We start from the raw sequence: 128,830 nt of genomic DNA on the forward strand, positions 1-128,830 counted from the left end.
CTCATGGGAGAAAAATTGGACCTGGTTGGCTGGCCTGCCCATGTGTCTATCTGACTTTGTTGTGTTCAGAGGTGCTTGGGGTTATTCCTGAGACACTGGCACATTTATATCTCGCTTTTATTATTATTTTTACAAATAACTCAAGGTGACAAAGATTTTTAACACACCTTTCTCCTTTTATCCTCACTGAAGAACCAAGGACGGTGTGTAGTGTATGCTGTTAAGCACACACGGAAATGCCAGCACAGCAGGGGGCTGGACAGCTCCAGGCTATAACCGCTTTGGCAGGAAAGCCTGAATAGAGCGAGTCGTTGACAGCCCCAGGCATGGTCAGCTCTGGCGGGAAGCCAGGGTTTGAATCCATTGGCCACCTGCACTGGCGGGAAGCCCAGGTTCAAATCTATTGGTCACCATTCACCTGGGCAGGTATAAGAGACGCCAGGTAAACCCCTTTGCCCAGCTTCATTCACGATCCAAATAAAGAACTACTACCCAGCTCAAGTGTCCGTCTCTCTGTGCGACCACGCGACATTGCAGACAAGATTTTGGGCATCAGTGCAGAATCAGTATAAGGCACTGAAACCACTCCAAAGCATCTGAAGGCAGGACAAGAAGCAATGGATGGAAACTAATTAAGGAACTTCCTGACAAGTTTGAACAATTAATCAGTGGAATGAGTTGCCTCCAGAAGTAGTGGGTGCTCAAAATTGGAGGTTTTCAAGAAGAGATTGGACAACCATTTGTCTGAAATTTATTTTATTTTATTTATTTTTATTTTAATTCCATTTATATCCCGCCCTTCTCCGAAGACTCAGGGCGGCTTACAAGCTTAGCAGTAGCCTTCATTCTATGTATATGCCTGCTTATTAGGGCTTTCACATACACCCCAAGCGGCATTATTACAAAGTCAGCTTAATTGCCCCCGACAATCTGGGTCCTCATTTTACCTACCTCGGAAGGATGGAAGGCTGAGTCAACCTTGAGCCTGGTGGGATGCGAACCTGCACTAATTGCAGGCAGCTGGTGTTACTTAAGGAGGCATTAGCCCACTGCTCCACCAAGGCTCTTAATGGTGTAGGGTCTCCTGATTCAGCAGGGGGTTGGACTAGAAGACCTCCAAGATCCCTTCCAACTCTGTTATTCTGTTACCTTGGCCAATCATCACCCTGAGGTTATAACTTTCCTCTTTTTCTCTGCCTAGACCAGCTCCCAATCTTTGCCATCTCTCCCAGGTCAGAAGGGTCAAACTCAGGAAACAACTATCCAAACAGCTATCCAACTACTCTGGATTACTTCAGAGTAGTTCAACAGTCCATTGTCCCAGTCAGTCAACTACCTCTATACATAACTATGCGTTATCCTCTTGGTTCACACCCATTCTTAAAAAGGCGACCGGAAGTATTAACAGATAATAGTCTGCCCTATAGAAAGAATATGAAAATCCCACCAACTCCATTAGTTTGGAATGTTATCACTAACTTAATAGGAAATACTTGAATTAAATATTCAGAACATGGGCATAAAATAGTGTTAGATTAGATGCATTTCTAATTTATAAACATTGTGAAAGGGATCCATTTATTCACTGCTTTTTAAACCACTTAAAAGACCAAGGTATTCTCTGAGCAGCAAAGGCTTTCATGTGTTTCTCCTTTTATCCTGACAACTACAACCCTGTGAGGTGAGTTAGGCTGAAAGAGAGCGGGACTAGCCCGAAATCACCCAGTGATTTTCAGGCCCTAAGTTTTTACCCAGCCACCTTTCATGCCGAAGGCAGGACTAGAATTCACCATCTCTAGTGACTGGCCTAAAGCCATCCAGCTTTTGTATCTAAGGCAGATCTAGAACTCACCATTTCTTGGCAACTGGCCCAAAGTCACCCAACCAGCTTTCTTGTGTAAGACGGGACTAGAACTCACTGTCTCCTAGTGACTGGCTCACAGTCCCTCAACTCACTTTTATTCCAAAGGCAAAACTTGAACTCATGGTCTCCTGCTTTCCAGTGGTGCCTTAACCACCCAACCAGACTCACACTTTGACTGAGGTCTGAGTCTCAGTTTGGACTGAGAAGGCAACAACTGCCTTGCATTAGGTTGTGCCTGCAAGGCCTCCCTGTCCATAGATCCCATATTTTTTTTCAGAAGGCCTTCAGTAGATTAAACAATTGAGAGTGCAGATGGGCGAGACAAGCAAATCCAACCAAATTTATCAAGTCTGCAGGTACTCAGGTAGCTGCCCCACTGAAGGCCTCATAGGGGGCAGAGGAAGTCCCTCAGGTAAAGTGTGAAGCCTATTGAAGACATCCAACAGATAAAGCTAATAAAATGCTGCAGCTGCCATCTGGCTGTGCAGAAATCTGCAGTTGACCTCTGTAATCAAGCTGTGGGGAGTCAGCTCCCCAGAGAAGGAAATATTAAAAAGGGCAGGAAAATACATTTCCTAAAAAGAAGTTAAAGAGGCAGAAAAGCATGCCCAGTTTTTCTTAATAGCCCCAAGTCTTCCTCCCCCAAGCAAAAACCAACTCTATAGAAATGCAGATGTAAACCATTCAAGAAGGTTGAAGCTAAGAAGACTTCAGACATCTAAAATCTACATACCCTGGCCCCAGGGAGGTGGGCTGGGACAGACAACCAGCAAGAATTCTAAAGGGGCACACCTAGACTCAGGACAGAATACATGACAAAGGACATACAAAGCTTGAAACAGGAAATAACTCCAGACAATAGACTCCAGGGGGTCTGTTGGATCCATCTTTCTGTCTGGCTTTCCTCTGCAATAAACTACAACCTTCTTCCCATAGCAGTGTGAGAAGTCAGCTCCCCAGGGAAGGAAATATTAAAAGGGCAAGAAAATACATTTCCTAAAAAAAAGTAGAGGCAGAAAAGCATGCCCAGTTTTTCTTAATAGCCCCAAGTCTCCCTCCCCCAAGCAGAAACCAACTCTATAGAAATGCAGAGGCGATAATCTTGTCAGGAAACTGGGATTAGGAAGAAAGATCTCTAGAGTCAACATCAGCCACAGCCCCAGGGAAGCAGGGGACGTAATAGGACATACCCACAACCATCAAGAATCCTAAAGGGGCACACCTAGGCTCAGGACAGAATACGTGACAAAGGACATACAAAGCTTGAAACAGGAAATAACTCGAGACAATATTTTATTTTATTACATTTATATCCCGCCCTTCTCCGAAGACTCAGGGCGGCTTACAAGCTCCAGGGGGTAGAAAAACTCACTACCCACATGTGGTCAGCCCTTTTTTCTGTTGGATCTGTCTTTCTGTCTGGCTTTCCTCTGCAATAAACTACAACCTTCTTCCCAAAGCAGTTGCCATGTTTATTCCCCCGCTTGGAGGAACCATGATGGACTTTTTTTTCCCAACAAAGCATTACTTCAGTAATTGATGTCAAAATAAACCAAAGGTTAGCAAGATGTATTAATGCAGTCACGATTTTGAGGTCTGATTTGTCTTTTTCTGGAGTTTTCTTTAGCTGATGAGTACCACATTTCAGAGCACATTTTTTAAAAAAAATATTTTGACTATTAATTCGCCTGAAGTTAATATTACATATATTGACGGCTGGGAAGGGGGTAATATTTATTAGACTTTTTTTAAAAAAAAATCTCGAGTTTCAGAAAATGAAAATCACGAAAAGGCTTCAAAAGGGCGGGAAAAAATGAAACGGCGGGAAAGTCGACCCGAGGTGTCACCGAGCCGAAGGGGCTAACAAAGGGGGCGGAGCTTATCTCCATTGTGATGACGAGGTGCTGGACCTGGAGCACCACGCCCGCCCGCTACAGCCCCGTCCAAATCTCGCGAGATAAAAACAATCTCGAGCGCGGCTTTGCAATAACCGCTGCTCTAGCAACCGCGCAACACACATCCGCACGTAACGCCCATTTTCTACTCAGTCCCCGCCTCAGTGCCTCAGTTAAAAAGAAGGGGAAACAGAAGTCTCAGCCTCTGGGGGGTGGGACTTCCGGGCGGTTTAATCTTCCCTCGGATATGACGACAGAGTGTCAACATGTAAGATGGCGGCTCATCACCGACAGAATACAGCGGGGCGGCGGAAAGTGCAGGTGAAGGAGGCGAAAGGGGCGCTTGTTCGGCAAGGGAAGCTGGAGGGAGGCGCGGGAGGATCGTCGCGGCCTAGCTGCGCTGCGCGAAACGACGAACGAGCGAGCGGCGTGGTGGCTTGGCGGGCAGAGCAACGGGCGAAGGGCGGGGTGGGCAGGCAGCTTTCTTCATTTCGTCTCCCTCATGTGTGGGGATTCGCCTTGTGTTACCTCTCGGCCCCGCGGCCGAGGATTATGGAGCTTGCTCCACCCGAGATCTGGCGGGTATCACGTTAGGGGAGGTGGAAGGCTGCTCGCGTCTTCGTGGCTTGGAGGAGTAACGTTTACTGCTGTGTCGTGTTGCCAGGCTGTGAGAGACGGCGTGTGGCTTTCCCCCCCCCCCGACACATCCCTCGATCCAAGCTGCAAAAAAACAACAGCAGCAAAGCCCTTTTACCTATGAATTGGCTGGGCTACTTCGCCGCCCAGAGTCCATTGCAGTTGGGCGGTTAAAAAATTCAAATAAATAATAATTTCCCAGGTCTAATATCATAGAGTTGAGGTGGGCCAGAAAGAAAAATTCCAGGCAAGGGCTGGGGAGGCCTTTGTTGAAATCTCCAATTGTCCTTGAGACACAAGTAAGGGACCTGGTGTTCTGGTTTTTGGCTTGAGCCTATCTTAACAGAAAACAAAAAAAAAATGAAATATTGATGAGTCCACCTGCAGTCTGGGCTCTTGCAGATTCAATATATTACTCTGTGTTTTAACGAATCGATTTTCTTCCACTAAAAATATCCAAAAGATAACCCTATTGAAATCTGAAGCTGGGTATATTTAAGCTGCAATAGGCTTCTCTACCTTTTTGGTCTCATTTTATTACTGCGTTAGTGATCAAGTTCAGCAAATCTAGCTTTTCATTCCTGGAGGCACCTAAGCCATTACATGCTAGAGCTTTAAGATATTAGTTGTCAGCTTTTCCAATTCTCCATCCTTTTCCTATTCTCTCAGAATCATTTCCAGTTGCTTTTCTTACCGTGTGAAGGGTAAAAAATATATAGCTTGGCTTCTGCTGCATCGGTGTTTCTCATGCCAGTTTTGAGTACAGGTAGTCCTCAACTTACCACAAGCTCCAAATTTCTATTTCTAAGTGAAACATTTGTTAAGTGAGTTTTGAACCGTTTTACTTCCCCAGTTGTTATTTAAATCATTGCAAATGTTAGTAACATGGTTATTAAATGAATCTGGCTTCCTTATTGACTTTGTTGTCAGAAGGTCGCAAAAGTTGATCACTTGATCCTGGGACACTGCAACCGTCATAAATACATGCCAGTTGCCAAGCATCTGAATTTTGATCACATGACCTTGGAGATGCTGCAATGGTCATAAGTGTGAAAAACAGTCATAACTCACTGTTTTCATTGCCATTGAAGATCAGTAAATAAAGTGTTATTAAGTCGAGGACTAGCTGTATAACTCTTTCTTGAAAAGTTGTATACAGTACATTTGGATAAGTATTGTTTATCTGGATCTTCTAACAGATGCATATTAAAAACCAGCAGATTGGAGGTATATTATAGCAGTCTGCACTGGATTAGAGTTTCCACAGGTGTGCATATACTTGTAATTCTCATATTTTGGAGCTTTAAGTTTTTAATATTTTATGTCACTGCCTGGAGGGTCGGATGAATGAATGCTAATAGAAATATTGCTAAAAATAGGCTTATTAATTAGTGGAATTACTTGATTGCAGATTAGGCAGTCAAGTTTAACCTCATGATCATTGTGAAAATTAAAAGTGTTCCTGATGAAGAATCAGAGTTATCAGGAGGTATCAGCATGTTTGAGAAAATGGCTAAGTTTGCAGACATTTTTTTTAATGTAATGCTCTCCCCAAACATCCTAGTAAAGACAGCCTAAGAAGTCTAGAATATGTTGAGGAAAAGCCTGGTCTGAGTAGAAAACAAAATGAACGGAATTGCTTCTATTTTGTGATGAAAATGTATCGCAGGAATAATAACATAGGTGTAGAAATAATAAAAACTGGACTGTTGTATTATGTCCTATTTGGGAATGCCATCAGAATTTCTAATTCCTTTAATTCACTATTTAAACTACGTAGTTCCTTGGACAGAGTGTGTTACTCCAGTTCTTTTTACATATCCATTATCTTCCTTCTCATCGTGAGGACCCTTTTTGACATGCTAGTTTTTAAAATTGTTCAAAGGACTGTGTTTCTGAAGCGTGGCAGGTTTTAGCGCCAATATCAGTGAGAAGCTTGGCTCTTCCATGGTTCTTTTGTTGCAGATTGTCGAGGTGGCGGGGCTAAGCAGGGGATGCCCTGGTTAGTATTTGGGTAGAGGTAGTCATTTGTGATGGGGGTTTCCCGATACTCCCATGTAACACCTCTACTCCGTGAGCTGCATTGGCTCCCGGTTGCCCTCCGGGTGAGATTCAAGGTGCTGGTGATGACCTATAAAGCCCTGAATGGCTTGGGTCCGGGATATCTGAGGGAACACCTCAAGTTCCCTTCGTCCAGTGCGCTCCCACAGGGAGGGTCTTCTCAGGGTGCCGCCGGTAAAAGATTGCTGGCGGATAACACCCAGGGGGAGGGCCTTCTCTGTGGGTGCGCCTGCCCTCTGGAACCAGCTGCCCGTGGAGCTCAGGACTGCCCCTGACCTGCGTTCATTCCGCCTGGACCTGAAGACCTGGCTCTTTGAGCTCTCTGGCCCAGGCTGAGAATTTTAACTGGGGTTTTATTTTCAGGGATAATTTAATCTTTTTAATTGTCTTTTAACTTTTGTATTTTGTATTGGTGTGATTTTAAAATGCCCTGTAAACCGCCCTGAGTCCTTCGGGAAAGGGCGGTATATAAATCTAATAAAATTAAAATTAAATTAAATTTGGGAGGGACATTAGCCTAAAATGTGAAATGGAAGAAGGTAAGGATTCTTTGATATTGTACTAAGACACCTGCTGTAGAAGCATATGCCCATGTAAAGTTCTAGGAATCTGACCGACACACATTTCATAACGTTACTTACTTTGATAGAACTATGCAAGATAAGTATAAGCATCCACAGTCCTATTTTCTAGGATTTGCAAGGAGGATTCCCAGTGGTGTCTGCTAGACCCCGCAGAGGGGACGGGAAGGGGGAGGAAAGGCAAGAAGAATTTCTTTTCATTTCCAAATTGTGCCCCATGTGAGAATAAATTCAAGGTAGAAATTGACTTAAAGCCTTAAGGTTTGCAGCAGAGAATAAACTACTCTAGAGTTCTATGTGTCTGTCTTTTCTTTGGAGCCACTTCTGAATGAGAGGAGCTTTTCCTACATGTGGAGGCTGATTAAAACAAGGAGAACTGGACTGCTGGGGGAAAAAAACTGTTCAGTTGCCTTTAAAAAACACTTTTTAGACAGCTGTGACCTGGATAACTGAGAATCTCCACAGGCATTAAAATAAGGAATTACAGGAATATTTTCTTCCAGAGCTCTTTGCACCAACTGTAGTTGGTAAATAAAACTTATTTACACTTATAGACCAGCATTTCATAACAATAGGTAAAAGGTAAAGGTTCCCCCCCACACGCGTGCTAGTCATTTCCGACTCTAGGGGCTCATCTCCGTTTCAAAGCCGAAGAGCCAGCATTTGTCCAAAGACGTCTCCGTGGTCATGTGGCCGGCATGACTAGACGCCAAAGGAGCACGGAACGCCGTTACCTTCCCACCGTAGTGGTCCCTATTTTTCTACTTGCATTTTTACGTGCTTTCGAACTGCTAGGTGGGCAGAAGCTGGGACGAGTATAATATATGGCCGGTGAATTTAAAATGAAAGTAATTAAACTAACATTCTAGTTAAGACCAGAATTTTCTGACAGCCATCAGAAGGAACACAATTTTCCAATGTATTTGGACATTTTGGGGGATTGAAGAGTATATTCTCTTCTAAAAGAGCAAACCAAGTAATTAACAAGCGCTGAGTACTGATGTATGGTATTATAAAGCTTCCACTATACTCATTGTACAAAGGCAGAAGGGGTAGCTGTTATTCCAGTATGGTTGATGATAGACATAAAGTAAGTGTAAATGTCGAGCCCCGAGGCCCACGAAAAGCACATGGGATTGTTCTCCACCTGTGAGCAAAAATCTTTCCAAACTAAAGCAACAGCTTGCATCGTTAAAGATGTACTCTGAGAATTGCTAAGATGGTGCTGTTTTAATTCTTTTTCTCCCAACCAAACAATCTAAACTTCACTGTCTCTTTGCCCTGTGGAATGTAGCTCCTTCTTCTCGAAAATACGTACTACATTCCATCACAGTAAATGTCTGCAAGGAAAATAAATGTATGCATGCCCTCTTTTTGCATCTTCTGGAGGACTAGGAGAAAGAGTATTGAGAATGTAGCAAGACAGAATCCATTGTTCACCAAAGCTGTAGATAATGCAGAAAGCATTTAGACACTCTCCTAATAACCCTAAAGTGGTGTGTGAGATCTCTTCAGTAGCCAGAAAATTTCATATTGCTGATTATTTTTCTTGTCAGCAAGCTGTTTTGTTGTTTTCAGAATTCTGGAAGAAATAAGATTATAATAGCTTCTTGCCATATTATGCAATATACTGTTATGTTCATAATTATAGGTACAAAATAAAATAGCTACATCTGTATCATGTCAGATTTAAGAAATCAGGTGAAATTGTCAAATATCTCATATTTCTTTTGGTTATTATAGATATGGACTCAGTGCTGTCATTCCGTATTAAGACCATATTGTCTTATACAAGGGGACTGTATGTGTAGATTGGGCGTGGGATGAGAATACCAATATTTCTAGAAATGACTTTTTTATAAAAAAAAAAGTGATAAAAATTCTTTAAAGCCATGTGAACTGAAATTCCTTTGTGAGCAAGAAAAGTTAATTTTAGCTAGGGGATTAGTATGAAAACCTGGATTAAAAGAGATGAATTTGCAGAAATAATAATGGCCCCTACTTAGAGACTTCACGAGGCTCTGAAGACGTGGTTTAGTCAATAGGTCTGGAGACCCCAGCATGATATAGAGCCCGTCACATAGCTCGTTTGATTGTTGTCACCAGCTGATGTGGGATGGTATTTGTTTTTGTATTGGGGTTTCTTCCTTGTAAACCACCCAAAGACACTGACAGCCGTATAAATTTTCTTAATAAATAAAATAAAATATATATCTAGGAAGAGATCCTCTATGTTGTGGGGTTAATGCATAACCTGGAAGGTGCATCATAATTATTGCTCCTGCTGGAATGGAACGTTCCCAAATTAAGCTGGAATGCTCCGTTCATGAATTTGCGAGGTTTTTTTTTTTCATTCCTGATATGAGACATCAATTGTTTAGGAATTCTTTTTTTTATGAAAAGGAGATATGTTTGAGCATGCTTGATGTTTCTACTTTACAGTTTCTTAATACTTCCCTTGGATTTATATCAAACATTTTAGGTCTCTTATGTAATTAGAGATGAGGTGGAGAAATATAATCGCAACGGGGTAAATGCACTACAGCTGGATCCAGCGTTGAACAGACTTTTTACTGCAGGTCGAGATTCAATCATCAGGATATGGAGTGTAAACCAGCACAAGGTAAACTAAGCCTGGAATGTGCTTTACCAATACACGTTTTCACTTTTAGGCATCTAGTCAAATTACCTAGCAAAAATAGTTTGTGTCGTTAAAGAATGTGCTTAGAGTTGTATTTGTAAGCATCACACTTACCTTATTTTTGCTTACTTTTTGAGTTTTTTTTTTATTTGAGAGCTCAGATTTTTCAGATGTCTGGTCTATGAAAAGAATGGCAGATTTTAATTTGGGGATTGGAGGTAACCGTGATTTAACCATATCTTAGCCTGAACCCATTCAGTAAGGCCAACCTAACTTGTGCTGAAACAAAATATCATTGTCTGTATTCCCCCCCTTTTTGCCAGATTTGGCTCCTAACATGACTCCCATCAATTAATCTTCTTACATTGATAGTATGTGGTCATCTCTTCTGGGTTTTTTGTACTTAGCCAGACCTTTCACTAAGGATGGGGCTAGAAAAAGTGTCAGTAGATCTTAGGACTGACTGGCAATAAAGATGCCGCTTGCCAGGAAATGTTCTTCAGATAATCACAATCCTATACCATACCCTGGATTAATATGTAGCTGCAATAATTAAACTGGATCCTAAACTTTTTGGCAATTGATGCAGTGATTGCTAACATAGTAGTTGTGAAATATAGATGAAGCTGCCTCTTGTCATAACAGCCTCCAGAGAATTCTTATGGCACAGGATTAGAACTCAAAATACTATTTTTAATTCCAGCAAGACCCTTATATAGCATCAATGGAACATCATACGGACTGGGTAAACGATATTGTACTTTGCTGCAATGGTAAAACTTGTAAGTAATTTTTTTGAACATTTTATGATGAAGTAGAATGATGTGTGTCAATTATCTCAGTGCTTGGTATTTGCGGAATTTTTCATTCTGCGTTCCTAGGCCCTGTTTTAATTTATAACAGTTGACCTTTAATAGTGTCCTTTAATAAACATTGGAAGCCATTATCAATTGAAGTTCATATACATGAGGGGAAGAAAACCTGCAAAAAATTAAAATAATGTTGCCAAGTGGAATAAAGCACCAGAAAATAAAATACTTGTTGAATTAAGAATTTCTGAAGCCATAGAAATGTTTTCCTGATATTGGCAGCATTGAGCAAAAACAAACAGGTGCTGAATTCCTCCTGAGATAGAAGTTCCGAAAGCATCCTTCTGGTAATTAACTCTGGCATATGCCTCTGAACAGTTATCAGTCACAGCGATTCTGTTTTTTAATGGCAAACGAATTTCTCTTGTTACTTATCATCAAGACAAACCATTCATTTTATCTTTATAGTGATATCGGCTTCATCTGACACTACTGTTAAAGTATGGAATGCACATAAAGGGTTTTGCATGTCAACCCTAAGAACTCACAAGGTAAAGTACAAAAAATGCAACATGCAACACTTGGGGTGCCCTATCAGTATCCTGGTGCTTAGTTCTATTTGCCACACGTCTTGTTTGTTTTAGGATTATGTGAAAGCTTTGGCTTATGCAAAAGACAAAGAATTGGTAGCATCTGCTGGGTTGGACAGACAGATATTCCTCTGGGATGTAAATACGTTAACTGCACTGACTGCCTCAAATAATACCGTCACGAGTAAGTATCTAGAAGTAAACACATGCTGGTTTGTGTAAGATAGGGATCTCCAAACTTGGCAACTTCCTTATGCTGGCTAAGGAATTCTAGGAGTTGAAGTCCACAAGTCTTAAAAAGTTGCCAGATTTGGAGACTCCTTGTATAGGACATGCTATGATGATCAAATAATTCAATCTAAAATGGAGGGGTGTGTGTGTGTTAGGATTGACCATGTGTCCTTCGGAAAAGAACATCAGGATTTTCTCTCTACTGAATCCCTGAAAATTGGTACAATCTTGAAATAACATCTTTATATGTAATATTCCCTTTGCATTTATCTTGAGCGTTAGCACAGTTACCTATTGGAGTTTCTGAGGAAGAACTGCTGTTCTTTCAAAAATTTGATGGGTGCCAGAGAATAAAATATATTAGATTGACATCTTATAAGACTGGAATTTTGCAAGTTCAAGTAATTATATAAGTGCAACTCTACCACATTCTGACATAAATTTTTTTTTTATCCTGTAGCATCCCTTGCAATTGAAATACAGTGAACAATTTTATTAAAGAGTTCTTTCTGTGGTCAGTTTATAAATCCTTGATGTTTGAAAATTTGTACATAGTTGGAAGCTGCTGTATTGGGGGGGGGTTTGTTTTGTTTTTTTTGGCTATTAGAATTGTTATTTCAAGCTTCCTTTCCCCCCCCCTCCCAACTTCCTGAAGTACTTTCTCTCAAATAATAATACTGGGTTTTCTATCCAATAGCTTCTTCCCTGAGTGGGAACAAAGACTCAATCTACAGTCTTGCTATGAATCAGATGGGAACAGTAATTGTATCTGGATCCACTGAAAAGGTAATCACAGTTTAGACTGCTTATCCCCACAGGATAAAATGAATTGCTGAAATGATTACTAATAGAGTTTGTGTACAGCTACAAAACAAAACAGGAGCTGTTCTGCAATAGAAAAGGAAAAAATTATCTCACTTAGCAAAAGAAATTTTGGGCTCGATTGTGATCATAAGTTGAGGACTGCCGCATGTATCCTAATTTACAGCCCAAATGTTGGAGATGTGGTAGTTTGGACGCTACCCATTATCATATATGGTGGACTTGTAGAAATGTTAAAGCTTTTTGGATTAAAATTTGGTGGAACATTCAAAAGATTTTTAAGAGAAAGATCAAGTTTACCCCACAATTATTTTTATTGGGTGTTATCACAGATTGTGATACTAAAGAAATTAATTTGATGTTGAACTTGATAACAGCTGCAAGGTAGGGCAATATTGGAAGAAGGATTGCTTGCCTACTATAGAAGAATGGAGGCTTAAAGTGTCAAATTTAGCAGAAATGGCTAAGATTTCTGCTTACTTGAAGGATCATTCACAAGAAAGATACATTTCGGTTTGGAGAAGATGGATAGATTATATTCAGAATAAATATGGGACTAAAAAGTTTCATTTAGCTTACAAATAGATTTTATATTGTTATTTTTATTAGTAGTTTATTATAGTGAAATTTTTGATTAGTTTAATAATAAGGATGTTATTTGTTTATGTTATTGGTATGTATATTCTAACTTGGTTTGTATTTTTAGTTTAAAGGGAGTTAAAGCGCATTAAGAACTTGGTTACCTACATAGTTGGTTAATGTTAGTTAGATTATGTTTATTTTATTTGTAACCCTGTATTCAACTCTGGGAAGTGAGGGAGGGTGGAGGGTGAGGTGGAGTGGGGTGGGTTTATATTGTAACTTTTATAAAACTTTCAATAAAAAAAAGTTGAGGACTGCCTGTAGTTTTGGGTTGCTATTTCCTTTGGACTTCCTTGTATACATTCTCTTTCCATTTTGGAGAGCAGTTGAGGCAAACTATAAGGTACTCTCTCCAAAGATGCACACTTAAGTTTCTTTCTTATCAGGGGAAGAAGCCACAAAGGAGCAGGAAACTTTTAATACAAGGATTCCAAGTTTATAGTTCCTTCAAATAGACCATTGTTCTGGTCTGTCAAAGTTTTCATTGGAACCAGATGCATTGTAATGAGAGAGGATATCATCCTATTTGCCAGCGTTGCTGCTTTTCCTCTGCGTGTCTTCCAGCAGTGTAACCGTTGTGAGAAGAAGACATAACTCAACATCAAAATTCTACAAACTGAGCTCAGTTTCTAGAATTTCCAGATAGATCAGAGGGAAAAAAAAGATTGAGATATTCACAGGCTGCAATACGTGGTCTACCATCAACGTGGCCCAGTCTCAGCAACTTTTACCAAGTGTGGACTTCAACTCCCAGAATTTTCCCAGTTAGTTGGGAAACTCTGGGAGTTGACATAAGTACAATTTCATAACTCAGTCTATGTCAGACATGTCAAACACAAGGCCCGGGGGCCGGATCCGGCCCGCGAAGTGGTTTCATGTGGCCCACGAAGCCATCCTGGAAACAATGAGGGAACGGCCCCCACTGCCTTGGCCCTGGCCCAGAGACCCTCCTCCTGCCAGAGACCCCCAGATCTGTCCCACTCCTGCCCAGGCCCCCATAGGCACCCTTGATGCGAACGATGTAGAGTTGGCCACGCCCACCCAGTAGGCCACGCCCACCCAGAAGGCCATAACCACTCGGCGCCCTGAGGGAAACTGCAATGCCCTCAATGAAATTGAGTTTGACCCCTGGTCTATGTAATGAACAAAGTTTATTCTAGATTTTTTGTTCATAAGTTTTTGTTTTCTCCTTGTCATTTCAGTCTCCCCACCAAACAGGGCAGTTTTGGTTGGTTGGGGATAATGTGTGGATGTATAAAAGGGTAGCAAAGAACCGTTTACTTAAAAAAAAATCTGCATGACAGCTTTCCGGAGTAAATCTTGTTTTTCTAAAAGATCTAACCGTTTACCCTTTTACCTTCTGAAATAGGTAGCACCTCATAGTATTAATATTAGGGTGAGTGGCTTTTGAAAAACCTATTTTCAAGCAACATTAGGATATATAAACTTAATACCATTACAGAAGTGTTACCAATTTGATTTTTTTCCCCTAACAGGTTTTAAGGGTGTGGGACCCAAGAACCTGTGCAAAACTTATGAAACTTAAGGGACACACGGACAATGTTAAAGCTTTGCTATTGAACAGAGATGGTACACAGGTATGTTTTTAACATACTTTCATCAATTCTTTGCCTTCCATGTTGTCATGTTTTGTCCATCCAGTTAGACCTACCTCAGTAACATAGCTCCAATTTTTAAAACAAAAATTACATTTCAATCCACTGTATATCTTAAATCGTATCTCTGAGTATCCTGAACTGAATTTCATATTTAACACCTATCCGTTATGAGTATTTTTTTTACAGAGCCAATAAACAAGACTGGCATTTTAAGTCAAGTGTCAAACATGAATGGGTTGGAGTAGGGATGAATATTTCATTTTAATGACAAAATACAGTAAATGTAGCCTTTAGCCATTTAGTTTAGGGTTTCTCAACCTTGGCACAGTTTTAAGACATGCGGACTTCAACTCCCAGAATTCCCCTGTTAGCTGTGCTGGCTGAGGAATTCTGGGTGTCGAAGTTCACACTTCTTAAAGTCGCCAAAGTTGAGAAACGGTTGAAATATCATCGAACACTGCTGCTACATTCTGTTGGTCAAAAGATTGCTGTGGCTTTGTTCTTAAAATTGGGTATTGTAGCATTTTTTTTAACTCTCATTCTTACAGTGTCTTTCTGGCAGTTCTGATGGAACTATGCGACTCTGGTCACTTGGTCAGCAAAGATGTATAGCTACGTACCGAGTCCATGATGAAGGCGTATGGGCACTTCAAATAAATGAAGCGTTCACTCATGTTTATTCGGGTGGAAGAGACAGAAAGATATATTGTACAGATTTACGAAATCCTGATATCCGTGTGCTTATTTGTGAAGAAAAGGCACCAGTTCTTAAGGTAATATTTTTCTAAAGATCTTCAAGACTGGAGAATTGACCACCCAAATCATTTATTTTTTTTGCATGCTTTTGACTATCCTGATGATTGGTGGAGAAATGCAGAATATAACTTTATCCTTCTTACTGTTGTATCTTATATCTCTACTCACCCATAGGTGGCCTTTACTATTAATGAAATGGTTGCCTTTGTCCCCATTTTCCCTCTCATACTTGACATACGTATCATCTGTCATCCCCTGCTTGCCATGAAAATCTTTTCTTCAGGATCTGCATGTTTTTAATATAGTCCCTCTTTGCGCTCTCTCTCTCTCTCTCTCACCTGAGAGAGAACGAAACCTCTGTTTCAGTATAGGATCTGATGAAATCCAATGCTGTGGGACTTGCCTAACATTCTGCTGGCCCCTTTTGTGCAGAATTGCTAAGGAAGGACAATAGCAGGTTTCTGCACCATGGGTCCAGCTCACTTTTTGCAGCATTTGCCAGAAACAGCAAGATAACAAGACCGGTTCATAGCGTAATTGAAGTCCAGGGATTACCATGGCTTTCGGTCAGAGGTGGGAAACCATGGCCCCTGTATGACTTCTGGAGTTCAACTCCCAGAATTCCTAAGCCAGCTTGCTCAGGACAGAAGTTATAAAAGTTCTCCATCCCTCCTTTAGCTAAGAAGAAAAGTTCTACAGGAAGACGATGACAAAATGCATCCATATCCTTGCCAAGAATGCTACATTAGTACACACTAGGCAGCGTGTCAAGTTCTGCTTGAATAATCTCTCTCTTAGTGCAATATTCCCTGGTGATATCTAAAGGGGGGAGAAGTTCCCGGGAAAAGAACATAAAGCTAAATTGCAGGCTTCCCTATCTTCTGAAGGAATCTTAAAACTGCATTGTGTGTGTGTGTGTGTGTGTGTGTGCATCATGTCATAAGGAAATGCTCTCGAGAAGTGTTCCATTCTAAGATTTGGAATTTCTGTTCTCATTTAGATGGAACTTGATCGATCGGCCGATCCTCCCCCAGCGCTGTGGGTTGCAACGACAAAGTCTTCTGTGAATAAATGGGTACGAAGCATATGTTTTATCTACCTTTTTAAAATTTTTCATCTTTGTTTGTCACTCATTCCTGTGGCAGAATATTGTTGGGATGTTCATTTGCTCTAAGGAAAAAAATATTAACTCGGATTGAGAATAATTGGGTTCCCCGGGTACGTTATTCCTTTTGGATGAATTATAAGCTTTCATACAGTTTTATTAAAGGGGAAGATTGGCCCGTGAGTCCCCGGTAAATTACAGGTATGCCTCGACCACAGTTGACTCCAAAATTTCCGTTGCTGAGCAAGATGATTATTAAGTGAGTTTTGCCCCATTTTACGACCTTTCTTGCCACAGTTGTCAAGTGAATCACTGCAGCTGTAAAGTTAGTAACACAGCTGTCAAGTGAATCTGGTTTCCACACTGACTTTCCTTGTCTAAAGGTCACAAAAGAGGGTCATATGACCCCGGGACACTGCAATCGTCATAAATATGAGTCAGTTGCCAAGTATCTGAATTTTGTTCATGTGACTATGGAAACGCTGCAATGGTTGTAAGTGTGAAGAACAGTTATAAGTCACTTTTTCAGTGCCAGTGTACCTCAGATTGTCACTAAATGAACTGTTGTAAGTTGAGGACACCTGTAAATTCCTTGTAGGAATGGAAAAAATATAGAAATACATGCTCCTACTGGATAACTTACTTAAAAGATATTTCCCTGTCCTGTCCTTCCACTTTCTTTTTTAGAATTTGAAAGGAATTCACAACTTTAGAGCATCCGGTGATTATGACAATGACTGTTCTAACCCAATCACACCCCTGTGTACACAACCTGATCAAGTTATCAAAGGTGAGATGCTTATCTGGGACATTTGTTTTCCAAACTGTTAATTTAATGCTGGCAATGATATAGCGATACAGATAAATAGCATATACTACAAAATTAGTTTTGTGTATCATTCTGGGCACTGTGATGTCCTGGAATTCAGTAATTCTTAAGTAAACAGCCCAAAGGGGAAGGAGTAAGGAAGTGCCTTAATGTTGCCCCATCTTAACTCTCTTTGTTATAAAGCAAGAGTCTTCAAACTTGGCAACTTTTAAGTCTTGTGAACTTCAAACTCTCAGGATTCCCCAGTCAGCATGCCTTGCTGAGGAATTCTGGGAGCTGAAGTTCACAAGTGTTAAAAGTTTTCAAGTTTGGAGATTCTGGTATAAAGCAGAGAGAGAGAAAACCTCGGGCATTCAAGAACTTCTGTTATATTTCAACAACAATAAACGGGTGGAATCTGTTTCCTAACTTGTCCTGTCTTGAAGTGTTCATATTAGAATTAAATAAAGAAAAATAGGAAGCTGAAAAAAAAATAAAGATACTCCATTCCAGAGCTATTTGAGATAACGATTTGCAAGTTTTTAGCCAGATCTTATTTATAAATTAATGTCTGCTGAACAACTGTCTTCCTGGTGACATCTGGCTGACCCACCAGAGAAGCGGGGAAGGGATGCTATACATTCCCTCTACTAAGGAGGTCCGTCTAGTGCGACCAAGAAGAAGGGCCTTGGAAGTGGTGGCTCCTTCCTGTGGAATGTTACCAGAGATAAGATTGGCCTCCACTTTTTTTTGAAAAGGTCCTGAAGATATGATTTAGCCAGCAGGCTGAGGATCCCAGTGTGATATGGTTCCCGTTGTTTTGATTGTTGTCATCAAGGGGATGGGGATTTATTGGGCGTTGTATTGGGGTTTTATTGCTATAAGTTGCCCAAAGTCACCGTGAGTGGATTGGGTGGCTATATAAATTTCCTAAATAAATAAAGACTTGATTTTCTTTTTTCAATGAAAAAACTCTACGTAACATACCAAATGATGCAAACACCAACCCCCCCACTATGTCATCTTCCTGTGGTATCAGAAACTTACAAGGGGACGTAAGGTGAAAAAAAATGTAATTTATATTCCGGGTTTTTCTTAATGGGAAATGCCACATTTTATGTATTTTTTTCTGTATGTTAAACTGACACGGATTATATAAATCACTTTTGCGGCCTCTTTCCTAGGTGGTGCGAGTATCATTCAGTGCCACATTCTCAATGACAAGCGACATATACTAACCAAAGACACAAACAACAATGTGGCATATTGGGATGTATTAAAGGTGAGTGGAACTAGTAGTTTAAATGTATGTGATTTAGGCATTTAAAAAGCTGCTGCTTTCCTTGTTTCTTGCCCTTGTAATCCTTTAGTATAGGGCAGGGGTAGGCAACCTCGGCTCTTTTATGACTCATGGACTCAGCATAGCTGACTCAGGAATTCTGGGAGTTGAAGTCCATGAGTCATAAAAGAGCCGAGGTTGCCTACCCCTGGTATAGGGGTAGGGAACTATGGTCCTTTTATGACTTATGGACTTCAATTCCTGAGCATGCTGGCTCAGGAATTCTGGGAGTTGAAGTCTTCAAGTCATAAAGGGGCCATAGCTCCCCTCCTCTTCTTTAGAACATAAACCAGTTGGCAGTGTCTGTTTAATTGAGGCTGGAGTTCCTATAACGCTCGTGATGTTTTAAATTACCAATCTTGCCACTTGTCATTTCGGACACTGTTTCTTAAGAAATAGCCATTTCCAGATCTAAACATTATTCCTTTGCCTAAATGGTATTGTATATGCTTATTTTAAAAAAAAACGTAACCATGCTGGGGGTTTTGCTGCCAATACCTGCAATTACTTATAACAACTTATCCAGCCATTGGCTATTCCATTTTTTGTTTTTTGTGGGGTTTTTTTTTTTGAGAAAGATTCCTGGAAAGGTAATTGGAAATTGAAGTTAAAGTTGCCAAAGTTGGACACTTCTGATTTACCGTGAGCTGTCCTAAGAGCTCTGTTCAGTTTTGTGAAACATTTTGATGGATTAAATAGAAAATTAGCCAGCTTTGAGTCAACTGCTCTGTTGGGAGTAAATTAATATTTTATATTAGTATAAGTATAATTTACTATAGCATATATTATACTATGCTAGATAATTATGTATGTATATGGTAATTTGTAAGATTTGCTTGGCTTTCTCATATGTAGGCATGTAAAATAGAAGACCTTGGAAAAATGGACTTTGAAGAAGAAATTAAAAAAAGATTTAAAATGGTGTATGTACCAAACTGGTTTTCAGTAGACTTAAAAACCGGGGTAAGGCACATTTTTAATAATAATAATAATAACAACCATTTCAGATGACATGATGTATGCTGCTTTGCTATTATACTATCCAGTTCCTATAGAGTTCAGGATAATAATCAGGGCTGCCCTTCCCATATTATATTCTGACAGTGCCCTATGAGATTTAAAATAATGCTTGGTAACCCAGTGAGTGTACTGAATAGGAATGAGTATAGGTAATAACATCTTTTTGTCTCAGACTTCTGATATCTCTGTGTGTAATTTTTTAAACTCAAAACACATAACAGATCATATGTGGAGCAAAATAGCTAAGGAAAGAAAATACTTCATTTGCCTTATTTCCTAGATCTAAAAAATCCTGGGCCCTTTTTGCAATATCACATGTATTACAACAAGAAAAATCACTTATATACACTTTGATATTGTAGTATTCTAATTCAAAAAATGTTTTTCTCTTTTTGGTATATTAATTTATAAGGAGGTACCTTTGGATATTAAGCAAAAACTAATAGGGAAATCTAGCATCAAAACCAAATTTTATTCTATGTGTCCTATTCAGATTAATAGCAATAGCATTTAGACTTATATACCGCTTCACGGTGCTTTACCACAGTGCAATTTAAAGAGTGAGCCTATTACCTCCCAACAGTCTGGGTCCTCATTTTACCGACCTCAGAAGGATGGAAGGCTGAGTCAACCCTGAGCCGGTCAGGATCGAACTCTTGACAGTCAGCAGAATTAGCCTGCAAGTACAGCATTCGAGCCACTGCGCCACCAGGTCTCTTAGATCAGATTAAAACAGATCTATAATGTAATGAAGAAATGTCATTATTTGCTTATAACTGCTGTCCAATCAGATGTACTTATCAGGGTTTTCTATGTCTGAATGCCGATAAAACAATTTTAAACCCCATCTCACGGCCTTTTTATTTTTTGGCAGATGTTAACGATCACTTTAGATGAGAGTGATTGCTTTGCAGCTTGGGTCTCCGCCAAAGATGCAGGGTTTAGCAGTCCAGATGGATCTGACCCCAAATGTGAGTATGTTGCCTTAATATCACAACAGGGCAGGTTTTCTTAAACACACGGCCATATTTCCTGGATGCAGAAATACTGTGAGTTACACCTGATCTTTTGTTTTTCAGATGAATGACTTGAGATAATTTTCCGAATTTAAGCTTCTTGTTTGTGTCGGCTCATTAGACTGGAGTTGATCAATTGGTCTACAACTCGTTCAGTTTTCAGGATTTCTTAAGTCAGTCTCTGAACTGGAACAAACTTGAGGGAGATTTATTTTTTTCCCCCATAGTTTGGAAACAATATTCCAAACTTTTAAACAGTTCAGTTTGTAGATTTAGGGTTTCAACCTAGGGTCACATGATCAAAATTGGGCCTGACTACTGCCTCATATTTATGACGGTTGCAGCGTCCCAGGGGTCATGTGATCCCCTTTTTGCGACCTTCTGACAAGCAGAGTCAGTGGGGAACCCACGTTCACTTAACAGCCCTGTGACTAACTGAACAACCTCAATCATTCACTTAACTGTAGCAAGAAAGGTCGTAAAATGGGGCAAAACTCACTTAATAACTGTCTTGCTTAGCAATAGAAATTTTGGGCTCAACTGTGGTCAAGGCCCACCCCGTAATTGACCAGCGACTCACAGGCTCACTTAACAACTGCAGCGATTCACTTAACAACCGTGGCAAGAAAAGTTGTAAGATGGGGCAAGACTCACTTAACAAACGTCCCAGCAAGAGAAACTTTGGGCTCAGTTGTGGTCGTAAGTCGAGGTCTGCCTGTATTCTGTGGGACAACTGGCCTGCTTTTGAAAACACCAGAGGCTGACGCAACTCGGGTGGACTCAACACCCTTCAACAAGCACAACATGCTTTTCTTTAGGCATCTAAAGACGCCTAATAGCAATGCTGCCCTGAGTATAAATGATTAGTGTGTGCTTTTTTTATACAGTGAATCTCGGGGGGCTTCTGCTGCAGGCTCTGTTAGAATACTGGCCCAGGACCCACATCAATCCCATGGACGAGGAAGAAAATGACGTGAATCACGGTGAGCACCTCTTTCTTCCCTCTGAGGGACTCGCACATTTCTGGTCCACGTTTCAAGTTGGCGTTTGGTAACCTTTTCCTGCATTTTATAGAATAACCCGTGTGGATCAGTGCCTGTTCTTCCTAAAGTGAGGACAAGATGGGTGGTATATAAATTTAATAATTTTTTAAAAATTGATTAATTAATTAAATTCCTGAGATAGATGGTTTGTGTGTGTGTGTGTGTATTTGTGTATGTATTTGTGTGTGTGTGTGTGTATATTTATTTATTTATTTAATTTCTATACCACCCTTCTCCCGGAGGACTCAGGGCGGTGTATAGGGCAATAAAAATACATTATACAAGAGTTAAAAATAAAATTAAATAGAACTAGCCCATTACAATAAATAATTAAAAATTACTAATTAAAATACCCCAAACCCATTAGACCAGGCCGGCTTGTTCAAATAGGTAAGTTTTCAGATCACGGCGGAAAGAATGAAGGTCAGGAGCCATCCGGAGCTCAACCGGTAATTGATTCCAAAGGGCTGGCGCGCCCACGGACAATGCTCTCCCCCTGGGGGCTGCCAGCCGGCACTCTCTGACTGGCGGCACCCTGAGGAGACCCTCTCTGTGGGAGCGCACAGGACAAAGGGAAGTTGACCCCAGCAGCAGGTGCTCCCGTAGGTAATGTATATGTTTTCGTAGATTTTTACAGGTACAGGTATGTAGGTCTTGGCATATTCGGGTCTTTTCCCGTGTAAGATTGAGAGTGTCTTTGCAACGTTTTGACGAGGTCCCAGTCGTCATCTTCAGGCTGGTGTCTTGGGCTTCATGCTTGTGCGAGTAAAGCGTGATCGGAGCTGCCGTCTCTGTATAAATATTGGTGGCGGGGTGTGTGATGCTGGCTTTGTTGCTGTAAGCGGGTTGGTTGGCTGTGTTGTTACATCCTGATTGGATGATGGAGTTATTGTTTGCAGCTTAGTCGGCTGTTTTGTAACATCCTGTGTGGCTGAGGTGTTGGCTGTGTGCCCATTAGTCTTTTGTGTTGTAACGACTTGGGTGATGGGCTGTGTGATGACATCCTGAGCTCAAGTGTAGTGATATCCTGAGCTCTTCACCCAAGTGCCTATTAAAGAAGCCTTGACAGCTATCCAAAACAAATACAACCCCCCCTAAGCACATCCTAGATCTGACTAACCACTACCTAACCAACACATACTTCAGCCACAATGGACAAAGATACAAACATAGAAGGAGCACCTATGGGATCACCTCTCTCACCCGTCATTGCAAACCTATACATGGAACACTTTGAAACCAATGCCTTAGACAAATCTGAACACAAACCCAAACTCTGGCTTAGATATGTAGATGACACTTTCGTAATTTGGCCACACGGGAAAGAAAAACTGGACAACGTCCTCACAAATCTCAACAGCTTACACCCCAAAATACAATTTACTATGGAAATAGAAGCTAACAACCAACTCCCCTTTCTGGACGTCCTAATCTACAAAAAACCCTATGGTTCCCTAGGACACACCATCTACCGGAAAAAAACACACACACCAACCGCTACTTAAACGCAAGCATAGTTTTCAAGAACCAACCACTTCCTGGGCCTGAAGAGAAAAGTTTTCGATCAGTGTGTGTTACCTGCTCTAACTTCTGCCGATGAAACATGGAGACTAACCTCACAATCGATACAAAAGCTAAGAGTGGCACAAAGAGCCATGGAAAGATTAATAATGATGATGATGATGATGAAGAAGGAGGAGGAGGAGGTTGGAAGGGACCTTGGAGGTCATCTAGTCCAACCCCCTGCTCAGGCAGGAAACCCTCTGCCATTTCAGACAAATGGCTGTCCAGTCTCTTCTTAAAGACCTCCAGTGTTAGAGCATTCACCGCTTCTGGAGGCAGGTAGTTCCACTGGTTAATGCTCGGCATCACGAGACAAGACGGAAAGACCCACACATGGATTAGAGAACAGAGTATCATTAAAAGAGTACAGAGTATCATTAAAAGAGTAAAAGAATTGAAATGGAAACGGGCTGGTCACATAGCAAGAAGAATCGATGGCAGGTGGACCAAGGCAGTCCTAGAATGGATCCCGCTTGATTACAAAGCGTCCACGAAAGAGACCTAAAAAAAGATGGAGAAACGACATCAGCAAGTATTGTGGGGCCAACTGGCAAAGGAAAACTCAGGACCGTATGCGTTGGAAACATGCGGAAGAGGCCTTCATCCTGCAGTGGACAGACCAAGGCGAGGAGGAGGATATTATATAAAAACAAACCCATTAGATACACAAGTAAAATATTTTTCATGAAACAAGTTAAAAATAATGAGAGGATTGACGTGGTTTCACATTTTTGAAAATACTTTCAGTATCTGGCAGATACTTTTTATTTGGATCCCTGAGAAAGTGTGGGGGGATCTACTCCCCACAGGGATTCTAGGATCACACTTAAGAAACATTGATTTAGAAGATTTAACCATTCCTGCTTTGTTGTGATGCTGAATAAAAGTTTGTCCTTGCATTGCAAATAGAAAAAAAAAATCTCATTGATATCTGTTGACGTTTACCTTGCACATCGTAGGCCAGCCTCTCCACTGTGATCTAGATTAGCTTACATGTTCATTGAAATTGGGCTCAGGTTGGGATTGTTAAAATTAACAGAATAATAGAGTTGGAACGGACCTTGGAGGTCTTCTAGTCCTACCGCCTGTTCAAGCAGGAGAACCTACACCAGAAATGTCAAACACAAGGCCCGGGGTCCGGATCCGGCCCGTGAAGTGGTTTCATGCGGCCCGCGAAGCCACCCTGGAAACAGTGAGGGAACGGCCCCCACTGCCTTGGCCCTGGCCCAGAGACCCTCCTTCTGCCAGAGACCCTCAGATCTGTCCCACTCCTGCCCAGGCCCCCATAGGCACCCTTGATGCAAACGATGTAGAGCTGGCCACGCCCACCCAGTAGGCCATACACACTCTAGCCACGCCCACCCAGTAGGCCACGCCCACCCAGTCCACACCCACCCGGCCCCCTGAGGGCAACCGCAATGCTGATGCGGCCCTCAGTGAAATTGAGTTTGACACCCTTGACCTACACCATTTCAGACAAATGGTTATCCAACTTAATAATAATAATAATAATAATAATAATAATAATAATAATAATAATAATAATAATAATTTGGAAGGGATCTTGGAGGTCATCTAGTCCACCCCCCCGCTCAAGCAGGAGACCCTTATCCCATTTCAGACAAATGGCTGTCCAGTCTCTTCTTAAAAACCTCCAGTGTTGGAGCATTCACCACCTCTGGAGGCAGGTTGTTCCACTGGTTAATTGTTCTAACTATCAGGAAATTTCTCCTTATTTTGGGATTGCTTCTCTCCTTGACTAGTTTCCATCCGTTGCTTCTTGTCCTGCTTTCAGGTGCTTTGGAGAATAGCTTGACTCCCTCTTCTTTGTGGCAGCCCCTGAGATACTGGAATACTGCTATCATGTCCCCCCTCGTCCTTCTCTTCGTTAAACTACACATTGAAAACTTCCAGTGATGGAGCACCCACAACTTCTTAAAGACAAGCTGTTCTCACTGTCAGGAAATTCCTCCTTAGTTCCAGGTTGCTTCTCTCCTTGATTAGTTTCCACCTGTTGCTTCTTGTCCTGCCTTCAGGTGCTTTGGAAAATAGGTTAACCCCCTCCTCTTTGTGACAGCCCCTCAAATACTATCATGGTATCGTGGTTGACTAGTGATGCAGCCTCGCTTGCAACCAGAAAGCTGTAATGGGAAGGAAGGCATTGGAATGGGAGGGAAATTTGGAATGCACGTGTGCCAACTGGAAGCCTGAGACAGACCCAACACCTTAAGGTCGCCGGCTGGAGAAGTCCGAGGCAGACAGACCGTTCCCAAAACAAATAGAGAGTGCAAATGATTGGACAGTGGACGAGGAGGACCAGGGGGGAAAGGAGAAGTGTTCCTATGCTGTTTTTGTGTAAAATTGTCAGAACTGGCTTTTCTACTTCTGTACCCCCATGGGTACAGTAAAGTTATACTTCAGTAAAGTTATACTCTTGGTTTTAAAAAAAAAATGCCTCAGGAGTTTCTTTAGCTGTCTGGCCCAGTGGGACGGTTGACACACTGGCATCGTGTCACCTCGAGTCCTTACTTTTCATTAGAGATACCCAGTTCCTGCAACTGTTCTTCGTCTCTTTCAGCCTTCAGTCCCCCAGTCATCTTAGATTTAATATTTTAATTAGACATTAAAAATTAGACTTCATTGCCATAGCAACTTCACGCTTCTGTCTTGAATTTGCCTGGTCTTAATAACAGCATGTCTTTTTCGTTGCCCCTCTGGTAAACAGTGAACGGTGAACAGGAGAACAGACTGCAAAAAGGAAATGGGTACTTCCAGGTGCCGCCACACACACCGGTTATTTTTGGGGAGGCCGGAGGCCGCACTTTGTTCAGGTACTGAAATTCCGGCAAGGAAGCTGGACGATCGGCAGTCATGTCGGGACGAGCTTTTTCATCAAGCCACCAGAGTTCAAAGCTACCGAAGGAGGGTCAGGGTTTGGTAGATAATACACAGGTAGTCCTTGACTTACAGCAGACATGTCAAACACAAGGCCCGGGGGCCGGATCCAGCCCGCGAAGTGGTTTCATGCGGCCCGTGAAGCCATCCTGGAAACAGTGAGGGAACGGCCCCCGCTGCCTTGGCCCTGGCCCAGAGACCCTCCTCCTGCCAGAGACCCTCAGATCTCTCCCACTCCTGCCCAGGCCCCCATAGGCACCCTTGATGCGAACGATGTAGAGCTGGCCACGCCCACCCAGTAGGCCACACGCACTCTAGCCACGCCCACCCAGTAGGCCACACCCACCCTGGCCACACCCACCCAGCCCCCTGAGGGCAACCGCAATGCTGATGCGGCCCTCAGTGAAATTGAGTTTGACACCCCTGACTTACAGTATTCATTTGGTGACCATTCAAAGTTATAATCACACTGAAAAAAAGTGTCTGATGACCATTTTTCACCCTTAGGACATCGTCCCCATGGACACTTGATCAATACTCGGATGCTCTGTCATCGGCTCATGACGGTCACCGTGTCCCGGGGGGAGTTTGTGTGCGATGTGGTCATCCTTTTGCCACCTTCCGGCAAGCAAAGTCAACAGGGAAGCCCGATTCACTTTACAACCATGCTACTAATTTGAACGCTAAAGTGATTTCACCTAACCACTGTGGCAAAGGAAGCTCGTAAAATCGGGCAAAGCTCACTTGATCGCTGTCCTGCTTAGCAGCAGAAATTTTGGGCTCAGTTGTGATCGTAAGTCAAGGACTTCCACCTGTAGTCATGTGACAAACTGACCTGTGCCGACAAGTGTCATGTGACCCTAAGCAAGCCCTAGAAATAATATTGACATCCCCCCCCTCTCGACACACAAACACAAATTATATCCCACCTTTTCCTCCACAGTGATTGTGTAGGTTGGTTGGGATGGCAGGGAATGACCTAGTGACCTGTTTTCTTACATATTTACATTTTTATCGTTTTTTCCCTTTGATCCTGCAGCGTGGCCTCTAATGCCCCTTTTCCGAACTCTTTCCATGCAGGTTGCTATGCCGAGATTCTGGCGGTGAAACTGAATCCATGCTCCTTAATGAAACTGTGCCACAGTGGGTGATTGACATCACCGTGGACGTAAGTGTGCCAGGGAAACCAGGAGGGTCTGGAATAACTTTTATTTCCTTTCAGAAAATGTTACTTGCTTGAGGGCATTACGTGTCGTATGACATTATCATGATCTTCTGCAGCCTCTTTGTGGCTATATTTCCTACAAATCCTTGCCATTAGCCATTACTGAGGAGTATTAAATTGCTTCCCCGTTATAAATGGATACTGAGATAATCACATCCAAGTTATAAATTATAAGCATTAGAAAATAATAATTATGAAGAGTCATTTTAACTTTTTCTCATGCCCGCTCTAGAGAAGTGCTTTAAAAATCCTGGGAGAATATTTGATGTACCTAGAATTTGGGGAAGATATTATGAGCGGAAAAGAAAATTGCGAGATCAAGCTAGCCAAGCCTCGGTTCTTGCGTCTACGCTGAAATTTAGTGGCTAGCTAAATCTGTATCACATGCAAATAGTCTTTTACTTAACAATTGTCATGGACCCCTGCTTGTCAGTCCTAAGCTGTGACAGTCATAAAAAAGATTAGTCGTGATCAGTCTGACTTTGCAGCGGTCTTTAAGCCGATCTGTGGTTAAATGAACCAATGGTTTGCTATGGGCCAGGAATGCCAATTTTCATCAAAATTGCCTGTGGGATATTGCGTGACTGTAAACTTTTTGCAGTGTAACATTCGATTGTGTGACCGTGGAGTTGGGGGCACAAACATTGGAACATTGAATCCAGGTTATAAGTAGTCCAAAAGTAGGTCCATCACTACTTCGAACAGTCAATAAATGTCCAGTTGCAAGTCAAGGAATACGAGTATGTTCTGTATGTATCGGATATCATTGGAACTGCCGAGATCATTGGCAGTCCACTCCCTTCCATCCAGGACATGGCACAGAAGCGTCGCTTGAGCAGGGTCCGCAAGATTGTCTGGGACGCTACACACCCTCTTCACGACCTGTTTTCCTTGTTACCTTCTGGGAGGAGGGGGCTTCGTGGTATCCGTAGCAGAACATCCAGATCCAGCCACAGTTTCATTCCATACAGCATTAACCTTTGTCCTTCCATCATATATTCAAGATGGACAATATTTAATTTTTATTTGTTATGTATATGTAGGGGTGTGGGTCTGTACATACAGGTGAAACTCGAAAAATTAGAATATCGTGCAAAAGTTCTTTTATTTCAGTAATGCAACTTAAAAGGGGAAACTAATATATGAGATAGACTCATTACATGCAAAGCAAGTTAGTTCAAGCCGTGATTTGTCATAATTGTGATGATTATGGCGTTCAGCTCATGAAAACCCCAAATCCACAATCTCAGAAAATTAGAATATTACATGCAGTCAATAAAACAGGGAGTGTACATAGAACAATATCGGACCTCTGAAAAGTATAAGCATGCATATGTACTCAGTACTTGGTTTGGGCCGCTTTTGCAGCAATTACTGCCTCAATGCGGCATGGCATGGAAGCTATCAGCCTGTGGCACTGCTGAGGTGTTATGGAAGACCAGGATGCTTCAATAGCGGCCTTCAGCTCTTCTGCATTGTTCGGTCTCATGTCTCTCATCTTTCTCTTGGCAATGCCTTATAGATTCTCTATGGGGTTCAGGTCAGGCGGGTTTGCTGGCCAAACAAGCACAGTAATCCCACGGTCATTGAACCAGGTTTTGGTGCTTTTGGCAGTGTGGGCAGGTGCCTGACGTCCTGCTGGAAAATGAAGTCAGCATCCCCATAAAGCTCGTCTGCGGAAGGAAGCATGAAGTGCTCCAAAATCTCCTGCTAGATGGCTGCGTTGACCCTGGACTTAATGAAGCACAGTGGACCACCACCAGCACATGACATGGCTCCCCAAATCAACACTGTGGAAACTTCACCCTGGACTTCAAGCATCTTGCAGTGTGTGCCTCTCCAGGCTCTGGGTCCTTGGTTTCCAAATGAGATGCAAAATTTGCTCTCATCAGAAAAGAGGACTTTGGATCACTGAGCAACAGACCAGGTCTGTTTTTCTTTAGCCCAGGTAAGATGCTTCTGACGTTTGTTGTTCAGGAGCGGCTTGACAAGAGGAATACGACATTTGAAGCCCATGTCCAGGATCCGTCTGTGTGTGGTGGCTCTTGATGCACTGACTCCAGCCTCAGTCCACTCCTTGTGAAAGTCCCCAACACTTTTGAATGGCCTTTTCCTGACAATCCTTTCCAGGCTGCGGTCATCCCTGCTGCTTGTGCACCTTTTTCTTCCACACTTTTCCCTTCCACATAACTTTCTATTAATGTGCTTTGATACAGCACTTGGGGAACATCCAACTTCTTTTGCAATTACCTTTTGAGGCTTTCCCTCCTTATGGAGGGTGTCAATGATGGTTTTCTGCGCAACTGTCAGGTCAGCAGTCTTCCCCATGATTGTGATTCCTCCTGAACCAGACTGAGAGACCATTTAAAGGCTCAGGAACCCTTTGCAGGTGTTATGGCTTAATTAGCTGATTAGAGTGGGACACTTTGAGCCTAGAATATTGCACCTTTTCACAATATTCTAATTTTCTGAGATTGTGGATTTGGGGTTTTCATGAGCTGTAAGCCATAATCATCACAATTATGACAAATCACGGCTTGAACTATCTTGCTTTGCATGTAATGAGTCTATCTCATATATTAGTTTCTCCTTTTAAGTTGCATTACTGAAATAAATGTACTTTTGCACGATACTCTAATTTTTCGAGTTTCACCTGTATGTTGTGTGTAGTATGGTCATGTATTTGTCATGTATGTGTTTCACTTTGAGAACGGGCAACTAAATTTCATTTTTGATGTGTGCCCTTGTGCCCACAGTAAAAAAATGACAATAAAGGTTATCTTACCTTATATGTTCTGAATACCATTATATATGAACTACATAAGTCTACTTCTTATAAGAGTAAAAGAACCCGGATTGATTTCTGCTTTTGTTTTAATTTTACAGAAAAACATGCCAAAATTTAATAAAATTCCTTTCTACCTCCAACCTCATTCCTCTTCTGGAGCAAAAACTTTAAAGAAGTAAGTATCCAGCAGCAGAGAATAAAAATGTTTCCTAGAGTACAGAAAAAAACCAAGCTCAGTTTTGTTCAGCTTGTCAACTCAACACCAAATCTGCTTTGTCCCTAGGGATCGGCTTTCAGCCAGTGACATGTTGCAAGTTAGGAAGGTGATGGAGCATGTCTACGAAAAAATAATAAACCTCGACAACGAGTCACAGACGACAAGCTCTTCCAATAACGATAAAGCTGGGGAACCAGAGAAAGAGGAAGACATTGCAGTCTTAGCAGAGGAGAAGATTGAACTCTTGTGTCAAGACCAGGTAGGCCTATCTGGGTTCCTCATAGAAAGAAAAAGGGTGGGGTGCAACTAGGGAAAGTCCAAATCGGCGTTTCCCAACCATGAACAGTTGCAGTTATTATGGACCTTCACTCCCAGAATCGGGAAACACTGGTATAAACGTTCAAAAATTGTCCTGTACAAAAAAAGAAAAAAAAAAATAGGAAATCAGGATAGTCTGGAGTTCTGTCAATTACATACATGACAAAGGTATAATTATATTCAAAGGTTTTGAATATTGATTCGACAGCTGTTCCCGAAGGGTGCTCCCCAGCCCCAGATAATGAAAAGATACTCCATTAAATCAATTTATTCAGTCTTCAGCCATTTTAAGATGCTGACTGGGGAATTGTGGGAAGCTGAAGTCCATACATCTTTTAACTAGCCACAGTTGTTTAATGGCAAGGCTTCTCCTCAATCCCGTTGCTCAGTAGATTTGTCTCAACTATTAAGTGGGTGGATATGAGTTTGAATTTATTGGCCTGGTATCTTCTGGAAACTTCATTTTTCTAGAATCCATAGATAAGGAGAGTCTTCTCAATAAGGCAAAATTTCCTTGGGCGACAAGCAAGCCATGAAACGGGGTCTCATTGTGAAGGGAATAATTCCAGCCATCTAAATCAGACATGTCAAACACAAGGCCCGGGGGCCAGATCCGGCCCGCGAAGTGGTTTCATGCGGCCCGCGAAGCCATCCTGGAAACAGGGAGGGAACGGCCCCCGCTGCCTTGGCCCTGGCCCAGAGACCCTCCTCCTGCCAGAGACCCCCAGATCTCTCCCACTCCTGCCCAGGCCCCCATAGGCCCCCTTGATGCCAAGGATGTAGAGCTGGCCACGCCCACCCAGTAGGCCATACGCACTCTAGCCACGCCCACCCAGTAGGCCCCGCCCCCCCGCCCCCCTGAGGGCAACCGCAATGCTGATGCGGCCTTCAATGAAATTGAGCTTGACACCCCTGATCTAAATGATCTGGAGATGATTTCAGATCTATGCTTCTAGTCCACAAAATAAACTGAATTACAGGAAGTCCTCAGCTTAACACTTTATTTAGTGACTGTTCAAAGTTTCAACGGTACTGGAAAAAGTGACTTAGGACCAATTTTCACACTTATGACCATTGCAGCATCCACTTGGTCACATGATCAAAATTCAGATGCTTGGCAACGGACTCCTGGGTCACGTTGATCACGTTTGGTAACTTTCTGACGAGCGAAGTCAACGGAGAAGCCAAGTTCACTTAACCACCCTATCACTAACTTAACTAGTGATTCACTTAGCAACTATGGCAAGACAGGCTGTGAAATGGGACAAAACTCACTTAACAAATGTTTCACTTAGCAACAGAAATTTTGGGCTCATTTTGTGATCATAAGTCGAGGACTATCTATACTTATTTTGAGCGTGTTCCTGAAGCTTGCATTAGCTCCTAGAAGAGAAAGTTGCAAGCTTCTGGCAAAGTTAAGGAGTATACTTCTTCAGCTGGGGCCTAGTTCGTAAATCTAAATTATTATTTTATATGACAGGTTTTGGATCCAAATATGGACCTTCGAACCGTCAAGCATTTCATATGGAAAAGCGGGGGTGACTTAACCCTTCACTACAGACAGAAATCAACGTGAGCCACAGGGTGAAACCTAACTGGTTACCAATTTGAGCTTCCCGTGCTGGATCCAGCTTAGTACTCTGGAAGCCCACTTAACTGCTAAGACCTGACTTTTAATGACTCGGCGCAGACAGAATCTACTTGAAGTGACTAATAAATCTGTAACATATAGATGCAATTGGCGGGACTTAAACTCAAGGTGGTCAGTAGCAAGGTCAAGCAAGAGTGATTTAAGAAGACCTTGACTGGTTCCTGTTAAGGTGCCAAACAAAGATAAGGTGACCCAGCGCAGGTAATCTGTGCAGTTCTCCCATTTATTTCCAAGATGATCATCCTTAATTCACTCGAGCTTGCTATGGAAATTTTTTCAGTCCTGCTAATTCATTTTCAGATTTATTTATTTTTTAGAAAAAAAAACCCTGCATGTACTGTATTTTGCTAATACATTCCACGTAGTGAATTTTGACCACTTTGCCAGATAAGTCTACTTACCGTGCAACAGATTTACTCTTTTTGAACAGTTTTTGTAGTCTAGACTGGAGAGGCTAATGCCCAGGCGGATGATTTATCTTTCATCTGTGATTTTTCTAGGAAAATATTTTGATACTGACTCAAGAATCAGTAGGCTGTGTTATTACAGGGGTCAGTTCATTCAGCATCTTTTTAACTAGTTAAAAAAAATATGTAACTTCCGTTGTGCTAGTTCCATAGGATCACATTTGGCAGAAAACCTGTGTGATAACAAACAGGTTTTCCTCAAATTGTTTTATGTGTATTTTTGTTGATGTTACAAGCTGTACACAAGCTGTGCCCAACTTGGCTTTTTATTTTGCACTGTTTCTAAAAAAAAAATATTGACAGGTCTTTCATATTTGATTTGTACCTCAGCAGTCTAATTTATTGCAGAGGATGGGAGGAAGCAGCCCAATGGCTAAGCAAGAAAAACTAGATTTGTTTTAATTGTTAACAGAAGTATTCTGAGAATAGTGTAATAAGAGTTTTGATTTGAAACAGAAGCACAAACGCCTTTTTAAAACACAAGTCTGATAAACCTGGATTCTCTCTTTCCCTTTCCTCCTGAAATTAACTCTCTTTCCTTCCCGATGACTGTTGGATTTAGACCACACTGATAAGATATTGAAGATTTGTTCAAACTGTAGGGGCATAAGGAAGAAAACTTTGGTTTTTGCCGCATGGAAGGCGCTTGTGCACTCCACACACAAAGTAGAGAGGAGCAAGGAGTGAACATTTGATCTAACAGTCCCATTGGGGCTGGACATGAATTATTCGAATCAGTAACGACAATATAGGATCTGTTTTTATTGACTAATAGTAGGATATCTTTTGAGTTATTCAATTGTCTTTCTGAGTGTTTTCCTTTCAGAACAATAATTTTTCTACTGACTGTTGCAGGGGAAATAGCTTTCAGGTATTTTTTTTTCATTTATATTATGTGGTGTGCAACCACATATTTATTTACAGATCTTGCAAGGTTGTGTGACTGTGGTGCTGCGGCTCGACATGTTTGGGTTGGCAACCTGTCATGGTTGAACGTAGGTCTGGTTCAAAAGGATGCCTGCACAGGTCTTTCATACCTTGAAGCCTCTTACTTTGTGTAAATTTCATCTTTATGTACAGAAGTATAGTTTGCTGCATCTGTGCAACATTGCAGTTGAGTGAAGTAGGTTAATTCATTGATTAAAATTAACTGTAACTTATCCTGGATTATAATCCTTAAAAGACTGTAATTCAAATTTTGTACCCTCCATATCGCCACCAAAAGTAAGTTTAACTCTGTTCTCCTATTTTATTTTTTAAATTAGCCAAGATTTCAATTTTACTTTCTATACCCAGATGGAACCGTTTCAAGAAAGATTAGCAGATGGCCTGCCAATGCCAAAAGAACAAATATGTACTTCACAATTGTATAGAAATTAAAAAAAACTTTAGCTTAAAATTTTAAGCTGTTTTGAGTGTTTTCTTTTAAAGGTGCAGTGTTGGTTTCACTGTTCCAAAAAGCAGAATATAAGATTTGCTATATGAAAATGTTTTGAACTTGCCGTGTAACAAGAAGTATTCATTGGGTGTGGGAGATATATATAATCTGGTACATTTTTAAGAACATTCCACATTTTCATGAAAGTAACTCCTCAGGGCATGTTACAAAATTGGGCTCTGCTGCTTTATTCAATTAAAATGTAGTGCAAAGTACAACATGAGCAGGAGACAATGGCTGTTAATTCTTGAGATTTCATCTTCCTGGCAGAACCCCCTAAGGAAATGTTGGGAGCTCTTAAGCGCAGGATGTTTGTAAAACAGCCTTACGAGAGAAAAGAAACTAATAGGCATGTGCTTCATAGTGTGTGAACCGCATTCACGCTATTCACACAGAACACAGTGTTACTGCTACCAGTTGGTCTCTGGGCAAAACTGCTCCTTGATTTAAAAAGCTGCAAATGGCAGGAGGGCAGAACAGTTGAAGAACCAGCTCCTCACACGTCTCCACATAGATTAAGGTGAGGTTTTTTAACTCCCCCAAATCCCCAGCCAATGTGCTAGGAGTCTGCATATCCTAAAGCTGTTGACATTGAGAAATGCTGGTCTGTGCTATTCATCAGTTGGTGGGACTTTGGGGTAGGAATTTTAGTATGTCTCTCCTGGGCAACTCGGTTTAAGCAAATGGTACTTTTATTTTGCTCAGCTTGCCTTTATACGGGCTTCCTGACTCAGGATTGGTTTCACAACAAATTTTAAACAATACACATTCCACTGTAAATCACTGCAAGACTTTAGTAGCTGACAACCTGCCAAGTTAAAAGAAATTCTAAAAACAATAGAATGGCTTCAGATTAGAATAAATCTCTTATCAAAACAAACTTTTTCAATCTTTAAAAGTAAGTTAAGTGAAATTTAGAAACAACCAACAGAAAATGATTGTTGAAAGCCCATCCCCACATTTTTCAATCTCGGCCCCTTTTAAGATGCAGGGACATCCCAGAATTCTCCAGCTGCTCCATGCTGGCTAGGGAATTCTGGGAGCTAAAAAGTCCATACTTCTTAAAAAAGTGGCTCTGAGGTTGAGAAACACTTGATTTAATGTCACCAATTTGCTCCATTCATGCTAGAAGCAATCTTGCTCACTTTCCATATGGGCAGAAAAGAGTGCTTCTACTTTTAAGAGGCATTAAAAGATGGTCAGTTATCTGCTTGGTAGCATGCACCTCAAATTATGTATTTAGTGCTAACCTCTGACTAGACATAGAGTAGCTTGACAGTAATTGATCAGGGCAGTGGCACAGCATGAAGCAACAACTCCTAATTTAGAACAGAAATTTAAAACCCTACATTGCTAACATCCTTTGATTCTTCAGTTCCCATTTCAAGAGAGTTTTTGTGGGGCTGCATGTAAATTTTCTGCAGCAGCAAATAATGATTATAGCTCTCTGGGATGAAATACAAAGCAGAGGTTAGGAGATGTTCCCAGTCCAACGTACCTACACAATGAGATTGTGTTCTTTTACACGTGGACACCTCTCTTGCTGAAATCCAAACCATCCCATTCGTGGGATCTGCTGGGGGCAAGGAAAGCAGCATACTTCTTTGGGTGGGGGGGGGGTCTTGATTCTGCTCGCACTTTTCAGGAAGCCTTGGGTGGTCAGAGGCTCAAATGGATCAAAGATTAAACAGGTTGATTTTTTCATATTAACGGGGTAGGAGACAGAAGTAACAATTACATTTGCAACGTGTGTCCCCCCCCCCAAAAAAAAACCCCAACCCCTCAGCTTAAAAGCTTTACCTTAAGGCAGGGATGAGCAACCATAACAACTTTACAACGTGTGCAGTTCCCAGAATCCCCAAGTCAGGTGGCTCAGGAATTCAGGAAGTTGAAGTCCACACCTATCGTCAGTAAGGCAGGAGTGGGCAACTATGGCGACTTTTATGACAGGTGGACTTCAACTCCCAGAATTCCTGAGCCAGCTAGCTCAGGAATTCTGGGACTTGAAGTATAAGGATTTTTCCTGCATTTTTTTACCAGCTTCCAGCATGTCTTGCTCCTTCCCTGCCAACTCTTGATAGCGATGGGGAGAAAGGCGGGGAGGAGGGGGAGATTTGGGAAGGAAATATAGAACAAAATAGGTACACTAAGCCAGCTATACCTCTTTTTCAGATTTAAAAACTCAGAACAGTCTCAAAAGCCCCGACAAATTCCAACCTGCCCCCTCTGGTAATGCTATGATGCAATCGGTAGGGATCCTTCCTTTTTAAAAAAATGTATGAGCAGCTAGAGAAAAGAGGCTTTTTTATAAAAAAAAATAGCCATCTGTTTCTCAACTCCAATCATTAGTGTTATTACCACTAAGTAGAATTAACATGGGAATACGTGCCCCAGAGTCAACCGACTGCTGCTATCCGGGGTGGGGGGGGTGGTGGTGGTACAATAGTGCGACTGAAGGAAGCTGAATTCTACTGCCGTTCAAGAAACTAATCAGACGTTTCTGCAGCACATAAAACCAGGGCTTTCTGGTGCCAAAAGCTTCAAAGCCCAAAGGTGAAATATGTCCTCTGAAGGGCTAGGCCCTTTTGGTTTCATCCATCAATTCCTGGGCACCTTTCTCGCTGCTGTCTGTTTTGGGTAGCACGGGGGTCTCCACCCCACTGTGGTGTCCGACAGTTTCTTGAACCTCGGCATCCAGTCCAGATGGTGAGTTTGGAGACGTGTCCATAGGAAGGGGTGGCAGAGGAGACACACAAGGCTTCCCCTCGAGTAGTTCGGGAGAGCTCTCGTCTGCTTGAAGAGATACCGATTCTTCTGAGAATGGAAGAGAGGCCTGGTCTTTTTTTAAAAAAAAAAAAAGAAGACGACAAATGTTTTTAGTACAGGAAGTCCTTGACTTACAATAGTTCATTTAGTGACTGAAGTTACAGTGGCACTGAAAAAAGTGATTTACGACCATTTTTCACACTTGCAATCGGTTGCAACAACCCCATGGGTACATGATCAAAATGCAGATGTTTGGTCTCTCTCTCCCTCTCTCTCTCACACACACACAAAAATAGGAAGCAACTCATTTAGCTACTGCTTTCCTTAACGAGAAATGAGCCTTGGTGGAGCAGTGGGCTAATGCCTCCTTAAGTAACACCTGCTGCCTGCAATTAGTGCAGGTTCGAGTCCCACCAGGCTCAAGGTTGACTCAGCCTTCCATCCTTCCGAGGTAGGTAAAATGAGGACCCAGATTGTTGGGGGCAATTAAGCTGACTTTGTAATAATGCCACGGGGGGGGGGGGGGGGGGCGAAAGCCCTAACAAGCAGGCATATACATAGAATGAAGGCTACTGCTAAGCTTGTAAGCCGCCCTGAGTCTTCGGAGAAGGGCGGGATATAAATGGAATAAAAATAAAAATAAAATAAATAAAATAGTAGTCCCAACTGTATATGGTAGTATGTTGAAATCCTAATTCTCTTTAACTGGATTTGATTATTTCCTGGTGATTTGTCATTATTTGAGTTTACACCACTCTAATCACACAATTCCCCCACATCGTTTTCACCATGTTATGAACCGTAGGTGAGATAACAGCGGAAATAATGAATAAATCACCGCGGACTATGAGGGAACCCAACTAGCACGGGCCATCCTCCCTTTTATTATCTTTTCAGCTCGATCCCAGCAGCCAAATGGCTTTCAACTCTACCTACCAAAAGATGAATGAGTTTCGCTGTAGGTCGATAAAGTGCCAGAAGGTTCCAGAACATCTGATAAAGTGAAAGGAGGAGAAGAAGGCACGTGGGCTGTTTTTACTAAATCGATTAATTCAGGAAAAGAAGCTCCGGACATATCAATAAAACCTGTAGGGAGAAGAAAAGACAAAAGGACAAAAGCTGGCTGGACAAGTCTTAAAAAAATTGCCAAGGTTGTGGACCCCTGACCTAAACAGCACCAAAACAATTTTAAACAGCAGAGACAACATTCTGGCTTCCTCTTGGATGCAACGGCACTGGACGTCAGGGAGGCCTAGGGCAGCACCTTTTGTTTCTTTTGACTTTACAAATCGGTGTGGGCCATCCCGGTTTAGCATACTCAAGACGGTGTGCAAGTACGAGTGGCTTTTAAGAGTCTTCTGGAACCATGCTACCCTTGGTATGCCAAAACAAAGAGGAAATAGGACTGATTTCATACACCTCAGCCCCGGGTGGAAGAGGCTAGAAAATTCTCAGTTGTTGCGCAAGGGGGATGCTTGTGAAGATGCACGTCACTGCAAAGGAAAAGAACCGCAAGGATCTGAAAGCTGACCAAATGTTCCCGTTGCATCTTGCACACTTACTCGTTCTCCGCAAGAAAAATAACTTGGAACATTTTTCTAGTCAGAGGCCAACAAATTCAACTCGTATGTGCATTTACAGAAGTTGCCCCGATGTGAAGTAACTTCTCAAGTACTTTGCCCAACCAGATACCCCCTTTGGGGTGCTGGCCAGCCATTCCCACTAAAGTCAGCATGGATGGGGAAATAAAAAAAGGAGAGGTATTGAATTACCTGGATCCATGACTCGCTGAAGAGGAGGAGGAGGAGGAGTGGGGAGGTGCAGGGAATTTTCTAATGAATAGGGGGTCACACTTTGACCGGAGATGTAATCCAAACTCTCCGTTTCTTCAGTCTTTAGGTTAGGTGCCATCAAGGAAGCCTAAAATAAATAAAAGAATCCATTTTGAGTGCCTGTGAGATGACCTTACCCCCACTGCAATTTAGATGCCTCCTAGTAAGGTTCTCTGCTGAACAACAGAGGTGGATGGCTGAGTTCCCACATTACTCTAAATTATAAAGTGGTTTTTTTTCTGGTTCAATTTGGCCAATCAAGTGCATTATTGAATAAATTGTTTTTTTTCCTAGCTGGAGGTAAGATGCCGTTTTAGCATGTTTTTTTTCCCTCACAGCCAAAGGTCCAGGAAGCATGGCAGTAATGCAAGGACATCGTTAGAGGGACAGGACCAGAACAGCAATAGCAATAGCATTTAAACTTATATACTGCTTCACACTGCTTTACAGCCCTCTCTAAGCAGTTTAGAGTCAGTCTGTTGCCCCCAGCAATCTGGGTCCTCATTTTACTGACCCAGGAAGGATGGAAGGCTGAGTCAACCTTGAGCTGGTCAAGATTGAACAGCTGGCAGTCGGCAGAGTCAGACTGCAATACTGCATTCTAAACACTGCACCACCATGGCTTTTGGTGGTGACACAGAATACAGAATTGGAAGGGATCTTGGAGGTCTTCTAGTCCAATCCCCTGCTCAGGCATAAAACTATAATATTTCAAACAAATGGCTGTCCAATCTCTTCTTAAAATCCTGCAGTGATGGCGCGTCCACAACTTCTGGAGGCAAGTCATTCCACTGGTTAATTGTTCTCACTGTCAGGAAATTTCTCCTTAATTCTCTCCTTGATTAGTTTCCATCTGTTGCTTCTTGTTCTGCTTTCAGGTGCGTTGGAGAATAAGTTGAACCCCTCTTCTTTTTGGCAACCCCTGAGATATTGGAAGACTGCTATCATGTCCCCCCTAGTCCTTCTTTTAATTAAACTAGACAGGTCCAGTTCCTGCAACAGTTCATCGTGTGCTTTAGCTTCCAGACTCCTAATCTCTTTGCTCTTTTCTGCACTCTTCATAACCTCAGTATCTTCTTTGGTATCGCGGTGATCAAAACCGGATGCAGCATTCCATACGTGGCCTTACCAAAGCCACAGAAAGCACTTCACCAGAATATTTAGACCTCTTGAAATAACTCGGGCAAAGCAGGGAAAGTGGTGAACGAAATAAGGTATCAGAAATTTCAATGCAACCATCTTATGCCACAATTCTTTCGCTATCAACCTGGAGATCTTAGAGCAGGGGTCTTCAAACTTGGCCCTTTTACGACTGGTGGACTTCAACCCCCAGAATTCCTCAGCCAGGCACGCTGGCTGAGGAATTCTGGGAGTTGAAGTCCACCAGTCATAAAAGGGCCAAGTTTGAAGACCCCTGTCTTAGAGGCTGCTAAAAAAAAACCGGAGGGGGAAGGGAGAGAGGGGGGCTGTGATACCCCCTCCAACTACAAAGAACATTGATTTGCTCACGAGGTGTACGGGAGTTAACTAAGCCATGTCCAGCATGAAAATCCATACCTCCATGTAGCCGTTAGCCGGGGATTCGGGAGGGGCGTCTTCAGAGGGCAAAGGAGGAGAGGCACCGGTTTTGGTTGCTCTCTTTAAGGCAGCAGCCTGAGTGGGAATTCGGTGTAGGTAGCCGTATCCAATGCCGCATCCTAAGCTGCACAAGAAAGCAAGTCTTGTCAGAAGTAGGGTGCAGACATTTTAAAACATAATGGGGGAAGCTGAAAACAGAAAAACATAACGGGGGAGCTGCCAACATTATTAAGAGGAACTCTGCTCTTTGCATCTTCAAATCTGCATTAGTTTATCAGACTATAAAATACAAAGGAAAATGAAAGTAATGGGAAACTGGGGGAGGGAAAAGGGGGGGGGAAAGTGTGGGGCAGAAGGGGGAAAAAGGGGAAAAAAGGCTTTTTAGCACAATGGAAAATAATACTAACAGGCTCAACTTTTTTTTACTTTTACACAATAATATGTACAGATAGTCCTTGACTTACAACAGTTCATTTAGCGACCGTTCAGAGTTACAATGGCACTGAAAAAGTGACTTAGGACCATTTTTTGCACTTACGACCGCTGCAGCATCCCCGTGGTCACGTGATCAAAATTCAGACGCTTGGCAAACTGACTCACACTTATGACCATTGCAGATCCCCCTTTGCGACCTTTTGACAAGCCACCTCAGTGGGGAAGCCCGATTCATGTTAGTAGCTCAACAAATGCCATGATTCAAGTTAAGAATTGTGGCAAGAAAAGTCGTTAAATGGGGCAAACTCCAAACACCTAACAACAGAAATTTTGGGCTCAATTGTGGACGTAGGTCAAGGACTACCTGTCATTTGTACAACAACAACAACAAACCCATCTAATCAGCAAAACCAAAACCAAAGTTTTATTTCCTCCCCCCCCCCAATCACAAGCACAAAATCCAGAAGCGTTTCCAAATGAAAACAAAACTTAGATATGTTCTTTTCTTTGAATAAAGTAATCTCTACTTTTTCCCCTTGCGGTGGGAAATAATACACAGGAAAACTCAAGTTGAGTCAACACAAAGCACTGTTAAGGCTTTGCCCCGCAGACTCTAGCTAAAAAAAAAAAGTAAAGCCTCTCCTTAATCTTTGTAGGAAAAAAAAGGGGGGGCTGAAGAACTGCCCTCCCTAACCATAGCAAATTGGAGAACCCAATTTCTGAAGGGACTGGGGGGGGAGGAAGAGGGCAGAGCAGCCCCTCAAGAGACTACAGTGACATTTCTATCTTCCAATATCCATCTATTTAGCAGCTATTCTTCTTAGGCCTGTTTAAATCTTTGGGCCTCTACACAGCTCTGTACCACCAAAATCAGTCTGTGTGAATTACTTACAAGTAGTCCTCGGTATACCACCATAATGAAGCCTGCCCACCACAGTCATAATATACTGAAACGGCCGTGAAATGAGTCAGTCTCTGAGTTTATGATTTACTTAATTTATTTTGCAGCAGCAGTTGTTAAGTGAATGCAGCGGTCATCATACAAATGCCACACTTGTTAAAATGAACGGCGTAGCCGTTAAGCCATTGTTTCCTATGGCGCACTTTTGCTGAAAACTCAGAAGTAACTTCCAGTTTTCAGCAAAGCTGTCACGGGACTACAGAACGCTGCAAGCAGACATAAATGACCGGTTAGAAGTTAAGGACTATCTGCATTTCCTGATTCTCCCATGTTATATTTCTACGTGAGAGTAAAAAAAGTTATTTTCTAATAGGCCATAAAGAAACCAGCTACCAACAGGAGATAAGAGATTCTGTCTATGCATGGCATATCTATTAAAGCAGGGGTCTTCAAACCTGGCCCTTTTATGACTTGTGGACTTCGACTCCCAGAATCCCTCAGCCAGGCAAGTATGCCTGGCTGAGGAATTCTGGGAGTCAAAGTCCACAAGTCATAAAAGGGCCAAGTTTGAAGACCCCTGTATGAAAGTACTGTGATGATGGCAAGAAGGAAGAGTGGAATGGAAGAGTGTCGTGGTGATTTTTCTGTGTACTCAAAATAAGACTGTAAGGGGAAAACCCTCCAACTCAAAACTCTCAATTCCACGCCAAAGCAAACTTCACGGATTATTCCCAAAATGTATCACGACCGTTGCAGCATCCTCATGACCAAAACAGCATCCTCATGATCAAAACTCGGACACTTCTCAACTGACACCTATTTATGACGGTTGCAGTGTCCTGGAGTCGTGCGATCCCCTTTTGCGACCTTCAAACAGGCAAAGTCAATGGGGAGGCCAGATTGACTTAACAGCTTAAGTGTTTAACTGCAGTGATTCACTTAACAAGAATTGTGGCAAGAAAGGTCGTAAAACAGAGCACAACTCACTTAACTGCCTTGGTTAGCCACAGAAGTCTGGGCTCAATTGTGGTTGTGAGTCGAGGTATCTTATCATTGGACCCAGGATGCTTTAAGGATGATAAAAACAAAAAAAACAAACCAAGATCCAGTATGCACTAGGAGGCCAAGCGTCAGCCTGGCCTTGCCTGCCTCTCATTCTCATACCTCACGGTTTCTAAACTCATACCTTCCTTCTCCACCCCAGGCTCCGTTGGGGGTTACAAAAACCTCTCGGCAGGCATCCATTTCTGTGTTATAGACCACCAGCTTCAGAGGCTTTCCCTCATGAGAATCGATCAGGGAGAAGAAATCTTCAGACTGAAGAAAGGAGAGATCCATCATTCACTCTGCAGCAACCTGCCACCCTTCCCCCACTTACACCACCACCAGCCATCCAGTTCCTGGATTAAAGGGTTAGGGGAGAGAATTTACAGCCTGTTCTTTGTTCAGGCAGACCCTAACCCTCAAGATGGCTTTGCAGCACAATGAAGGAACTACTCAAGATCTTTGCAGGGGCCCTTTCAACTCCATATCTTAAAAAGATTAAATATTTATATTTATATTTATTAAATTTTTATACCGCCCTTCTCCCGAAGGACTCAGGGCGGTGTACAGGGCAATAAATATTAAAAACAAAGTACAAAAGTTAAAAAACAATTAAATATTATGCCCGATATAAACAGTAATTAAAAACCATGTTAAAACCCCAACCCTTAACCCATCAAACCAGGCCGGATTGCTCAAATAAATAAGTTTTTAGATCCCGCCGGAAGGAGCGAAGGTCGGGGGCCAGCCGGAGCTCAACCGGTAAGCGGTTCCAAAGGTCTGGCGCGCCCACAGAGAACGCCCTCCCCCTGGGGGCCACCAGTCGACATTCCTTGATCGGAGGCACCCTGAGGAGGCCCTCTCTGTGGGAGCGCACTGGACGGAGGGAAGTTGACGCCGGCCGCAGGTGTTGCCATAGGTAATCCGGACCCATGCCATGTAGGGCTTTGTAAGTCATTACCAACACCTTGAATCTCACCCGGAGGGCAACCGGCAGCCAATGCAGCTCGCGGAGCAAAGTTGTAACATGGGAGTATCGGGAGACTCCCAACACAACTCGCGCGGCTGCATTCTGCACCAGTTGGAGCCTCCGAGTGGTCTTCAAGGGCAGCCCCATGTAGAGAGCATTACAGTAGTCCAGACGAGAGGTCACGAGCGCATGAGTGACTGTACGCAAGGCATCCCGGTCCAGATAGGCAACTGGACCAAAGTTTTTTTTAAAAAAAAAACAGGTGTTTCATTACTCATCCAAGTTTAACTTCTTCACTCAAAATGAGAACCTGGATAGACAAGAGTCAGTCCTTGGAAAGAACCAACTTTGACATACAGACCGCAGGGGGGGTGGTGTTTCTCCCTAAAATGAAACGCAACATGTAAATGAAGGTTCAACTACCTCGTGGAGTATCTGATCCGATCCAATTATATAGTCAGAGTGGGGCTTCAGGCCAGCTAATGCTGCCGGAGAAGCTGGCTCCACATCCTAGGCGAGAGAGAAAGACCGTGGTTATGGCTGTGGCCCACATTCAACAAAGCCAGTGGGAAAAGCATTTTAAGTCAGTGCTTGTTAAACCTTTTTCAGTTTGTCTGTGGGGGCTGTCTCAACTCCTGGCAATTACCTGAGCAACTACCCAGCAGTTTTCTTGGCAAGGTTTGGTAAGTGGTTTGCTGTGTAGCTGACCACATCTAAGGTAGGATGAAAATTCACCATTTCCCAGTTTCTAACCTGATTTTATGTATGTATATCCCACCCTTTTTATTTTTGTTAAGTAATTCAAGGTGGCCAACATACATAATACTCCTTCCCCCATCTATTTTCCTCAAAACCATGTGAGTTGGGCTAAGATGAGTGACTGGCCCAAGGTCACTCAGCTAGCTTCCATGGCTAAGGAGAGATTAAAAATGTCTGTGAAAGGTCCGCCAAATGTCTATAGAGATGGTCAGTCTTCTAGGTCATGGCTACTCCAAAGGTGCTTTTTTTAAGGAGGCAACTGGACTTTTTTCGGGTTTTTTGAAGACATTTGGCTTCTCATCCAAGAACCTTCTTCAGCTCTGACCAGATGGTGGGGAATGGAAGGATTTATACTTATTTTTTGCAGACAGCTAGTCATTTGCATCCTTTTAGAGAGTCACTGAGGCCACGTGGAAGTTTACCTATGTCCTCAAGGTTACTGAGTGGTGCAAATGTGTGTGGAGCCTTCTTGGAACGGTATAAATCCTTCCATTCCCCACCATACAATCAGAGCTGAAGAAGCTTCTTGCATGAGAAGTAACATATAACAATAAAGTTGGAAGGGACCTTGGAGGTCATCTAGGCCAAACCCCTGCTCAGGAAGGAAACTCAATACAATTTCAGACAAATGGTTGTCCAATTTCATCTTAAAAACTTCCAGTGTTGGAGAACCCACAACTTCTGGAGGCAGGTTGTTCCACTGATTAATTGTTCTCACTGTCAGGAAATTTCTTCTTAGTTCTAGGTTGCTTCTCTCCTTGATTAGTTTCTATCCGTTGCTTCTTGTCCTGCCTTCGGGCGCTTTGGAGAATAGGTGGACCCCCCTCTTCTTTGGGGCAGCCCCTGAAATGTTGGAAGACTTCTATCTTGTCCCCCCTCATCCTTCTCTTCATTAAACTAGACATTCCCAATTCCAGCAACCGTTCCTTATATGTTTTAGCCTCCAGTCCCGATAATCTTTGTTGCTCTTCTCTGTACTCTTTCTAGTCTCAACATCTTTTTTATAATGAGGTGACCAAAATTGGATGCCGTATTCCAAGTGTGGCCTTACCAAGATAAAGTAGTATTAACACTTCACGTGATCTTCACCTGATCTTCAAAGAAAAACAAGAAAAGCCAGTTGCCTCCTGAAAAAGCATCTTTGGGTCACTGTCTGCCCACCACACCCAAGTGTTCCAAGGACATCTCATGAGTTGTGACGTAAGCAGATGGATCAATGTTTTGAAAAAACACTTGTTCCTCATTCTGAATACTGTGGAATGAAAAAAGTTGCTTGTGCTTCTATTTTTCATTGAAAAAGTTCCACTCTATATTAAAGCTGTGAATTCTAATTAAATATGATTGCGTTCTGTAATAAGCAACAGATTTTTTTTTCCTCCTGCAAACTGATTTTTCTAATGCAGATTTATACATGGAAACAATTGCAAGAATTGCTGCAAGTTTTTTTTTTTTAAAAAACCTTATTAATAAATAATTTCTAATTCTATCCAAGATAGAGGTGGCAGAACGGAGGGCACAAAAGGGTAGGACACGTGCTTTGACCAAGCACTGCTGCTCCACCTAAACAAAATATCTTCTCCTATAGTGGCCCCCAACCTTTTGGGCACCTGGGACCGGTTCTGTGGAGAAAGATTTTTCCATGGACCAAAGAGGGTGTGGTTTCGTGCTGCCTGCATCCCGTGGATGGGGCTTTCCTTCTTTGTGCAGACCGGTTGCTGGCATGCTGGTCTACGGTCCAAGGGTTGGGGACCCCTGTTCTAACACACTGAATTTGCAAAGCAAGTAAATTAGTGTGCAGAGTATTCCTAAAAAAGGCAGAGGTTTAAACCAAAAGAGCAAAGGAAACAAAAGGAGGGGCACAGGAGAAAGAAAAAAAAATCATATTTCTAAGGTAGTCTTCAACTTATGACCGCAGTGGGGTTCAGAATTTGTTGCCAAGTGATGCAGTTGAATCACATCTATTCTGACAACTTTTCTTACCATGGGCATTAAGTGAATCTGACTCCCCCCACTGCCTTCACTCGTTGGAACCCCCCCCCCTGGCAAGCTTGCAAATGGAGATCAGGTGACCCTGGAACACTGCAATTGTAGCGAATCAATGCTAGTTGCCGAGTACTCGAATTTTGATTACGCATGTGAATGCGAGGACGGTGCAAGGTCATGTGAGAACTGGTCGTAAGCACTGACGTACCTTTAAATGGTTGTTAAAACGAGTGGGTCATAAGTCGAGGACTACCTGTAAACATCTAAAGTCGTCTCTGGGTTAAGCTTGATTCATCGTTAACTCCATGGAAAGTCCCGTGTTTTTTTCCCCTGGAAGCAATACGGTGGTTTTTTTCCTTCTTCTCCAGCTTAAACCACTGATTTTCTGCACTGACCTTGCTTAGCGTTCCAGATCAGATTCTAGGAATTCAAGGAGCTGAAGTCCACACAGCTTAGCGACTGAGGTTGGGCAACACTGATCCAGAAGTTGCCGTTGAGACAAAATGGAGAATGGGGGGTAGCTGTGCTCATTTATACCGGTGCTGTGTGAACTGCACCAGATGCCTTATCCTTTCTGGGTTGCATTCAAAATGGTGGTAGCTGCCTGTAAGTAGCTCTCCGCGGCACGGGGCCAGGTTATTAGCAGGACCACCTCTCCCCTCAGATCTGGCACTAGAGGCAAGCTACGGACCCCACTCATTAAAGGACCCACCAAGAGAACCTTCTAGAACCTCGTCTCCCACCCCACCCCACATATTAGCCCCAACCCTGTTGACCTTTGGGCATCCTTGAAGAGTTGGCTAAGTCACCGGGCATGGAGGTCTGAGTGGCTGATGAAACCTCAGACTTTTGATTCGATTATCTTATTAATAATAATAATAAAGTTGGAAGGGACCTTGGAGGTCATCTAGTCCAACCCCCTGCTCAGGCAGGAAACTGTATACCATTTCAAACAAATGGTTGTCCAATCTCTTCTTAAAAGTCTCCAGTGTTGGAGCACTCACAACTTCTGGAGGCAGGTTGTTCCACTGGTTAATTGTTCTCACTGTCAGGAAGCTGCTCCTTAGTTCCAGGTTGCTTCTCTCCTTGATTAGTTCCCATCCGCTGCTTCTTGTCCTGCCTTCGGGTGCTTTGGAAAATAGCTTGACTCCCTCTTCTTTGTGGCAGCCCCTGAGATATTGGAAGACTGCTATCATGTCCCCCCTCGTCCTTCTCTTCATTAAACTTAGACGTACCCAATTCCAGCAACCTTATATGTTTTAGCCTCCAGTCCCCCAATCATCTTTGTTGCTCTTCTCTGTACTCTTTCTAGTCTCAACATCTTTTTTACATCGTGGTGACCAAAACTGGATGCAGTATTCCAGGTGTGGCCTTACCAAAGCATTGTAAAGTAGTATTAGTACTTCACTTGATCTTGATTCTATCCCTCTGTTAATGCAGCCTAGCACTGTGTTGGCTTTTTTGGCAGCTGCAGCACACGGCTGGCTCATATTGAAGTGATTGTCTACTAGGACTCCGAGATCTCTCTCACAGTTACTACTATTGAGCAAGGTACCCCCTATACTATACCTGTGCATTTGGTTTTTCTTGCCTAAAGGTAGAACCTTACTTTTTTCACCACTGAATCTCATTTTGTTAGATAGCGCCCAGTGTTCGAGTCTGTCCAGATCCTCCTGCATCTTAAGCCTATCTTCTGGAGTGTTGGCTATTCCTGCCAGCTTGGTGCCGTCTGCAAATATTCACTGTCAATTGTCTCGTATCTATGTTGTTCTTTAGCTGACTTTCTTCCTATTGTAGTTAGCTGCCCAGAGTCACTGATAAATTAAATAAGGAGTTAAATAAACTGGTTTCATAGGAACTTAGGAAGCCCTCCTAACCTGTCTAATCAGGTGTACCTGTTGAAGGACTGCCTCTCCTTGGTCCTTCAGAGCGGGAAGGCGGGAGAGATTATGGGTCCCACCCAGATAACTGACGGGATGTAGAAGAGGGGCCTTCTCTGAACTGGCTCCTTCCCTTTGGAACATCATTCCCCAAGTAATAAGGTTGGCCTAATCCTTGTTATTTATTTATTTATTTTTTTGCAAGGCCCCAAAGATTGGTTCTCTCAGCGGGTCTGAGGAGCTCAGATTATTTTGGAGCTGTTCAAGTGGCTTGTGTGATTGTGTTTGTCGCCGCCAAAGGCCACAGGGATTTCTGGAATTTTCCTATCGTTGATGTTTAATGCTGTACACCACCTGGAGTCACTGTGAGTGGGGCGGCCATATAAATCTGCCTGTCTGTCTGTGTCCGCCCACTACTGTCAGTGGGCAGCCAACAAACAACAAAGAAACTCAATGTAAAAAGAATAGAAACTATACCTCCCCACACACACGCACACTCCATGGTGACAAGAAGCAATCAAACCAGCCACTTGATGAGCTCCATCCCACTCTGAGTTCCCCAGGCCTGTTGGCAAAGGCCACGTCTTCAGGACCTTGCGAGAGTTAAAACGGGATCCAGTCTAATCTCTGCGGGGAGCCACCACGGAGAAGGCCCTTCCTCTGGATCCTGTCAGATTTAGGAGAGGGGACCTGAAACACTCTCTGCATCCCACTCTGGTGGGTCAGGTGGATGAAAGCGGAAAGAGATCGTCCTTCGGATAACCTGCAAATAAACATGCACAGATAAGCTATTCTCTTCTTCCAGCCGTGCTTCTTAGTAACTAGAATCTGATCATCCAGGAGTCAAGATAATCACCAATCAGGACCAGCAATCACGGAAAGCCCAATGCAACCTCCCTTTTCCGGCTTACCAGCACGTGCCAGACGTGTTCATTGGCACCTTGGAAACTGCAAAATCGCACGCTGGCCCCTAGCAGGCCCTGCCCTCCCCACATATTGCTGGGGGTGACCTCCACTTCCCGTACTTTCATCGTTTTTATGTTGTAAACTTCCAGTTTCACAGCTTTCTCGATGTTGGCTTTTAGTAGATCTTTCAGAGTGTTGCCTTCTTTATTCTACATGCAGGGAAGGGGGGAAAAAAATGAAGGCCTTGTATCTGGACATGGTAGCAAACACATAAGAGAAAAAAATGGCTCAGAAGCATCTGGCCAGGACACAGAACGTTTCTTTCCCCCCCCCCCCCCTCTCTCTCTCTCTCTCTCTCTCTTTGTCTCTCTGTCTGTTTCTGTGTCTGTCTGTCTGCCTGCCTGCCTGCCTCTGTTGTCTCTCTGTCTTTCTATTTCTCTGTTTATTTGTCTATTTGCCTCTCTCTCTCTCTCTCTCTCTCTCTCTCTCTCTCTCTCTCTCTCTCTCTCTCTCTCTCATTCTTTCACTCATTCATTCATTCATTCTAGATGGCCAGACACCCTTCCAGCTCAGTTCTTTCCAAATCTGGAAAGAAATTTAAACTTTAATTTTACTGTTATTGATAGAAAGTAAGTCCCACTCAATCAACTTCCAGAGAAGTAAGTAGACTTAATCACACACTCAGTGACTATTCAAAGTTACAGTGCCACTGGGGGGGAAAAAAATGACACGATCGCTTTTTCACATTAACAACCATGACAGCATCCCCATGGTCGTGTGATCAGAATTCAGGCACTTGGCCACTGGAATATATTTATGACACTTGCACTATCGTGAGGTCATGTGATCGCTTCCAGCTGGCTTCTGACAAGCAAAGTCAATGGGGAAAATCAGATTTGCTTAGTGCAGGGGTGTCAAACTGCCGGCCCGCACAGCCGGACGCGTCATGCGAAAGCCACGCCCACCCTGTTGCCGGCAATGGCAAAACTCTCCCGATACATTGCGCAACGTCACGTGACGTCGCGAGTTTGACATGTCTGGCCTAGTGACCGCATGACATCTGTTTAACAATTATAGCGATTTCCTTAACAACTGTGACAAAAAGGTAGTTAAATTGGTCACAACTCACTTAACAACTGCCTTGCTTCAGAGGCTTGGCAACTGGTTCATACTTATGACCGTTGCTGTGTCCCAAGATCACGTGATCCCCTTTTCGCAATCTTCTGATGAGCAAAGTCAAGGGGGAAGCCAGATTCACTTAATAACCATGCTGCTAACTTAACCACTAGTGGTTCGTTTAAAAACTGTGGCAAGAAAGGTCATAAAGTGCAAAAAAAACCCTCACTTAACAAATATCTCACTTCACAGAAATCGGGGGCTCAATTATTATGGTAAGTTGAGGGCTCACTGTACTCAGATGATAGACTGCCACGTTGGCTAAATGTAATACCAGATTGGAAGATGCCAGACAGCCTTCTTTCTCATCTCTGCAGGCCTTTGTCAAGCAGCTTTTAATCTGTTAATTCTTAACAGAGTCACAGCTGGTCAAATACTGAGATTTGATTTGGTGACTCAGCATTAAGTCAACACCCTATCGTGCCTCCAAAGCTGTGCCAAAACGGGCGTCTTGATGGCACCGAACATGTTTGACACTCAAAAACTCAAGAGGCTTCAAGCGAAGGTGCCAAGACAACACAAGACAGTTTCTCCTCACCTACCAGGTTGGCATTTCAGTAACTGTTCCAGGCAGCCCTCAACTTACAACCACTCGTTTAGTGACCGTTCAAAGTTACAACAGCACTGAAAGAAAGTGACGTGGCCAGTTTTAACACTTATGACTCTTGCAGCATCAGTCGTGCTTCAGTGGTCCTACCTTGGGGGCTTGGCAACAGGCATGCAGTGTCCTGGGAATGCTATTTGCAGCCTTTCTAGGGAGCTTCTGACAAGCAAAGTCGATGAGAAAATCCAGATTCGCTTAACCATCCCATAACACCTTTAGCAACTGTTGTGATTAGCTTAACAACTGTGGCAAAAAAAGCTTATAAAATGGGACATGACTCGTTTTAACAGCTGCCTTGCTTAGCAATGGAAATTTTGGGCTCGACTGTGGTCATAAGTTGAGGACTACCTGCATTGGAAACTGCTAAAGCTAGAGCTCTCCTCCAAAAAGCCCTTGAAGAGTGTTTGCTACCACTTTTATTAATAGCAATAATAAATTTGTTACTGAGTTTGATTTAAAATTGTTTTTATTGGAAGGCTGTTTGGGGGTTAATCCCGGAAGCTTAAATTTCTATGGCGTGTTTTTTTTTAACTCTCTAAGCCAGCGAGAGTTGGTGAGAAAGAACACCAGTAAATAAAATTAATGAAACATATAAAGAAAAGTTATGTTAACGATGGGAGAATTTCAGCTCAGCTTCTAGTCCAGACCTTTTACTCATGCAACGATTAAGTCTTCAGAGATAATTGCCAATAAAAAACTGGGTTTTGCTTTCCAGGAATATATTTTAAAGACACACACACACAAAAAAAGCTCTCACCCAATTCAGTTGGATTTCAATTCCCATCAAAGGTAGTCCTCAACTTACGACCACAACTGAGCCAAAAAATTTTAGTGCTAAGTGGCTGCAGTTGTTATGTTAGTCACACATTTATTAAGTGAACCCAGATTCCCTATTGTCAGAAGATCACAAAAGGTGATCATATGACCCTGGGGCACTGCAACCGTCAAACAGTCAGTTGCCAAGCATCTGAATTTTGGGGATACTGCAACAACTGTAAGTGTGAAAAATGTTCAAAATTCACTTTTTTTTCAGTGCCATTATAACTCTGAACAGTCACTAAATGAACTGTTTTAAGTGGAGGACTACCTGTCATTGCTATGAAGACAAGCACTGCATGGCCCGCATCCAATCCTTGCTCCTTCGTGGGGAAGGGACCAAAAAGCTGCAAGTCCAGTTTTTGCTTTCACGAGATGCATCTGATGGCATGAATACTTTTCGGCCTCAAACCCACCAACAGGGAGGAAGAATCAATGAATTCAGACCTTACTAAATCCTACAGTTGCTTGTAAAGCAACTTCTGCACACAGCAGGTCAGTCCAGAACAAGAGTCCAGCTCATCATCTCCAGTACGAGAAATCTGATCTAAAAAAGGAATGTGTTTGATAGATCATCCTTCATGTCATACCCTAAAGCAGGGGTGTCAAACTCAATTTCATTGAGGGCCGTCACCAGGAGAAAATTCTGCCTCTATCAACTCCAGAAAAATTTCTTTTACTCCAGAGGGCTTGGACTGTGCACTTCGATCCCATTCTTTATTCTGAAGGAGATAAAACATCTCACAGAAGATGTTTTGATGTCTTAACACAGGGGTGTCAAACTCAATTTCATTGAGGGCCGCATCAGCATTGCAGTTGCCCTCAGGGGGCCGGGTGGGTGTGGCCTGGCTGGGCGTGGCCTACTGGGTGGGCGTGTCTAAAGTGCATATGGCCTACTGGGTGGGCGTGGCCAGCTCTACATCATTCGCATCAAGGGTGCCTATGGGGGCCTGGGCAGGAGTGGGACAGATCTGAGGGTCTCTGGCAGGAGGAGGGTCTCTGGGCCAGGGCCAAGGCAGTGGGGGCCGTTCCCTCCCTGTTTGCAGCATGGCTTCGCTGGACTTTGCGGGCCAGATCCGCCCCCCCCCCCCGGGGCCTTGTGTTTGACATGTCTGCCCTAAAGCAGGGGTGAGGAACTATGGCCCATTTTATGACTTGAGGCTCAGGAATTCTGAGAATTGAAGTCCACAAGCCATAAAGAGGCCATAGTTCTCCACCTCTGCCCGAAAGCCACTTGCTAAATTCCCGAGATGCAGTTGAATTGGTGGTAGAGAGTAAGAGGCAGACTGCACTTACCAAGGCTGCAATTTGGCCCAAGGACCTACTTTACAATATTTATATATCCCTTCATTCCATATCTGATTTACCATTTGCATTCATGGTGCGCTTTACACAACCATGCATCAATATGGTTAGAATAGAGTAACAGAAGAACAGAGTTAGAAGGGACCTTGGAGGTCATCTAGTCCAACCCCCTGATCAGGCAGGAAACGCTATACCATTTCAGATAAATGGTTATCTAATATTGTAACAGTGTTAAACAGGACAAATTTTCACGCAGGAAAAGAAAGGGGAATAAGAGTGGCTATAGGATCATCCAGTATATCTATTAATCTATTCTAATTCTATCTGATTAAATGTTATGCTGGAATGGGCTATAATTTATTGATTATTTTTTCAGACCTAAATAGAGCTGATAGAGCTTCAGAGAACTGGGCAAAATGGTTCTTCAGATTATCAAGATGCCGAAACATAAAACTAATCAGCAACCTTTAAAGTTAAAAACAATAACTTATAGAATAGTTAACAAGTGCTAGGTTTGGGCCCCTATGTGCTCCAAAACAGAGAAAAGCTCCACTGGTTTAATTAAAAGTTAGATGGGAACCTGACAGTGCTCTAACTTGAAAAATGTATAAAAGCCAAACAACAGAATCTTGATCAGGTAGAACTTATAACATCTCAGACAGGTGAATGTTTAATCTCTTCTTAAAAACTTCCAGTGTTGGAGCATTCACCGCTTCTGAGGGCAGGTTGCTCCACTGGTTAATTGTTCCCACTGTCAGGAAATTCCTCCTTAGTTCTAGGTTGCTTCTCTCCTTGATTAGTTTCCATCCGTTGCTCTGGAGAATAGCTTGACTCCCTCTTCTTTGGGGCAGCCCCTGAGATACTGGAAGGCTGCTATCATGTTCCCCCTCATCCTTCTCTTCATTAAACTAGACATACCCAATTCCAGCAACCCTATATGTTTTATCCTCCAGCCCCCTAATCATCTTTGTTACTCTTCTCTGTACTCTTTCTAGAGTCTCAACATCTTTTTTACACTGTGGTGACCAAAACTGGATGCAGTATTCCAGGTGTGGCCTTACCAAGGCATTGTAAAGTGGTATTAATACTTCGCATGATCTTGATTTTATCCCTCTGTTAATGCAGCCCAGCATTGTGTTGGCTTTTTTGGCAGCTGCAGCACACTGCTGGCTCACATTTAAGTGGTTGTCCACTAGGACTCCAAGATCCCTCTCACAGTTATTGCTATTGAGCAAGGTAGTACCTATACTATACCTGTGCATTTGATTCTTCTTGCCTAAATGTAGAATGTTACTTTTTTTCATACTTCCTGCTTCCTACAGTAACCTTATATGATGATCCTAAATCATTTATTTCTTATTTATTGGATTCTCTAAAATTTCCAAGCACATAGCTAAGTTCTGCTTGATTACAAATGTTATCAGAAAACTCCCAAGTCTGATTGTTAAAGCGATTAAGGGTACTGATCTATCATCTTTACGTGTAATCCTCAACTTACGACCATAACGGAGCCCCAGATTTCTCTTGCTAAACAAGTGAGTTTTGCCCCATTTTACGATCTTCATGGCCACAGTTAAGCAAATCACTGTGGTTATTAAGTGAGTCACATGGTCATTAGGCAAACCCAGCCTTCCCCCTTGACTTTACTTGTCAGAAGCTGGCTGGGAAGGTTACAAATTATGATCACGTGTCCTCACAATACTGCAACAGTCATAAATATGAGTCAATTGCCAAATACCAGCTTTTTGATCATGTGACCAAGGGAATGCTCAATGGTCATAAGTGTGCAAACAGTCATGGTCAGAGTATTATTAATAATCCTTCTCTGTAATCTGCTTCTGCTTGTACAGTTTTTTTTATCCCTAGCCGTAAATGGTTAACACTAAATAATCTCATACATGTAATCCAAAGATGCAGAGGTTTGTTGAAGATCTCTATCTATTAAAAGATTTAACAGGCAGAAGCCCAATAGCACAGGGGTCTCCAACCTTGCCAACTTTAAGACTTGTGGATTTCAACTCCCAGAATTCCTCAGCCAGCAAAGCTGGCTGGGGAATTCTGGGACTTAAAGTCCACAAGTCTTAAAATTGGCAAAGTTGGAAACCCCTACAATAACAGATATTCTCTGGGAGTGAAAGTTGAACAAAGCAATTTATAATTTCAAAAATATAGTCAGTTGAACTATCAACAGATATTTGCAAGAACACTGATGAAGTTGGGTGCTCGCATGCAAGGAGAGAGGGAGAGAGAGAAAGAGAGAAAACAGTGGCTTCTCTTAGCTATTTACCAGTCTCGTGTGTCCTATGGTAAGTATGAAATCAAAGAATGGCTCCAATCCAGCCTGCTGAGCAGGGGAATTTTCCTGAATCTGCAAAAATGGCAAAGTTGACATATATACATATTGCATAAAAATGAACATCAGCATAAGAATTCATTATCCTAAAGAAAGGTGGATGCTTAATGCGAAAAGTGTTTCAGAAATAAACATGTATATAGATTAACCATAAAAGTCTGTTATTAATAACTGAGTTTCTTATAATCTGGAGCCCCAAGACGAAAGCTGCCAAACCCAGCAATTTTAGAGAGGAGCCGTGGGGGCACAGTGGTTAGAATGCAGTATGGCAGGCTAACTCACTGCCCACTGCCAGGAGTTCGATTCTAACAGGTTCAAAGTTGATACCATCCTTCCAAGGTTGGTAAAATATGGGAGAGATTGTTGGGGGCAATTTGCTGACTCTGTAAATCGCTTGGAGAGGGCGGTAAAGCACTGTGAAGTAATATGTACATCTACGTGCTAGTGCTTTTTCCTTGACCCAGAGGCACGATCCAAGGCAATTTAAAAGGAGGCAAGGCCAGGCATCATCTCTTTTCATAGCAAAATTCTTGAATTAAAATTAAATTTTCAGATTTTATTTTATTTTTTGCAAGAAGGATCTCCATTAAACATTCTCCACAGAACTTCTTGCACTTAGAAATACAGCTTAGTCTCACATAGATTCAGAGAATGCATTTCTGAATGTTTCCTTTAAGTCAAGCTTTATTGCTGATGTCTCTGTGTGCACACCCAGCAATACGGAAAGGTTTTGACTTTGCTTTCTTTCAGGAAGTTTAACTTTTCAACCTGAAAGCCACCAAGTGAGGGCAACAACCCCCCCCCCAAAAAAAACAAGTTAAACATCTCATACCAAGACCTCGCCCAATACCCTTCCTTTAAAAAAAAAGAACAATGAACTACTTCTGCAGTCATGACTCATGCCTTCTGCACACAGTATTAAAAAGGCACAGCACTGATCTTTGCAAAGACAAGGCTTAATCATTGTGACCCACCCGATCTACAGGATTCCAATCATCCCCAATTTGGCTATTAGGATAGAGGTTGCAGAATGAGAAATATATTCTGAGATACATTCGGTGCATCAAGACAGTACCCACATAGCATTACTCCAAACATCCATCAAGAATGGATATTTACCCTAAGTATCCATGCCTAAAGATATTTTACCTGTATAATTGTCCCTATTGCTATTATCCTTGTCATTTTCTCATCTTTCTCACTTCTCATCTTAACTACTACATTCTCCTATTGATATGTTTCCATCTTATGATTTATGATTGTAGGATTCAGGATCTATGACTTACCACTTTGTTGTTTGTATGTATACTGACAGCTTATGCACCGGAGACAAAATTCCTTCTGTGTCCAATCACACTTGACCAATAAAGAATTCTATTCTATTTTTATTCCATCTTTATAAGTAACACAAGGTGACAAACATACATAATACTTTCTTCCTCTTTTCTCCTCAGCAACCACCCTGAGAGGGACTGGCCCAAAGTCACTCAACTGGCTTTCCAGGACTATAACTCTGTCTCCTGATTTCTAGGTCAACACCTTAACCACTACACTAAACTGGATATGATGTGATCCTTCCAAGGTATTAACAAGCATAGTGACATTCTATTTTCACCAATGTAAAATTCATCCTTCAAGCTGGGATGCCCCCTTTAAAAGTGACCATAACAACAACAACAAAAAAGATCAATTTCTACACACAGAAGATAAACAGGCATATGGCAACAGCTGTTTTAGGGTTACAGTTAAGTTCTTTTAATGTAATTTTGGTGGGCTTCCTTTTACTACTATTGGCTTTTGCAAACTGCCTTAAGGTCAGCAAAAACAGGGAAGGCATCAACTATATTCTATAAATTGGTAATAATCTTCCCTAAAAAGCAATGAATAGTTACTAATTGGAAGAGTAACAATTTGAGGTATCAGGTGACAGGGCAGGTTTTCTGTAGTTATGAACAAAGCTAACTGGGTCCTGATTAGGGCTTAAACAGAAAACCAGCAAGGGAGAGGGGTCAGGCTGGGGAGTCAGGAAAATGCCCTGGATGAAGGCAATTCTCAGTCTTCCATACAGCTGTCAAGGAAATTATCCAAGTAGCCTTATGGAAACCCATTGAGGGTTTTCTGGTCTATTTCATTTCTCCAACTTTCTTCCCAGATCAGGTCTCTCAGGGGACTGGAAGCTCCCATTGATGCTGTATGATAGCTGCTCTTCTGGGTCCCTTTTCAGGTGCAGAACAGGATGAAAATACTTGAAATAAGGGCATCAGCCAGCAGTTTACTCTAGACTCTAGTGCAGAGGTGTCAAACTGCCAGCCCGCGGGCCGGACGCATCACTAAGAAACCGCGCCCACCCCATTGCTGGCAATGGGGGAAAAGCTCCAATACATCACATGACGTCACAAGTTTGACACGTCTGCTCTAGTGGTTAAGTCACCAAGCTAGAAAGCAAGAGCCCCTGAGTTCGAGTCCTGCCTTAGCCATGAAAGCCAGTTGGTGACTTTGAGCCAGTCACTCTCTCTCAGTCCAACTCACCTCACAGGGTGGTGGTGGTGGTTGTTGTTGTTGTTGTTGTGGGGAAAAGTAAGAGGAGAAAGCCTTGTTGGTATGAGTCATGTATGAAAATAATAATGTGTGTATGCATGTGTATGTGTGTATGTGTGTATATATATGTATACAAACACACATATACACATATACAGATATACATACACACATATATACATATACACACATATACATACTTATATATACATACACTTATACATATACATACACATACATATACACACATATACATACACACATACATACGTATACATGCACACACATACACATATACAAAATTATTACACTCAGCGTCACAGGCGGCACTTCCCACGATCCCTTCCCAGCTGGTCACTTGTCATCAAGAGAGATGAGAACGTCCATCATCCCCATCCACTGGATGAGAACAATGGGTATTGAGTTCCATCGCGTCTGGAGAGGAGTTTCAGGGGGCCAGCGAGGGCTAACCCCAGAGCGATTGGACTAAGGCCCGTCCTTCCCACCCACCGGCTGAGGCTGATGGGCGCTGGAGTCCAGCTTCGATTTAGGGCCGTCTTCACCCTCCGTGGGTCCCTCCAGGGAAACGCTGCTTACCCCGTGCACGTGATAACCCTCGGAGCCCCCGTCGGGGACCTCGGAGCTGGAACTCAGCCCCATGGCTGCCCGGAGAGACACCGACTCAGGCGCTGGAAGAAGCACCCGCCGGCCTCAGCGGTCTCCTCGCCTTCCTCATCGCCGCCGGTCGCCAACAACAGAGGTCGACAGCTTCCAACGCTGCAAACCCTTGGGCGCATGCGCGAGCGGAGGCCGCCGGGAGAAGAACAGCCAACGAAGCAAGCCGGATGACGCACGCGCGCCTCATAGGCTGAAGCGCCCGTCTGTCACCTAACGTCCACGAAGGAGAAGGGTAGAGGGCTGTAGAAACGGAGGGGGCGGGGAAAGAATGCCGAAGAGGAGGGAGGCGAAATCCCCGCGTTCTCCAGGAAAGAAGGGGCGTGGCGGGAGGAGGGGGGGGAAAAAAGAGGAGCAGCTGCCCCACGATTGGCTGCTGAAGACGTTCATCTTGAGGCGGGGCCGGGAGCGGCTGGCGGCGCGCGCTTCGTCGGTTAGGAGGGTCGAGGCGGTTTCGCGGGTAGCGTTTCGCTTCCCCTTAGAGAGAGGGCGCGATGGCTGTCGCGGACCCCCAGTCCATGGTAGTCGCTTCCACACGCTCCTAAAATACACCTGTGTCAAATATAAAAACACGGCTATGTTCAATTTGAGTTAATCTAGGAACAGTGGCCGCATGGGATGGCTTCATATACCTCAGCAACTTCAAGTAGTGTGGAAAGAAAGACCGGGGAATTCTGGGAGTTGAAGTCCACACATCTTAAATTAGCTGAGGCATAGAAACATATCCTTAAACAAAACACTTAGGTTTGTTTTCAATCCAAGGTATGCACTGAGGGCTCTGTACAGATAGTCCTCGAATTACAACCGTTTATTTAGTGACCCTTTGAAGTTACAGTGGCAATGAAAAAAATGATTTACGACCATTTCATCTTCCTCATGTTCATTGCAGCTTCCCCAAAATTGGGGTGCTTGGCAACTAGCTGGTATTTATGATGTTTGCCAGAGTCGTGTAATCACCATTTGTGACCTGACAAGCAAAGTCAACGGGGAAGCCAGATTCACTTAACAAATGTGTTACTAACTTAAGAACTGCAGTCACTTAACAACTGTGGCAAGAAAGATTGTAAAACGGCAAAACTCACTTAACTGTCGCGCTTAGCAACATAGATTTTGGGCTCAGTTGTTGTAACCCAAGGACTACCTGTACCAGGATTTGCTTAGCTTGAAGATGATTTTTAGTTGTTGTGTTACATAATATTCTAACTATGAAATCCTAGAATTGGATTTTTAATTATTTAGTGTGAACTAGATTGCAACCTCACGTGACGTCACACAATGTATCGGGACAGTTTTGCCACTGCCGGCAATGGGGTGGGTGCAGCTTCTGTGTGATGTGTCTGGCCCACGGGCCAGCAGTTTGACACCCCTGACCTAGATGATTTTGGCTGATCTCTAAAAACTAATAAGGTCAGATTGGATTGATATTTAGATGGCAGACCACCAAGGAATCCCAGATTTTAAAAAAAATCACAACAGAAAGTAATGTAAACCAACTTTCAAATGGTTGTCCTAAGAGCTATGTGGTGATTAAGTTTCAGTTTAAAGTGAGTTTAAACGTGCTTGGAATAAACATGTCTGTCATCCGATAAAAAGTAATAATAAATTAAAAGGAAAACAAAAACAAATAAAAAACTCGAAAGGCACTCTTTTTCTGCCATTAGTTTTCTATGTTTATGAGATATCCATGAACTCACCAAGAGTTAAGCTCCATTCGAAACATATTTTACCCTACCTTAGTTTTTTTATAGCCAGCCCAAATTTTCAAGTAAAAGAAGCTAGTAAATCAATGACAATTTGATCAGCATGGTACTTGCAGCTGGTTTGTTGAAATTATTCTCTGTTACTTTTTATGACAAAAATAAATGTCTGGCAACATCATTTTATTGAATAGTTTGTATCATTGTACATGATAGATGTAGTGATGATTTCTTTTAAATGCTGTTAGATAGCGGATCCAATCTCTGCTTTCATATGTATGTAGTGAGCAGAACCAAAATAACTTCAACTCCTCTTTTTTTCATCTCAAGGCTAGAATTCTATACTATACTCAGGAAAAATATTTCAACTATGTTATTCAAGCAACGAACATTGAACTGTCAAAACATGCTCATGATCCAGTTCTGCTGTTTTTCAAGGGTCTTGGAACCTTGTTTCTGGGTAATTAGTAAAAATTATTATTTAAAATAAGTTAGTTGTACTGAGTAAACACTGTAGGATTAGAATTAATGTTTCTGGAACATTAATTCCAGAAAATAATGTGGAACAAGTGTTGTAAACTTTGCACAGTTTAGAAATGATGATTAATTTACATTCACAATCTGCCATAATGTATGCAAATTAGTCATCATAAAGAATTAAGAGATCTCTGAATTAAAACTGAAAATTGAAAAGCTAGAACAAAATCTCCTTGGGTTAAAAAATAGACATGTGGTAGAACTTGATAGGGCAACTCAGTAAATCAAAATTAGTCTTGAGCAGGTAAGTAGTCTAAAAGATAGCATGAAATCAAATATTGAAATGTCTCAAAGCAATAAGAATAAACTAATTAATACATTAAAAATACACCAATTTCCAAAAACCATGAAAAGCAAAATTAGCAAAATAAATGTATCAGACCTATATATTAATAAAACATGAGAAAAACACAAAAATAAAATATACAATACCGAGGATTGGAAAACAATATTGCATTTCCCTTGGGTCATTTCCACCCAGATATAAAAATCAAGCCTCTATTTGCAGACCTGATTTTGCATGAATTGCACTGACTATAGGATTAGCTTTGTTCTCCAAAGTAATTATGTTTATAGACTTTACAGAATAAGAGTTGGAAGGGACCTTGGAAATCTTCTAGTCCAACCCCCTACTCAATACCATTTCAGACCAGTGACTGTCCAGTCTCTTCTTAAAAGCCTCCAGTAATGAAGCACCCACAACTTCTGAAGGGAAGCTGTTCCACTAGTTTAATTGTTCTCACTGTCAGGAAATTTCTCCTTAGTTCTAGGTTGTTTCTCTCCTTGATTAGTTTCCATCCATGAATTGTACTTATTATAGAATTAGCTTTCCCCTCCAAAGTAACTACCTTTATGGTAAGTTTCCAAGTGAAATATATTAAAAACTAAATTCATTGCTTTGCACCTTTGCAGGCCGAATCCAAGAAGGCATCTCACTTCTTGAAAATGTCCAGAAACGACACGTTGATGTTTCCTTATGCTGCCTTCTAGGTCTCATTTATGCTCACAAAAGATGTGAAAATGTTGGTGAGTTATTATCCCACAAATTGTTTTAAAGGAAAGCTCTATCATTTTTCCAAGAGTTGTCTTTCTTCCTTCTCTTCCATTACGATCCCTCTATGATAATCCTGAATTATGCAGAGGGAAAATAGCTAAAGTTGGAAAGCCTAGAGTGAGGAAAACTTCGCCAAATAAATATTGAGTTTCAGAGAAGAATAAGATGAGACAAGCAGTTATTTTTAAATAATAAATACAAAGAAATTGAAGATAAAGGTCAAATCAAAGAATTATTTAAGAACATTACAAACATGAAGGAAATGCTTTATGTAAAAAAGTGAAAGAAAATATAAAGAGTTAATGCAAGAATTTCACACAAAAGAAAATCTGCAAATCAATTATTTGTACTGATGAAGACTTTTCCAAAGTGTTAATCAGTACAATGGTTTGATAAATCAAAGGCAAATGAAAAGGAAGCCAAGAGAAGAAACTAGCTAGGTATTATCACTAATGATACAAGAATGAATTTATAGGAACTCGAAGTTGTTACTAAAAGACAATCCTAATGAAACAATATCCAGACATAAACAATCAGAGCAACTGGACAACAATAACCCAGAATGAGATGGAGTCATTCACTTCAAGCAAACTATCTGTTGAGACACAATGTTAATAACTGCAATAATATTTAATTCTAATCTACACCTGTGGCCAGTGTCCCAAAGTGGCATCTGTGTGTGTCAATATACCTGCAGGTACTTATTTTGATGCCTGCCAGGCTTCCTGTCATACCTGACCTTTAAGATTTTTTCAATATTTTAAAATTTTAAATAAGAATTGAAGGAAAGCAAAGCAATAGCGTTCAGAATGATTCTATTTCCTGGAATGCTTTAGACTCTCCATAAGCAAGAAATAAAAATAGTGAATGAGCTAAAGCTTAGTGCTGTAGTTATATAAATTACAAAGATATGCTGCTTTCTGATTTGCTTTTGAGAGAAAGACCACAATAGAGTAATGAAATGCTGAACAGTGTTGGCCTCTGTTCTCGGAATATACTATATCCACAAATATTCGAGCATGTCAATTGTAATATCATAACTGCCTCAATTTTTAACAACTTCAATAGGGTTTGGCTTGTACAACATGGAATGCTGCTATGTGAAGAATGTGTTAAACAGCATTCATTTGGATTTACTTGACTAAGTACATAAAATATATAAAACTAAACACATCATTATATAACCTTTTTCATTGTTTAAAAATAATGTTTCCACAATAGAGTGCTACACGAAAGGAGACACATTACAGCAATTCTAAGTATTCCAGGACTGATTCTAAGATTTCTCATTCTGTGTTTTCTCCTCTTTCCATTCTCCCTGTGTTGTGTACATAGTTATGGTAGTGGTTTCCCTTCGGCGGGAAACCTGAGTGCAATCATTGGCTGCTACTTCCCGGCGGGAGATTCTAAGCCGGGGATTGGTTATGTTTGAATGGAGTTAGTATTTAAGGCAGGGTTCAACGGCTGCTAGCCAGTTGACCCATGTGAGTTCCAATAAACGTTCCTTGTGCGACATCGCTGTCTCCGCTCGTCATTACGGACTTAACAGTGGCGACGAAGGTGGGATTGACGGCAGAACAGCGAGAGAACCGCGGAAAGCCGACAGAGCGAAAAGCGGGAAATTTGAACCACAGTCAACCGAGCAGCAAGCAAATTAAAACAACAGAATGGCGCAAGTCGGATCCCTGAAGGAGTTTGACCCTAACTACCCTGAAGACTGGGAAGAATATGTCGGACAAGTTGAGGGGTACATGCTGGTCAACGGGATCACGGAGGACAGGAAGAAGGCGGCAGCGCTACTAACTATCAGCGGCACGCCGGTTTACCGGGTGGCCGTCGGCCTGTGCCAACCCCTGCCGGTCTCCAGCGTATCGTACGCCGACCTGTTGGCGAAACTGAGGGTCCACTTCACCCCTAAACGGTCGGAACTGTTCTGGCGGAGGATATTTGAGAAAAGGAACCAGCGGCCGGGCGAATCAATACAGCAATTTGTGGCGGCAGTCCGAGAAGCAGCCTTGCGCTGTAAATATGACAATCTCGAGATTCGCATTAGGGACCGAGTGGTTTTGGGCCTGCGAGACAAACACTTGCAAAACCGAATCATCTCTAAGCCCACCGGCAACCTCCAAGAAGTCTTAGACGAGCTACTCACGTACGAGTCTACAGGCAGACGCGACCCCCCCTACAACAGCATGGCAGCCTCAGCCGAAATTAACCTGGAGAGCCATGTGGACGGTGGGGAGGTGGACTACCAGTGGGAAGCCGAGATCGCCGAAGTAGCCAGAAGGTTCGGGAAGATGGCGCCGAGACCACTACGAGCCGAAGGCCCAGATCAGAACAGAAGGCAACCACCACCAGCGCCGCAACGACCCCAGAGGGACAACCCCGCCAGACCTCGAGACCCAGAGACCCGGTGCGGAAGCTGCGGCGGAAATCACCAACGATCGACTTGCCGATTCCGAAACGCCAAATGCCGAGGGTGCGGAAAAACGGGCCACATCCAGGCCATCTGCAGAAGCCGACCGCGCGACAACCGCCTCCACGAGCTCGACGCTTGGGCCTCAGGTGAGGTAACCCCCAAACGGAGTGGCGGAGAGACCCCTAGGCCCAAGGCACGCACTTCCAACCCGGGGACTGGGGTGGAGGTCAACCACGTGGGGATCCCTAGATGAAAATACACCCCTAGAGTCAACCACATTTTGAGGCCTAAATTAAGAATCGAAGTCCAATTGCAAAGTGTCCCTTGCAAAATGGAAGTGGACTCCGGGGCCTCAGTATCTATAATTTCTAGGGACACCCTTAAATACATCGAAACCAGAAGCGGCCAGAAAATTCCCCTTAAACCCACCAAATTACAATTAGCCGACTTCCAGAAATCACCCATAGAACTAGTGGGAGAGGCTACCATCAACGTTAAATATAAGGGGTTCAGTGGAGTATTAACTATTTTAGTCACCGAGGGCCAGAGAACTAGCCTTGTAGGCCTTAATTGGTTCTCGGCCCTAGGCATTTGGGTGGGGGGAATTAACACCATTCAGAATAAAACCCTAAAATCCGTCTGCGATAATTTCGCAGACGTATTCGACGGGTCATTAGGGAGGTACAAGGGACCCCCCATTAATTTTAACTTAGACCCCGAGGTTAGGCCCATCAGGCTTAAGGCCCGGAGGGTGCCTTTCGCCCTCAAACAAAAAATCGAGGCCGAACTAGATAAGCTAGTAGGCCAGGGCGTCTTAGAACCGGTAGAAGGGGGCCTGTGGGAGACACCGATCGTCACACCCCTGAAACCAAACGGGGATGTGAGGATCTGTGCCGACTATAAAGCTACCCTGAACCTCGCAATGAAAAAACATGCTTACCCGGTCCCGACGGTGAAGCAGGTCCTCGCGACGATCCAGGACGGCGCCATTTTCGCCAAGCTCGACTTGGCGCAGGCGTATTTGCAACTTACCGTGTCTAAGGAAGCCGCCGAGGCTCAAACAATAGTTACCCACAAGGGGGCGTTCCGCGTTCACAGACTTCAGTTCGGGATAGCTGCAGCTCCAGGCATCTTTCAGGAGGTGATGGAGAGAACCTTGAAGGGCATTCCAGGTGTATGCCCTTACTTTGATGATGTCCTCATCACTGGAAAAACTGAGGACATCCTAGCTGAAAGGCTAGAACAGGTACTGGGGAAATTCAGGGAGGCAGGATTGAAATTAAAAAAGGATAAGTGTTGCATAGGGGTAAAATCAACTGAATTCTTGGGGTTTAGAATTGATGCATCAAGCATCCACCCTACAGAAGGAAAAATTAGGGCCATAAAGTTAGCTCCAGAACCCCAGAATAAGGCGGAACTACAAGCTTTCCTTGGCTTAATTAATTTTTATCACACATTCCTGCCTCACAAAGCAGCTATTGCTGAACCTCCAGCGGCATAGCGTGGGTTGTCAGCACCCGGGGCGGGGCAAGGCAACCGGAAGCGGAAATAGAGGGGTGGGCGGGCGGTGACATCACGGCACTGCTGAAAAGACGCGCCCCGCAGCGGCGTAGACTTTCCAAGAAGAGTCGCGCGCATGCGGGATGCTTCCGGGTCCCTCTTGAGGGCGGCTGGGCGGGGCTCCGACCTGCAAGAGCCGCTGCATTCAAGCTCGCCGGCTATCACGGAGCCGAACCAGGCGACTTTTAAGGAAGGCTCTTATTCTGGAGCAGTCCGGTGCGTTGAGAAAGAAGGGACCCCAGTTTCTTCCTTCGCGGAACTGGAATCCAAAGTCACCCAGCCGCCGCCCTCCCGCACGCCCGTCCGTCCGTCCACTACCCTTTCTGGCTCGCTCTCCCAGAGCGGATGAAGGAGACACGGGAGGGGGCGGGGGCCGGGAGAGGGGGAGGGCCTCTGCAGCAGGGGGCCTCTCCTGGTTGGGCCCACGTGCGCCGCCTGTCACTGGGCGGCGTGTATGTCGGCGGCCTGGCCCCGCCCCGCCTCTTCGCAGCCCGCGGCGCGGACAGAAATGACACAGAGCCTCGGTGGCTACCGAGCAGCTCAGTGCGAGCGCGCCCCCCCAGATGTTGCGCCCGGTGCGGCCGGCCCCCCCTGCACCCCCCACGCTACGCCACTGTGAACCTCTCCATAGACTTTTAGATAGGAAGACCCCCTGGCAGTGGCAACAAAAACACAGGACCAGCTTCCAAACTTTAAAGGACATCCTGTCTAGCAACTCTACAGTTACTCACTTTATAGAGAACAAACCCATATTCTTAGCTTGTGATGCTTCCCCTTATGGAGTGGGAGCAGTTATTAGCCACATGGATGAGCAAGGGCAACAGAGGCCTATAGCATACTATTCCAGGACCTTAACAAAGGCGGAACGGAATTATGCACAGATTGACAGGGAAGCATTGGCCATAGTGGCAGGTGTAAAAAAGTTCCACGATTATCTGTATGGCAGGGACTTTACTATTTACACTGACCACAAACCCCTGCTAGGGCTATTTACTACTGATAGACAGACTCCACAAATAATGTCTCCCAGGATGCTAAGATGGTCAATTTTCCTTTCTGCTTACACATTTTCAATCAAACACAGGCCGGGCAAGGAGATGGGGCACGCTGACGCCCTCAGCAGGTTACCCCTAGAGGATACAGGTACAGACCCCGCACCGGTGGGACAAATCATGTCCCTACAAGAACTCTCTGAGTGTCCCCTAACTGCCAGGGACATTGCAGCTGCCACCAGGAAGGACCCCATACTCAGCAGAATAGCAGCATGGGTACAAGGTGGGTGGCCTAGCAAAAGCCCTGACCCCAAGTTCACACCATATGTTAGAAGGAAGGACGAACTATCATCACATGTTGGATGTCTATTGTGGGGCAACAGGGTTGTCATACCAGAGAGGCATAGAAGCACTGTAATTGGGGAATTACATGATGGGCACCCTGGAATTGTGCGTATGAAGGCCCTAGCTAGAAGTCACGTATGGTGGCCAGGGTTAGACACAGCCATAGAGGATAAAGTTGCAGGGTGCTACCAGTGTCAGCGTTCTAGACCGGAGCAAGCACACACAACGGTACACAAGTGGGAAGAGGCCAGGAACCCGTGGTCTAGGATCCATATTGACTTCGCCGGCCCTTTCCAGGGCCTCACATTCCTTGTAGTAGTGGATAGCTACTCCCGGTGGTTGGAGGTCGTGCCCGTTAAGTCCATGACATCAGCAAAAACCATACAGGTCTTAAGGGGACTCTTTGCCACTCATGGGTTACCTGACGTAATTGTCTCTGACAATGGGCCACAATTCACATCTAATGAATTTCAGGACTTCCTCAAGGCCAACTGGATTAGACACGCGACTTCAGCACCCTTCCACCCTTCCTCTAATGGCTTGGCAGAACGGAACGTCAGAACAACCAAGGACGCCCTCAGACGAATAATCCACGGTGACTGGCATCAGAGACTGGCTCAGTTCCTGCTGGCCCAACACACCACACCATGTGCGGCCACAGGGAAGAGTCCTGCTGAAATGAGGTGGGGCAGGCGATTGATAACAAAATTGGACAGACTACACCCTGACAGACTACCTGCTGAACACGACCCGGTTACCCCAACCAGGTCTCTGAACATCGGGGACATGGTGTGGGCTAGAAATTACGGACAGGGGGACAAATGGGCACAAGGGGTCATGATAGAGAAAACCGGTCCCTTATCTTATTTAATTGAGGGGGAAGGGAATCAGCTGATTAGGAGACACATCGATCAGTTAAGGAAAAGGGCCCCTGAAGGTGTACAAGCCAACAAAGAGAGGGACAACTCTACAACGAACTCTACACCTTCCCCAGCCAAGGGTAACCAAGCACCTGGGGGGAAAGGGAGGAGAATACATTTCAGGGCAATTGAAGCAAACCCCCAGAATTGTAACGCAAACCCCCAGAATTGTAACGCAAGGATAGAAATAGCGCCCCCTGACAGCACACCAGGGGCATCCAGTCAACCCAATGTACCCCAACAACAGCAATCACAACAACAGCCCAATAAGGAAACACCACCTGGGCCGTCCACACACACAACAGGGTCAGAGGAGGTAGTCACCGGTGGAACCGAAGGAACCCTAGCAGTTAGTATGGCCAGCAGATATCCAGTCAGGCAACATAAACCCCCAAGCTACCTGAAGGACTATGTCAAATAGTAATTTCATCCAGGGGGGAAGGGGTGTTGTGTACATAGTTATGGGAGTGGTTTCCCTTCGGCGGGAAACCTGAGTGCAATCATTGGCTGCTACTTCCCGGCGGGAGATTCTAAGCCGGGGATTGGTTATGTTTGAATGGAGTTAGTATTTAAGGCAGGGTTCAACGGCTGCTAGCCAGTTGACCCATGTGAGTTCCAATAAACGTTCCTTGTGCGACATCGCTGTCTCCGTTCGTCATTATGGACTTAACACCCTGTTGCTTTCTTTGAACCAGGATTGGATAATTTTTTTCCTTCCATTTGGAATCCTATATTGCTGCTATTTCCAAACGATCTTTTGATGAATATGCGAGGATTACATACACTAATTTTGAAAAGTTTGTTTTGAAAAAAAAGTTGGTTAGTAAAGATTTTCTTTATTATTTTGAGATAGCTGACTAGTGTAAGGTCTTCTTTTTCATTTTTAGTAGTTCTTTGGCTGCCATTTTACTTAGCAGAAAATATCCCACGAGCTTCCTTTTGAATTACTTACAATATATGAAAATAAAACAAGTGGAAACAAAAATAATTGTCATCTACCCTGGGGTGTTTTTGTTTTTTTTCAGATTCATCTGCTGTTTTGGATTTAGAAACCAAGTTGAAAGAAGCACGCAAAACTGCTGGAAGCAATGCGCTGTATTATGCAGGGCTGTTTCTGTGGCTAATGAATAAGAATGATAAAGCAAAGGAGTACGTTGACAGAATGTTGAAAGTATCTAATGGAGCAAAAGAGGTACAATGGATTAGAACAGGCAGTTTCCCATAACTGAACTCTGAAATGTACTGAAAATGGGTTTTATTTATTTTTAATGTGTTGTAAAATGTAAACCCCCTAGGACACGATATGTTTCCTCAGTCTTTCTGAGGCAATGATTGGGCAGTTATTCTTCTGTACGTATAAGGAAGAGAATGGACATCCTTGTCCGATGTCTTTATTATTGAAAAGCTTTACCTTTGATCTTTGCTGCTGGCAAAGTTGTTTTGGAACTGTTGGTGAGACCGTTAAAAGTCGTTGGCGCTGTTTGAATTTGTTCTGCCAGCAGCAAGATCTGACTGCTGGCCCAGTGATGGATTCTACTGCAAATCAGGGCTGTTTCCAGAGGAGGCAGAGAGGACCTGGAGCTTATGGAGCGAAGGAACTGGATGAGGCTGTCAGCAGGCCCAGAGGAAGAGAGAGAGAGGCTTTTGGAGGAGTTGGTGGCGGCGGCAGCAGCATGCTCCAGGGGCGAAAAGAAGCAAGGCCTCTTTAAGGAAAGGGTGGAAGAGTCAGGATCAGAAAAAAGGAAAGAAGGCGAGGTTGTCAGAATACAAGCTAACTTCGAGGGCTAATCCACATGGAGCCCCATTTCCATCTGTCCTGTTTGCCATCGTTCACTCCCTAGAGACTAAAATGGACAATGTGAAATTTGAGCGGGCCCCGAACGAGGAGTGTATATCAGAGGTGGTGACCCTTTGAGAGCTGTGTGCCACGAAATTTCATTTTGATGTATGCCGATTGGTGTACATTCAAAGTGACAATAAAGTTATCATCATATACTTCCTATCCAGATTTTGAATTCTACTCCAGCATTTTACTTCTGAGCTGTGGAATATTGACACAAAACTTTGAGGTTTTAGGTCTTGATGAAAGCCTTGAGCTAGCTAGTCTAGAAGCCCTGGCTATTCACTTCTTACAACCTTTGTTCCCACTGGACATTACAAATATTGGGCCAAAGCTAATTGGCCATAAAGCTAATTTATCAAGAGTCATACACAAGTGATAGATGGACAGAACCTCTCGGTATGGCTTAGCTGAATAGAAAATAGAACAGAAAGGTATTTCCCATTTCTTTTTGAAATAATTCTGGAACACATTTTCTCAGGTTAAAATCTTTTTAATACATGTAATATGATCTTAACAGAAACCGGAATGTCAAGGATACAAAGATCTATTCTGCGCTGTGCTAATATGCTAGATTTATCTGTGGTTAACCGAACTGTATAGTTTATTGGATTGTAGAACTCATTAAACCAAAACTAACGATTCACGAAACAAGCAGAATTATAGTTCGCTTGTTTGAGGCCCAGTATGTCATATGAACAGAGATACATTTCCCCCCCTTGTTTTGGTGTAGGTAGGGAATCATACCCCTTCATGGATTGTCGTGGTGAAGGGGCTTGCCGTGCAGGGCCACCCAAGACGGAAAGGTCATAGCAGACAGTTCTGACAAAACGTGATCCACTGGAGAAGGAAATGGCAACCCACTCCAGTATCTTTGCCATGAAAACCCTATGGACAGTACCAAAAGGCAAAACGATATGACGCTGGAAGATGAGCCCCTCAGGTCGGAAGGCGTCCAATATGCTACTGGGGAAGAGCAGAGGGCTAGTATTAGTAGCGCCAGAAAGAATGAAGCGACTGGGCCAAAGTCGAAAGGATGCTCAGCTGTGGATATGTCTGGTGGTGAAAGGAAAGTCCAATGCTGTAAAGATTTTTTCTCCATAGGAACCTGGAATGTAAGATCCATGAATCAAGGAAAGCTGGACATGGTCAAACAAGAGATGACAAGACTAAACATCGACATCTTAGGTATCAGCGAACTAAAATGGACAGGAATGGGTGAATTTAATTCAGATAACCATCAGGTATACTACTGCGGGCAAGAATCCCTCAGAAGAAATGGAGTAGCCTTCATAGTCAATAAAAAAATAGGAAAAGCAATACTGGGATACAATCCTCAAAATGACAGAATGATCTCAGTTCGAATCCAAGGCAAACCATTCAATATCACAGTAGTCCAAGTCTATGCCCCAACCACCGGTGCTGAAGAGGATGAAATTGACCGGTTCTATGAAGCCCTACAGCACCTTATAGAACTAACACCAAAAAATGATGTCCTTATCATCATGGGGGATTGGAACGGTAAAGTAGGAAGCCAAAAGATAACTGGAATAACAGGCAAGTTTGGCCTTGGAGTACAAAATGAAGCAGGGCACAGGCTGATAGAATTTTGTCAAGAGAATACGATGGTCATAGCAAACACTCTTTTCCAACAACCCAAGAGACGGCTTTACACATGGACATCACCAGACGGTCAACACAGAAATCAGATTGACTATATGCTCTGCAGCCAAAGATGGAGAAGCTCTATACAGTCAGTAAAAACAAGACCAGGAGCTGACTGTGGCTCAGACCATGAGCTTCTTGTTGCAAAGTTTAGGCTTAAATTAAAGAAAGTAGGGAAAAGCGCTAGGCCAGTCAGGTATGAATTAAATCATATCCCTGTTGAATATACAGTAGAGGTGACAAATAGATTTAAGGAATTAGATCTGATAGACAGAGTGCCTGAAGAAGTTTGCAACATTGTACAACAGGTAGCAACCAAAACCATCCCAAAGAAAAAGAAATGCAAGAAAGCAAAATGGCTGTCTGAGGAAGCTTTGCAAATAGCTGAGGAAAGGAGGGAAGCGAAAGGCAAGGGAGAAAAAGAAAGATATGCCCAATTAAATGCAGAATTCCAAAGAATAGCTAGAAGAGATAAGAATGCCTTCTTAAATGAACAATGCAAAGAAATAGAAGAAAACAATAGAATAGGGAGGACCAGAGATCTTTTCAAGAAAATTGGAGAGATGAAAGGAACGTTTCATGCAAAAATGGGCATGATAAAGGACCAAAATGGCAGGGACCTAACAGAGGCAGAAGAGATTAAGAAGAGGTGGCAAAATTACACAGAAGAACTATACAAGAATGAGCTTAACGTCCCTGATAATCACAATGAGGTGGTCACTGACCTCGAGCCAGACGTCCTAGAATGTGAAGTGAAGTGGGTCTTAGAAAAGCTGAGCAACAACAAAGCTAGTGGAGGTGACAGTATTCCAGCTAAGCTATTCAAAATCTTAAAAGACGATGCAGTAAAAGTGCTACACTCAATTTGCCAGCAAATTTGGAAAACTCAACAGTGGCCACAGGATTGGAAAAGATCAGTTTACATTCCAATTCCAAAGAAAGGCAGTGCCAAAGAATGTTCAAACTATCGCACCATTGCACTCATTTCTCATGCTAGTAAAGTTATGCTTAAAATCCTACAAGCTAGACTCCAGCAGTATGTGGATCGAGAACTACCAGAAATACAGACAGGATTTCGAAGAGGCAGAGGAACTAGAAATCAAATTGCTAACATACGCTGGATCATGGAGAAAGCTAGAGAGTTCCAGAAAAACATCTACTTCTGCTTCATTGACTATGCTAAAGCCTTTGATTGTGTGGATCATAACAAACTGTGGCAAGTCCTTAAAGAGATGGGCATACCAGACCATCTTATTTGTCTCTTGAGAAATCTATATGCGGGCCAAGAAGCAACAGTGAGAACTGGACACGGAACCACTGATTGGTTCAAAATTGGGAAAGGAGTCCGGCAAGGCTGTATACTGTCGCCTTGCCTATTTAACTTATATGCAGAGCACATCATGAGAAAGGCAGGGCTAGATGAATCAAAAGTTGGAATTAAGATTGCCGGAAGAAACATCAACAACCTAAGATATGCAGATGATACCACTCTAATGGCAGAAAGTGAAGAAGAACTAAAGAGCCTCTTGTTGCGGGTGAAGAAGGAGAGTGCAAAACTTGGGTTGAAACTAAACATTAAGAAAACCAAGATCATGGCATCTGTCCCTCTCAATTCCTGGCAAATAGATGGGGAAGAAATGGAGGTAGTGACAGATTTTATTTTCCTGGGCTCCAAGATCACTGCAGATGGGGACTGTAGCCAAGAAATTAAAAGACGCTTGCTCCTTGGGAGGAAAGCCATGGCAAATCTAGACAGCACACTAAAAAGCAGAGACATCACCCTGCCAACAAAAGTGCGTATAGTCAAGGCGATGGTCTTCCCAGTTGCAATGTATGGCAGTGAAAGCTGGACCATAAGAAAGGCTGAGCGCCAAAGAATTGAAGCCTTTGAACTATGGTGCTGGAGAAGACTCCTGCAAGTTCCTTGGACTGCAAGGCGATCAAACCGGTCAGTCCTAGAGGAGATCAACCCTGACTGCTCTTTAGAAGGCCAGATCCTGAAGCTAAAACTCAAATCCTTTGGCCACCTAATGAGGAGGAAGGACTCACTGGAGAAGAGCCTCATGCTGGAAAAGATTGAGGGCAAGAGAAGAAGGGGACGACAGAGAATGAGGTGGCTGGATGGAGTCACTGAAGCAGTAGGCGTGAGCTTAAATGGACTCCAGAAGATGGTAGAGGACAGGAAGGCCTGGAGGAACATTGTCCATAGGGTCGCGATGGGTCAGACACGACTTCGCAACTAACAACAACAAAGGGAATCATAAAGAAAGCACATTTCTAGGAATGTGGCAGAAAAATGCTATTTTTTTTCTTGACTAAATATACCGTAACTGTCTTCAGGATGGTCAAAATCTGCAAGATAGTGGGAATCTCATGATGCAAGCCCTAATACTTTTATATGTACCTTTGAGAGACGTACATACTCCCTCCAGACGCCACCAGTCATATATTAAGGGGGTTGAAATTAAAACGTTTTATATTTATCTGTGTAAAATAAGACATTTTCATCTTTTAGTGCTGTAATAATATTTTTATTATTCAACTGCACTTTTATAAGTAAAGGTAAAGGTTTCCCCCGCACATGCGTGCTAGTCGTTTCCGACTCTAAGGGCCGATGCTCATCTCCGTTTCAAAGCCGAAGAGCCAGCGCTTGTCCGAGGATGTCTCCATGGTCATGTGGCCAGCATGACTAGACGCCAAAGGCGCACGGAACGCTGTTACCTTCCCACCGTAGTGGTCCCTATTTTTCTACTTGCATTTTTACGTGCTTTCGAACTGCTAGGTTGGCTGAATGTATAAAACATCCTTTGCTGTTCTTGTGTTCTGTTGCACCATTTCCTTAAATATCTTAAAAGTTCATCCCTTTTTAAAATTGTTTCAGGGGCAGGTTTTGAAAGGATGGATTTATGTTACATCTGATAAACAGCATTCTGTTAAGAAATCTATTAAATACCTGGAGGAAGGAATTCAAGACAATACAGATATATTTGGGATGATGGGAAAGGTAGGTTATTACTTTTGGTTTTGTGTCTTCAAATTGTTTAGGGACGTATAAAGAGAAGATTTAGACTTGTGCCTGCTGTCAGCTGAGAAGTCTAATATAGGCTGCTTATTCTTGGCTGGGCTTAAAAAAGCAGAAAAGCTAAGTCAATATTACTGGATCCAGGCCACTCCTGAATCAGGTGATTCAGGAAGGTGAATTCATGGTTATGCCCTAGGGCCATAGTGCTGACCTCTCTGAAGAAGGAGAGGTTCGTCCTGCCTTGAAAATGACACTGGTACTTTCCCTTCTCAAATAACTATCAAACCCAACAGTTTTCAACAACTACCAATCCGTCTCCAACATTCACTTTCTAGGAAAGGTTTTTGAGAAAGTGGTCAGCCTGCAGTGATGAGAATCCTGGAGGGAAAAGGTTATCTAGACCCGTTTCAGGCAGGTTTTAGCCCGGATTTGGGACCGAGACAGCCTTGGTCATCCTTGTCAAAGACCTATGGCGGAGCTGAGATGTTGGTGGCACATCCAACCTTATGCTTGATCTCTCATCAGATTCTAATACCATTGACAACTGCATCCTTCTGAAGCAGCTCAGTGGGTTGGTGGTGGGGGCACTGTCTGTTACTCTCTTCTCAGTTCTGGCTTTTTATCCATTTGTTCTTAAGGCTTGTGTTCTTGTGCAACCAAAATTAGTCCATCGGTCTCTTTCTTCAACTTTCCTGCTCTTTTTAGTTTGCCTCTTCATTTTTTAACGTGCTGCCTATGTAATACTTTGTCTTATTGTATCTCTTTTCCATTCTTCATTTTATATGGTTGATCACATAATCAGTCAGATGTTTAGACTGTATTTGGCATTTTTATCTATCGAGTCCTTCCCAAGGACCTGGGATAGGCAGATGGTGATAACATCACAGGATGTAAGTTGTTGAGGCACCAGCAGAGTGGTGGAAATGTTGGCAGCGGTGGCAGTAAGGTAGCAATTCTAAATTTACTACTTCCTAAAAACCATTGGTGAGTCATACAGTGTGGCTTGGCTGGGCACATATTGTTCAGGCCTGCTAAATGGTATTGCTAAGTTAGGAGATCCCAACTAACATCTTAATATATACAGAATTCATATTTTGTTTGTTTTCAAGAAATAGAATTGTTTGAAATAATCATTCTGGAATCACACAAATTATTTTATAAATATATAAATATGAATTTATTTATTTAATTGAGCTGTGGTGGCATAGGGGTTAAAAGGCAGAATTGCAGGCTGACTCTGCTCACTGCCAGGAGTTTGATCTTGACAGGGCTCAAGGTTGACTCAGCCTTCCATCCCTCTGAGATCAGTAAAATGAGGACCCAGATTGTTGTGGGGCAACAGGCTGACTCTGTAAAACACTTGCAGAGAGCTGTAAAGCACTGTGAAGCCTTATATAAGCCTTAAGTGCTATTGCTACTACTATTTATTTAAAACATTTATATAGCTGCCCATCTTAGAACCAACCGGGCACTCCCAGTCAAACGCCAAATCTATATTGAATTTAGACAATTTAATTATCAAATTTAAATGGTTAGGACAACAACACAAAATTACTTAAATGTCTTTTACAAATATTTTTGCATTTTTCCTTCCTCTTATCCCACCTGATTTCTCTGCCTCTGTAGGCCAAGTATTTCATGGTGCATCAGAATTATTCAGGGGCTCTGGAAATAATTAGCCAGTTAGTGGTCACTTTTCCTTTCTTCGTGCCGGCCCTTATAACCAAGATGAAACTACATTTAGCGATGCAAGACTGGGAGCAAAGTGTTGAAGAAAGTAAACGGTAGGAGCTTAAAAAAATAAAATAAAAGATTGAGGGAAATTCCTTCAATTTTAAAATGTTTGGGCTGCTTTATGAAGTTGCTTCCCTCTACCTACTCTGCGCTTATAAAGAATATGTAACCCATTGGTTCTTTGATTCAGCTTATCCTGTTTTCCTGATCCTTGTAAATCAATTTTCTCCAACCTGGTCCCGCCAGAGGTGATTTGAATTATTGAGAATTGTAGTCCAATATATCCTAAAGATATCACATTAGGGAAAGTATTCTAGACTTTTCAGTTCATTGCGCTGATATCTGCCAGAAATAAATAGAGCTTAACATGAACTCTGCTGTATAAATCAAGAGCTCATTTATGCGATCTTAGTTATAGATTTTATAACTAAAATAACTAGGATGAGATCTTAGTTCTCATAGCAGATATCCAAGTGTTTCAAATTGTTCCCAGTGAAATATTGCCTCTAAAGGCAGACATTCCACTTTGCTATCATTTACGTTTATCATACTTAGAAATTCCTGAGACAGAAGCTGCCTTAGTCCAATAGGGGAGACATGGTAGCAGTATTCCAGTATCTGAGGGGCTGCCACAAAGAAGAGGGGGTCACATTGTTCTCCAAAGCACCAGAGAGCAGGACAAGAAACAATGTTTGAAAACTGATAAGAGAGAAGCAACCTGGAATTAAGGAGAAACTTCCTAACAGTAAGGACAATTAACCAGTGGAACAGCTTGCCTCCAGAAATCATGGGTGCTCTATCACTGGAGATTTTTAAAAGGAGACTAGACATTCACCTCTCTGAGATGTTATAAGTTCTCCTGCTTGATCGGAGGCTGGACTCCAAGGTCCCTTCCATATTCTATTCTATTCTATTCTATTCTATTCTATTCTATTCTATTCTATTCTATTCTATTCTATTCTATTCTATTCTATTCTATTCTATTCCATTCCATTCCATTCCATTCCATTCCATTCCATTTCTATTCTATTCTATTCTATTCTATTCTATTCTATTCTATTCTATTCTATTCTATTCTATTCTATTCTATTCCATTCCATTCCATTCCATTCCATTCCATATTCTATTCTATTCTATTCTATTCTATTCTATTCTATTCTATTCTATTCTATTCTATTCTATTCTATTCCATTCCATTTTCTATTCTATTCTATTCTATTCTATTCTATTCTATTCTATTCTATTCTATTCTATTCTATTCTATTCTATTCTATTCTATTCCATTCCATTCCATTTTCTATTCTATTCTATTCTATTCTATTCTATTCTATTCTATTCTATTCTATTCTATTCTATTCTATTCTATTCTATTCTATTCTATTCTATTCTATTCTATTCTATTCCATTTTCTATTCTATTCTATTCTATTCTATTCTATTCTATTCTATTCTATTCTATTCTATTCTATTATCAATAGACAGATAAAATTCTGTTGTTTGGCTTTTGAATGATTTTCATGTTAGAGCACTGTCAGGTTCTCATCTAATTTTTAATTAAACCAGTGGAGCTTACTTTTCTGCGCTTTGGAGCACATAGGGGCCAAGCCTAGCACTTGTTAACTATTCTATAAGTTATTGTTTTTAACTTTAAAGGTTGCTGACTGGTTTTATGTTTCGGCATCTTGATAATCCGAAGAACCATATTGCTCAGTTATCTGAAGCTCTATCAGCTGTATTTAGCTCTGCAAAAAATAATAAATTATAGCCCATTCCAGCATAACTTTTAATCAGATATAATTAGAATAGATATACTGGATAGTATATCTTTTCTTGGATGGAAATTTGTCCTGTTTAACACTGTTTACAACATGAGTTACAATATTACTGTAACAACAAAAAAGTAGGATGTACATTTATTATAAATAAACATTGTTGCAAATGTAATACTTGAGTTTATGAGAAAGGAGCAAACTATCATCAAAGAAGAACTGAGATGATGTCTCAAACATGAACTTGTTTCTAGAGTAACCAAGAAAATTGGTCATGTTATATAGATCAGTAGATGCTTTTTCTTTGTTTTTCAAAAATAGAAATTTCCTTAGTTCCTCAAAACTATAGAATTCGCCCCATCGTCCATATATATTTAAAATGATGTAATCCCTTTTTAATTTATTTTCTTAGTCATCCTTCATTAAAATATGACCATGTATCGACCTGTCACTTTTGACTAGAATTAATTTCTCTTTTAATATTAATAATCTGTCTGGTATTGCTTTCTCATTCCCTGGAAACCATTTTTGTTTTAGCATCTTAAGCAAAGAGCCAAATGATATAGATGGACTCCAATATATGGTGGTATATCATCTTGCTGTCACTGGTAATAAAAGCATGGTGAGTATTATTTTAGTAATGAGGCCTTAGATTAGTACCTTTAGTTCAACTGGTATTATAATCTTTATTCACAGTAAATGTTTTGCACTGTTTTGCACTGTTAACAACTTGGGAATATACCTGTTTTGCATTATTTTGTTTTGCACAGTTAACAACTGGGAAATATACCTCACTGTCTAGATAGAAACATGTCATAAAGAGTTTGCAATATAACTCAGAATTTCACAGTGGGACACCTTGCCATAGCCAATTTGCTGTGGGACAACTCGCTATAGAACAATTTTAACCATTCAATTTAATTATTTAAAATAAAATATAATTCTATTCCACTGTTTTTTAAAAAAAATATTAATGTAACTCTTATCCCACAGCAATTGTTCCATGACAAGTTGGCCATGGCAAAATATCATATACCGCTCAGAATGTATCCTTTGGTATCTGAACTTCATTAATAAAAATAAGTTTCTGACCCGTAGAAGGGAACATGTGAGTCTCTGAGTATATTATTTAGGACTTAGTGTTAGGAAGTTGGACTAGAAGATCTGATGCTCAAGTCTACACAGCCACGGAAACTCACAAAATGATTTGAAACTAATCATTATCACTCATGGTGAATCTTGCCTCTGAGATCTATTGATGGGATTAAACAGGAGGAGGGCATGTTATCTTGAATTTCTAGAAAAGATATAAATATAATTAAAGAGATGGTTATAATAATGTAGGTGGTTAGTGATTTTGGTTACGAGAGTTTTCTTATATGATTCAGTGTAACAAACATAAGAAATCATTTGTGTCTGATTATAAAATAATACTGATGTTTTGGATATAGGCGTTACGTCTGCTTAGAGAATTTATTGTTGCTTTGGACATGAAAGAGCCTCAAAGACCAGAATTTCACTTCCAAAAATTGCTGGTGATCACTAGACTGGTAAAGCCCTATTAAATCTTAATATTTAGTTTTGCCTGTCTTCCTAAATTTAATTTGTTTCTGTTTCTCCCCTTGTTTCTAATCAGAATATTAGTGATGCAAACAAAGATCTGAGTTACAGCTACTTTGTTCATTAGATATGTTCTTAAAAAAACAATTTATACGTTCTGAATGTGTGTGTGTGTGTGTGTGTGTGTGTTTGTGTGTGTGTGTACATTAACTTTCTTGGAACTGTCTTATATTTAGTCTGGAAAGAATCAAGATATCCTTCAGGAAGTGTCTGACTTCATTAAAACCGCATGTAGTAAGCTCATATCTACCGATGCACGTTTTGCAAATGAATTAGGATATCAGCTAATCTTTCAAGGAAAGTGGAAGGAAGCTTCTACATGGTACAGAAAAGCCGTAGATTTGGATGAAAACACCGTAGATTCATTGACAGGTAGGTTACTACTATGTAGGTTTATATATATGTCTATTTGCCCTTCATGTTTGAACCATATATAATGCCTCTACTTGGGGCACATTCTAAGAAGTAGTACTGAGCATTTAGGTATGTTTTTGGAGCAGTGAAAGATGAGACATATTAAAAGTAAAGGTTCCCCCCACACATGCGTGCTAGTCGTTTCCAACTCTAGGGGCCGGTGCTCATCTCCGTTTCAAAGCCGAAGAGTCATTGCTTGTCTGAGGACGTCTCCGTGGTCATGTGGCCAGCATGACTAGACGCCAAATGAGCACGGAACGCTGTTACCTTCCCACCGTAGTGGTCCCTATTTTTCTACTTGCATTTTTACGTGCTTTCGAACTGCTAGGTTGGCAGAAGCTGGGACGAGTAACAGGCGCTCACTCTGTTACGTGGCACTCGGGATTCGACCCGCCAAACTGCCGACCTTCTGATCGACAAGCTCAGCGTCCTAACCCACTGAGCCACCATGTCCCTCTTGAGACATATTAAAGAGTGTGAAAATGCTGTTCATCACAGAAAAAGTCACGTGGGTATGGCTGGATAGTGGAAGACAGAAGCATTCAAAGAACAAAATTAGAAGACTTCCAGAGAGAAATGAAGCTGCTTGGCATCCTTTGGTTGAGGAGAAGAGGGGAGGGGAGGGGAGGGGAGGGGAGGAGAGGAGAGGAGAGAGGAAGCCAAAATCAACAGATAAAAGAGCAACTGTCAAGTCTCTGTCTCTAAAGATAGGATAAGCTGGAGAAAGGGGCAGTGGAGCAAACAGCTCCAAAGCCTGTTTCAGTCTAAAGAATTTCCCCTTGCAAAATGAATAATGAAAAACAAAGAAAATTTTGTCAATAAAGAATGTGAAAAAAGTAAGAAGAACTTAAGAGATAAGAAGAAAAAGAAACACATTAAACCTTAAAAAACTAGTACAGTAAGTTAGGAATAATAGAAGGATTTTAGTAAAATAAATTCACTATAAATAACTTGCATAGTTTTGTTTGTAAACATTTTGTTAATAAAAGTAGTTATTCCACCATTTGATTTGTATGGATGGTTTATTGCCATCCTGAATACATTTGAACCTCTAACTGGGGGAAGATTCAGAGAAGAGATTGCAATTAAATTGAAATATGATGATAAGCAACTTCCATAATTCCTCTTTTATGATACCTTTTCTGTTAATACCTTTTGTATTAACAGTGTTATCAATTGCTTTGCTGCTTTTTTACAATAGCAAGACCATGACAGTTATTAAAAGTATATTTTATCATATATGTTAATTACAGGGATTATATGGTGCCAAGTGCTTGGAGGAAAGCTAGAAGAAGCTGAACAACAATTAGAGTTCCTAAAAGAAGTTCAACAGTCAATTGGAAAATCTTCAGTTAGCATACTCTTATTTTCTTTGATTACTTATTTTACTTGTTTTCTTTGTAGGATCCCCATTTGTCACTCCTAGAATTACTTCCATTTGACACCATGATGAAATAATGAAATAATGGTCATGAGAACAATTGGATGTCAATTCAGTGATGATACAGGATACTTTAGTTATTAGCAAGGAATTTGTTGTATACACTATGAAACTGTACAATTAGTGCCCCTTCATGGACATAAATGATCCATGTCCCAGGTTAGAGGAATCACATTGAGCTCGAATCTCCTAATTTGAGATTGTAAACTCCAAATATTTGGCTGTGAGATGAATCTGGTTTAAAAAAAGCTATTGGACCATTCATCAACTCCCTCCCAATCCAGACCATCTCTCCACATGGCAGATAGCAGCTCCTGCTTGTGTGATGATGTTTCATGTGTTTTCATACTTCTAAAAACTTACATGGAAAAGATCACACGTACAGTTGCAGAATAAGTCCATGTAACTCCATGTTACTGGTAAAATATCTGCTTGCCTTGGCAGATTAGGTTGCTGAAATGGATTATGATGAAATGGAATACTGGAATGCCTTAAATGGCAATGCCCAGAATGGTCTGATTACTACCTGTAGTGCCTGTTCTGATTTTCGTCATGAGAAATTTACTTCTCCTTCAGTTTCCAGTGTGTTATGAGAATTGTAACCACTCATTGTATTTGACAATGAAAGTATTCTCTGCTACTGTTGAACTGGTAGAATGACTTTACTGTAAAGAACAACATTCCTGCTGTTACATAAATAATGTTTACACATGTAATTTTGCAGAATTGGTATCATTAATTGAAATACTCATGTTATTTCATTGGAAAATAACACAGAACAAATGCATGCGCATAATTATGTAGCTGTAAAATAAGGATTTTTATCTGGAAAGGGCTGCAGGTTTGCTTGTTCTCCCCATGCTGCTTATTTTGTTCAAAATGATCAGCTGGACCAGGAGAATTTTGCATATTTTTCTCTCTTATCCTCTGTCTTGCAGCCTCTGGGGACACTTCAAAGAAACCAGGGCCACCTGAGTTGGGCCTTGTTGGTATTTAGTTTAAGGATTATGATTAAAATTGGTTATTTTAATGTATTCATTTATTCATTATTAGACTAATCTCTACATCAAACCCAAACTGATTTGTGTAGAATTCACATGCAACATTCAACGTTCAACCAGTTAGAGAAATATTAGTAGAATTCACACATGAAAGAGAAGGAAACAAATAATCCTGCTCTCCTCCCTATTTACACTCTAGTTTATATAAAATGTGCACTGAATTTCGTGGGTATTAACTTCATTTTTAAGGCATTCTCTCTCTTCCAGGTTCTAGCTTATTTGCAGGCTGTTATTGCTTCAAGGAAAAACAAGACTGAACAGATTGCTGGTGCCTTTCTCAACGAAGCCGCAGAACTTCATTTTTCTGCTTTGCATGGTCTTCCTTTGAGTATTGAATATTACGAAAAGCTCAACCCCATGTTTTTGATTGAAATTGTGAAAGAATATTTGGTCTTTTGTCCCAAACAGGTAGAAAACTGACTTTCTTACTTGCACTTTCCTAAGCAGTAGAAATTTGGGGAGGGATGAGAAGCCTTTTGATATGGGGTCCAGATGAACGGAGGTTAGCTATTAATGGTGCATTCAAGCCTGCCAAAAATGTAAGATACCTTATCTCTCCACCCCCATTTTCAATTACAGGTAGTCCTCAACTTACAGTGATTCATTTAGTGACTGTTCAAAAAATGACTATTTTTTTACACTTACAACCATTGCAGCATCCCCTTGGTCTTGTGATCAAAATTGGGATGCTTGGCAACTGACTCATATTTGTGACAGTTGCAGTTTCCCAGGATCATGTGGTCCCCTTTTGTGACCTTCTGAGAAGCAAAGGCAATGGGGAAACCAGATTCACTTTACAAACATGGCACTAACTTAACCACTGCAGAGATTCCCTTAGCAACAATGGCAAGAAAGATCGTAAAATGGAGCAAAACTCACTTAGCAACTTAGCAACATAGATTTTGGGCTCAGGTGTGGTTGTAAGTCAAGAACTACATGTACTGGCACTAAGGTCTAATGCAGGGGTCTTCAAACTGTGCCCTTTTATGACTTGTGGACTTCAACTCCCAGAATTCCTCAGCCAGGCATGCTAGCTGAGGAATTCTGGGAGTTTGAATTTGAATTTGAATTTTATTGAATTTATATACCACCCTTTCCCGTAGGACTCAGGGCGGTTTACAGGGTATATAAAACATTGATACAAAAATTAAGAATAATTAAAAAAGATTAAATTAAATCCCTAAAAAATATAAAACCCCAATTAAAACCCCAATTAAAACTAAGCTCCACGGGCAGCTGGTTCCAAAGGGCAGGCGCCCCCACAGAGAAGGCCCTCCCCTTGGGTGTCATCCGCCGGCATTCTTTTACCGGTGGCACCCTGAGAAGGCCCTCCCTGTGGGAGCGCACAGGACGAAGGGAACTTGATGCCGGCAGCAGGTGTTCCCTCAGATATTGTGGACCCAAGCCATTTAGGGCTTTATAGGTCATCACCAGCACCTTGAATCTCACCTGGAGGGCAACCGGAAGCCAATGCAGCTCACGGAGCAGAGGTGTTACATGGGAGTAACAGGAAACCCCCATCACAACTCGCGCAGCTGCATTTTGCACCAGCTGAAGCCTCAGAGTGGTCCTCTAGGGCAGCCCCATGTAGAGAGCGTTGCAGTAGTCTAAATGGGAGGTCACGAGCGCATGAGTGACTGTGCGTAGGGCATCTAGGTCCAGATAGGGTCGCAACTGGCGCACCAGGCGAACCTGGGCAAAAGCCCCCCTGGTCACAGCTCCTATGTGATCTTCCAAACTGAGCCGTGAGTCCAGGAGGACGCCCAAGTTGCGAGTTGAAGTCCACTAGTCATAAAAGGGCCCAGTTTGAAGACCCCTGGTCTAATGAGAACACTTTGGGCCCATATGTCAAATAGTTTCTCAAAAATGAATGGAGAATAAGAGATTAGAACATAACGTGCCAAAGATAGTCCTTAAGTTATGACCACTTGTTCAGGAATTGTTGAAATTCACAGTGGCGCTGGATAAGGAAGACTTATGTCTGGTCTGCTAAGTTGTGGCCATTGCAGCATCCCCACACTTGTGTGATTGTAATTTCTGATATTGCTTGCCAGCTTCCCACAAACAAAGTCATTGAGGAAGCTGGCAAGAATTTGGAAGCCATTCCCACTGCTTTGTTGCATTCCATAGTGTCAGCCTGCAGCACTCCCTCAACCATGGCACTGCCAGTATACCCACCTGCCTGCTTCCTTGGGACTCCATCCTCTTTCTGCTTAACAAATCCTCGCATTACAATGGCTGTTCTGAACCAGCCCTCTTCTCGCACCCCTAATCAAAAGAAGAGACTGGAAAGCGTCCAAGGCTAAAAGGCTTCTGCCAAGATTTAATAGTAAACACACAAGAGCTTATCTTCTCAAGCAAAAGAGTTGCTTTCAGCAACCAGCCCCTCCCCAAACACTCCTTTTATAGAGAGCTCAGGGCGTGGTCTCCCTGTGCCTCCTCCCGAGGAGTCCCATAGCCTTCCTTTGTTTGTCCCTGCTCGACTGCCTCCTGCGTCGGGCGTCCTTGAACAGGGCCAGCTGTGGGTCATCATCCTCCGCACTCTCGGGCTCACACAGCTGAGCAGAGGTTCCCGGCTGAGGACTCTGCAAAGTCTCCAAATCATCATCAGCCGGTTCGTTTCCCTCCTCCCCCACATCTGAGTCCTCCGATACATCGGAGCCGGCTGTCGGACCCACAGGCTGACCCTGAGTCACAACAATGGCAACAGGATTTCTGTCGCTAAAAAAGTCACATAACATTGCCCTTTACAACTGTATTGATTAGCTATGGAAATTCCTGTCCCAATTGCTATCTGAACCGAGGACTGCCTTATAGGTGAATGTTTTTCTGCCTAGCTCAGTGTTTTGCGACCTTGGCAACTGTAAGATGTTTGGAGTCCTGGCAAGCACCATCCTTGAATAAAATACATTAAGTTCTTTAAAACTGTAGAACTAGTTTGCCACTTAACATAATGCAATAATGCTTCACTTTAGAAGACATCATCTGTATCTTAATTCCCGTAAATAGTTCTGTACTATTATCATTTATAAATCCTGTTCACATACTTTGGGAATGGCCAGAAAATAAACTATTTCACCTTGTACGTTACAGTTCTGGAAAATGTGTATTTTCACTTTTTGCCCTTATAGCCTCGGTTACCTGGCCAAGTTTTATCTCCCCTTCTAAAGCAAACAACAATAATTTTGAATCCACTAGTAAAATCAGCTCCTGGGATAATAGAGTCTCTTTTCCTCATGGCTCAAGTTAAATATTTATCCGGTAAGTTTTGATCTAATTGCTTACCCAAGTAAAAATAATATTCACAGATTTTAGATTTTTTTTTTTTTTAGTCGGTTACTTTGATAAACTCACCATAGTTGGGTCACTAAAAAGTTTGAAGGAGCCTGTTTTGTACATGTATTGTTTCCCCCCCCCCCCAACACATTTTATGATTAGTTCATCCTTATTTTTTTCTCTGTCTTCATGCTTTAAATAAATTTTAAAATAGATTCTTTCCAACATATACATTTATGCACCCAAATTTTCAGGTCTCCCTAATGAGCTTATCTGATCATATACAATGGTGTCTCACAATTTAGCTATTTTCAGACATGGCCTTAGATTATGGGAACTGAAGTTGGACATATCTAAAATACAGCACTGGAAAATATTGGTTTACGTATTAAGTAGAAGTGAGATCAGGCATTTGTATAGTAATGTCTGCTATTGATGAGATAATTCCTATAGTTCAAATATATTTTATAAACAGCTACATTCTCAATGAGCCTTTTAAGGATATGCCCGTAGCTTAATTTTGCCTTCCAAATTGGGAATAATGGTAGACAAGGGTATGCACTGGTGGCAAATATCTGTAGCTCAGGTGTAAGATGATGTCTCAAACATGATCTTGTTTCTAGAGTAACCAAGAAAATTGGCCAAGGGTATATTCTGAGAATACAGTATTGGTTGTAAGAAGTTGATTGAATTGTCCTGAAATTATTGCTTCCTCCTTAGTTTAACTCTGTTTTATTTGGACAGGAAATAAAAAGTGAGCAGATGTGTTGGCCCAACTTTGTAAAGTGTTGGCAATATAGTAACCAATATACTTACAAAAGCTGACTTCTTTCCACTTCAAATTAAAAATTCAAATATGCAAAACTACCAGTTTTTAATGGTAAAAAATACAATGCATGGTTTGAATTAATACGGTGAATTATTTCAATGCTTAAAATTTTTTTTCTCACTTCCTTATAATATAACCAATAAGATGTATAGGTTCAATTTAGCAAACTACTTTGTGAGTTCAAAACAATCAGAACTTTAAGAATAAGAAGCAGATGATATAGAAATATAGAACTGTTTTGCAGGAGAACCTGAAACTGCCCAAGGTACATTGCAACGTTGTCTAGAGCTGGACCCAACATTAACAGATGCTAATCTTCTTATGGCCCAGATTCACCTTTCCCAAAGAAACATCAAAGAATGTGCCCATTCACTTGAAATAGGGGTTAGCTACAATTTTCAGGTGAGACTGAATCAGAAGAAAATAATTTCAATATGTGTGAAAACTGACTCTTTTGCTGTACTGCCTATTGATCTATTTAAGAATTAAAAAAAAATCAAAATAATTTTATTTTGAGACTTGCACACATTTAAAGGAGAGGAAATTAGTAAGACGAAACTTGTTTCCCCGCTGTAGCCTAAAATTGCCTTTTTAATCATTCCATCTTTATAGAGAACCCTGACATACATACATACATACTTACATACATTTATTTTTGTTTGTTTATTTATTTATTTACTAACAAATTTATATAGCTGCCCAACTCACACTTAAGTGACTTTGGGCAGCTTACAAAATGTAACAAATCAACTATATAATAAAAACTATTAAATGAAAAACAACCCATTTATCAATGAAATTTGACACTGCCATTAAATCCCAGTTTCATTTCCCCCCCTCTTTTTAATGTTTGATTCATAGTAATTTAAAATACTATTTGAATCCTTACTTGTCCAATGTGTTCTGCTGAAACATCAATTAAGTATATATTATAGGGCTTCCATGCTGAAAATTCTTCCTCCAATGTTTTTATTGGAGCAGCATTAATTATAGATTGCCCTTTACCCCTTAACCTCTGCTCTATGTATGGTATAATTAATTAATTTATTTTTTTTATAAAATTGCAAAATAAAACATATTATTTTAAAGAACCTAATAAAGCTAGTGTTTGCAAACTATCATTGTGGGGTTGAAACTAACAGTTGGCATCCTGTGCCAACCTAACACAAGCATTTTAAAGCAGAGGTGGGGAACTATGGCCCCATTATGACTTGTGCACTTCAACTCCCAGAATTCATGAGCCAGCATTTTATTTGTGTCAACTTCTAATATTTTTTTCTAGCTTCGTGATTCTCCACTGTACCACTTCATCAAGGCTAAAGCACTGAATAAAGCTGGGGAGTATCCTGAAGCGATTAAAGTCTTAAAAATGCTTATCAATATACCTCAAATGAAAGGGGACACTAAGAAAGGCCAGGGGCCCTTTGTCACAATGAGTGAACAGGTCTCCATTTATCTGGAACTTGCTGAAGCTCTTCGACTTAATGGGGAATTGGTAAGAAATCAAAATTATTTACCAGATATTGAAGATATTTGCAAAAATGTAAAACAGTGTCACTATTCTAATTATTATTATTTTTATTTGTTAAAAATTAGGTTTTTAACAAAAAAAATAATATCTAATGACTTTTGTTAATTATTTTTAAGTGATTCAATATTCTGTGAATGCATCCATTTTAATTTTCAATCTGAGAAATATCAATAAATATAACCCGTATAAACTAAAGACTTTTGTCTTCTTAAAAGTGGGAAGGGAACCTGAGAGAAAAACAATTAAGAAGAATTTTAAAATCAAATCAAAAATTAACTAGCTAATATTGATACTAACATTAGTATAAATTTTTTAAAATACCTCCAGGGAGGGAGATTATTTAGAATATTTGTTCCAAGCATTAGGCTTTGCATGATTTGGATCTATTGATTTATAGGCCATTGTTGATTTATGCTGCATAAAAATTGGAACATGTTCCTCACAGTTAAAAAACACTACTAACTAATTTTATGCCTGAAGTGTTATTTAAGCAATAATCTTCATCTTTATGCTCTCTTAGTTAGTTAGCAGTAGTTGATATCTGCTGAGTATAAAGCAGGACTTTCTCAGTACTAACACTCAAGCTTTTCCAATATGGGACTATTATTTACCTGAATGCATGTTATGGTCCAGTGAAGGCATAGTCATTAATTAATCATTAAAGAAGGCCAGTTGCTGGCTTTGCCAAAGTAATCAGGAACAGTTTCAGCTAGTTTATGGTGCAAGCAACTGTTATAAATAGTTCTTTAAAGTGATTAAACTCTTGCGAGATTATCAAACGTTGAAAGATTTTGGCAGATCATAATGAGATTTCATAGACTAACTTTAGATTAATATGTTGTGCTTGTGGCTTTTTGTGCAATTGTTTATTTGTTGTGAATTATTGTTCCATACAATTATATTTTAGCTATTTTCTCGTGTCACCAAGGACAGTGAAATTAGAGAAATATTACTAGTGAATTCCATACCTTGGTGAATAATTAGTAAAATTTTTAAAGTTATGTAATGGCCTTCTTGAAACCTTGAATAGTGATGCATCTGCAGCTATAAATCAAAGTGTCCCTTTGCTTAATTTGAATAGCTGACCCTCTTCCCAGAAATTTAGGGTTGACAAAGAAAATGACCTTGATAGCAATACAGGCAGTCTTCAATTAACACCAGTAACTGGGACCAGAATTTCCATCATTACGTAACACAGTCCTACAGCGTGATGTCCTGTGACCAAGCTGCTTAGTGATGGCAGTTTAGCAGTCCCCAGTGTTAAGTGTGGACCACGTGGGTTATTAAGCAAGGACCTTATGTGATCATGACTTCCGACATATCGGCTTCCCCATTGCCTTTGCTTATGGGAAACTGGCAGGGAAGGTGACAAATTGTGGTCATGTGACCACAGAGACACTACACAAGCTGGAACTTCAAAAACTGGTCATACCTGCCACTTATTCAATGCCACTGCAAGTTTGAATGGTTGCTGAGAGAGTGGTTGTTAATATATGCAAGAACTATCATTTGTTGTTGGTACTTTTTCTTAGGTCCAAAAATTAAAGTAACATTTGGGAGCAGCTCAAGCAGATGCTGCCCTGATTAACTGGATTATAAGAAGTGGGAGGAGGTACAGCACAATCAGACTTGTAAGATTTTGTTATCACAATCTTACTGAGATTGTGATAACAAAATCTTACAAGTCTGATTGTGCTGATTGTGTATATCCTGATCGGGTCTGGTGAGGCTGACAATTTGCTTTCTGCTTTGTTTTGTGACAAAGAAAAGGTAACAACAAGGTAATAATAAAAAGGAATAACATCTCTTCAATTCAGCTCTTCAGTTTGACTTTGATTTCTGACGTAAACCATTTTTTAGCCTCGATCCCTATCTCCTTTATGGAAATATACTGGTATTCTTCTTAGATGTTATATAAAAATTACTGGAGTTCATATATAATAGTCATTAAATTTTCTAAAAACGCTAAATACTGTAAATGTTAATAATTGCATCTGTAATAATTAAATAATCATTAAGGTTTGCAGTTCTGTTTTTACATTCATTTTCACATTCCAGCATGAAGCTACCAAGATAATGCAAGATGCCATCAATGAATTTAGTGGGACCTCCGAAGAAATCCGTGTCACTGTTGCTAATGTTGATTTGGCTCTCAGTAAAGGAGAAGTGGATTTAGCTTTAACAATGCTGAGGAATATCACTCCCAATCAGCCATATTACACTGAAGTTAAGGAAAAGATGGCTCAGATTTACCTTCTGATCCGAAAAGATAAGAGATTATATATTGGATGCTATTGGTAATTTTTTTTTACCTCAAATTAATGTCTTTTTTCCCTGCAACCATTAATTTTTGTATTTTGCTTAAGGGGCAGAGAAGAACATGAAAATTAGAGCAAAACATGAAAATTATGACCCGTTCTGAATAATACAATCTGAAAATATAATACTGATTTTAGCCAGAAGGCTGAGAAAAATTCTGTTTCCAGATTCTTGTTATGCACTAGCTCAGATGACACCCTTTCTTTAAGAAACAACAACACAATTGCTTATGAATTTAATTGAGCTGTTGAATGCAAATGTGTTAAGTCACTATTTGTATTAAACTCTTAACACAGAGCAGCACTTCAGCTTTCCTTCTCTCGGTGAGTGAGCAGGATTTTCTGGTATGTGTCTTTGTGCATTTGAATACACTTACATACAACGGTTAGATCAACTTTCTCAACCTATAACCCTCTAGTTGATGCAACACGGACATTTTCTGAGGACAGACTTGTATTATAAAGGACAAGGTTCTGAGAGAAGAACAAAGTTCACCAGGGAATAGTATACTCCTTTTTAAAACGACAAGACTGAGGCTTCCCTTTCTCTCCACGTTTACAATAAAAGTGTTATCTCAGATGTAACAGAATCTTCATGTCTCCCTATGGATGTCTTGAGTGTATTCCCATTTCCTAACGTGATTGGTTATGCAAGTATTTTTTGTATTTGTGCATTATATTTACCATTTGCTTACATGAATGATATATCCATTCATACCGCAGTGCAGCTGGGCAGGTGTCTATGGAGAGTGTCAATCATCCAGGTCATGGTTGTCCTTAAAGGTGTTTTTTCCAAAAGGAAACTGGACTTTCTTGGGGTTTTTTTTCCTTTGAAAATGTTAAGTTTCTCGGATAAGAAGTGAAATGTTTACAAAGAAAAAACAAAGTCTAGTTGCCTTTTGTAAAAAGCACTTTTGGGAGCTAGGCAATTGAATTGTCCCAATCTGGAAGTTACATTTTATTTTTTTGCTTGCGAAAACTTAAAATTATGGTCTATATTTTTAATTTTTTTCTTCTAATTTAAATACCATTCTTTTACCTAGTGAGTTGTGTGAAAATTTGCCGAGTCCTCATACTAGTCTTCTCTTGGGTGATGCCTACATGAATATTCAAGAGGTTAGTAGTTTAAAAAAATTGTTTATTATTGATTCATTCTCTCTCTCCCCCCCTTCCTCCCTCATGTGTATGTATAAAATATTAATCATGTGTAAGGCAAATTACCCTTATTTGCTGCCTAAAACAGGTGATATGATCTAGGAGGGTTTGCATAGACATAATCTTCTCTCCTGTCTTTTAAGGTATCAAAACCACATGTGAGGTATTTGAAAATTATAGAACTTCACAGTGTTTTTTTCCCCTTAAACTCTCTACATCCTCAGTCCCAAAAATAAATCTCTACGTATTTCACAAAGCTTCTTTGCCCCAATGGAGGCAATCTGTTTCTGACTTTTTCTGTAGTATGGATTCCTTCACTCCCCCTCCTTTAAGGTTTCCCCACAGACCCTCATTATATCATGTCTACTCTTCTAAAGTTCATCTGCTCATTCAATCTCATTCAATTATTCATTCAGCTAGCTAGCTAGCTTCTAAAGAGAACTGCTGTTATGTTTATAATAGAAACATGGTTAATGTACATGCAGGAGGGAGGCAAAATTAAGTTCCCATTCTTGTTTGTTTGTTTGTTTGTTTGGAAAGGGGGGGCTAATAAAGATAGAAGTGGCTGTTTTGTTGGTTTCTGGATTCCTGTACTGACTTGTGCAAAGGGGTTAAGTGCAGGGACAATAATTTGACAATTAACCTGCAAATGGCACAGTACTCCTTGATCATTGAAATAGATATAGCCTAGTACTAACTATACCAATCAAGATGGTTTCTGCTGTCTATACATTAACAGAAGGCATTAAACCCTGTCATCAGTAGAGTTTAGACAACAAACAAGTGGGACATTAAAAAAATTATCTTTAAAGTGAGTGTCGGTATTGAGTCCAGAAAAACAAGCACAGGACAAAGCTGAAGTAAGGGAATTCCAAAGTTATCATGATTAACATTACATATAAAAATAACTGCAATGTTACTTTCATTGTTTTAGCCTGAAAAAGCTTTAGAGGTCTATGAAGCAGCTCAGAAGAAGAATCCCCTGGATGCAACAGTAGCACGGAAAATCGGACAAGCTTATGTGTACACTCACCAATATAACAAGGTTCAGAAATAGATTTTTTTAAAAAAACTCAACATCATTCAGAACTGAGCCAAGGCAACATACAGCCTGTTATCATCTTTTATCTGCCGAACGAACTGTATTCGCATTTGAGCGCACAGCCAGAATTAGGATTTCGGATTAGTCTGTTTAATTTCTAAGCTACTGGGCTGAAATGGAATTAGATACAAAAGGCTATGTAATTGAGGACATTTTTTTTCTTAAAAAAAGAGAACCTTCTCAGTTTTACAGGACTCACTGATGTGGTGGCAAATTTTAAAGTGCAAGGGTTTTCATAATAGCCCTGTATCCAAGAAAAATGTGTAGGCACGTCCCTTGCTTTTATTGTATTAATTAGAATCTTCACATAAAACTGAATGTTCTAATTAAAAACCCCATAATAAAGCTCACCCAATCCTGTGTGTATTTATCAGGGAAGTTCTACTATGCTTAGCAGCAGGGTTTTTTTTCTCATAGAACGCTCAGAACGGAGTTCCGGCACCTTTTTTGGATGGAACCTTGTAGGGTAGGCAAGGCGGATTGTATGACGTTTGTTAGTTGGAACCTTGTAGGGTAGGCAAGGCGGGTTGGATGACACATGTGAGTTCCGGCACCTTTTTCTTTTACAAAAAAAGCACTGCTTAGCAGATATATAAACACACATTTGTTCTTAATCCAGAATCCTCACCTAGCTAAGACACAACCTTTTCACTCATTATTGGAAATGCAAACAGTATTGAAAAGATGCATTGTTATTTAAAATGCTAGCATGAGGTAGAAAGGAACCTCAAAACAAAAATTATCCACCTTTTCCTTTATTATTTCTCTTGCATTTCTTACTATTCTTTCACAAATAACAAAAAACAAAAGCTTTGGTTCCAAGTCCTTTTAAGGCTATCCATTTCCCAGAGCAAATTATGCCGATACTTTTTTTTTCTGGGAAAAAAAAATAGTCTTGCTGTTTGTTTTCCTTCCTTTTCTAGCTCATTAAATTGAGAGGGGTACAGCTCATTATTTGGATTGCCTTATTAATCCAAATAAATTTGCAGACTTGGCTTGCTCCACATTATTGAGATTTAGGAAGACAAACAAAACCTGATTATTTCAGCTGATCTTAGAAAGGCAGATGAATATTTTATTAATTTTTTTCATAGGACTAATTGATTGTGTAATGCTATTTATTCATTAGTGGGGATTCTGGTAGTTACATTTTTGTGTATATTTGATAGGATTGTAAACCAAGCAGAATCCGTGGAACTGTATCAGCCTATTAAAATTAATTAATTATATGCATGCTGAACCAAAGTACAGAAACTGAAAAATTACATGGAATTGTTTTCATTGGAACCACTTCCATAGAACTCCATGTTAGAATATTTTTCCATGTTAAAACAAAGCAGAATTTTAAAAGAGAAATTGTACGTAGTTATAGTTTTCTGTTCAGAAAGTGTTTATCGGAGTGGATTCAATTTGGCTGTGAAGTCATACAGTCTATTGAGAGCAGCAGATTTGATTATGATACAATTTCTTTACCCAGCTTAGATCAGTAAGTCTCACAGAAGCATGTTTTTAATTCATAGCCAAAAGCTGGGGCTCTATTAACGATATATATAAAATTGTTTCAGGCTATCAATTATTATGAAGTTGCTCTCAAAATGAGTGAACAGGATTTTTTGTGTCATGATCTTGCTGATCTCCTATTAAAACTCAAAAAATTTGGCAAAGCTGACAAAGTTCTGAGCCAAGCACTAGATCATGATCCAGGTAACTTTTTTTCTTACTTTTTTTTTTGGGAATCTTCAGCTGGAGTTTTTATCTTGATATAAGGCAGAAACATGCTCTGTCATCTACATTCCACATATTTGTACATGATACCTCATTTCTCCATTGAGGATTTTTTTTTACGGCTGTTTGTCTTACCTATCGCATTATCCCTGCCTTATCTATAATTAAACTTATCTATAATTGAGACCAGTGGTGGGATTCAAATATGTGAACAACCGGTTCTCTGTGTGGATGCTGCTTCTGGAAGTCCATTCTGGGCCTGGGCAAAAAAAAAATTAGCTGCTGGTTCCGCCGAACTGGTGTGAAACAGCTGAATCCCACCACTGACTGAGACTCTAGAAAGAGTGCAGAGAAGAGCAACAAAGATAATTAGGGGGCTGGAGGCTAAAACATACAAAGAATGGTTGCTGGAATGGGGTATGTCTAGTTTAATGAAAAGAAGGACTATAACATGGTAGCAGTGTTCCAATATTTGAAGGGCTGCCACAAAGAAGAGGGAGTAAACATATTCTCCAAAGCCCCTGAAGGCAGGACAAAAGCAATGGATGGAAACTAATCAAAGAAAGAAGCAACTTAGAATTAAGGAGAAATTTCCTGACAGAACAATTAATCAGTGAAACATCTTGCTTTCAGAAGTTGTGGGTGCTCCAACGCTGTGAAGTTTTAAAGAAGAAATTGGACAGCCATTTGTCTGAAATGGTTTCCTGCTTGAGCATGGGGCTGGACTAGAAGGCCTCCAAGTTCCCTTCCAGCTCTGGTTTTTGAAGAAATGACTAAGGAAAACTGTGCAAGGCAGAATTCTGTATCTAATTGTTCAGAAAATATATACAAATCAACAAATATTTGTTTTTAAACTTACAGCTGATGATCTGCCTTCAATGATGAAAGATGTGAAAAATCTAATATTATTAGCAAAGATTTATGAGACAACTAAAAGAGGAGAAATTTTTCTGGAAACCCTGACAAAGGTAAAATATCAATATTACATGAACACAAGAATTATTTCAAAGTAAATACCAGTGTACGAGATAAAATACATACTTGTGTTTTTCAGATAAGCCAGTTTGAAATCAAGTAGCAACTTAACTTTTGTATCATAATAAGCTTATGATATTTATAACCTACTCTTTCAAACAGTTGAGAGCAACTAGTTCATCTTTCTTAATTTGGTCTCAACCAACAGAAGAGTTGACAGTTATCAAAACAGGAAACAGATGTAAACTGCCATGCCTTTACAAAATAGCCCACAACATCAAAACAGTGGAAGCAAGCAATGGTTTTGCCATAATAAACACCTATGTTTGGTGTCTCCATTGAAAGTAGGGGATTTATTGAAATTCTTGTATTGTAGCCTTAGTATTCCTTCTATGAAACATTACTGATCGGAGCATTTAGGGTTTTTATCCTTGAATTAACTGTTTCTGGTCTAGACTTCAAAGAGAGAAGTCTGATATCTAAAGCAAAGCCAAAATAGCATGCAAAATTAAGAAGTCATTAATAATGAGAAATGCTGCATAGAAAATGTATGCATAGAAAGAAGAATCCCTAACATCCTGATTAAATCTTCTTCCTGGGATTGGACAATCAATTGTCTGATATGGTATAGGGTCTCCTCCTTGGGCAGGGGGTTGGACTAGAAGACCTCCAAGATCCCTTCCAGCTCTCATTACTCTATTATTCTGCTAAGATAAAATGGTAGGGGGAGAAATCACGTGTGCCATTTTCCTCAAAGGAAAATGGAAGATATATCTAATTAATTGCCACTAATAAGTAATTGCCTCAGAATTAGATGTTCTAATCTACAGGTAGTAGCTTACATGTAGCCTCAATTGCCCTAACTTTATACATTTGTCACGGTGAAGGCTTATGACACCCAACAAAGGATATTAAAGAGAGTTCGTGTGGAGCAGCCAGAGTTGATCCCTTCTCAAAAACAAATGCTACTAACAATCTGTGTGCAATTTGCCAAGTTCCATCAATCAGAAAAGGTATATGAAAAAGCTGTGAAGTACTACTCAGAGGCCCTGGCCTGCGTACCAACTGATAATAAGGTAAGCAACGCTCCACCCAAAAGGCAAACCACCTAAGCTGTTCAGTTCTGGGACTTCTTACAAAAAATGCCAGGTCACATTCAGTAAAAGCATTTTTTACATTTTCAAGCAGCAATATGTATAACAGGTTATTTATCATAAATTCGTTTTGCTTAATCTGTTGTGAGGATAAAATACTAATTTACCCATATGAAATAAGTAGCCAAGATTGAACTGGATAGGTAACAAAACAAGTCTTCCAAGTATGAATTACCAGAAGAAGACAAAGCATAATTACAGTGATACGGGTCACACTGCTGACTTACCTCAGCAAAGCTTAGAAATGAACTTTTGCTTTTAGATTTGAATTTTTTTTTTCAGTTCTCCAGCACAAAATATGGGAATTCAGGATGGAATTGAAAAGCAACTCATCCAAAAAGCATAGTTAATTATGGTCTATATTTCTACTGTAGAGAAAGGGCTAGAGGTATCTGATACAATTACCAGTGCCTTTTCTATTTCAATTTATTGCTGAATGAATGTTATTTCCATTTTATTTGCAGATAATTTTCGAATTAGCTGAACTATATTTGATACTAGGAGACACAGACCAGTGTGAGCATTACTGTTCTCTCTTGCTTCAAGACAATGAGTGCTGTGAAATTGGAACAATGGTATGCAGTTTGTTTGCTTTCTTATATACTCAGCTATAAAATGAAGCTTTGTTGTGGTTTTCTTTATCTTGATAGCCAACTATGGCTCTTCACTGGGTGACAATTCTGAAAAAAAGTTTGAAAAGCCCTAAAATTAAAACTCAGTTGTTTGGACCTTATGAAGCAGCTCTGTTGCTCACATGAAGACATGTGATAAAGGGAGCCTCAACAATGCTTTTTTTTGTACAAAAGGCAACAGGACTGTTTGGAGGTCTTCTAGTCCAACCCCCTGCTCAAGCAAGAAGCCCTATACCAGACATGTCAAACCCGCGGTGTCACGTGACATCACATGACGTATCAGAGCTTTTTCCCCATTGCTGACAATGGGGTGGGCGTGGTTTCCTCGTGACGCGTCCGTCCCATCCCAACTCTGTTATTTAAATGAACTATTGTAAGTTGAGGACTTATCTGTACATGTGTGTATGTAACCATATCTTATTTTAACATTTATGAGGTTTTATAAAAGAAAAAATTTAAAAAATGCTGTGGTTTTAATTTCTATTGAAATATTTCCTGCTTGAGCAGGGGGCTGGACTAGAAGATCTCCAAGGTCCCTTCCAGCTTCTATTCTATTCTATTCTATTCTATTCTATTCTATTCTATTCTATTCTATTCTATTCTATTCTATTCTATTCTATTCTATTCTTTAAATATTTTTTTTCTTTTGTTAGATGTTGGCAAACCTTATGTTTAGAAAAGAGAAATATGAGCAAGCCATAAGTCTTTACCGGAATGTTTTGGAGAAAACGCCTGGTATGTGTTTATAATTTAATAAAAGCACTTAAGTGTTTCTTTAGGACCTTAAATGGGATTACTAAAGTAGCTTACAAAACAGATTAAAAGATTATCAAACTAAATAATTAAGTTTTCCTTTTCCTTTGTAATGTTACCAAGAATTTAACTGAAAAGTATTGAAAATAATATTTTCGCTAAAAATATAAACTTGTGATTTAGATAATTTTTCGGTTATGGAGAGCTTGATTGATTTGCTGAGAAGAAGTGGTAAACTTGATGAAGCTGCACCCTTTTTTGAACTCGCCAAGAAAAAATCAATTCGAACACCTTTGGAACCTGGCTATAATTATTGCATGGGACTTTATTGTTGGTAAGTTATATAGAGACTGATATTTACGAAAATCACAGATTTAAGGTATAGCTAAAAGTGATGCTGATAACCCAAAACTATAACGTCCCTTGTGTATTAGGAAGAAATAATTGAGGATGGAGTTGTATTTCGTTCTAATGCTTTAAAAGAAAAGGAATTAGTGTCCTCCCACTTTTCCCAAGCTACTGTTTGTATAAAAATATGGCAAGTTACACATGTCATATTGATATCTACAAAACCCTCCCACCTCCATCCAATTTCATAATTTCATAATGAAAATAACATAACATAACTGCTAAGCTTGTAAGCCGCCCTGAGTCTTCAGAGAAGGGCGGGATATAAATGGAATTAAAATAAATAAATAAATAAATAGACTATGATCCCAGTTTGATATGTGCTTCTCAAGCAATTGTTGCAATTTCTTTAAAATATTAAAAATCTTAAAATGAATTCTTGTTCCTCATGAAGTGTGACTCTTAGACTCTGTGCTATAACTGTGGGTGAAATGGTGAAGGAAACTGTCAGGGAATTGCGCAGCCGGTGTCCAAATGGAGTCCGAGACGCTGACACGAAGTTGTATTTTTACATAAATAAGTACATTTTACATCAATATTTACAGCAAACTAGATAGCCAGGCAAACAGGAGCATCATGAGATAAATCACAAAGCAAAAAAGGTGGGGGGGAAGGAAACTCCCTCTCCACACCCAGAGTGACCAATCACAGTGCAGATTGCCTCATGAGGGAGCCCGCCCTCTCCAGTCAATCATCTCTAACTGTGAGTTCTGGCTCACTGCACAATCCCACTGCTCCGGCTACTAATTTTGAATATGTTAACAGCAGCACATTGGGGTATCTCTAATAACATTTGGACGCTCCTAGGCGGCTGAGTTAAAATGCTGCCTACCAGCCCTTCTACCTCTAGAAAACGATTCTTGGCTGCAAGTTTAGCATTCTTTCCGAAGAGCACTCTTCCCAGGTTCAAAAAATCAGCTTAACTGATAGGCCACTGATGCTTGTTCATTGATCATGAACAAGCTGAAACAATTAGCCATTCTGGCAGTGAGTGACTGAGCAGCTCAGTTCAATCCAATTACCATATGACTGGCAGCACCTAGAAGTAGCCAATGGATGGCCATGGAGAAATAAAATGCGTAATAACAGTCACCACAGTGGCAATTAGAACAGAGTGTCCTCGATCTGTGATCACAATCGAGCCCCAAATTTATGTTGCTATGTGAGACAGTTAAGTGAATTTTGCCCCATTTGACAACCTTTCTTGCCACAGTTGCTATGTGAATCACTGCAGTTAGTAACACAGTTGTTAAGTGAATCTGTTTTCCCCATTGACTTTGTTTGTCAGAAAGTTGCAAAAGGGGATCACATGACCCCAAGACACTGCAACCATCATAAATACATGCCAAATGTCTAAATTTTGATCACGTGACCAAGATGGTGTTTTTCACTAATAAACTGGAGCTACTAGAAGTGACTTCAGACTGCCTCTACTGTGGGCTGGTATGGGATAAGGGGAACATCGTGAGAGCATGGCAGAAAAAAATGTGCTTACCAGGACACCTTCACATCAGATTAGGAGAAAGTGAGGAAGGACGGTACAGTCTCCTCAGTTTTAAAATGAATGAGGTACTTTGCTCCCTTATCTGTTGTAGTAAGAATATTTTCAGAATTTTATCTTTTTAATTTTTAAATGGATTTAAATGTATAATTTCTTTTTATCTGGATAACATTATAATTTTCTTCTATACTTGTAGAAATCTCATTAGTTCAACAGAATAAAGTTGATCTATGCGTAATTATCCACTGAGCTTCAAGTCACTTGACTCTGTTTTGTTGAATCAGGCCTATGATAGTATGAAACCAAATATTTGGATATATACAGTATTTTTATTAGCATGACTGATCATTTTAAAGCTGCAATACTGCATGTACTTTTTGAAAACTTTCTCTCCACAAACAGGCATATGTGGCAAGCTAATCAGGCTTTGAAGTTCTTCAATAAGGCTCGTAAGGATAGTGATTGGGGCCAGAAAGCCCTTAGCTATATGATCCTGATATGTCTAAATCCTGACAATGAGATAGTAGGTGGAGAGACTTTTGAGAATCAAAATACTACAGATGCCAGGTAAAGGAAAATGAAATTTGGAAAAATTTCAAATTTTAAAAATTTCAAAGAATTAAAAAATTCTTCAATAAGTAAGCAAACAAAATTTGCCTTATAGTCTCCGGAAAGAAAGAGTGTGGTAGTATAGAATTCAGTCTGATAAGAGGCAGAGTTGCTTCAGATCTCACGTAGACAGTCTTGCAATACCATCAGCATCTCCTTGAATGAACTGGCCTTGCACAGTTGCCCCACAAGCTTAGGAAGATACACATTTATGTTCAAGAGGCATTAAGGAGGCAACAATAAGTACATTAATGCTGGATCATTGTTTTGACCAGATCTGATTACTGTACACTGTTCTTATCTACAGTAATCTCAGATTTATCAAGCTTCTGCTGAAGTAGACAAAATCCATTTGGGATTTTATTTATGCATAACTACCTACGTGTAAAAGTTCATTTATTTTATCTATGTGCAAAATTCCATTCACCTTTTAACACACAATCCAATGTAACAGACATCTCATTCTCTCTATTAGTCAATTAAATCAAAGATTTGTGGTTATACTGAGTTTAAAAGGCAATAAATTAGTAACCTTTTCCTTAATGTTGCCCAGTACTTGATAGCTTAGGAAACATCAAATACTTTCTTTTCAACAGTAACTTAAAGGAAAAAAAAGAATCTGAACAGCATGGGATACGTACAGCTGAGAAGCTACTTAAGGAATTCTATCCTCACTCACAGGAAGGCCAGAATCAAGTGGAAATTTTGCAAAGCTACTGTTTAATGGCCACAAAAGAAAAACACAATGTGGAGAAGGCTCTGAAAATGTTTATAGAAATGGGACAAAATGAGGTAAATAAGAATTATTGTTTGAAATTCAAAATGAAACATATTAGCAAAAGGTTTGTAAGGACATACCACTGGAAGATAACTTTCAAAAGATTTAGGATTTTTTTTTTCAGAGTAGTATCAATAGAAATAGAAATAATGGTCAGTTTGACAAATGATTTCTACTATCTCAGTCTATACTGAAATATTATACTATTAACCTATGGGGGAAAAAAAATCTATTGCTTAAGAGGCATTCAGTGACAGGAAATTCTCTTTGGACATGGCCAGAGTAGTTTTCTTTATTTCATTTCATATATGCTTTTTAAAAAATTGACGGAGCCAGAGATAGAATGGAGATAATGAAAAATGACTAGTGTAAGTTGGAGAGGGGAGTCTACAGTATCTATAAAATAACTCTCCTACATAGGATGAAGCTACAGATTATATGACTTTATATGTTAATATGGGGTTCTCAGAAGTAGTAGCAACAGTGAATAGCTTGAGGAAAAGCTTATACCATTTTGCTTTGTGCTTACTCCTGCCTAAATCTCTCTTCCCAAGTCTGTTCTCAGGGGTTAAAAATTAATAAAAACTGTACAGCTCAGAAGTTGACAAATTATAATATGCACAATTTTTATTTCTTTATATCTTGCATTTATTATTTTTACAAATACAGGTCATCCTTGATTTACAATCTTTTTGCTTAGTGACTGTTCAAAGTTAAAAGGACACTGAAAAAAGTGACTTATGACCATTTTTCACATTTATGACCATTGCAGCATCCCCACACCACATGATCAAAATTCAGACACTTGGCAATTGACTCATGGATGGTTGCAATGTCCCAGGGTCATGTGATCCCCTTTTGCAACCACCCGACAAGCAAAGTCAGAAGCCAGATTCAGTTAACAACTGTGTTACTAACTTAATAACTGCAATGATTCACTTAACAACTGTGGTAAGAAAATTTGTAAAATGGCAAAACTCACTTAACAACTGACTCATTGTCAGAACCCTATGTTCAGTGTACATGAGATTTCCTATTCTTTAAAGGTTCTGCCATTCTCCGGGGGGGGGGGAGGGGGAAGCTTGAGGTGCTGATGTGTATTTCCTTTGATCTGTCTCTTGCTCTATCATCTTTGATGTGTTTCTAATGGGGTGGGAATGAATGTACCTCTGGCCATCTGCCTTATCTCCGAGTGCAGAAGAAATGGCACAGACACCTAACAGCCTTGGAAGCAGCGCCTTATCACTCTGTTTCTACAGTGTTTTCACACCTGCAGGTGGGCCTGTTTGAACAATCTGGATGGACAGTTACTCTGGGGTTACTATGGACATTTGTAACTACTTGATTTGTGCGGGAAACCCTCAGATCTTAACCCCTTCTCAGAACCATAGAACTGTTGAGTCCAGGGATGCCAAGAAAGGTGACCCTGAAAGCCCTAGTGGACCTGGGTTGCACCCATTGTCTCATAAGCCCAACCTTCATGGAGAACCTAGGAATCCCAGTGAGGAGGCTGAAGAAGCCAATTTCATTTGGCCAATTAGATGGGACCATTGCAGGGGGGATCCCTACCAGCCTTTCCACCCAGCCAATCCAACTCACAATAGGGGATCACACTGAGACTTTGACTTTTATAGTGACTCCAGGCATAGAGTGGCCCTTAATCTTGGGGATGACATGGTTGAGGAAGTGGAATCCAAGGGTAGACTGGAGAACCGGGGAGTTGAGGTTCCCAGGGTGGAGGGCAAAAGACAAAGAGAAAATGAAACCTGGAGGTAGTAGCAATGGTGAAAGATCAGGGATTGGAAATGGTACCTGAGGAATACCGGGATTTAGCTGAGGTGTTCAATGAAGAGCGGCCTGATGAGCTGCCCCCCCCCATCGGCCCACTGTCTGTGCCATTGAATTCCTACCGGGGGCCAAATTACCCAAGCCAAAAATGTGCTTGATGACCCCCCAAGAACTGCAGAAGTTCATAGAGAAAAATTTAGTGCAAGGCTTCATACAGCCAGCGAGACAAAAAAAATGGCAGCTCTGGTTTTGTTCTGGGAGAAAGAAGACAGGTCTCTTCACCTCTGTGTGGATTACAGGTCTTTAAATGCAGTGAGCAAAAACAATATCTGCCCCCTGCCACTAATGAAAGATATGTTGGCCCACTTAGCGAAGGGGAAAATATTCTCAAAATTAGACCTAAGGGAAGCACATTATCAGGCTAGGATTAAAGAAGGAGATGAATTGAAGATGGCATTTAACTGCCCCATGGGCTACTTCTAATTTAGGGTGCTCCCGTTTGGACTGCAGGGAGCGTCAGCAGTCTTCATGCAACTAATTAACAAAGTCCTCCAGGAGCACCTCTACAAAGGGGTTCTCGTGTACCTGGATGACATCTTAATTTTCATCGAAACAAACTAACGAATGATGGGACAGAACATTTGAGCTCAGTATTGGAGCAATATTTAAGATGCTTTATTAATTATCAACAAGACAATTGGACCAATCTGCTTCCTTTCACAGAAGTGGCTTACAACAGCGCTGTTCACTCCAGCATAGGCTACACCCCATTCCAGGTTGCAATGGGACAAAGCTTCAACCCAATGCCTGAATTGCCAGTCAACAAACCCACTATCCCTTCCCTAAAGGAGTGGATCACACAACTCCAAAATACATGGCCAGTACTGAGAAAAGCATAGGGAAGCATATAAAGTGCAAGCAGATAAGAAGCAGGTTGAACATAAACCGTTTAAAGTAGGAGAGAAAGTATACTTATCCACAAAGTACTTGAAGTCTTTGCATCCGTCAAAGAAATTAGGACCAAAATATGTAGGACCAAAATATGTTCCATAGAGTTGGAATTCCCAAAAACGTTGAGACAAGTTCACCCAGTATTTAATTGTAGCCTGTTAAAATGTGAACTAAACTCACCCCTAAGGCCAGCTGCAGTTCCCCCTCCCCTACCTATTATGGTAGAGGGAGAGCATTTTGAGATCAGAGAAATCCTAGATTCTAGGAAACCATGGATCAACCCAATACCTAATAGTTTTCACATCTGCAGATTGTCCTGTTTGAACTGTCTGAATGGACAGTTAGGGTGGGGTTACTGTGGACACTTTTAACTAATTGATTCACGTGGGAAACCCTCAGATCCTGCCTTCTATTCCTGCTGTCAACACCTCCCAATAAAAGTTCCATTTGAAATGATGCCATTTCAAGAGTTCTGCTTTCTTGGGAGAACTGATTGAGGTGGGTCCTTTCACTCGCTTAGCAACAGAAATATTGGGCTCCGTTGCAGTCATAAGTCGAGAAATACCTGTAACTCAAGGTGGCAACACCTTCCTCCACCTATTTTCCCCATAACAACAACCCTGTGAGGTGGTTTGGACTGACAGAGAGTAATTGGCCCAAATCACAAAGGTGACTTTCATGCCCAAGACAGGATTAGAATTCACAGTCTCCAACTTTTAAACTTGATTATCAAACTTACTACTAAACCAAACTAAATCAAACTGGCTCAAATCCTTCTTTTAAGCCATGAAGATTATATCATGCTTAGTTGCAGCACTGAGGATTATATATTAGCAGTTCAGGGTCACAGGTTCCCTATTCTGAATAAGTAAAAAAAAGAGAGAGATAGGGCATCAAGGGTCATTTTAATTGACCAAATCATCAGTGTAAAGAGATCCAACTTGTTCTGTAGTTCAATGCCACCCTGGAACTTATCCACAGCCATTCTAAATAAAGGAAGTATGTCTACAGGATGGTGTACTACAACAGGGCTTTTCAACCAATGGTACGGGTACCACCTGTGGTACACTGGCACTTGGCAGGTGGTACGTGATCATCCTAGAAAAGTGGTAGCAGGGGAGGGGAATGAGCTGAACCAGTGGCAGCACTGCACAAGCCTGAGCGAGAGATGGCTGGAGCTGCAGGGCTGTCAGGTCTCAGCGGAAGCGCCAGGATCAGTGCCCAGCTCCAGCTGGAGCTCGGCACTGATCCTGGTGCTTCTGCTGAGCCCAGAAGAAGCGCCAATCAGCTGGAATGTTGCAGCATCCCCAGGGTCTTGTGATTTACATTCAGATGCTTGGCAACTGATTCATATTTATGACGGTCACAGTGTCCCAGGGTCACGTGAAGTGACCAAAACCTGCTGCAACCACTCAGCACGGTGGGGGGGGGAATCAAAACCAAACACCACCCCCACCCCACCCCTGCTGCCAATCGTCAATAGAAATGCTCACAACAATGAAAACCTCAGACAGGAAAACCTCGGACCCATCGGGCGGGCAGGCAGGTGTCTTGCTCGGCTGTGGCTTGGGGGGCACTTTTTTCAGTGCCATTGTAACTTCGAATAGTCACTAAGCGAATTGTTGTAAGTCGAGGACTACCTGTACTTCATCACTTTTTTCCTTTTTTTTTGGTCATGTTTTTGACCCCTTGCTAAGCGACTGGTGGTACTCGGATGTTGCCATATCCTAAAAGTGGTACAATGGGTGAAAAGGTTGAAAAGCCCTGTACTACAACCGATATTACTGTACTTATAATTGTATATAATCTTATACAACTAAAGATCTAAATTATTGGATCAAAGGTAATGTTTCCAGATGTGGGCTTCAAAAACTCCAGTTTATCCACAGCAGTGAGCTACAGAAAAAACTAACCCCTGCTACTGTTCTAGTTGTCCTCTGGAATATAAAGGTAAAGATATCAACCTCTCAAGAATATGAAGTCCCTGTTAAAATTAAACTTCTCCATAATTTTTAAAACAGAGAGACAATGTTCCTGCCATTCTGGCTATGGCTCAGGCCTACATGCTGCTTAAACATACAGCTAAAGCTCGGACCCAGTTAAAGCGCTTGATCAAAGTGAGCTGGTCTCTGCCAGATGCTGATGAGTTAGAAAAAGCTTGGCTACTATTGTCTGATATCTACTGCACATCTGGGAAGTATGATCTTGCAACTGAGCATGTGAAACGCTGCTTACGATACAATAAGGTAAGACAGTGTGAACCCATTGAAATGGCAGAAGACATTTTCACAGCACTGGATTTTAGAATAAGCATCCTCCTAACATTTGATTTAGGCCTAACTTTACTATCGAATATATGAATTCCTGATTCTGAAAGTTTTCTTTTCTTGGTTCTAAGATTTCCCAGATCGTTAAGAATGTAGTATTTTGTTGCTATATACTTCATTTCTGAACAATGAGAAGTTTCAAAAATTGTTGTTAGTTGCGAAGTCGTGTCCGACCCATCGCGACCCTATGGACAATGTTCCTCCAGGCTTTCCTGTCCTCTACCATCTTCTGGAGTCCATTTAAGCTCACGCCTACTGCTTCAGTGACTCCATCCAGCCACCTCATTCTCTGTCGTCCCCTTCTTCTATTGCCCTCAATCTTTCCCAGCATTAGGCTCTTCTCCAGTGAGTCCTTCCTCCTCATTAGGTGGCCAAAGTATTTGAGTTTTAGCTTCAGGATCTGGCCTTCTAAAGAGCAGTCAGGGTTGATCTCCTCTAGGACTGACCGGTTTGATCGCCTTGCAGTCCAAGGGACTCGCAGGAGTCTTCTCCAGCACCAGAGTTCAAAGGCCTCAATTCTTTTGCGCTCAGCCTTTCTTATGGTCCAACTTTCACTGCCATACATTGCAACTGGGAAGACCATAGCCTTGACTATACGCACTTTTGTTGACAGGGTGATGTCTCTGCTTTTTAGTGTGCTGTCTAGATTTGCCATGGCTTTCCTCCCCAGGAGCAAGCGTCTTTTAATTTCTTGGCTACAGTCCCCATCTGCAGTGATCTTGGAGCCCAGGAAAATAAAATCTGTCACTACCTCCATTTCTTCCCCATCTATTTGCCAGGAATTGAGAGGGCCGGATGCCATGATCTTGGTTTTCTTAATGTTTAGTTTCAACCCAACTTTTGCACTCTCCTTCTTCACTCGCAACAAGAGACTCTTCAGTTCCTCTTCACTTTCTGCCATTAGAGTGGTATCATCTGCATATCTTAGGTTGTTGATATTTCTTCCAGCAATCTTAATTCCAACTTTTGATTCATCTAGCCCTGCCTTTCTCATGATGTGCTCTGCATATAAGTTAAATAGGCAAGGCGACAGTATACAGCCTTGCCGGACTCCTTTCCCAATTTGGAACCAATCAGTGGTTCCGTGTCCAGTTCTCACTGTTGCTTCTTGGCCCGCATATAGGTTTCTCAAGAGACAAATAAGATGTTCTGGTACTCCCATCTCTTTAAGAACTTGCCACAGTTTGTTATGATCCACACAATCAAAGGCTTTAGCATAGTCAATGAAGCAGAAGTAGATGTTTTTCTGGAACTCTCTAGCTTTCTCCATGATCCAGCGTATGTTGGCTATTTGATCTCTAGTTCCTCTGCCTCTTCGAAATCCTGCCTGTACTTCTGGTAGTTCTCGATCCACATACTGCTGGAGTCTAGCTTGTAGGATTTTAAGCATAACTTTACTAGCATGAGAAATGAGTGCAATGGTGCGATAGTTTGAACATTCTTTGGCACTGCCTTTCTTTGGAATTGGAATGTAAACTGATCTTTTCCAATCCTGTGGCCACTGTTGAGTTTTCCAAATTTGCTGGCAAATTGAGTGTAGCACTTTTACTGCATCGTCTTTTAAGATTTTTAATAGCTCAGCTGGAATACTGTCACCTCCACTAGCTTTGTTGTTGCTCAGCTTTTCTAAGGCCCACTTCACTTCACATTCTAGGATGTCTGGCTCGAGGTCAGTGACCACCTCATTGTGATTATCAGGGACGTTAAGCTCATTCTTGTATAGTTCTTCTGTGTAATTTTGCCATCTCTTCTTAATCTCTTCTGCCTCTGTTAGGTCCCTGCCATTTTGGTCCTTTATCATGCCCATTTTTGCATTGAACGTTCCCTTCATCTCTCCAATTTTCTTGAAAAGATCTCTGGTCCTCCCTATTCTATTGTTTTCTTCTATTTCTTTGCACTGTTCATTTAAGAAGGCATTCTTATCTCTTCTAGCTATTCTCTGGAATTCTGCATTCAATTGGGCGTATCTTTCTTTTTCTCCCTTGCCTTTTGCTTCCCTCCTTTCCTCAGCTATTTGCAAAGCTTCCTCAGACAGCCATTTTGCTTTCTTGCATTTCTTTTTCTTTGGGATGGTTTTGGTTGCTACCTCTTGTACAATGTTGCGAACCTCTGTCCATAGTTCTTCAGGCACCCTGTCTATCAGATCTAATTCCTTAAATCTATTTGTCACCTCTACTGTATATTCAACGGGGATATGATTTAATTCATACCTGACTGGCCTGGTGCTTTTCCCAACTTTCTTCAGTTTAAGCCTAAACTTTGCAACAAGAAGCTCATGGTCTGAGCCACAGTCAGCTCCTGGTCTTGTTTTTACTGACTGTATAGAGCTTCTCCATCTTTGGCTGCAGAGCATATAGTCAATCTGATTTCTGTGTTGACCGTCTGGTGATGTCCATGTGTAGAGCCGTCTCTTGGGTTGTTGGAAAAGAGTGTTTGCTATGACCATCGTATTCTCTTGACAAAATTCTATCAGCCTGTGCCCTGCTTCATTTTGTACTCCAAGGCCAAACTTGCCTGTTATTCCGGTTATCTTTTGGCTTCCTACTTTAGCATTCCAATCCCCCATGATGATAAGGACATCATTTTTTGGTGTTGGTTCTATAAGGTGCTGTAGGGCTTCATAGAACCGATCAATTTCATCCTCTTCAGCACCGGTGGTTGGGGCATAGACTTGGACTACTGTGATATTGAATGGTTTGCCTTGGATTCGAACTGAGATCATTCTGTCATTTTGAGGATTGTATCCCAGTATTGCTTTTCCTACTCTTTTATTGACTATGAAGGCTACTCCATTTCTTCTGAGGGATTCTTGCCCGCAGTAGTATACCTGATGGTCATCTGAATTAAATTCACCCATTCCTGTCCATTTTAGTTCGCTGATACCTAAGATGTCGATGTTCAGTCTTGTCATCTCTTGTTTGACCACGTCCAGCTTGCCTTGATTCATGGATCTTACATTCCAGGTTCCTATGGAGAAAAAATCTTTACAGCATCGGACTTTCCTTTCACCACCAGACATATCCACAGCTGAGCGTCCTTTCGGCTTTGGCCCAGTCGCTTCATTCTTTCTGGCGCTACTAGTACTAGCCCTCTGCTCTTCCCCAGTAGCATATTGGACGCCTTCCGACCTGAGGGGCTCATCTTCCAGCGTCATATCGTTTTGCCTTTTGGTACTGTCCATAGGGTTTTCATGGCAAAGATACTGGAGTGGGTTGCCATTTCCTTCTCCAGTGGATCACGTTTTGTCAGAACTCTCTGCTATGACCTTTCCGTCTTGGGTGGCCCTCCACGGCATAGCTCATAGCTTCATTGAATTACGCAAGCCCCTTCGCCACGACAAGGCAGTAATCCATGAATATTTACTGTAATTAATGCTGTGTGCCAAACCACTCATGGTGGTTGACGAAATTAAGTACTATACCAACAATTGCCCAGGAATTTGCTTCTTGGAAGGAGATACAAGAAGTATATCAAGTATTTAATCAAATGAAATATCACCAACACTTCATATCATAGATTGCCAATCAGATCTATAGTAAGATCCTTAATATTATAGAATTCCCTGCACTTAAGTTCTTTGTTTCTTTTTTCCAATTCTATCAGAATTTGAACTAATGTTACTGTAATGTAATGGGGGTTTTGGTTGTATTGATTCACATGTCTGTTTGAATGCTGCATTAACGGTTGCTCAATGTTGTATGTGTAACGGTTACTGACTAAGCCAGACTTGTGGTCTCCAGGGCTATCATTGGTAGATTTGGGGTGGGAATGGCTTCCTTCAAATCTATTGGCCACCGCCTAGTGGCAAACCATATAAATAGCTGCACAGCAGCCACTGTTTCAGTTCTTTTCTGCTTGACTTCAATAAAGCATGTTAACCTTCTGTCTCGCTTATTGCCTGCAAGATTTGGCTACACAACATTTACATCATACTCACTTGCAATATTCAATCATCTGGCATCATTTGCAAACATATTTAGGGCCTTACTGTCTCTGATGTAAACTGTTGGGCCCTTGAAACCCGCAGTTCTTCCACAACAGATCATCCACACACATTTTAAAATGAACTAACATTTGTCCACTTTATCATTACAATCTGCAAATCAAAAATGTTTTCAAGATGGTATCCAATAGTTGCAGGTTTGAGGCTACGGAGGGCATCTTCAAATAATAATTGTTTAGTTCAAGCTATCAACACCTGAGCACAAAAAATACCAATTTGCCAAAACTTAACAATAACAGAGTTGGAAGGGACCTTGGAGGTCTTCTAGCCCAACCCCCTGCTCAAGCAAGAGACCCTATACCACAGGTCTGCAACCTGTGGCTCCGGAGCCGCATGCGGCTCTTTCAGCCGTCTCCTGTGGCTCCCAGTCCTCTGCCATGTGCAGTCCAAAAAAAAACCCAGTGGGACTAAAATATGCAGGGTAGGTGCATATATCGCATTGGTTCCACTCTTCAGTCAAACTCTGTTCTGCGCATGCACGCATGTACGTGCATGTGCACACATTTTTTGCGGCTCCCAGTTTTTCCTTTTGTGAGGGAACCGGTACTGAGTGGCTCTTTCACTGTTTCAGGTTGCTGACCCCTGCACTAGACCATTCCAGACAAGTGGCTGTTCAGTCTCTTCTTAAAAGCCTCCAGTGTTGAAGGCAAACTATTCCGTTGATTGATTGTTCTTACTGGCAGGAAATTTCTCCTTAGTTCTAGGTTGCTTCTTTCCTTGATTAATTTCCATCCATTGCTTCTCGTCCTGCCTTCAGGTGCTCTGGAGAATAGGGTGACACACACACACCCTCTCTTCTTTGTGGCAACCCCTTAAATACTGGAACACTGCTATGATGACATCCTTAGTCCTTCTCTTCATTAAACTAGACACACCCAATTCCTGCAACTGTTCCTCATATGTTGTAGCCTCCACTCCCCTGATCATCTTTGTTGCTCTTCTCTGGACTCTTATCAGAGTCTCAACATCTTTTTTTATAATATGGTGACCAAAACTGAATGGAGTAGTCTAACTTGACTATTTCAAATTTTCCAATGCAGCTTCCAGTGCTATATTAGTTAACAGCCTTCCACCTTTCTACCAGATAAAAGACTAAACAAATGTCTAATCTGAGGGCGAAGATTTGTTCTCCGAGCTTGTGGGTTGGTTTCCAAACATTTCATTACTGGGCTAGATAACATCTTCAGCGGAGTTTAGGGGATGTCTTTGTCAGTGTTCTGTTTCTAAGGGCTTCAGGTGTGGGTGTGTCAAATGATGGGGCTTGTGATGGTGTGAGTGAGTGTAAGTCATCAGTGAGAGGCTTGTGATGGGTCTTGTGATCGGGTGAACTGCTGGTGGGAGGCGGGTTTGCGTGGGTTGGTTGAGAGTAGGTGCCTTCTCTGGTTGTCTGTGTGGTTGATTTGGATTCTGAGGGGTTGATAGTCTGGTTGTAGGTCAATGTGTCTGTTGTGGAGGCTTCGATGAACTCATGAGTGTGGCGGGTGGTAGTGTGGCCAATAATTTTGTCTAGTCTCCCAACTGCACGGTCCATAGATTCTTGTATGCATTTTATTTTTTGGTTTGGAAAACATGAGAGGTTACTAGGAACTTTATCAGGTTAATTGATTTTTGAAAGTATTAGCCAAAGCATTCTCTAATTAGGCTAAGAGAAGCCCAAAGGCCATTATCTAGCCTTGGCATAAGATCACCAGTGCAGGTGGGTGTTTTTTAAATAAATCTTAACTTGTGCACCAGCTCAAAATGTTGTATGCTAGCAAAAGTGCTCTCTGAGGCTTTTTCTTCCTCAGGATAAAGTGAAACCCAAGATGAGAGATGTAAGGCATGATAAGCTATCTCTCCTGTGAGAAAACAGCCTTAAATATAGGGCAAATGCATGTAACTTGCATCGCATCCCATTAAACAATGGGCGAATTTGTATCATAGAATCATAGGACTGGAATGGATTTGGAGATCTTCTAGTCCCTGCCCCAGGCAGAGTCCTTATACCATCATGGGCATCATGGGCAAATGGCTATCCAATCTTTTCTTAAAAACCTCCAGCGATGAAGCCCGCACAATTCCAGGAGGCAAGCTGTTCTGTCCCCACTGTCAGTTTTTAGCAACTTATAGGAAGTTCACATAGATTTGCAGTCAGAATGATGTAATATGCACAGCAGAGGAAAGAAAGAAATTCTTAAAACTCAAGAATTAGTGGAATAGAATCTTTTTTTTGGGGGGGGGGGGAGGATGGAACAACTTGACCCTCCCTCATATTCATAACAACCCAAATTCAGTTTCAAGAAACACTAATAGATTTACAGGCAAGGATACAGCTGTTTGTTAAAATATTCATTAGGCCCAAAAGGTGGTTGTTGTTTAATAAAGATTGTATGTAAAAAAAAAGTTGGTTGCTGTTCTTTAATAGGGAAGTTGTTTATTGTAATTATTAGCACTCTATGGAACTCCAGGAAGTGGTATTATCATGTACAAATCAGAATTTCCAAAAGCATTTATTTTACACATTCAATTTTATTCTTTAGTCATGTGCAAAAGCTTATGAATGCTTGGGATTTATTGCCGAAAAGGAGAATGCATATAAAGATGCTACAATGAACTATGAATTAGCTTGGAAGTATAGTAACCAAGCAAATCCTTCAGTTGGTAAGTATTATCTTTTCAGTCAATTTGCTTGAATTCACCGATGTAAAAGTTAGGATTTCTACAATATTTTCTATGGAATAGAATCTAGCTTAGCTGTATTGTGGTAGTCCATACAACTCAGGCCTATCAAGAGGGCCTGACTTACTACCTGTCAGAAAACAGATAGTATTACAAGAATAAATATTGTTAGTTAAGTATTAAAAGTGTTTAATTAAAGAGTAAATTTTGTTTAAAAACTGGGATTGAAGGTTAGTAAACATTAACAAAGCTAATATCAAATTCTATAGTTGTATAAATGTAACATATCATAAATAAATAAAGTGCCATGTATCATTTTATGTATATTCAATTTAAAGTAATAACATTCACGGATGCAAAAAGAGTATAATAGCGTGCATTATTGTGCTCATTACACCCATTGTAAGAGATAATATTTACACAAAGTGCCAGCCTATCATTTTTCTCTTCCTATAGGATTTAAACTGGCATTCAACTATCTCAAAGACAAGAAATATGTAGATGCCATAGATGTGTGCCATAATGTAAGTCCCCCAAAGCATAGCAGTAGTTTAGTTACTAAGGGTGTCTGTGGTGACCTTGTCAGCAATTGCATCATCCCACTTAAACTGGTCACTTCCAAACCTTATGCAATTCATGGAATTGTAAATGTGATCCAGAAAGAAAAACTTCTATTTTTAACGCTTTCATGCTTTTCTGCACCTCTTCTTGTCTTTTTTTTTAACCTAAATATATATGGAGAAAAGGGCTAAATACTGTAAACTTGAATTTAGATAAATCCTGAGAGCAGTTATAATCCAGGGATTCAAACATTGCAGCCTATCTGAATCCAGTGTCTCTTTTGCCCCCCCCTTTTTTTTTCAAAGGCATTTTTGAAATTCTGACCAGATTATGTAGCACTCAATAAACCAGGAGCAGCTATACTCTCTGAGTTGTAGAGGGGAGTGTAGCACCTTCCTCCATGGTTCAAATAAAGTGCTGTCTATTTTTCCCTGAGTCAGCAAAAAGCGATGGGTATAAAAATTGCTGTTCCCCGCAAGTCTCTGTCTTGTCTCTACAACCTCTGACTGGCTTTTCTGCCAGATTACACGGTCCACAGGCCATGCCAAGCAGTAATACTGGATTAGGCACTCTTGGGGATATCACCAACTGGCAGGAAACTGTCAGTAACAGAACTGCTGTTCTCGTCAATGGCTTCAACAGATTGCAAGTTATGGGATTAGTCATTTGATCTGTCAAAACCTGATATCCCACTGAATAGCTAATCTGCAGAGCGGGGAAGGCTGCTTTACCTATTATTGCCAGCCCAATGATCAGCAGTTCTGCAGACTAGCCTTGCAAGGTGTTTATTGCTGGTTTTGAAATAATATGAAATATAGATTCAAAAAGAGACACCCCCCCACAGTTCTTTTGTAGCCTTTCCTGCTTTCCTAGTCAGCCCCCCCCTCTTCTTTTGCCATCTTGCAGAAGGCAGTATCCCAGTTTTGTATGCAACCCATATTTCTGTTCAGTTCCTTGTCCCCCTGTAATCAGCTGCTTGGCAAGTCTGAGGACTGGCAATATTGCAGGTAGCTGGCAGCTAAGGGAGGAAAAAAGATTTAGAAGACAACAATCTTTACCCCATTCATGGAACTTTACAGATAATCCAGTGGGTTTTCCAATGTTTTCCATTACTTTTGTCATTGTCATCGTTATCATAGAAAAACTATTTCAGATTGGGAGTTGAAATAGCCACAAAATGTCTTTTTTTATTAGTAGCACTAAATGCTTATCTGGAAGTATCTATAGATCTAGTGTATAATTTATTTTTTATTTATTTATCTATCTATCTATCTATCTATCTATCTATCTATCTATCTATCTATCTATTTATTTATTTATTATTGGGATTTATATGCCGCCCTATCTCCCAAAGGACTCAGGGCGGCTAACAACAATAACATACAATAAATACAGAAGTTAAGTTAATTTGGCATCATATTAATTGTAAATGCTTACTGTTGCTTGCTTTTATTAAAAAAAATAATTATTTTTTCCTTCTTAAAGGTTTTGAAAGCATACCCAGATTATCCAAAAATTAAAGAGGAAATTTTGGAAAAAGCTCAAATGGCATTTAAGCCTTAAAATGTGCGGTTTCACATGCTTCATCAGCATGAACACCCAACAATAAAGATGCATTATCTTGCATTATTTAAATTGCCTTGTCAAAGTAAGTCCTTGAGAAGCAACCAGTAAAATGGCACATCTGTTGCGGTTCAGTTTCTGATTTTTGGTTGTATTTCTTTCCCTCACTCCACATAAACCTCTCTACGGATTCTAAATAGGGATTTAACATCTAGGAGAGCAAGTTGCCATTCCCTTCTGTGTCCACAAGATGGTGGTGTCCCTTCACTGCACAAAAAATGTGGTCTATTAAAATTAGATCAAAACAAATATTAATATAACTCTTCACTGAAATAGTGCTTCATATGATCACATACTACAGCAGTATATTTTCTTCATTTGTGATGTACTTGAGAAAACTGGATTAATAATGATTCATCCTAGCATCACTCCCAAATTTCATTCCAGATTCCATGGTTGAAATTATGTGTCAACTCTTCATAGTCAAACACGTTGTTGCTATTCAAAATATTTATTTCCCAAGGATATCTCCGGGAGGTCTCAAAGAAAGAAAGAAAGAAAGAAAAAGAACCAGTACTGATTGGTGAGGAGACCCAATGTCCGCATGATCACCGGAGGTGTTCTTGCTGCATTTTTTCCATACTGAGAATCTTCACCATCGGTTACCGTATTTATTGGAGTCAGGAATGATGGGAGAGAGAATACATTCACAAAAAGGCTAAGATTGGGCTGAGGCCCTCCAGCTTTCCTCCAATGTAAGATAATCCTTGACTTATTACAGTTGGTTTAGTGACCAAAGTTCCAACAGCACTGAAAAAAATGACTTATGATTTTTTTGCCCACTTGTGATGCTTGCAGATCCCCATCTCATGTGATCAATATTCAGATGCTTGGCAACTGGCTCATATTTATGACAGTCGCAGTGTCCCGGGGTCATGTGATTACCTTTTGTGACCTTCTGACAGGCAAAGTCAAAGGGGAAGCAAAGTTCCCTTAACAACCATGTTACTAACTTAAGAACAGCAGTGATTCACTTAACTGTGCCAAGAAAGGTCATAAAATGGGACAAAACTATCTCACATAGCAAGAGAAATGTTGGGCTCAGTTGTGGTCATAAGCCAAGGACTAAATGTAGTTTATAGAAGAGATCCATGTGCTTGTCGTTGTACAAGTAAATTGGCTGGGTCCATACGACACTAGCTTGTTTTAAATAGTTCCTTAAGCCATCATCATGGTTTAGTTCACACATATAACGTTAAACTAATATTGTTCTGAATGGATGGTTAGCCCAATGCCTGAGCAGTTTGAGGTGATGCCTCCTGAAGATAGGTCTCTTTAGCACTGAGAATCCCTTAAAGGTAAAGGTAGAGGTTCCCCCGCACATGCGTGCTAGTCGTTTCCGCCTCTAGGGGCCGTTGCTCATCTCCGTTTCAAAGCCGAAGAGCCAGTGCTTGTCCGAGGACGTCTCCGTGGTCATGTGGCTGGCATGACTAGACGCCAAAGGCGCATGGAACGCTGTTACCTTCCCACCGTAGTGGTCCCTATTTTTCTACTTGCATTTTTACGTGCTTTTGAACTGCTAGGTTGGCAGAAGCTGGGACGAGTAACAGGCACTCACTCTGCTACGCGGCACTCGGGATTCGACCCGCCAAACCGCCGACCTTCTGATCGACAAGCTCAGCGTCCTAACCCACTGAGCCACCGCGTCCCTGAGAATCCCTTAGTCCAGTTGATTTCCCATTTCTAATCATCTGAAGGCAACCGCAGGCCACACCCAGAACTGTGGTATCATCACTGCCATCTATTCAGGTGGTTTTCTTTCATTGCCTTATTCCAGCACATTTAACCTGCCAGTGGACAGGTTTTCCTTTATCCAGTGTAGAGCAGGAATAACAGAGTTGGAAGGGAGGTTGAAGTTTTTCTGGTCCAAAACACACACACACACACACACACACACACACACACACTGGCTCAATAGGAGACCTTATACCACAAGTGTCAAACTTGCGATATCATGTGTATTTTGATTTTTTTCTCCTATTGCTGGCAATGGGGTGGGCGCGGTTTTGGCATGACGCATCAGGCCCGCAGGCTGGCAATTTGACACCCCTGTCCTATACCATTGCAAGCATGCGGCTGTTCAGTCTCTTCTTAAAAGAGCACCCACACCTTCTGTTACACTCTCAGGAAACTTCTTGCTTCTCTCCTTAGATAGTCTCCATCCACTGCTTCTTTTTCTTGTTGCTTTCTGATGCTTTGTCTTCTTTGTGGCAGATCCTCAGAGAAGAAGGGGTGTGAAGTATTTCTTTGGATGGGGTTTTCCCACAAAGTCTGCTGCAGAAGGTTGGGCGTGGCCACAGTTCAGCTGGGAGTTGGCCGGCATATTACCAGGGCAACGCTCAAGCAAATAGGACCAGTTCCTATGGAAACTTAAAGCAAAGAAAGACATATTGGATGCAAGAAGGAGTTAAAGCTGTGAGGTGTGCCTAAAACAGCTCCTGTGTCTTTACTACCTGCTCCACACGAAGGAGTTCTAAATAATTAGCAGTTTTCCCCTAGTGCACTATCTCCAGGCCAGCCAAAGTTACTTTATTTTGCAACACAGTAATTGAATACTGATATAGTACAAGGTAAGTCCTTGATTTACAACCATTTGATTAGCGATCATTCAGTTACAAAACAGTGACTTTTGACCAGTCTTCATCCTCAAACTGTTGCAGTTGTTGATCATTTGATCAAAATTTGGCAACTGGTGTATTTAATGACAGTTGCAGTGTCCTGGGTAATGTGATTGCCATTTGCAACCTCCAGCATGAGTTTGAAAGCTCGGAAGACTAAATCTCTGACCCAGATTGGATCCTGCAACTACCTGTACAGACTGATAAGTTTGGGCAGTCCCTTTCTGGGTTTCTTACTCATTATGCAGTTGTGAGCTCTTCTCTTATCTGTTGGTTCCCTACACAATCAGCTCTTTCTCCCCCCCACACACCTCTGTTTTCCAAGGTACCTCCCTCCCAGTGGTGGGATTCAAATATGTGAACAACCAGTTCTCTGTGTGGATGCCGCTTCTGGAAGTCCATTCTGGGCCTGGGCAACAAAAAAATTAGCTACTGGTTCTGCTGAAGTGGTGCAAACCGGCTGAATCCCATCACTCTTCCCTCCCGCCGATCCATTGGCTACCCATTTCTGATTTGTCACCTTGATGCAGGACAAGGGTCTTCAAACTTGGCCCTTTTATGACTTGTGGACTTCAACTCCCAGAATTCCTCAGCCAGAGTGCCTGGCTGAGGAATTCTGGGAGTTGAAGTCCACAAATCATAAAAGGGCCAAGTTTGAAGACCCCCCGATATAGGAGATGACCAGTTTCAGCCCAAGGGAGGGGTCAAACGTGTCATCAGTCTTGAGTCCTTTCACACCCACAGGAGATCTGAAGTCCAGCCCACCTTGAATTCTGTTGACTCTTATCTACTGCTAATTTGCTTTGACCATTAGCAGTTCAGATTCTTGTGGAGAGCATAAGCTTGCAATAAACCTGTAGTCATCTGACCTGCTTTCCTGCTTTCTTGTGCCTGACACCTGGGCTTAATTTAAACAAAGAAAGCTAATGAAGCAACCCTAAGACCATTTTATTGTCTTCTAAGATACAGTGAACAATCTTGAGATGCAGACAATTCAACCCTGAAAGCTCATATTTAGTTTCTTGGGAAGCAAAACAGGGGCAGTTTGATATAAAAAAATATAAAGTATAACCCCAAAAGTAAACTAAGTTAAAACAAAATAAAGTAAAATAAAACAACACAATAAAATATAAACTAAAAAGCATAACAAAACATCAAAATAACTCAGCACCTTAGCCATGGTAATCCGAAAAACCCACCCAGAATTGCTTTGGATAGTGAGATGGGCAGCATATAAATTTAATAAATAAAAGCTGAAGAATTTGTTTCAGAGCCAACCAGGCAGAGCTGGCAAACGTGCCTGTTTCGCTTCCCGGAATGACTTTGGGCACAGTGACCAATTGACGACCGTCCCTCCAGTGAGCAGAATCAGGTGGGACCTTTCCTTCTTCACCTTTTGCAGGCTGCCAGATCTGGTTCTGCTTGGCATTCAAAGCAACATGTGGGCCACTGCCTCCCTACATCGACTGTGTTCAGTCTGCCTTTGGGAAAACCAGGCTGGAATTTAATTTCAGGAGAAGCGGGGGAGGCGTCTTTCCCTCCCGCCTTCAGGCTGGGAATAAACTTGAGGAACTCTGTACTTGGTGGGCCACCTACGGGGTTGCTATGTACCATCAATCTCACAAGACCTGAATGCTGCCATTCTGTGAATTGTCTGAAGGCGCCAGGAAGTTTTAGATTTTTTTTTAAAGGAAGAAAAAGAAAGCTTTGTTGACAGGGGTGCAGGTTGTTCCCAGGCTTGGCCACCCAGAATATTTTTCAGCCCCTGGGTTGCTTTCAAGAAGCATCATCCTTCTTGTCAGAACACCGAGGAAGCAGGAATTGTGTGCAATTCTGAACACTTCCCTCTTTGCCCAAAGCAATTCCATAATAAAACTATCAAATAACATAGCTGGGTCCTTTGAGAACTGAAAAATGATCTTCCAGTCCCAGACGACTTTGCCCAAGGTAATCGCTCTTTTCCCAGATAATTTTAGCATCTACTTTTATGTTCACTGCTTCTCCTAAGGCTGCATTTATTTAAAGGTGGTGGCTAATAATTGTTGGCGGGGGTCTGAAAAAGTGGCATTGTACTTCATTGGATAAGCCTTTGGGCATAAATGTGGACAACCACATCTGCACTGCAAAAAACTCTTGTTTTTCCTATATCTTTTTACTACCATCTAACTATCTCCTGGAATTGTGCAACCCAGATCTAACCCAAACCACAGCAGAAGGAGGTCTGCAAACCTGCTAGGCTTTGCATCTTCACCGTGTCACATCTGCCTGTTTTCTCCTTTTGCAAATTTCCACATGGAAATCTAAGCATCATACCAGTGTTTCTCAACTTGGCAAAAAAAAAAAAAAGAATATGTGGACTTCCCAGAATTCCCCAGCCAACTACATATCTTTAAATCCACATATCTTAAAGTTGCCAAGGCTGAGAAACACTGCATTACACAGTTCCTAAGTGCCCAGCTAAACTGAACTATGAGAGTACAGGATTATTTGCTAAACACAACCTCACCACTTTTAGTGCTGATCTTCTCTGCTCTAAATGACCGGTGTCTTCACTTGCCTTCTTCAGCTAATACAAGTAGTCTTCAACATACGACCACAATGGAGCCCAAAAGTTCTGTTGCTAAGTGAGAAATTTGTTAAGTGAGCTTTGCCTCATTTAATGACCTTTCTTGCCATAGTTGTTAGGTGAATCACTGCAGTTGTTAAATTAGTCACATGGTTGTTAAGTGAATATGGTTTCCCCATTGACTTTGCTTGTCAGAAGGTCACAAAAGGGGATCACGTGACTCCAGGACACGGCAACCATCATAAATATGAGTCAGTTGCCAAGTATACAAATTTTGATTAGGTGACCATGGGGATGCTGCAATGATTGTAAGTGTGAAAAACTGTCATAAGGCACTTTTTTTAGTGCCATTGTAACTTTGAACTGTTATAAGGCAAGGACTACCTGTAGTTAAGACTACCTGGGTCTTTTTGAAGTTTTAAGCTGAAGTTTTAAACTAAAACTTCAAAACAATTCCAGATTGCTGCAGATTGGTGCTTCAAAATTGACACTTGGGCAATGTTGTTGTGTCAAAAAGCCACAGGCGAAGGCACTGATCACTTAGAACACAGAAGGTTAGCAATAAAAAGGGTGAGATTGTGTTCAGCAAATAACCCCCAGTTCAATTAGCTAGGTACATAGGGACTGTATAGTAGATTTGGTTTGGATTGATCAGTAGTCCCCAGTTTACCTTGGAAATTTGTTCTTAGAGAATATTGCTGGTCCTGGTTTACTTTTCTTTAGGGATTGTGAGATGTTTTGGCCAAACTAAAGTCCCACTTGCAGACTGGCTCATAAATAATGATAACAACAACAATAATAACCCATGTCAACCCGTGTCAACCATTACCGCCAGTCAATTTGAATGTTCAGTTGACTGAGGTTCATGTTTAATGAATAAAAGTTATAATAATAATAGAACAGCTTGACTCCCTCTTCTTCGTGGCAGCCCCTCAGATATTGGAACACTGCTATCATGTCACCCCTCGTCCTTCTCTTCATTAGACTAGAGTAGACAGGCTCAATTCCAGCAGCCATTCCTTATATGTTTTAGCCTCCCGTCCCCTGATCATCTCTGTTGCTCTTCTCTGCACTCTTTCTAGAGTCTCAATATCTTTTTTACATCGTGGTGTGCAATCAAAATTCTTCTGTATCTTAAGCCTGGAGTGTTGGCTATTCCTGCCAGCTTGTTTGCCTGTAGACGTTCGCTGATTCGTTGCTTGATTATCTTTTCTAGAATCTTCTCAGGTACTGAGGTCAGGCTGATAGGTCTGTAGTTTCCTGGATCAATTTGTTTCCCCTTTTTTGAAGATGGGAACTACATCAGCTCTTTTCCAGTCCTCTGGTAGTTCCCCAGTGCTCCAGGATCTTTGAAAAATATAGTTCAGTGGTTCTGAGGTCACGTCTGCCAGTTCCTTCAGAACCTTGGGGTGTAATCCATCTGGTCCTGGTGATTTGAACTCGTCTAGGCTGGACAGGTGCTCACTTACCATTTTCTTGCCTATCTTAACTTGCGTTTCTATTCTGTTTTTTATGGCACTGGTTTTGGTAGGTTGGACTGTTTTTTCCCTTTGTGTAAAGACAGATGCAAAAAACGAGTTAAATAGTTCTGTTTTCTCCCTATTGCTTGTCACCTTCTTGCCACTTTCCCCCACTAATGGACCAACCTTTTTTACAGCAGGGCTTTTCAACCAGTGGTACGGGTACCACCTGTGGTACATTGGCACCTGGCAGGTGGTACGCGGCCATCCTAGAAAAGTGGTAGCGGGGGAGGGGAATGAGCTGAACCGGTGGCAGCACCGCACAAGCCTGAGCGAGAGACGGCTGGAGCTGCAGGGCTGTCAGGGCTCAGCGGAAGCGCCGGGATCAGCGCCAGGATCCAGCTGGAGCTCAGCGCTGATCCTGCCACTTCTGCTGAGCCCAGAAGAAGCGCCAATCAGCTGGAATGTTGCAGCATCTCCAGGGTCTTGTGATTTACATTCAGATGCTTGGCAACTGATTCATATTTATGATGGTCACAGTGTCCCAGGGTCATGTGAAGTGACCAAAACCTGCTGCAACCACCCAGCAGATGGGGGGGGGGGATAAAAACCAAACACACCCCCACCCCACCCCCGCTGCCAATCCTCAACAGAAATGCTCACAACAATGAAAACCTTGGACAGGAGGAAGAGCACTGCTGGGTGGGTGGGCAGGCGTCTTGCTCAGCTGTGGCTTGGGGGGCACTTTTTTCAGTGCCATTGTGACTTCGAACAGTCACTAAGCGAACTTTGTAAGTCAAGGACTACCAGTACTTCATCACTTTTTTCCTTTTTTGTTTTTTGTTTTGGTCATCACGTTTTTGACACCTTGCTAGGCGACTGGTGGTATTCGGATGTTGCCATATCCTAAAAGTGGTACAATGGGTGAAAAGGTTGAAAAGCCCTGTTCTGGAGCATTCTGAGGGCCCATGAAAACTATCTAGACTCATATGGAATACTATGGATGAATTACAAGTAGTCTTAGACTTAAAACAGTCAATTTAGTGACCGTTCAAAGTTACAACAGCTTTGAAAAAAGTGACTTATGACCATTTTTCACACTTATGACCATTGCAGCATTCCCATGGTCACGTGATCAAAATTCGGACACTTGGCAACTGACTCATATTTATGACGGTTGCAATGTCCTGGGATCACGTGATCCCCTTTTGTGACCTTCTGACAAGCAAACTCAATGGGGAAGCTTAACAATTGTTACTAACTTAAGAATTGCAGTGATTCATTCAACAGTTGTGGCAAGGTCATAAAACGGGACAAAATTCACCTAACAGATGTTTCATTTAACAACAGAAATTTTGGGCTCAATTGTGGTCGTAAGTCGAGGACTACCTGCAATAGCCTGTATCAGTAAAACAGAGGATTGGGGTTACTTTGGTGGAACACCTGGTGTTCATAAGTGTTGTGATTCAGGGTCAGCCTGTGGGTTCGGCAGTTGGGTCGGACGACTCAGAGGAGGAGGAGGGGGGTGTTGAAGACCTTGCTGAGGGGGTTGAAGATCTTGCTGATGAGAGCCCTCAGCCAGGCCCCTCCCACTTGGTCACCACGGAGACCCAGCTGTGTGAGCCTGACAGTGTGGATGAAGATGACCCACAGCTGGCCCTGTTCAAGGACGCCCGACGCAGGAGGCAGTCAATTAGGAGTAAACAGAGGAAGGCAATGGGGCTCCTCAGAAGGAGGCACAGAGAAGCCACACCCTGAACTCTATATAAGGGGAATGTGTGGGAGGGCTGGTTTGCTGAAGGCAACCGCTTGGATAGTTCATGTTTCTTAAAGCTCCTGTTTCTTGGTTTGTCTTGTTCCGTTTGTTTTTGTGGTAATAAATTTGGCAGGCGTAATTCCAGCCTCTTGCCTTCTTGTAAAAGGGGTTGTCCCTGCCTTTTCTGCAGGGCCGGTAGCAGGCTGGTACAGAACAATAAGCAGGACTGTATTGCATAGAGGTAGTCCTCAATCTATGACAGTCACTGAGTTACAACAGTTACAGTTGTGAGTGGTGTCTATCGTTAAGCCGAGTCGCAGGTGACCACATCTGATTTTACAATCTTTTTTTCATTAAGTGAATCCATCGTTTGCAATGGGCATTTATTTGCTGGAAATCAGAGGTTAGAAGGGAACTTGGAGGTCCTCTAGTAGAACCTTCTGATCAGGAAGAAAACCCTGCAAGATTTCAAATGATTGTCCAATCTCTTCTTCAAAGTGGAGGACCCACAACCTCTGGAGGGAAGTTGTTGCATTGATTAATTGTTCTCACCGTCAGGAAATTCCTCCTTAGTGGTAGATTGCTACTCTCCTTGATTAGTTTCCATCCATTGTTTCTTTGGAGAAGAGCTTGACCCCCTCTTCTTTGTGACAGCCCCTCAACTATTGAAAGACTGCTCTCACGTCCCCCCTCGTCCTTCTCTTCATTAGACATACCCAATTCCAGCAATCATTCTTCATATGTTTTAGCCTCCAGTCCCCGATTCATCTTTGTTGCTTTTCTCTGGACTCTATTTCCAGAGTCTCAAGGTCTTTCTTACATTGTGGTAACCAAAACTGGATGCAGTTAACTTGTAGTTAGCCCAGAACTGAGATGCTGGCATGGAAGCTGTCACCAAGAAGGTGATTTCATGGACATGCGCAGTTTCCTTGGCAGCAAAACAGAGGCCACTGCCTCTGGCTCCTTATGAGATTTATTTATTTACTTTCTAGTCCAGTTTCCTGCAAGGTCAGATCCTGTTTAGTTTCAGAGCCAGGCAAAGTCCAGTCTCTCTCCGCTGAGGCCACTAGAGCAGTAACAGTTTCATATTAACCAAACAGAGGCACTGCTAAAAGTGGAGGCAAATCCTACCATGTTTCACACGCAAGTGCCCCTCAAACCATCAGAAAACACTTAATTTAGTGGCTGTTCATAGCATATTGAATCACAAGCTCACCTGGTGTACAAACCTAATTTTACAGCTGCTCCATCATTGGAGGCTTTCAAGAAGAGACTGGATAGCCATTTGTCTGAAATGGTATAGGATCTCCTGCTTTTAGCAGGGGGTTGGACTAGAAGACCTCCAAGGTCCCTTCCAATTCTGTTATTCTGTTCACATTTTTATTTATTTTTTATTTTAATCCCATTTATATCCCGCCCTTCTCCAAAGACTCAGGGCGGCTTACAAGCTTAGCAGTAGCCTTCATTCTATGTATATGCCTGCTTATTAGGGCTTTCACACACACCCCAAGCGGCATTATTACAAAGTCATCTTAATTGCCCCCAACAATCTGGGTCCTCATTTTACCTACCTCGGAAGGATGGAAGGCTGAGTCAACCTTGAGCCTGGTGGGACTCGAACCTGCACTAATTGCAGGCAGCTGGTGTTACTTAAGGAGGCATTAGCCCACTGCTCCACCAAGGCTCTTACATGATGTGAATGTACCCAATGTACCCACTAAAACCTGTGTCTTTTCCATATCACAGCTTGCTTCATGTCATAGCATTTTAAATTCCCCCTCTCCCTCCCTCTCCCTCTTTCTTTTCTCTCTCTCTCTCTCTCTTTCTTTTTGTTAGAGGGGAAATCCCCCCCCATGGCAAATTAGAAAAGAAATAGCAACCACTACATGCAAAGCTGTAAGGCATGATTTCTGATCAGCACGCATTTGATATCCCCCCAGCCCAGACACCCCTTTTCAATCTACCATTGAAAAGAATCACAATGCAAAAAAAGGTGTTTTTTTTCCATTCTTTTTTTTTTAATTGAAAGGATAATAAAAAATTTCTTCATATTGCTTCAACAAAATGAGAGACAGCAAATTGCCGGGATAATGCTTTTTTTTTTTGGTTTGGTTCGATTTTATACAGCAAATGAAAAGGAAAAATAAAATTTGTACCTTTAAGCAACACGAATCCAATATATACACAGGAAAAAAAAAACCAAAAACAGGCAAAGCGATTTAAACCATCATTGACTTCCATCAATACATTGGTGAATTATATATTATGTCAATAAATACCCAGATTTAGCTTAGTTTGTTTTTTTTAAAGAACAATGGGTCTGAACCAAAACCCTTTTACATAATATGCAGAAAGGGCAAATATGTATTTATTTACAAATCAGTGCATACCGAGGTGAGGATTGGTGCCAAAACCAAGTGAATAAATTAAAGCAGGTGGGTGGGAAAAACATGGAGGCAGGACAAAACGCCTGTGTCCATTACCACCCGACATTCATTGGAAAACGAAGCTGTTTTCTAGAAAAATATGCCGAGAAAATAGGAATGTTCTAAAACTGATTTGCTTTAGTGCCAAAAAAGTATACATAAACAGTACCCAGAGGGAAAAATTTATAAAGTAATAATTAATATAAATTGGCACGTAAAAAAAAAAATCCATCAATTAAATAAAAATAGGGAAAACTATAATATTCACAAAATACTTTAAAAAAAAAAAAAAGCTGCCCACAGCAGGATTATGCCACACTTCTTCTGTAGACATTTTTTCCCCTGCCACCCATTTGTTAAGGGTTTCTTTGCATAGACCAGATGGGGGCCAGCTGTCTTCACAAAGACTTCCAACTAGAAAGAAATTTGGGGCCCTTTGTAAATTATTGAAGGTCAAAGAGCAAGGTCAATCGGCTCAGACAATGAAAACACCAAAATGTTTTTTTTTCCCCTGTACACCACTAAGTTCCCAGATCATAAATGCACCCCCTCCTGGGCTGTTCCCAACCCTTAAAGCCAACCACCCTAAACCAAGTTACCCATAAGACTCCGGTAACCAGAAGCTGCAAAGCCATACCAAATTATCTTCCTTTCCCTTTTCCTGAGTAGCAACCCTCTCATTTTACAGTATGGTAGTCTAGGGAAGACAGCAATGCACAAATGTGCAAAACTTTAGCCCCGGTATGCACCCTAGCCAAACCTGAAAGAGCTTAATGCAGAGGATCGTTAGGATATGATCCCCCAAAGTCAAGATGGCAGCCAGGACAGGAGATGCGAAGCTCCATCTGGTTCTTTTGTGGGCCCAAAATTTCAAGATGGTACCCCAACAGTGCAATTGAAGCTCTCTCTGGGTTTTAAGGGTGCCACCTTAACTTCTGGGGCCATATCCACATCTCTGAAAGTTGTCCAGATTAAGAAACACTAATCTAGATGGTATTCCTCAGTGTTTCAGCAACAAGCAATGTAATAATACTTCACTTTCACTCTTAAATAATGTCAATTGGGTTTATCATAAAAAAATTATCTCGTTCTCCTGGCTAGGCCAGTGCAAAAGAAAAAACAGAACAGTGTTTTCTCCACTTCCAACTAACTCTGGACATTAAACTTTTGAGCTACAGTGGCTGATTGCTGAATAGGACTGTTAATGTTCTTTTAGAAGACTAAAGACCATCATCAAGTGGCAACAGAACTCCTGAGAACTCAAAATACAGGTCTGTGGCTATTACAATTTATCACCCCAAATCAAACAATGAGAACTACAGCGTCTTGGGAATTTGGTGGACATCTACCTCTTGTAAAAATGGAGTGTCTTCTCCCACAAGAGATATTCAAGATTCCTAAAATCATAACATGTTTCTCTTCTTCATTCTCCTTCCAAGGCTATAAATTTTCTCTAATATTTCACCACCACACCTATTCAATCCAGGTGGGCATCCATAAGGACAAATAAGGTATTTTTCTATAAAGGTTCCATGGCCAAATCCTTAGGTAATTAAATAAATAAGAACAATAATTTATAATACAATGTAAACTCTCTCTTTTTTGTTAAATAATTCATAGGCTTTGTTCCTCTCTCTTAATAGTTTAGAGTTTGATTATTTGCCCACAACAGAAGAATGGCTATCCTGTTTAACTATCAGTTTTATACAAGTACAAAACTGTAAAAATCAGGGTTTTTTCCCCTCCTTAAATAGTCTCTTCATAATACAATGCATGAACTCTGCAGGTGAAAGGCTGCTCAAAACAGTCACTTTCAGCTGTATTGCAACATTTAAAACAGTGATTCTCAACCCCAATTTCAACTCCCAGAATTCTGCAGCCAGCCATGTTGGCTGGGGAATTCTGGAAGTTGAAGTCCACAAAGGTTAAGAAACATTGATTTAGAAGGCTCCCATTCTCGCCTTCCAAGGCTCAAATGCTTTGCTAAGCAATGGCTACGATTCCAAAAACAATTGCACAGCAGTTAGTTATGCCTATCACAAATATACCAAAAATTCTGCTAATCTCCAGTAAAAGTAGCTCCCTTTACTGCATGCGCCCTGCTTTCTCCAAATATCAGAAGTAGCTAACAAATAATATACATTTCCAAAATTGGTTCCAAAAATTTCTAGATTACATCTGCATTACAAAGCAAAACGTCTTTGGAATCAATTCAATACACTCCGGAAAACAAGGTTAGGAATTGCCAGAAGAAAGATGGAAGGAAGGGAAAGAGACAAAAAGCTTGTGGAGAACCTGTTAAGCTTTCCTAGACCTTTCCCCTCACTCACCCACCCACCCCCATGTCAATTTTTTTCCTTGAGGAATCCAAGTTTGTGGAATAGGATTTCAAATCCATAGTGTAGATTTGGTAAGGAAGGGAAAGAGGAGGAAGGGATTAAGGGGGGAGGGTGGGGGGGAGAGAGGGAGGGGAGGAGAGGAGGGAAAGAATAATCGAGGGAGGGAAGGGGAGGAAGGAATTATGGAGGGAGAGGAGGGGAAGAAGTAGGGAAGGAAGAAATTAGGGAGGGAGGAAGGAGAAGATGCATCTTAAAATGTAATCATCTTGGTGTTTAATCCAAAAGAGGAGAAGGAGAGGCAGAGTAAGGGGATACCTAATGCAAATAAATCCTCAAATATTTGGTCTGCCAAATATCT

General features: G+C 41.5%; 3 protein-coding genes across 5 annotated transcripts; 2 read left to right on the forward strand and 1 right to left on the reverse strand.

The window, feature by feature from the left end:
- Positions 1-4,014: 4,014 nt before the first annotated feature.
- On the forward strand, positions 4,015-34,469 carry WDR48 (WD repeat domain 48). The gene is made up of 19 exons (XM_081345624.1): positions 4,015-4,080; positions 9,520-9,660; positions 10,382-10,460; positions 10,956-11,038; positions 11,132-11,261; positions 12,006-12,094; positions 14,269-14,370; positions 14,940-15,164; positions 16,148-16,222; positions 16,940-17,042; positions 18,245-18,342; positions 19,255-19,362; positions 20,294-20,390; positions 21,323-21,418; positions 25,767-25,872; positions 27,017-27,104; positions 30,048-30,124; positions 30,233-30,425; positions 31,965-34,469. Exons 1-19 carry the CDS (start codon positions 4,033-4,035, stop codon positions 32,058-32,060), a joined length of 2,034 nt encoding a protein of 677 aa, XP_081201750.1. The 5' UTR covers positions 4,015-4,032; the 3' UTR covers positions 32,061-34,469.
- On the reverse strand, positions 30,403-58,698 carry GORASP1 (golgi reassembly stacking protein 1). Of its 3 annotated transcripts, XM_081345626.1 has the most exons (10): positions 58,484-58,698; positions 55,283-55,363; positions 49,100-49,303; positions 43,990-44,076; positions 42,739-42,869; positions 40,196-40,340; positions 38,579-38,726; positions 37,743-37,892; positions 36,654-36,878; positions 30,403-30,578 (listed from the first exon to the last, which is right to left on the reverse strand). In XM_081345626.1, exons 1-10 carry the CDS (start codon positions 58,544-58,546, stop codon positions 30,532-30,534), a joined length of 1,281 nt encoding a protein of 426 aa, XP_081201752.1. In that variant the 5' UTR covers positions 58,547-58,698; the 3' UTR covers positions 30,403-30,531. The 3 variants fall into 3 exon arrangements, with proteins under 3 accessions (XP_081201752.1, XP_081201754.1, XP_081201753.1); XM_081345627.1 differs by lacking the exon at positions 30,403-30,578 and having other exon boundaries at positions 34,711-36,878; XM_081345628.1 differs by lacking the exons at positions 49,100-49,303; positions 55,283-55,363; positions 58,484-58,698 and adding an exon at positions 47,313-47,750.
- A 134-nt stretch (positions 58,699-58,832) lies between these two features.
- TTC21A (tetratricopeptide repeat domain 21A) lies at positions 58,833-115,285 on the forward strand (the record flags this gene model as incomplete). The annotated part of the gene is made up of 29 exons (XM_081344501.1): positions 58,833-59,021; positions 60,589-60,718; positions 61,708-61,821; positions 69,111-69,277; positions 74,472-74,594; positions 76,239-76,396; positions 78,652-78,736; positions 79,566-79,664; positions 79,911-80,106; positions 81,402-81,499; positions 82,858-83,058; positions 85,782-85,911; positions 87,000-87,157; positions 88,038-88,250; positions 90,345-90,583; positions 91,648-91,720; positions 92,694-92,804; positions 94,427-94,565; positions 95,448-95,554; positions 96,449-96,637; positions 97,180-97,290; positions 98,001-98,082; positions 98,284-98,434; positions 100,412-100,576; positions 101,215-101,410; positions 106,157-106,381; positions 112,985-113,105; positions 113,580-113,647; positions 115,170-115,285. The coding sequence occupies 29 exons, from the start codon at positions 58,833-58,835 to the stop codon at positions 115,245-115,247; spliced, it is 4,116 nt and encodes a 1,371-aa protein (XP_081200627.1). The 3' UTR covers positions 115,248-115,285.
- Positions 115,286-128,830: the final 13,545 nt, after the last annotated feature.

The sequence above is a fragment of the Vipera berus genome, assembly GCF_964194415.1.
Source record: "Vipera berus genome assembly, chromosome: Z".
Taxonomy (NCBI): Eukaryota; Metazoa; Chordata; class Lepidosauria; order Squamata; family Viperidae; genus Vipera; species Vipera berus.

Excerpts from the sequence above, each read along its gene's own strand:
- WDR48 (XM_081345624.1), top strand. The coding sequence starts at position 4,033 with ATGGCGGCTCATCACCGACAGAATACAGCGGGGCGGCGGAAAGTGCAG. Across the intron at positions 17,043-18,244 it reads ACCTGATCAAGTTATCAAAG|GTGGTGCGAGTATCATTCAG; the intron begins GTGAGATGCTTA and ends CCTCTTTCCTAG. Across the intron at positions 30,426-31,964 it reads AACTCTTGTGTCAAGACCAG|GTTTTGGATCCAAATATGGA; the intron begins GTAGGCCTATCT and ends TTTATATGACAG.
- GORASP1 (XM_081345626.1), bottom strand. The coding sequence starts at position 58,546 with ATGGGGCTGAGTTCCAGCTCCGAGGTCCCCGACGGGGGCTCCGAGGGT. Across the intron at positions 55,364-58,483 it reads AGGGTTATCACGTGCACGGG|ATTCAGGAAAATTCCCCTGC; the intron begins GTAAGCAGCGTT and ends CCATTTTTGCAG. Across the intron at positions 36,879-37,742 it reads CGAAACTCATTCATCTTTTG|ACCAGGCCTCTCTTCCATTC; the intron begins GTAGGTAGAGTT and ends TTTTAAAAAAAG.